General features: G+C 35.6%; 4 protein-coding genes across 17 annotated transcripts in view; 1 reads left to right on the top strand and 3 right to left on the bottom strand.

Moving 5' to 3' along the window:
* LOC125679466 (kelch-like protein 3) overlaps window positions 1-19,511 on the bottom strand; it is a 24,754-nt gene extending 5,243 nt beyond the window's left edge. Inside the window, exons 1-9 of one of the 10 annotated variants that reach the window (XM_056157114.1) lie at window positions 19,427-19,511; window positions 17,735-17,896; window positions 15,034-15,124; window positions 14,897-14,934; window positions 6,012-6,113; window positions 4,766-4,798; window positions 3,348-3,943; window positions 1,481-1,706; window positions 358-642 (exon numbers count right to left, since the gene is read on the bottom strand). In XM_056157114.1, the coding sequence (XP_056013089.1) occupies window positions 358-642; window positions 1,481-1,706; window positions 3,348-3,943; window positions 4,766-4,798; window positions 6,012-6,099 (1,228 nt within the window). In that variant the 5' untranslated portion in view covers window positions 6,100-6,113; window positions 14,897-14,934; window positions 15,034-15,124; window positions 17,735-17,896; window positions 19,427-19,511. The other 9 variants (XM_048918698.2, XM_048918696.2, XM_056157116.1 and 6 more) reach the window with 9 other exon arrangements.
* On the top strand, window positions 7,381-25,805 carry LOC125679478 (5-hydroxyisourate hydrolase-like). 5 transcript variants are annotated; one of them, XM_048918728.2, is made up of 5 exons: window positions 7,381-7,528; window positions 20,927-20,987; window positions 21,393-21,532; window positions 22,797-22,932; window positions 25,514-25,805. In XM_048918728.2, the coding sequence occupies exons 1-5, from the start codon at window positions 7,518-7,520 to the stop codon at window positions 25,601-25,603; spliced, it is 438 nt and encodes a 145-aa protein (XP_048774685.2). In that variant the 5' UTR covers window positions 7,381-7,517; the 3' UTR covers window positions 25,604-25,805. The 5 variants fall into 5 exon arrangements, with proteins under 5 accessions (XP_048774685.2, XP_048774686.2, XP_056013093.1 ...); XM_056157118.1 differs by lacking the exon at window positions 20,927-20,987 and adding an exon at window positions 19,397-19,612 and having other exon boundaries at window positions 7,479-7,528; XM_048918730.2 differs by lacking the exon at window positions 7,381-7,528 and adding an exon at window positions 19,468-19,612.
* Window positions 25,806-34,204: 8,399 nt separating this feature from the next.
* Window positions 34,205-52,278, bottom strand: LOC125679464 (ALK tyrosine kinase receptor-like). The gene is made up of 17 exons (XM_048918692.2): window positions 51,959-52,278; window positions 51,404-51,540; window positions 50,648-50,758; window positions 49,018-49,124; window positions 48,702-48,865; window positions 46,454-46,551; window positions 41,011-41,133; window positions 40,630-40,825; window positions 40,429-40,504; window positions 40,277-40,341; window positions 38,454-38,580; window positions 38,260-38,360; window positions 38,086-38,178; window positions 37,550-37,651; window positions 36,442-36,576; window positions 34,624-34,704; window positions 34,205-34,407 (listed from the first exon to the last, which is right to left on the bottom strand). The coding sequence occupies exons 1-17, from the start codon at window positions 52,201-52,203 to the stop codon at window positions 34,329-34,331; spliced, it is 2,040 nt and encodes a 679-aa protein (XP_048774649.2). The 5' UTR covers window positions 52,204-52,278; the 3' UTR covers window positions 34,205-34,328.
* Window positions 52,279-64,655: 12,377 nt separating this feature from the next.
* On the bottom strand, window positions 64,656-118,736 carry LOC125679462 (uncharacterized). The gene is made up of 20 exons (XM_048918690.2): window positions 118,292-118,736; window positions 89,724-89,941; window positions 89,514-89,582; window positions 88,347-88,533; window positions 85,640-85,758; window positions 81,645-81,755; window positions 79,669-79,775; window positions 77,875-78,011; window positions 77,031-77,119; window positions 73,875-74,003; window positions 73,235-73,451; window positions 73,044-73,134; window positions 70,149-70,213; window positions 69,775-69,904; window positions 68,152-68,249; window positions 67,959-68,051; window positions 67,754-67,855; window positions 66,462-66,596; window positions 66,264-66,354; window positions 64,656-65,709 (listed from the first exon to the last, which is right to left on the bottom strand). Exons 1-20 carry the CDS (start codon window positions 118,555-118,557, stop codon window positions 65,569-65,571), a joined length of 2,595 nt encoding a protein of 864 aa, XP_048774647.2. The 5' UTR covers window positions 118,558-118,736; the 3' UTR covers window positions 64,656-65,568.
* Between the last annotated feature and the right edge of the window lie 25,443 nt (window positions 118,737-144,179).

Genomic DNA, 144,179 nt, shown 5'->3' on the forward strand with positions numbered 1-144,179 from the left:
ACACTTCCCAATGCAACTCAGTTTTAAATCTCAATTTGATCAAAATAACTTAAAACCAGAATTATGACATCACAAACACGATGTTTTGCTACTATTTTCAAAATTTTGAAATAAAATGGTTATTCTTCAGTTTTTTTTCTAGGCAACATTAAGAGCAGGCTTGGACAAACATTATATTCACACCATCATTTTCCCAGTACAGTACACATATATATGAGAGAAAAAAATTGTTTATCCAAAGTTGTGCAAGTTAATAAGTGGGTAAAATTACAAATCTCTCAGTCATATTTTAGCCTTGTCATTTTTATTGTTAAATAGCTGGAGTTTGGTGAGCACTTTTATTCAATGAGCACGTACCAGCAGCATACAGATACCCATTGAGAGAAGTAGCCACGATTCTTGCCACAGGTTGTGATAGTTGCGAGACGCAAGTCCATCGGTTGGTCTGTGGGCAGTATTTCTCCACAGAGCACAAATTGGAGGTCCCATCATATCCTCCTATGGCATAAATGTAGCCATCTAAGGTGGCCATTCCTAGCTTTGCTCTTGGTGTGTTCATTGAGGCTACCTTGATCCATTTGTCCAGGTATCTCTCATACCTCATCACATTGTTCACCACCACATTTTCTTTGTTGTACCCTCCTACAACATTTACACAAGTATAAAACATACATGTCTGGTAAAGTGACATTATTAGGGTACCATACTCATAATGGAGGACCCCATCGTAATCACCGAGTCCATTTGTTTGTTGATCATTGCTTTTCTGTGACACAATATTTCCATTATTTTTCAACCTGCAGTCTAAAGACTTTGCGATAAGGTCAAAAGCCAAGATTAAAATGAGATATTTATATTGGGATTGTGTGAAGTGATAACTTGTGTATGTTTCAACAGACTTCATAAATACTGCATAGTGGTAAGATACAGACAGCTACAGATTTTTAAGTAAAAAAGGTCATAGGTTAAAGTAATAAGATTATGAATAATGATGAGAATGAGTGACTCGATAACTTCTGTGTGTTTTGGTGAACAGGATCTATATTCAGATAAATTGGACTACGATCTACAGAAGATACGCATATAAATTTTTGGGTCATGTCAAAGCCAAGGTCAAAATACTGAAGCACATGTATTGCTAATCCAATGAAGGAAGACACCTATAGATTTTAGGATGCTAGGCCAAGTTCAAGGTCTCTATGCACTTCTTATTGCTATAAGCTCAGGCCTTTTTAAAAAGACTGTCAGTCATTTTAAGTACTTTCATTTCTTCGTTGATTTGGATTTTTTCAAATGTATTAATTTCCGTAAATGCTATAAATATGAAGTTTTCTTGCATCATTTTAAACTTCATTGAGGCAACTGCAGTTGCTGAATGTTTTTCAATTCCATTTCATAACATCCCTGAATATTTCTACTTTAGATTTAATTCCATTTCATAACATCCCTGAATATTTCTACTTTAGATTTAATAACTAACCAGCAATGTACATGTGCATATCCTCTGAAACAACAGCACAGTGATGACAACGAGAAAACGGCAAGTCCTTCAACTTGACCCAAGTGCCGCCCTCCAGATTGTATCCTTCCACACAGTTCAGATAGTTCTTGTTGTAGATTTCACCCCCAGTAATGTACACCACTGTCTCAACAGCCATACATTGTCTGGGTATCATTCTTGGTGACAGCATTTCCATTCTTCTGTCCTATGAAATAAATTGTTATATAAGTACATACATAAGGCTAACCTTTCTCAGACACCATCCACACATATATTTATCATATACCCATCAATAATCAGTGTTTTGATCCTGTTAAATTCACAGATTGATTCTACATACTTTCTGAATCATCACACAGCGGTGGTCTGATCTCTCTGAAACTGATGACATCACAATACAACAATGTACGTTTTTGTGGAAAATTATCAAACGAGTCAGAACTGCGTGCACAAAAATAATTTCACTGTATGTTTGTATTTTTGCTAATTAGGAATACATTAATTATCATATAAAGGTCTATTTAAAAATACATAAGGGGGTATACATTTGTATAACAAATTTATCATTACTGCAGTAACTTGCTCCGAAGCGCTGGATCATGTCTCATTGACAGGAACAGATAATCCGCTATCAAACAACACACAAAGAGTCAGATCAGGTGAGCTGACGGGCATGGATCATCAAATAAAACAAGATGTGATGATCCACACCTGTCAACTTGATGTAATCTGACTCTTCGGATCAGTTACTGTAGTAATGATACATATTCATTCCAGGTGTATTTATACTGCTACATGTAACTTTTGGTGACTGTAAAATAAGGAAAAAAACCTTTGGCTGGACAATGACTCAACCTGAGATCCCTGCATTACTAGTCAGGTGCTCTTAACCACTGAGCACCCAGGCCAATATCCACGGTCCAAATAGCCTCAACTATTACAGTTTCCTCTCTCCTTAAATTGTCTTTGCCCTTAAAGACACAACCCAGATTTTTTCACCCCTAGCAGGAATTTCTTTCATCTGCAGTCAAAGGGTGGTCAACGGCACCAAATGTAAAATATAGGAAAGGAGAAAATCTATGGCTGGACTGGGAATCAAACCCGCGGGAACCCTGCATTACTAGTCAGGTGCTCTAACCACTGAGTTACCCAGGCCAATGTCCACGATCCATATAGCCCCAACTACTACAGTGACAAACACAATTTACAAATCCACATTTCAAACATGGTTTTTCTCCATTTCTTTTTCAAATGAACTTTGATATTATCTTTTAGCAAATGGACTTTACTTTACACAAGCTTATTTTAACAAAACAATTGTTTATAACTATTGTGCACCCAACACATTTTGAATCTCACTCCTGCCTTATGAATTAAAATTAAATTCTGCTTAATGTAATATTACTTTCAGGCACCACATGAAACACTTTGATTAATACCCATAGGACAGTTATGATGTTTATCAGAGCACATGCAGGTTTGTGCAGCTGACATTTAAGGGACCAAAGATTAAAATCTGGACATGGCTGTCAGGCTGAGGAGACAATGCAGTCACAGTGGAGCCCTTGTCTCATCTCTCTGATGACTACATCATTTCTCATCATCGTGGATGAATGTGAAGTAATTCACCTTTTTTTCAGGAGAATAACTGGGAGTTTGCATGGGCAGCCAAGACTTCCCAAACAATAATGCATTCTAAATGCACATTTTAGACAGATGGGAATAAACGGATCAATGTAAGATATACTATCAAAGTAAATCTAAAGTTCTTTTAACTCACTGAATTAATTAATTAAATAATAAAAAGGCTGTTTTGAAATGAGCTGAGAAAACACTGTAATTGAACCTTAAGGATATGATACTTCATGGCTTCATCCAGGAAAGGTCTGCAGCCTGGTGCTGTCATCAGAAGATGCTCAGAGTCCACTTTGTCAAAGAGATAGTAAGGACTGACCAGTGGCAGACGGACATACTGTAGGACGTCTGCTAGCTGTGGAATCCTGTGCTTGGGGTCATGTTTCACCCATCTCAGTATGGCATCAAACACCACTTCCTCTGAACCAACGTTCAGGTCATTCTGGCTGATGAATTCGATGAGTTTTTCTTTTGGAAGCAGCAAAATCTCTTCCTGTCTGGCCACTTGGGTAAAATGTTGGATGACGTACTGTCTAGCTTTGTCACTCAGTTCATCGCAGACATGTGCCTCAGCAAAGCAGTGGATCCCCAGACAGTTGCTGGGGTCCATTTCACCTTCCAGAAAGTTGCAACAAGCTTGTATTATGGTGTGGATTTGTACCAGATTGGCAGCAGACAGAAGTTGTTGGGCATTTTCCTGTGTAATTGAGATATCTGCTGTATAGGCAAAGTCCACTAGCTGTTTCATTATGTCAGGAGACATGCCATCTATTTTTATCTCCTTCTCTCTACTCTCCTTCATTTCCCCTGAAAAAACATAAATATGATTTTTTTTTTCAATATTGCATTATCAACAGATGAATTTATCTTAATTACTAACTGCATTTCAGATGAATTCGATCAAATTGTAATATACAAGATACCTGTATACATATACATGTAAATATCTATTGTGTATGCATGCATGACAAGATAAACTATTTCCAGAAATGGCCTTAATTAATAAAATTCTGAAATATCTAATGACGATACCATACTAATTACTGAATTCTTTTTACACTAGCTATAAATCCATTAAAAGTTGTACTGCATGTTCAAGCACTCAGAAATGAATTTGTGTAAATTTATGGTTTTGATCATGCTCAACACACTCTGACAATGACATGACCTGTGGGGAAGACATTCTACTCTAAAAACCCTATATTCATCACTGCATTACACTTGTTTCTATAAGTTTCATGCTCTGGCTCATAGATAAATTAACCATGCAGTTTCCCCCTAAAAATGTTCAGGCAAAGAAAGGTAACTCTAACTCATGTAAAACTATCTTTGGGATACAGGAATTGTGCATCATACATTTCATGCATTTGGAGAGAAAAAAAACTCTTTGTGAACATTCTATCACATGAAATATTTCACTGCATGTGTCACACCCTTTTTATGCTAGATCATCACCTGTAAACATTGCCAAAAAATATGGACTGCAAGCAGCCAGAATGTTCCTGTGGCAGGCAAATTTTTCCCCCTCCACACAGATTATGACATCACAAAGCGTATTTGATTTCCTCTGTTCATTGAGGCCATGTAACACAGTCAGAGCATGTGATTGTTCTCGAAAAACATACTCACTTAAAAATTTCCCATCTGTTCTACGAAACAAGCCTGCAAACAAGAACACAATCACAACATACTTTCACTTAAGTACAAATTTTCTACATTCTGGACAGGTTCTATTCACAAATGCTCAACACACTCTGAACATGACATGATCAAAAAATTTAATGGTCATAGAAGAATCTGTAGATTATAGCGCCAATGGATCTAAAGTTCAACTACATATAAATCCCTATTTCTGTACTAGCAAAGGTGTTGAATAAAATAATAATACATACATTTACATCATTCTTTGCATACCCCCTGTTGTATATTGAGCAATTGAATTGAGCATCACTTGATTGTCATACAAATGTTTGGGTTTTTTTTTGGTCTTGTAACATCACAGGGGGCTCATGAAAATGTCATAGGAACATCATAGTTTGACTTTGACCGTCTTGACATATTCATACAAGTTTACTGGGTTTAATTTCAGACAACTGCAATTCCTGCGATTCTGAGTACCTCTGATGACCAAGATAAAGTATGATATTTGTAGGGCATTTCATAACACAGTCAAAGGACATAGCACAATGCACCAACACAACAGAGGTCAGATCGAAAATTATGCCCCATGGTAAATATTTTGAAAACATTTTCAAAAGTCTCATGACAATGACCATAACCACATTTTTACTGCAATCAATTGAGCTGTATACAACTATCATGTCCAAAATTTCCCCAATCTCTTGTTACAGACCTGTCGTATAGACATTAGCTGTAGTTTGTCATGCATCACTGGATTTATAAATGAATGCTACTTAATACAACTTTCAAATTCAGCTACTCAAACCTACATCAGTCCCCTCTGTCATAGGCCAGCTAAAAATCACACAACAAAAAAATCGTAGCAAGGGATGCAAAGTTACAGTATCAGCACAATATCATCATCATATAGTTCTGTGACCTTCGCCATGATGACATGACCTTGACTGAAGACCATGACACTTCCAATGCGATTTCAATATGATTAATCAAACCACATTACAATCCATCAGAAAGTTCTTAAGAATCATAAACAAATGAGACTACTGTGTTCTGATGTACATGTTGCCTCAGCCAAGAAATGCTTTATTGTAAAGCTGAGCAACTCCACCCCGACAGACGGACATTGGACAAATAAACTCCTTGTCTCCTCCTTGCTTTGCAGGCAACATAATAAAAATCACATAAAACTATAAAAATGTGTATATGTAACTGCATATCTACTTGACTGTTTTACCTGGAAGACTTTCCAGCAAAGCCAGAGCATCTTCTGAGAGGCTGCATGATTTTGTGTGCACCAGTGACACTCCACCCCCATTACTCATCTCTTAAAATAGACCTGTCTGGGAGAAAATGAGAATATCAGTACTTTATCTGTATATCCACAATACTGCAATCTGAGAAACATGAAACATTGAATTACTGACATTCACACTATATGAAGGATGCAGGATAAAAACATTTGTTTGCTGTCCACCATTGTAAAGTGGCCGGCACACACCAAGTAAGTTTTGTCAGTTTCTTGTTATGATTTGCCCAAAACCTCACCATACAAAGTGGGTTTTCATTGAATATTCCTTGACTAAAAAAAACTCTGCACTACTACATGTTCAAGGTTATATCAACATAATAAAAGCAGACCAACACAAAGAAATTACATTATAATCTAAAATGAACCATGAACACAATATATACCAAAAATATATGCTAAAGAAACATAATACTTTCATTTGATCCATGATCTAAAATTAAACTCATAAAATAAAAGATGTTTTGAATTCATTTTATCTCAAGTGTGTACATGTCAGATAATAAACCATGCAGTAAGCTTCACCAAGTTTTCCAAGAATAATCAGTTTAGTTTACCTGCTAAAAGAAACTTTTTTTTCATCATATTTTGAATCTAGCAACAGATAATTCAATTTTCACTTGCTATCCAGTCTATTTAGGATGAGCTTTAGGTATGCTTTTGAGTTCAAACATCTTTGTTTGGGTTTTATTTTTAGACCATCTCTTCCCATGCTGACATTTGTTTATAAACTTTGAGAAGATACAGCTCTACACTAGTCTGAAATTTTAGCCACTTCTGTAGAATCTTAAAAACATTTTGTGGTGGTATTTGCTCTTTGTTTATTAGCAATTAGTGATATTGCTGTTTGCAGAGAAACAGGGGAAAAACTTTCGAAATATTGCAGCTTACTACTGCCAAGAATTTTTTTCACCATGGAAACTTAAGAGGAATTATCAATTATAAAAATAATCAAGCAGATTTCAGATCAAAGAGGATTTTTTTTTTTTTTTTTTTTTTTTACATAGAAGCACACACAAAATATCTGAAAATTACTCGTGCTCTTGATCAGCAATACCAAATATGAAGGGATCAATCCAATAAAATTCAATAGCAATATAAATTGCTCTATATGACTTGTAATGATTAATATCAAACACTTCCAAAATGAAGCTAAAACAAAGAAAAAATGTATATGTTCTTGAACCCATATCCTACTTGCACTAATTTAAAAAAAAAAAATCACACATGCAAGTTTCGGGCTACCTGAGTAAATAAAATTTCCTTATCTTCAATTTAATTCACAACGCTCATTGAATTCTCTTATATAAACACAAGAAACATTGATATATCTAACAGTCTTGGGGGCTATTCAAACTTAGATCTTGTAATTTTGGCTTAAGCAGTGAATTACAGAGATGAGAATAGAGAATATGACCTCCCAACTAAATACCCATGTTCAATATGTAAGTACAACTTTCATTTCTAAACTTCAAATTATATACAAAGTTGTCTAATCTAAATCGGTGCACTGACTGTCAAAAACCTTTAATATGAATGGTTTAACAAAGCGCAGAATAATATACTAATTGCTAGATGACATTCCTAATTACTCAGACCACTGCCAGCTGACATTCCTAATTACTCAGACCACTGCCAGCTGTCACTCGTAATTACATTGAATATTGCCAGCTGTCATTCGTAATTACATTGAATATTTCCAGCTGTCATTCGTAATTACATTGAATATTGCTAGCTGCCATTCCTAATTACATTGAATATTACCAGCCGCCATTCATAATTATATTGAATATTGCTATAGCTGATATATACCTAATTACATCGAATATTGCTTGCTGCCATTTGTAATTACATTGAATATTACCAGCCGCCATTCATAATTATATTGAATATTGCTAGCTGATATATTCCTAATTACATCGAATATTGCTAGCTGCCATTTGTAATTACATTGAATATTGCCAGCTGCCATTCGTAATTACATTGATATTGCTACATGTAGCTGATATTCCTACTTGCATTGAATACTGCTAGCTGCCATTCATAATTATATTGAATATTGCCAGATGCCATTCGTAATTACATTGAATATTGCTAGCTGCCATTCCTAATTATGCTGTATATACAGTATATTGCTAACTGATATTCCTTATTACATTGAATATTGCTAGCTGATATTCCTAATTATGTTGTATATTAAACAGCTAGCTAACACTCCCAATTCAATGAATATTCAACAACTTGCTGAGACATTTCCAATTTTACTGAAAACTTAAAAGTAATAGCTGATATTCCTAATTACATTGAATATTCAACAGCCAGCTGAAATTCCTTATATGAATATTGTTGTATGATAATATGAAGCTAGCATCCAGTGTCTTGACTCTAATACAGTTCATGTACTATTATATGGGTAGACCTCTCAAGAATTGAACAAAACTCCTAAACGAGATATTGAGTTATGAGAAAAGTGCACTCCAAATTAAAAACATAAAAGAATGAATAAGGTACACTGTACTTATCAAAACACCCCGAGTATATACTGATTATGTTTTAAAGCAGTACTATCATACTGCTGAGTATATACTCTGACAGTGTCACAGTGTGCATATACTCTGACAGTATTACAGTGTTTAGTATATACTCTGACAGTAGTACAGTGTGCATATACTCTGACAGTAGTACAGTGTTTATATACTCTGACAGTATTACAGTGTTTAATATATACTCTGACAGTATTACAGTGTTTATATACTCTGACAGTATTACAGTGTTTAGTATATACTCTGACAGTATTACAGTGTTTATATACTCTGACAGTAGTACAGTGTTTAGTATATACTCTGACAGTATTACAGTGTTTATATACTCTGACAGTATTACAGTGTTTATATACTCTGACAGTAGTACAGTATTTAGTATATACTCTGACAGTATTAGTGTTTATATACTCTGACAGTATTACAGTGTTTATATACTCTGACAGTATTACAGTGTTTAGTTTATACTCTGACAGTATTACAGTGTTTATATACTTTGACAGTATTACAGTGTTTATATACTTTGACAGTATTACAGTGTTTATTTACTCTGACAGTATTACAGTGTTTAGTTTATACTCTGATAGTAGTACAGTGTCTAGTATAAGAAAATACTGAAAAGAGGTATGGTTATTCTTCTGTAGTATTTTGGGAGAAAAGGTGTCTTTGTTTTTGTGTAATAAGTTTTACAGTGGACAAGTCTCTATTACAAGCACACAGAAAAAATGTTTCATGCCAAGATTTAAGGAATGTTGTTATTTATCCGCTAATAAAAGAAATGCAGCAAAGATAAATTTGTTCATTATCAGAATAAATACCTGTGACTGATAGCTTTTGTAACTTTCCTACACATGCCATTACAAAGGTTGCTATGGTACAATGCAAGTCAACAACAGTCCATAATAATGATACTATATACCAGAGGAATAGCTATGTAAAATTATAAAATTATAGATGCCATTTCAAACATGGGTAACTGTATCAAACATATTGATAAGGTAAGAATTCTTCCTCTTACTCTGTTGTTGTACAAGAACATGTTTTGCATATCATAATAAAACAAGTTAATTAAGATACAAAAGTCATGTTACATATCAAATGCTGCTATATGTCTGTTTGTATACACTGGTATTATATGTTACCAGGCAACATTTCTTATGTAATTTGCATGAAAATTTGTAATAAATACAACTAATGAATATTCATACAAATGTGCATTCTATTCCATAAATATTGCACTTATTCCATAAATATCTTTTGTGAAACAGATCATCATACAGTTAAGATTTTATATGATTTTGATGAGGAGGTGTGGAATGGCAAGGGAGATTTTCCAATTCTCTTAATATGTTCTACATTTGTTAAATTCCCAAACAACATAAAAGAAAATATATTTCCACGAAATTGTATATGTTTCATTGACAAATGGAACAGCTAGAACAAATGAAAATTTTATCATTAATATATCATCTAAAATCAGGAGTACTATATTTTAGAATTTGTAACAGAGACATCTCATCATTCATACACAAATATATCATCATTACCAAGAAAATTGTGAGAATTCATGCAGGGCCCTCTCCCTACCCTGCACCAAAAATAAGGTCTACAGATTGAGGTATCACATCATTATACAATCCCAAAGTCATTTTGTCTTCGTAACCTTGACCTCCTGACCTCAGATTTGGTAGGTACCTTTCTCTGTAAGTAATGATCGAAATATGAAGTCTGCAGTTGGTTGAAAAATACTAAAGATATCATAACAAAATCCACATTGGTTATTTCATTATGACCTTGACCCTCTGAACTCAAAATGTAATTGTTTTTCTCTAACCATTGTCCAGTTAAAGTACAGAATATTGAGTCTCTGTTGAAAAATACTAATTCTATAAACTTACTGCATCACACAATCCCACATGTATTATCTCTATACATGACCTTTCACTTCCTGACTTTAAAATGTAAAATTGTCTTCCTTTGACCATAACAATATATGGTATCAAGTCCTGAGGTTGAATTGAAGGATCCATATAATATTATACACATAAAATGCACTGCTTGCATATGCTCTCTTTGTTGTAAGATAATGATATTAAATCATCAAAAGGAAGACAAGGTTAATTAAGAATGCAGAAAAAAAACTTCTTACTAAATTAAACATAAAACTATTCAAAAGGATGAATTAAGATTCAAAAACTGTTTGTATGTGAACAGTTACCCTTGCTGTTAACACATGGAAGTGCATATTGCATAATCTGAAAACTTGGCAAACAATACAAAATCAAAAAAAGACAAACAAGTCCCACACACCTTACTTTCAACATACTCAACTCCCTCTATGTAAATGAGTCTAATTAAACACTGAACATGCATATAATAATTATTTATATCCATATCCATGATACACAAGCATTTAATGTAGCATGTTTTATGTTTCAAGGAGATACAAATTTATACATTTTCCCTACAGATGTGTATATGAATTATCATGTTATATGCAGTGAGAATTTTGTAAGGAGTTTAATTGTCTTAAATCTGATATTCCATACTATTTCATATTCATAGCAATCAAATATCAGTAAAGTTACAAAAGTCTTTGAGATAATGCATCAAGACCCAATGAAATTAAAATTAGGATCCACTCAAACACACATACGTGTGCTTTATTTCCATTCGAATCCCACCGGTTCCTTTAACAAGCCATCAACTGTATATACTGCTGTTTATACCTACATGCAACAAAAGACCAAAGGAAATATCATTATGAGGTGGATCATCTGCAGGTATGCCTTGGTCTGTTTACGGGGAAATCAAGGGATGAAATCTAATCAGACTGGACAAGACAAATCCATTTGTATCCAATTTTACTCCTTCCATGAAACTCATGATATGTATTTTTCTTTTTCTCATTTTTACCATGAATTAACTTTGAAATTTGAATAGTAATGGGGGTATTTCTCGATCCTGACCTTGAGTTAAGTCATCAATGATGTACAGGTATTCTCTTCCTTATCATTGCAGGTGCGGGAGAGTAATTAAAGTTCTAATACCAATATAAACATATTGACTGTATACAAAGTTTGTATAGTTTATGTAAAGAAACGTTGGCCTTGCATGACACCAGAATTTCCCTAAGTTCAAGTAAAAGTCATGCTCGGATCATCAAACTTGGAACAGTTCATTTAAGACATTATTTGTAGCTGTGTAGACAACCCTGTGTAAACATAGCACCTGGACACAACCACGAATGTTAGTTTAACACAGTGACCAGTGTGTACCAGTCTGTCACTCTTGGTAGAAATACTGGGAAACACACACACCAGTAGTACGATATAATGAGAAACATGCACCTCAGGTTTACTGTTGTTGTATATCTGGTAAGTTCTGACTTTATATACAAAATCTTCAAAGATGAAATTCATTAATTATCTGTTGAATATTTGATAACTTTGGCTATGCATGAAAAAAATGCCTGATGAGTTACATAGGTATATGTTATTGCTGCATGTCATTCACCTTGAGGTAGACTTGTAAATTACTAATAAAGTGCATGTACATATTTTTTTCTGAAGAATCAAACAATGAAAACTAGCTATTTTGTGTTCATGTATTTACTTATTCTACAATGACTATGTGCATCATATCAAATGGAGTACAAATACAGAAGGGGTCGACAATAGACAACATCATTTGTGATACAATTATCAGAAACTGCTAATTACTCCTGGGTTAAGATGGCCCCCAACAAATGATGATATTAAATACCTATGAACTTTTGTAGCTGTCCTATTTTTTTTTCACTTAATCTACACTAAGTAACTTTCAGGTTTTTTATTTAAAATTTGAGAATATATAGCTTTGGCAATTCAATTTAATGCAACATGTAAAGTATGCATGGTGTTCAGTATATATAGTACCTCAATCTGTACCCTGATCTATCCTGACCTACAGCTTTGCAAATACTTTAAAACTGATTGTATAAATACACAAAGTTAACACTTTAAAATCTACCATGTATTTTTAAAAACACTTTTTAATCAGCATAAAATCTAACTTACCCCCCCCCCCCCCCCCCATATACACAATTCCACTAAGAAAAAGCATGAAGCAAGCAATCATAATACTTCCTTTTCATTCATTACATGGTATTTTCAATCAATCTACAAAAAGTACATCTAATGCTATTGAAGGAGACATTTGATTTTCATACATTCTTTAACGTCTAACATTGTCAGATACCCACGGTTGATCTCGTCTTCTTCTCATGATGAGTAGAATACGAAATCATGCAGCCATTGGTACCCAACGATGAACTTCTAACAATATTTTGATCAATATCATTTGTGATGCCATGTATAGTTTCAAGAAAATTTAACTACCTCAAGATTTAAGTGCAGCCTTAACTATACCTATACTATTCTGATTTTCTTTGGCTTTTACCAAGTAAACTTCTTTTTTATCATTCAATGTAAGTTCAAAGACATTAAATTTTACTACAACTCTGTATTAATATACATGTTGAGTTGTAACTGTATCATTGACAGATATCACAGGGCACCTGTTTTCTAGTTTGGCCATTTGAAGGGTCCTTTATCACCCCTTCAGTACAACCAGAGGTACATGTAACCATATAACTCAATATTACAATGTATGCACAGAGGCACATATGCTTCACAGTAGCTTAGGCATAGCACAGATACTATGCAACACCTTTCAACTCAACATAGAAATGGTTTTTTGCAGAGCACATTATCAGTGGTGGATCCAGAGGGGGACCGGTTCCAACCCCTGGACCCCCCCCCCCCCCCCCCCCAATTTTTCATTAGAAATTGTTTTACTAAAAAGTTAAAAATAACACATTTTGAGGGTGAAAACCCCTTCCTTTGAAAATCAAAATTAATGGTACCCCCCCCCCCCCTTAAAAAATTTCTGGATCTGCCCCTGACTATTAGTCCACTTCACATCAGTTGTATAATACTGACCAGTGCTCTTTTGTAGTTGCACTATGAATAACTGTATACCAGTGTAGTTCTAGTCTAATAAAACAAAGTTTTGTCATAGGAAAACTAGCCAAAAATGTTGTTATAGCCTGAGAAAAACAACGGGAAACTAGTGTATACCAGTTGTCTTTCTTCTCTCATAAATATTGGATATCACAGTAAACATTGTGGCTCCCACATTTCTCCTACCAATAAAGAGCATCACTTGACATCCCTACACTGCTTATATACCTGTTACATAGGATTTAAAAAATAAATACATGTACGATAAAAAATAGAATATAGTGAAAATAAAAGCAAAAACATACACATATATATGTATATAATTATAGATACATGAAATTGATAACATAAAATAAAAATATCACTGCTGAACTTCTCACTGGCTGGAATATCTCCCATAGCCATTCAGTGTTTGTTGTCTTAATATCATAAACTTTTATACGTTTCACAACCATGATGTTTTGGATAATCTTGCACAAGGTAATATATGATCTGGCAGAAGTAAACCATTACACACGGTACTTAATAGACTACTGAATTTAGAGTCAGTGCCCAAAATTAACTCGTAGAGGGAAACCATTTGGATGCTTTAACTTTTGACTCAACCTGTTGCAATGATTCAAAATCTGTTATCTTGGACTTATCTCCTATACACATATCTACAGATATATACAAAGTGATTCATCTTATGTCGAATTACATCTCCCTGACTGATTTTATTTAAATCAAGTCTGTAAAGTCAGACTTTATGAGAAACAGAATCTTCTATCTGAAGTTGTCTTCATACTGGCTTATCAAAGATGACCTCATTGTTACTATAGGGATGTATTCTTATATTCATGCAATTACTTTGACAAAAGAGATGTCATCATATTTGAAAGACTACATAATGTCATGTAAAGAACTATCCAATATTCAAACAATTTTTATATTCAGTTAATACCAATACTTTACTTGCAATAAAATAATAATTTAAAATTTATCAGATCAAGAAATCAATCAATATTAATATTACTGTAAGTTAAGACTGCATTTTATTATCTTTGACTTTTCATTTCAAAAACTGATTTAAGAAATGAAAAAAGCTTTTTATCTAAATTCTGCTCCAGTACATATATTGAATTTGTATGTCATAGTTGTTCTTTTTCTCCAAACATTGAGACTCAAAATGTTTAACATTGCTTTAAAACTATGAAAAATTTTACTTTAGAGAATAAGGGGGTTAAATTCACTAATTCTATTTTTCCATAAAATAAGATTGAATAATTACCTTTGTTTAAGACTGGATTTTTCCACCACTCTGACTTCCTTCAAGAACAAAGAAAACTATGAAATATTTGTAGCACGCAGAAAAAGTCACATGGTAAATGTAAACAAGCTAACCTTCTCTGTTTTGAAATATGATACCTGCTTTAAGCCAATCAGAATGCAGACAGAAGATGCTGGTCTTTGAGTCATCCTGGTGCACATGTAGCTATAAGAGGGACTATATCAAAACCTGAAAAATAATCCCACAAAAGTGTAAAATACAGGGAATTTATAAACTAAAACATGTATCTGTAATTGTGTAGGACTGTATATAAGTATTGGCTAAACGTTTTTAATATGATAAAATACAATGTTTATACGATCTATCAGATTTATTTCACTTATCTACATTCCCCACTAAACAGTGTTTGAAATTGGTTTAAAAATTGGTATAGACCACGGGTCTATGCCAAAACAAGATGACTTAGACCTCATCGAATTGGCATAGACCACAGCATTGAAAAAAAAATAACAACACAAATTTAAAACATTTTCATTTACTTCTAATATACTTAGAAAGCATATTTTCTTTCCATTTCTATAATATCCTCCTTTCCTCATAATGTTTATCAGACGTCGACTGACCATTCAAGGTCCTTTGGGATAACTTTTTTGCTTTAAATCTAGAAAATTGGCATAGACAATTTGGTCTATCTCAATTACAGTTGGCATAGTCCTGTGCCATTTGACATAGACTCGGTCTATTGGTCTATGGTTAATTTCGAACACTGCACTAAATATTAAAATGAACATCAAACTGAATGGTTTTGATATATTATTTTAGCAAATTATTCAAGGCATGATCTGACAAACAAAACAATTATCAAGCCAAGTTATCAAAAGTCAATGCACCCAGATGTTCTTATCAAAGAATATTCTTCTTATTAATTTCATTAGCAGACATTTAATCAATTAAAATATTTAATATATATAATCTAAATCAATATTGCCAATCATCAGTAGAATTGTTCTTTTCATGACTTTTGACATTCTTTCAACTTACTGGTACCATATATACTCGCCTGTAAGTCGGTTGTATATTTTTAAGGTTGTTTTTGAGGGATTAGCCTTTGACCTGCTTATAAGTCGGTCTAACTTTTTGCAAAAATCAGTTGACAATTTCAAATCAATGCTCCAATGCATAAATTACACATGTTTAAATTAATATTTTGAGAAATGCGCAGATATTTAATATTTTTTCCCAACAAATCAATTTCATATCAATTCTCTTAATATTTTGGGAGACGATATCGATATTCAACTTTTTATTCTCAACAAATTAAACAGTTACTATTTTTTCCATGTTTTGTTGTTTCAAAAATACTAGGCTATACTTTACGCCATCCAGAAAAACACTTATGTCTAATCTTCTTAAGTCACCCCTTACGTGGGCCATGGAGTTTTGGACCACCATTAAACTCCCAAAAATCGGACTTACATGTATAGGCGAGTATATATGGTACCATTACCATGATTCCTAAGCTGAAGCACCCTATCTCTGCCGTCATTGAATAATGCAACTTTTAGACAAGTTAAATGTAAAACATCATTGTCATTTGTTTTTGTTTGTTAAATTATTTGTGGTGACTGTTTAACATAAATGAAAAATTTGTTGTTCCACCAGAATTTGCAAGGACCACAAAGCAGAGCATACATACATGAATATCATTTTTGCTATTTTAAAATTTGTCAGTCAAAATGTTCTGCATACATTGCTATCCCTAGCAAACATGATCATACAAGAACTACAGACAATAAATCGTTAAATTTGATGTGTTTTGTTTGTTTCTTGTTTTGATACTGAGAGACAAGTTGTGGTGGAAAGGCCACAAATTTAGACCTTTCCAAGGCACTGGCAACTGTCATAGTGACAGTTCTTTATCATACCATGTGACACGAAACCTCAAGTGTTAAGGTATTGCATCTGAGCATTTTGACAAAAAAGCAAGCATTTACTACATATTTTTCGCAAATTTGACCAAGGTATGAGTGGGGCTTAAATCCACGTCTACCCAACCCCATCAAGAAGCAAACACTTTAACCACTCAGCCACCGTGACCACAGGCAATTATATCGCTTGGGTTCGAATTTATTATCAAAGAGTAATTCTTTAATAGTGAATTTGAACCCAAGCGATATAATTGCCTGTGACCGTTTCACCGTGACTAGTAAAGTTAATGTACCATACGTTGATCTAAGCTTCACTGCTTATTATCAAATTTAATAAATCTCTCTCCGCTGTATCAGATATCACTGGGCAGCTACATACCAGTGTGTATTGATACATTGCTACATCACAGCTATCCTACTTCTATACAATAAATTATTCATATAGTGAGTGGGTACGAGAGACAGAAAGAGTGTGTTGAATTCAATGGAGAGATACATGCATGAATATTTTCTTTCCAAATATATGATAAAAATAGCAAAATGTATATTCATACCTACACACATTTTCAGGGATTAATTTAGGTTTGGGGGAATTACCCCTCCTGGAATATGGTTCATAGAATAAAAAAAGCTAAAAAGAGGATCCCATGGGTGGCCAGGTTTTGACAGGTACATGTAGGTAGCAGCACACAGCTAGGGAGTTTAAGAAGGGGGGGGGGGAATTCCATGGTTCAAAGCTATATAAAGCCCATATGTACATGCTGAATCTGGTCAAAAGCAGACACAAAGTGACTCAAATTTTGATGCAGGGTCTGCTTACTGCATCATGTCAGTTGTTGGTTTAATAGGTCTTGTTGGGACTGTAAATTTAAATGCATGCCTATCAGTATTAGAAAATGGTGTCACTTACATGAAGGTTCACAGGGACTACATGCACTGAAAATTAGTCAGTGGAGCACATGATGGGGACTTGGATTTCATACACTGCACTATACATCACATACCATCAGTCAGAAGCATAATACCAAGATATATGTACCAGTATGCAGTGCTCTTCCATAATTCCTCCTGTCTAACAAAAATTTATGATATGATATACATGTACACAATGCTAGATAATATGGAAAAGATCATCAAGATACACTGCTGAGAGATGTTTATTAGAATAGAATAGCTTTATAATTATAAAATTTTTACAAATACAGTAAATAAAATCTCTCGTAAAATGTAAACGAAAAAAAAAAATTACTATAATAATAAAGTGCAATGCATAATTCACTCCAAAGTTATTTAATACAGATTTATAGGCATACAGATTCTAAACTGCACACTTTTTAAAGTCCACAGGGTATTATTTACTGTAAAGTCCAAGTACCAATTTACCATTTTGTGGTTCCTTTTCTTGATTTTTCTGGGAATACTTCAACATGAAACTACATGTAATATTGTGAAATAGAAATATTTCGCATGGGGATATGGACAGGGTAAAAAAGAGAGAGAAGAGGTGAGAGAGTAAAGAGAAAGGAGTAGGAAGACAAACCAGAGAAAGGGAGGGAGAAGGAAGAGGAGAGAAAAGGGCAGGAGGATGTGGTTGAGTGGGATCTCATCTTGCCAAAATTATGGTTTTTGGTGATCTTGAATTTTTTATTTTTTACAAAAAGTGGTGGCTAAATAGCTCAGTTGGTAGAGCACCTGACTAGAGATTCAAGGGGCCTGGGTTTGAATCCAGGGCCACCTGAACTCTCTAGTCAGGTGGTTCACTAGCTAAGCTATTCGGGTCACCGATGATCCAACCCATCACATTCCTCCCTCCTTATATGTCTCTACACCTTGAAGACATCAACCCAGGATCTTTAACCCCTGGCAGGCATTTTCACATGTCTGTTCCAGGGGCTGGTATACAATACCAACTAATGTAACAGGAAAGGAGAAAATGAGGCAGTCAAATTGGTTTCGATTGCCAGTGGCCAGATAGCTCATTTCGTGGAGCACTTGACTAGATTTAGGGGACCAGGGTTTGCAATCCGGTCTGGTCTGTTGCATTTTCTAATTTTTTGTTATATATGTGCCATAGAGCAGCCCCAGGAACTGACAGGTTCATGAACATGCCTATCAGCTAGTGGTTCAAGGTGTGAAGACAATTATTAAAGAGGGAAGAATTAATGTAATGATCAGGTGGGTTCAAATGCTGGTGGCCAGATAGCTCAGTCGGTAGAGCACATGACTAGAGATTTAGGGGGTTCGGGTTCAAATCCCAATTTAGTCCATTGCAGTTTTCTCCCTTCCTGTTTAATAGTGTCATCGACCAGTTCCCTTGAAACTGACAGGTGAAAATGCCTGCCTATATAGATAAAGATCCTGGGTTGATGTCTTCAATGTGTAACGAAGGAGGGGAAATGTGGTGGTCAGACGGGTTCGATCGTCGGTGGCTAGATTATAGTAGAGATAGCTTGGTTGTATCTTTTGAATTTGAGCACTTTCAGATCAGGCCCGGGTTCGAACCCCTGCCTGATCCGTTGCATTTTCTCCCTTCCTGTAACAAAGCAAATGCAAAGATTAGTTCTTTTTATAGGGACAGGGTCAAGAATAGACATAATCTTACCTAACAGTAAAATATCCAAACTCGGACCAGGCCAGATCAGAGTGACTTTCATCAGACTCAGTTGATTTTCGCGGGATATTTTCATTCGGAACTTCTTGGGAAATAAACTTCCGAATGAATGCCACAGACCGACTTTCTGTTTTGTCGAGGCATGTGAAAAACTGCACGCATTCCAGGAGCCTTGACGTAATTATTCTTAATTTCTATGACAAGTCATTGTATCAAAAATTAGTAATTTTGGTTTGTAACTTTCAACTTGTCTTGATATGTTTAAATGAACGTGCAAACGTGCTGCAATAGTATAATTTCGAATTTCCTCAAAGTTATTCATTATAATTCATAATGCAGGCGCCGTGCAGGAACAATTTATTCAACTTTGTTGATAAATGTATAGCCCCAATGAACTTGCTCATTACTTTATATACTTTTTAGAGAGTCCTGTGAGAGATACTAGATACAATCTTAAATAGCTAGTAAGGTTTTTTAAAAAGTTTTTTTTTACATGCGTATGTTCACTCTATCATCTATCTATGGCTCTATTGGCAGAACAATCAATGCAATCAATTGATTGTGGTCATTACCAGGCAGAAGCAGAATTGATTTAGTTATTTATTATCTATCCAAAGTGTATCCAAAAAATATTGCATCTCGAAAATAGTCTTAATATCGGGTACCACTTAAATTTCAAGATCCAAATAGATTTATGTTTATGAATGTAAATTCTATGTTTTCAAAGATCGAATTGTTCAGATCTGATGCATTCCACCTGTCAATTAAGCAAGAGACGATTGATATGATCAGCCATTGAATTAAGTGCACTACCACATGCTTTGTCCTAAATTATATGTACAGTAAAATATCTGTATCTCGAATATGGTTTATCTCGAATACCCCGCTTGAGTCGAAGTCGACTGCCGGTCCCGGCCGTTTTCCCTATATAAATGATTAAAAAAACTTCTGATATTTCGAACACGGTAATCTCGAATACTCCGCTTATGTCGAAGTATTTTCAAGGTCCCATACCCTAAATTCACCTGGTTTATCTCGAAGTGCAGTCAATTTTATGCTCTGCTTACCATACCTGGCGTCGTTAAGTCACACATTCACACCCGCGGCTACATCAATTATAATTAATGACCGCTAATCCACGCTTGCCTTTTCCGGGTAGACCCAGGTCGCAATAAATGGTTCAACAGCTTGGGTGATTAGTGAAGCCTTCCAAAATTACGGCTAAAGTTCACCACCAATTATGAACTAACACACCCGATTCCAGGGATGGTGTTTTGAATGACACACGCTCTATCATTAACATGTGGGTTAGATAAACGCACAAAACCGTCGAAGTACGCTTGAAGGTAATGCTCTTAATAAAGATAATGCATTTAATAGTACACACTTCATCATTAAAACTAGTACAGAGAAAACACGAAAATTTATTTAATAAACATTTAAAAGTTTGATTTTTTTAAAAATCCGTCTTTTTTGTTTCTTATGTGATAGGTTCTTTCATTACAACGCAATAACTACATCCCAGTTGAGCCTGGACATCAGTAAACTTAAAGTAAGCATACAGGCACGATTATCTTAATTTTGAAACACATTGTGAATTCAATTGGATGTTTATATATATTAAAAAAAACGAAATGTTTGTCTTTGAAATTCCACAATATCAATTTATCAACTTGTATTAAACTATAAGAAACGGTAACGGGGTTTTTGTTTATAATGCAAATCCCATACTATGCATCAAATATCCTCCTTCAAAAAAAATATCCCAGATCGATTTTGGATATCTCGAAACCCCGGATATCTCGAAGTTTTTTCGAGGTCCCTCGGACTTCGAGATAGAGATATTTTACTGTATTATCCCTGGGACAAGTTGTAGCAAAGGACTATAATCATTAATTGTTACATGTATACAGTATTAATATCTGTCCATTAAGCAGAATATTTAAAATCTTTTCAGATAACCATGAGTGGAGGTAATGTAGTGCCACCACTTACCACTCATGTCCTGGATACAGCGAGGGGGGTCCCAGGTGGTGGCATTAGCATGGTACTGATGATTCAGACTGGTAATGGAGAATTCAGAGAACTAGAGAGAGGGTAAGTTGTTTCTACACCAGACCCAAGGATAACAATTTGAATCAAACAATTACTTGTAAAATGTTCCAGGGGTCAGATATGCATATGTTAAATTACAAATTTCAAATAATGTGGAATCACTGCAACACAGTTTTGTGGATTAAATTCCTAAATGCAATGCACCATTTAATGTATATGGAAAACAGTTTTATTAAATTACATCCTAGCAAAACTGTATAATGTTTGAAATCCATCCATTTTTTTTAAACTTAGAAATTTAAAGATTCCACAGTATTTTGAAATTCATTGAGTGCTTTGCTTGTTTTAAAGGGAGCTGAAAACTTGTATTTTCTTTCTATATACATGATATATAAAGGGAGAATAAAAATTTCATCAACTTTGTGTAAGAAAAATATCGAATGGATGATTTTATTCCATCTAGTATAGTACATGTTGACGATTATTTTATTTTCTAATATATTTTATTTTATTAAAATTACATTAAAAAAATTATAAAATAAATAAAAATGTTAAAAAATCTCTGTATGTCAGCATGATGATTTTATATACAGGTATGCTCATCTTTGTTTTTCCAGCCATCCAAAGTCTTACTTTTATACTGTACACTTTTCTATGCGAACTGAACTAAATCACAATTGTGTCGGTAGTGCTTAAAGACTTACCTGCCAATGGTGATATAGTCCTGCACATACACTACAGAACATTTGCCCCCATGCACAGCAAGTCATGAAATGTGTAGTCTGTATGGGAGACCAGGTTTTCATCTTAACCTAACTGTTTTGTGACTTTTTCACAGTATACCCCTTCACCTAGCTTGGTTTTATTCTTTGATTTATGCCTTTTTTCAATTAATTAAAAATATCCCAGTCACCAGAGCTGGAAAACCCCAGTTCTTTCTTAACCAAATGTAATTTAGCAAAGTTTACTGATGAACTTTGTCACACAAACTATGGTTCAGTTGGATATTTTTGCTCTTTGAAAAGCACCTAACAATTAACTTGCCATATTGTAAATTAGATTTCACACATTTGTGAACAACTTGCTACTCTGAAAATATGTCACCAGATTCTATATGACTTTACTACAATCTTCATATATTAGAGTCTCAATAACACAATTGAATAGACCACTGGCATTATACACCAGATGCTGTAATATTGAGCTCCGCTTGAGAGTATTTGGCCACCTATCATATGACAGATGAGTACTTGTATTTTAGATGATTTGTAATAAGTTTGTGCTATGTTTTTAATCTGTACAATAGGACCACAAACAATGATGGCCGGGGCGGATTCCTGAGTAGCTCCTCCTTCCAGGCAGGGGCAGTGTACAAACTGTTTTTTGATACAGACTGCTACTTCAAAAGCCTCGGAATCAAGGGATTTTATCCATTTGTGGAGGTAATCTGACTCAGTCTCAAACAAAGGAATTGATTCTCTTTATCATGAATAAGCTTTTTGAAATTCTTCTAGGCCAAGGCTTTTCATGGTACATTATACAACTTTATTACATATGTTGGTAAACTTTTAAAAACAGAGTAGATTTTCTTTGGGGCCAAATTTTGTGGATTGACAGAATTTGATAGTTTCATTTGGATGTAATTTTGTGGCTATGATTTCTATATATTGAAATGAAGTACCCGGTATCAACTGTTTTAGGTTGTCAACATTTCACATTTATAGTTCACCTGAGCTGAAAGCTGAATTGAGCATTTCTGATTACCTTTTTTGTCCGTTCGTCCATCCATAAGCTTTTAACATTTTTGAGCTTTTCCTCCAGAACCACATGGGCTAATTTCAACCAAACTTTTCATAAATCATGCTTGGGTAAAAGGATTCAAGTTTGTTGAAATGAATTGCCTTTTAGAAGTGGAGAGGATTAAGAATTAGTGAAAATTTTGTGGCATCTTTTTAAAATCCCATTTTCAAGAACCACTGGGCCAATTTCAATCAAACTTGGCAAAAATCATCCTTGGATAAAGGGGATTCAAGTTTGTCCAAATGATGGGCCATTCTCCCTCCAATCGGGAGATAATCCAGAAAAGTAGGGTGGGATCATTTAAAAATCTTAACCACTCTGCTAGAAAAGTTGAAATTTACATGAAAGCTTCCTCATATAGTGTACATGTAGATTCAGTTTTATCAAATTGTGGCCCTTAGCGGTATGGTGGGTCCACAATATGGATCAAAGTTTTACTTAAGAATATATAGGGAAACATCTTTAAATCCCCAGGTAGTGCAGATTCAAGTCTGTTGACATCATGACCCCCAGGGGATCAAAGTTTTATATAGAAATCTTTAAAAATCTTCTTCTCAAGAAAAGCAGGGCCATGGTTAGACATATAGATGTGCATGCATCCAAATTCAAGTTTGTTCAATAAAGGGACCCTAGGGTTAGGAAGTGCCACAATAGGAGATCGAAGTATTATTTTGGGAATATATATAATTAATTAAAATAAATTCTTTTCAAGAGTAACAGGGCCACGCTAAATCATTGTTCCTAAGGTGTTTGGATTCAAGGTTTTTTTTATGTCCCCGCGACTAAAGTTTAGGGGCATATTGTTTTTGTCCTATCTGTCTTAAAACATTAACCTTGCTCATAAATTTTGAATGGTAAGTGACAGAGCTCTCATATTTCATATGTGCATACATTGTTCTTTTGGTACTAAAGTTTTAAACATTGTGACCTTGGAGTTTGACATACTCTTAAGAAAACCTAACCCAGGCTATACCTCCTGAACTACATGTATATAAGGTAGGGCTTTCATATTTTGTCTATAGATTCATTACGGCAAGACCTTACATTTCTCACCATGGGGATTGGGGATCTGGGTTTGAATAGGTCCACAATACCCCTTGCTTGTCATAAGTGGCAACTATATGGGATGGTCCTTTGGATGAGACTTCACAAATCGAGGCCTCCATGTCACATTAGGTGTGACACAATAAAGATACCTCCCTGCTCAAAGGCCTAGCTGCAATAATGTAACCCTATCTGATTTTTTTCATTCTTATGTTTTCTCCACACACAAAAAACAACGTTTGGAGAGGGCTACATTATTGCAGCTACTCAAAAGCCATAAGTGCCGAGCATAGGCTTAAATTTTGCAGCTCTTCATCTGTAATGGTGATGTCTCCATATGAGTGAAAAATTCTTGAGCGAGACATTAAACAATATATAACAACCAACCAACCTTACATTTCATACAACGATGTTTGACGTGGTCATCTTGACCTCAAACTTTGACCCAAATTCAAAACCTTAACCAAAACTTAAACCTTGCACTTCACTTAACTGAGTGATATATCTTTATATTTCATGAATACATTCCTTGTGACAAGGTCTTTCTTTTGGTACCAAAGTGTTTGACCTTGTAACCTTAATCTTGACCTACTAACCTTAATCTTGACCTACTTTTTGAAAGTGATGGCAATATCTCATGAACTGTTTAAAGTACATTTTGTAGGGCTTTCATATTTTGTATATACATTCCATAGATTCCTTATGTCATACATTTCATACCATGATCTTTGACCATGTATCATGGTTATGTCTGACCCTGGCCCATGGTGATTTCACTGATTTGGCCAGTCAGGTTCACACATGGTAAACAAGTTTAAAATCTTTTTCTGTGTCATTATTTTGTAATTGGGAGATATTAGAAGCTCATATTTGGCCCAATGGTTGCTATTGGCAAGGTGGTATGCCATGACCCTGACCCAAGGTTATTATATTTCTTCTGTTCATAACTTTATCATTTTCATATAGTTTCCATATTTCAAAATTCCTCATTCATTTGATTTCTTGCACAATTCAGCTTTTGCACCTTTGGTGCATGTTGTATTTCAATTATTTCATGTTTTAAAATCATCAACATAATTATGTGTATGATTCACATATAATTCTAGCTGGTATCATAATAATTATAGCATTATGCACTTTTTGAAATGAAAGTTTTTAAAATATCATTATTCTCTTTAGGTTGTGTTCCGTATAGAAGACCCTTCCCAGCATTATCACGTGCCCCTCCTGCTTAGTCCCTACGGTTACTCCACCTACAGAGGCAGCTGACTAGACAATTCTCAGACTAATCACTGTCGTTCTGTGGACTCGGATATATATCACTTGATTCTTATCTTAGTTTTATCATTGCATTACAGCAATTGTTGATTGTCTTACTTGTATATGATCATTGATGTATTGTATATGTATTCAGAAATATTTTGTTTATGTGTGTAATTTTTTAAATATTTGGAATAAATTATTATTTGAAGTGATTGAATTAAATAATGAATTAGGAGTTGTTAACCCGTCCCATATCTCGACATATCCAAATTGAAATAAAAATTGCATCAATAAAGAAATGTCAAAATGATTGCAGAATTTTGATTTTGAGATGCAATGTACATGTAACCAAAAACAGGATTATCAGTCATGCCAGTAATTGCACGCACGCACACATTGGTTGGTATAAACAAAATAAGAATATTTATATCAGATGTATCAATAGATTTATAAAGACTTTTGACTTATATTTTGCAATATTTACATTTTCAATGTTTTTTCTTTTTTTACTTTTTGCTTTTATTTAATTTTTTAAAAATTTTTTTCTTTGATAATTTTACAAATTCCAAATTGTAATGATAGTCATTTCCTCATGAATGTGTTGCCGTTGTGAACAGTGCACCTTAATGGATGCAGTACATGTACGCCTATTTTAATGGCTGCGAATTCTGACTGAAATGAAGGAATGTAAATATAAACGAGATGTTTGTAAAACACATATGCCCCCATGGTGCAAAATTGAAAAGGGTTATACACACACACATGATTTAATTGAGAGTAGTATCATCAATTCAAAATATTGAGCAGACAATATCTTCCTATGTCAAGAGTGGATTGACCATGTGACCTAAAAATCAATAGGGGTCATCAACTCCTTAAGATGTACCAGTGCACCAAGTTTGATGTCTGTCAAGCAAAGGGTTCTCAAGATATTGAACGGACAGTATACTCCTATGTCCACTTTGACCATGTGACCTCAAAATCATTAGTAGTCAACCAAGTTTGATGTCTGTCAAACAAAGGATTCTCGAGACATTGAGTGATCAGTATATTCCTATGTCCAGTTTGACCTATGACCATGCAACCTCAAAATCAATAGGGGTCATCTACTCCTTAAGATGTACCAAGTCTGATGTCTGTCAAGCAAAGGGTTCTCAAGATATTCCTATGTCCAGAGCAGATTGACCCTTGACCTTTTGACCTGAAAAACAATAGGGGTCCTTTTCTTTTCATAACCAACCCACGTATGAAATATCATTACGATCAAGTGAATGGTTCTCAAGATATTGAGCGGACAACATGTGGTCTACCGATCGACCGACAGGTGCAAACCAATATGCCCCTCTTTGAAGGGTGGCATTAAAATAAATTTCAGTGTTAAAAATGCATGAGAGTATGTACATGTACCAGCTGCAGTGCTTCACACCGACATTATACTTTTCATGAAGTGTGTTTGTAGCTCATCATGGAGTATACCCGTGTGTAATCCGAGATTCCTATGACTCTTACCCCCGGGGGAGCACATGTCACAATATAAAAACGGGGATAAGAGTCGGAGGAATCTCGGATTAACCAGTGTGAAGTGCAGTTCATACTCCCACACGTTTAATGAAATTACAATTACTTTTCAAAAGTAAGTACACTGTAAATGAATTACAAATTACTTTTTCAGTTTTTATTAGGCAACCAATGCGACATGTATTTTAATAGTGCTGAGCGATTTATTTCCCCCTGTTGCGTAATCTCGGCCGATATTACCTATTGCGGCCCTCGAGTGATTGCGTCCTTATAAGGAATAGATGGATTGATTATATCATCCCTCTCGAGAATTTTTCACTCATATAAAGACGTTACCTATAGGCCAATCCGAAAACATGAGTTATCTTTCCTTGATCCGGAACGTAGTGCCCTTGCGTAACAGTAGTTCAAGACTTCCGGGTAGTATATTCGAGAAGCGTCATTATCAACAGTGCAGAAGACCGCAAAGATATTGCTGTATAATTTTACAGTAATCATGCCAACAAATATGTTAACGTTAATCAAAAATCCCAATGCATAAGTTTACTTCATACACGTAAAAATAACCAACTTTGCATGTAAAGATAATAGAAAATTAATGTTGTAAGTAGAGGAGGACCCCCCCTCCCCTCTCCCCGATAGACTGTTCTATCGTTAAAGTGATGTAATTTCCTACGGCGGGCCTGTCATGAGACGCAGTTAGATTATTCTAACTACCCTTCCCCCTCCCACTTTCCAGGATTTCACGTGTTTTATGACTGAAATTAGTATATATCATATATTGCATACATTTCATCAGGATCTTTAGCCCGTGTTTCAATAGTCAGATTTATAATAAAATATCAGAAGTTACTTGTTCAATATAAATGTAGTACATTCAGCGATAACAGTTCTGCCACGATGAACGTCTAGGTATGTCGGACTGACACCTCTGGATTTTGAAAATGTCCATCTCTTTGATTGGCGAGTAAAATTTATCCCAGCCTGTACTTGTAAGTGAGAGTCCACTGACAGATTTCCAGCTGACTACTCACAAATTTTATACAGTTTCAAATACAAGTATAACCATAAAGAAATTCATCGTCACAAACCATCTTTAAACTGACATTTACACATACAATTGTTTTGAAAATAAAATAACTTATAATTGAACGCCCTGAATTTATAGTCGGCAAGAGTGTGTACCTGTAAATACAGCCATTTGGGGTAAAATATTTGGAGTTTTACTCAAATTATTTTGTAAATTTGTGGCGAAAAGGGGGATCTAAATCTGTCATTGCAATTTCTGTTATGACACGATACGTGCCTATATATAATCAAGTACATTTCAAGGGGGCTAAAACGAATAAAAGAGGGAAGATACAGAGACGTCAAAAGCATTCTATTGCATGGGGGTTAAACTTACCTTCCCCCAGAAAGCCTTTGTACGGTACATTTGAGAATATAACCCCCCCCCCCCCCCCCCCCCCCCCGCGGACCACACAGGTCTATGAAAACTAATTTATTTCAATCGAGCAATATTGAATAAAATTAATTATTTTTTTTAATTTAATTACCTATTTTTCTGCATTTTAAACATCAGTTGATATTTTAAAACAATTTCAGCCTCATGTTGCAGTGTACAAATGATTTGCACACAGAATGAACACGTCCAGGTACTTTGGAGAAAGTTACCCAAACATTGCGATCTGGTTTATTTTTGAAAGAATCGATTGGTAGTGGTGGAATAATTTTTGCGCTGATAAAACAATGAGAGCGTTGATTTCCTAATTTAATTGATTTTTTTTTAAGAGGGGGGGGGGCATGTTATGCAAGATCTTTGCACGTGTCCATCCTCGTAAAAACCCGAGCTTTGAGTTGATGAGATACCATCATCTCTTGAGAATCAGAAGTTCTGTACTGATTTCATACAAAATAATTATGTCAGTCGTTATTGGAGACATATGTAAACAAATGAATGTCTGCGTGATTTCCAATTCAGTTTTTAACCCCCCAACCACAACCCCCGAAAAATCATAGCCGACTCGATCAAGAAATTCGTTTTTGTTTCCATTAACATTTTCTTACTCTCTCGTACAAATGATTTCAACTGTTTACGATTTTGAAGAACACCCATACTAGTATAACTCTTATAATGTATGCGCAGCCTGAGTGTGTTACTACCCGGAAGTTGTCATATTCACACTAAATGTAAGAATACAAAGAGAGATAACTCACGTTTTTGGAAAGGCCTATACCGGTGAAAGGCTTCAAATATAGACGTGGTCGGCGCTTACGGCCATTGAGCAGTGAGGGGTCTTTAGCATGTCACACCTACTGTGACACGGAACATCCGTTTTTAAGGTCATCTCCGAGGACCTGTGACATTCACACCTGATGCTGAGTGTGTTTGGCGATGGAGCTGTCACGACCTGTTTTTACGACTCAGGTCTATACAGACGTCATAATTTTTAAAATACATGTACAGGAACAAGTACGTGTGTTGTTCTTTTAATTTACTTGGTATTAATTTTTCTGTTGATCTTAAAGAAATTGAAGACAAATTTTGGACTTCAAATCCCGAAAATTGTCGCTCTTATTGAACAGTGGAAAAGAAGAATTCTTACTCCTATTGGTCGGGTCACTGTCATTAAAACCTTACTTATCCCAAAATTGAATCATTTGTTCATATCACTTCCTACTCCTAAAAAGGAAACAATTACATATTTGTACAAAATTATCTTTGAATTCTTGTGGAAATCTAGTATAGATAAAGTCAAGAGGTCTATGATAACACAAGACTATCTAGCAGGTCGTTTAAAGATGGTTGATATAAACAACTTTATTACATCTCTGAAATATTCATGGATTAAGAGACTTACTAAGTCTAACTGTCATAAACCTTGGATGAGTATCTTCTTTGCTGTGTATGGAAGTGATATCTTAAAGAAATTTTATGACTTTGGAGATAGCTTTATTTTAGAATGCTTACTTAATGAAAATAATGCATTTTGGAAAGATGTTTTTACTTCTTGGCTTTCTTATTTGAAGATCAGTCAACATTCTCCAAAACTAAACAGTAATTTTCAAAGTATTCCAGTGTGGTATAATTCTAATATTAAAATAGCTGGAAAGCCTGTTTTTATTAAAGCATGGTATGATAAAGGGATTAAAGTTGTTCAAGATTTTTTTGACAATGATTGTAATTTCCTTGCCCTAGAAAAATTACAATGCTTATACAATCTCCATGAAGTTTGTGTAATGCAATATAATAGCATTATCACAGCAATTTCAAAAAACCTAAAAAGTCTGTCTATTGATAGACATTTAGCCAAAAAAAATTACTAATCCCTGTATGCCTGTATTTTTTGAACATGTTTTGATGCATGAAAAATGTTCCAAAATCATTTACAATATTTTGAACGAAAACGATATGATCCCAACTTTTATGGTCAAGTGGAAAGCTGAACTGTCTCCATATGGAGTGGGTGATATTTCCATACAAGGTGTGTTTAAAATTTGTTTCAAAACAACAACTAATCCTTCTGCTCAATGGCTACAGTATAGAATTTTACATAGAATCCTTCCTGTTGGATATTATTTGAAATTAATGTTAAAACAAATGACTGCTGTAGATTTTGTACAAGTAATGTGGAGACGATGACACATATTTTTGCTTCATGTGATAAAACCCAAACATTGTGGAGTTATTTCAAGCATATGTATTGCGTTTTATTCGTCGAAAATATTCATAAATAGTAATAATGAAGAATTGCTGACAGGCTAAGTGCATCCTTATCCTGATTTAAAGATGGAGAGGACAAATTTAAATATAATCAATGACTAAAATTATTGTACATTTATATCATTTGTCTGCAATTACTCTTAATTTTTACAAAAAATTCTTAACTGGCACTTAATTACAATCAGAGCTACCCCGATGGTCTAGGGGTAGAGCGTTCGCTCCACATGCGGAAGGTCGGGGTTCGAATGCAGGTGTAACGACGAAAAGTTACCCCGTAGAATATTGACCGGGGGTCATTTTTCTACGTAGAAATTTGACTCCCTCCCCCGGTCAATATTCTACGGGGATCACTTTTCGTGGTTACACCTGTACGCGAAATAGCCGGAACGTTAATTATGCGACACCGGCGCGCAGGGCACACCTTCAGACCTCTCACAAATATCTACTTTTTTATACAAATATGTCCAACGTCACTTGAATATATGTATAACTATTTTGTAAGAACTATTGCAATGAATTTTCCTCCAGTTTTCAGTTTCTTGTATGTACGTTAATTCCGCTTGTGCGCGGTTCAGTATTATCCGACTTACAGCCGCCTGAAGACGAATAGAATCTTTGTTCTGTTTAATACCTTCTTCTACTAAATAAAAATCAATAGGATCAGCCATGGTTAACAGCAACACTACTTGGACTAGCTATGACGACACGTGGTATTATGATGTTGAACTGTCTATGATGTCAAAATAATAATTGCCCCTCTTTCTATGGGATTTATGAATTTGATCACTAATCGCCTTCTTCACTTGTTCGTTTCACGTTGTGGCAGGCACAGGTCTACATTAAAAGGGATAGCCAGAAAAAGAGGAATAATTAGGAAAATAAAAGAAAGAAACTTTAAGTTATCACATTTTGGATCGGGTTTGGTGTCTGCAGTCGAACTTAAATTGCGGATCGCCTGATGTTTAAAACTAAGTTCAATAATATGACATGTATAAAATCGGTTTCTATGTGGGATGTGTCTATCATATTGAAATAAAAAACTCGATCCTATGTTAAATGTTTTGTGGGAGGTGGGTGTGTCTTGCAGGGCTGCGTTCAAGATATAGTGCTATGAAATTGAACGAACTTCTAGACTAGCCATACGTAAGGATAACAAGCGTTAATTCATACAGTGCGTTCAATAGACGTCACCTAGATATCTAGTCTAGTGGCTAGGCTAGCCGCTACGATCTTGAACGAAAATTTTTCCACACAATTGTAACTACTCGGTCATTTCTGCAAGCGACAAATAGCATTCGTCGTTTGCGGAAATGGCCGAGTAGTTACGATTGCTGTCAACAAGCATCTCTACAATTATATTGATTTTCCAACATGGCAACTCTACTACACACGTCGCGGGTAAAACAAGAGGCTCCTATATCGAAAAAATATCAGCCTCTTGGACTTGTCCTCAAAATCTCCGGATATCTCGCCAATATTGAAGGTATTCAGATGCGCAGGTAGCCACAGAATCTTCAGTCGCGCTAGCAGTGGAATAACATCCCAGGACGCGGTATTTGTTGCTACACGTTTTCAATGTGTCGCAGTATTGAATGCAAGCGGTGGTCAGTGGCAGATAAAAAAAAAATCAGTGAGGAGAGGGGCATGATGGCGGTCTTGGCTTCCAGTAGTTCGCCCTGGGTGGGGCTTAGGAGGCACCCCCTTATAATTACATAGTTCTTACAAAATAGTTATACATATATTCAAGTGACGTTGGACATATTTGTATAAAAAAGTAGATATTTGTGAGAGGTCTGAAGGTGTGCCCTGCGCGCCGGTGTCGCATAATTAACGTTCCGGCTATTTCGCGTACAGGTGTAACCACGAAAAGTGATCCCCGTAGAATATTGACCGGGGGAGAGAGTCAAATTTCTACGTAGAAAAATGACCCCCGGTCAATATTCTACGGGGTAACTTTTCGTCGTTACACCTGCATTCGAACCCCGACCTTCCGCATGTGGAGCGAACGCTCTACCCCTAGACCATCGGGGTAGTTCTGGTTGTAATTAAGTGCCAGTTAAGAATTTTTTGTAAAAATTAAGAGTAATTGCAGACAAATGATATAAATGTACAATAATTTTAGTCATTGATTATATTTAAATTTGTCCTCTCCATCTTTAAATCAGGATAAGGATGCACTTAGCCTGTCAGCAATTCTTTATTATTACTATTTATGAATATTTTCGACGACTAAAACGCAATACATATGCTTGAAATTATATGTGCAACCAACGCATGTGATTATTAACTTGTACTTATTTCACACTGCGGACCAAAATATGTCCATCAAGTCTTAGTGTCTATGAACGGAACATCAGTTTAACTCATTCATGTGTGGTTCAATCTTTTAAAAAACAATATTATGTATATCAACTTACTCAAACGTACACAAATCTTGTCCACGACGTCGCTCTAGATTTGATAAAAGAAAATGGTTTGAAAAAATACGGAAAAGTCAAATCATCCTTTCAAGGTTATCAGCATTGTGTACCAGAATCGTGTGTATACACTGTTCATCAAAGCGTTCATTGAGTTATTTTGGGTTCGTAACATCATAAGGCAACATAATCTTGAACAATTTATTACACGATATATAATCCTGTATAAAGAGAATATTTGTAAAATAGGATATATATATATGAAAGGTGAAAATAACGAACAGTGATCAATCTCATAACTCCTACAAGCAATACAAAATAGATAGTTGGACAAACACGGACCCCTGGACACACCAGAGGTGGAATCAGATGCCTAGGAGGAGTAAGCATCCCCTGTCGACCGGTCACACCCGTCGTGAGCCCTATATCCTGATCAGGTAAACGGAGTTATCCGCAGTCAAAATCAGTGTGCCAAGAACGGCTTAATAATCGGTATGAAACACGTCAGACAGCATTTGACCCAATGATAGGTTGTATTGACGAACTAGATCGTTATAACGACCATAGAAATTGTGAAATGCTGACTTCAATCGAGACTGTTGAAACCCCTGTACCATCAACTTGTTTGTCAGTAGCTTACCTCGATTTAAAAACTTACTATACGCAGAACAAGCTTTTGCATATCGAATCAGTTGAGATATATAAACACCATATGCAGGTGATAATGGAATATTGTTACATAAATATGGGAAGTTGACGATGGAGAAGCTGAAATCATCCCGTTTGTCATACAGTTGAGTTGTCAGTTTGCCGTTAATGTCTACTTTCAATAAAATATCTAAGTATGAAGCAGAAGTGGACGACTCTGTTGTGTCCTTTATTTCGAGCTCACAGAGCATATCGACATATGAATGAAAGTTATTATTGTTAATAGACAAAACATATATATATGATTCAGTATTTAATAAAATATCTAATTGAAATACATGTATATAGATGACTAGTTTTGAGTTTATACCACAATACACATATTTCTGAGAAAGAGAGATTATCGGAGTACATGCATAATCACTCAGTGTGCAATATTCATCAGCAGAATTGTCTCTTCCGTGTTCACTTCACTCCCCTGTTCATCATCACTTGTTGAACATCTGCCAGAAAATACATCATGATGTATGATATTGCTGATAAATATTTAATTATAAGCATACATCTCCTCAACGAGTTACCTTTCACGAGTTTACTACCTTTATTAATTTTCTCCATTGTTGGTGTTTTACAGTTATGGGTTTATGAAAGAAATCTCCCTGAGTTGTACAATAAATTCTAATAGTAACTGTTTATGGTTATGCCCGTCATATACATACACCTGCAATAACTGTTCTATGTCCTTGAATGAAGGTCTCTCTTCTGCACAGTCCAACCAACACATTTGTAAGATGCGCCATCTAGAATTAAAAAAAAAACCACAGACACTTCTTTCAAAGAATTGTCGTTCTTCGAACACACTAGTAAGGGACCGTGTACAATGATATTCGAAATTATATATATACTACTCAAAATTTGATAAGGATCACTAGGTTATATGTGTGTAATTTACCACTAACATAACAAAAGACATAAATTTGACTCAGAAACGTGTTTACTCAGGTTATGAATGAAAATTCATGAACGGCATGAACTTTTATCAATACGGAATGCTTTAAATCTGATAACAACACCAAAAGGCATTTCATTACAAAAAGTTAACAGCAAACCAGAGAAAGAATTACACAGTTTTTGGAGATAGTCCATCATTACACTTAGTCGATGAAGTGTCAATACCGGGTATGGCCTCCCCTTGCATCAATGACGGCTTGACAACGTCGAGCCATGCTGTCAATAAGCACCCAGATGTTTCCGATGGGAAGGTTGTTCCACTCTTCCACGAGGGCGTTTCCAAGCTCTGCCAAAGTCGTGGGTTGTGCTCTACGGCGTGAAAGGGCAACCTGCAGCATGTTCCATACATGCTCAATCGGGTTCAAGTCCGGCGAGCGCGCTGGCCAGTCCATACGGACAATTGTCTCCTGCTGAAGGTACTGCTCCACCACCCTGGCGCGATGAGGACGGGCGTTATCATCCATCAGGATGAACTCAGGGCCAATAGCACCAGCGTAGGGTCTGACGTAAACATCGAGGATCTCATCCCGGTACCGCACCCCCGTCATTGTTCCTCTCTCTGTTCTTCCATCCCTGCTGATTCCACCCCAGACCATGATGGAACCACCACCATAACGGTCATGTTCACTGATGTTGGCATCATGGAAACGTTCACGTTGTCGTCGCCACACTCGGTGCCTCCTGTCTGTAAAGTCCAAACAATACCTGGACGCATCGGTGAACATAACTTGAACCCAATCGTTCTGTGTCCAAGTGACATGATCTTCAGTCAAGTCCAATCGCTCGCCGGTGTCGAACAGTCAGAGGGACTCAAACACATGCCCATCTCGAGTTGAGACCTGCATTGTGAAGCTGATTCCGTATCGTCTGGGTGGACACATTCACCCCCGAGGCGTTCAGGAGGTCGTTACGTAGGCTGGTTGCTGTCCAGAAGGGATGGCGTCATGCCTGAAGAGCCATAAAATGGTCTTGGCGTTGGGTTGTCGACCTCTGACGACCACCCCCATGTCGGTGTGCTGCTGTACCAAAAGTTTGCTGTCGGTTCCAGGCCCTGTTTACAACGCTGTGGCTGACGTTTAGTGCATTTGCAACGTCACGTTGTGAATAACCAGCGTCAAGCATTCCAATACATCTGCCCAGTTGTTCTGTCGTCAGGCGACGCCTTACACGTTGAGGGGGCATTGTGTTGATAAACGTAGTGTAAACACTCAAGTGAGTTTGAAATTTTAGAAAGAATCAGACACCGATGCCTGAGTGAAAATCGTGCAATGGTAGCAAAAGCATTAACTGTGATGAGAAACGCATTTTCCATGGCATGCAATGCACGTGCAAGTTTGTTGAAGACGTTTTTGATTTCACTTGGACACCATATTGCCAGTTATGCAGTTATTAATTTTTTAAACAGAAAAATATCTCTGATCCCTATCAAATTTTGAGTAGTATATATTGCGCAAGATGCACATGGCGCAGACTACTTTTTAATTTCAAATAATGAAATATTGAGTACAGTGGACGGTGTATCTTACATTTCAGTGGGACAGTTCCTAGGTTTGTCAAGTTTTCCACCGTTGATAATATAACGCATCACAGCTTCCACAGTCAAATCATTGTAAGGCAGCCTAGCTCCAGTGTAAATTTCCCAGATCAACACACCAAAAGCCCTGTAGTTTTCCCGTGTATTTGTAATCAATGTCAATACATATGGATTGAAGATGAAATCAAATATACAGCGAGATCATTTTTAGTTTTTTTTGTTTTTTTGTTTTTTTTTTTTAATTTTTCGTGAACTTCGAGGGTGTGATATCAAACTCTCAATTTCACCGCGCCGACTACTTATATACCGGCATATAGCAACAGTTGGAAGCTTATAATTATTTACAACCCCAACAGATTATACATATATCCAGCGACAATTGAATCCTCTTTATAAGCCCGAATTATTACACCTAGCAACAGTAGAAAGCCTTTAATTATATTCTAGCAAATTTGAAGTCTATTTACAGCCCTGAATGGTTATATCTAACAACAGTTGAAATCTAGCAACAACTGAAGCTCATTTACAACCCCGCATGATTATAGATAGCAAAAGTTGAAGCCTATTTCCATCCTCGACTGATTATTCGCCCCACATGCGAAAAGCCGGGATTCAAATCCTGGCCGCGACAGACCTAAGTCGTTAAAACAGGTAGTGACAGTTCCATCGCCAAACACTCGGCATCAGCTGTGAATGCCACGGGTCCTTGGAGATGACCTTAAAAACGGATGCCCCATGTCACAGTAGATATGGCATGCTAAAGAACCCTCACTGCTCAATGGCCGTAAGCGCCAAGCAAAGGCCAAAATTTGAAGCCCTTCACCGGTATTGGTGACGTCTCCATATGAGTGAAAAATTCTCGAGAGGGACGTTAAATAAGATGCAATCAATCAATTGACTGATTATACTTAGCAACAGTTTAAGCCATCCTTAGCGAGAGTTGAAGCCTTTTTACAGATCGACCTATCATAATAACAACAGTTGAATTAAACCCCCAAATAATCATATCTAGCAAAAGTTTGTTTCCAATCCGATTAATCATGTAAGACTCTTAAGAAAATCATTGTTAAAGATCAGTTTTTAAAGTTACATGTATGTACCACATATCCGTTTTCGAACTAAATCGTCCAGTTAACATCGCCTCTGGTGACATCCAGCGAACGGGTACTTTGCAGCTTCCCTCCTTTATATAATACTGAGTCCTGCATTGTAAAAGTTTATAAGTTTTTAATTACAATAAATGTAAAGCGATCGATTAAAATTGACATTGAGGCAGTGTTTTACGTACCTAATACATATCAAATTTTGTCCACTCTTACGTTATGTGGTTAGGATATGTGACACAAGTATAGCATAAAACGGAGATGGTTTTAAGTGATGAGTTATTCACATTTTACATACGATTTGTATTGAGTAACATTGTAACGTAATACTATATGTTCTTAGTTTCAGGTACACATAGTTAACAGTATCTAGAATGAGGCTTATTGGTGACACCTTGACTCACGCACACACTCACACTCAATCCTATCTTCGGTCCCTAACCGAACATTTGTCAAAGGTCGACTTGGTAGACCTGTTAACTGTTGGTACACATTAATCATTTAGTTAAATAATGGTTTCTATAGTTACGTACATAGTTACGTCCCTTGCCATTCCGAAGTCGGCTATTTTAACGATCACAATATTCCCTGTCTGTGAAACCAAGCAGTTTCGGGCGGCAATATCCCTTCAACAGTAAAATAGAATGTAAAAGTGGTTTTATCTACAGATTAACAGAAAACTGAATAATATGTTGCATTGTTTTTACCTGTGGATAAATTTGACACGCTCAAGGTACACACAAGCACGACAAACATCAAGTGCGAGCATCAAGGAATGTGTATGCGAAAAGGTGGTTGACATAGGTACCTACAATAATATTATAATATTCCATACTGTAAGTATAGTTTATCAATGCTATTACTGCATAGTACTTATCCGAAAGGTATATTTAATACTTGCGTTTAGGTCCCTATTCCTGCGAAGATAGTTTTTTAAATCCCCATCCATTAACTCCAAAAGAATATAGGTATGCTGCTGGCTGGTTGATATACCAAAACATTCGACGATGTTCGGGTGTGTAAGTTTACTGTGAAGGAAATTGATTATTTATAGAAGCCAAGGGTGAATACATATAGCTTATATATAGATATTCAGACGAACATGGTATCTACATCTACAGCCATATATTTTGAATCCTTAAATCATCAACTATATACATTTATATACGTGGGGGGTTAATATATCGACAAGTAAAATAGCACTAAAATCATGCTTTGATTTGGAGGGATGGAACATGTGTTGTGACAAGAGGGTTCCCGAAATATATCAATGCTTTGTCTACAAATTTTTTTTAGACTTCCTCATGTAACTGACATACATGTATATCATGCTTGTCCACAAAATCACCTGCATCTGTAAATTGCAGTTAGAAAATAAAGATAGCAAGACTGTCATTCCGTACATCTCAAGAGTAGACAAGTTCTGTGAATTTAATTTGCGCTATCATTTTTATTTTTATTTTTTAAATTTCTCTGAACTGTTATAGTCAATTCAAAAGAACCTGTGCAGTCTGCAGTGTTTCCTCATGGTTTAACGTTGTGGTTGTTGTATATATATGACAATGGGTTGTTTTCCTTCTGATACATTTAAGATCATACAAAAAGATGACGCTAAAAAACTAATAACCCTTACATTCTGCGAAAATATTTCACGATAATTCTAATGTTATTTATTACAGTTGTTTCGATTGGACAAGAAATAAACCTTAACAAGAGTTTACACATCAATAAATCCGAAAACGCAATGTATTGATACGCGCCTGAAAACGAATAACGTACCGCGGGGAAACTTTTCAAATTTTTGAAATTGTGAATACAGTAAATGAACTGGAATTATAAGAATCAAACATTCTTTTTAACGAATTTATTGATGTGTAAACTCCGGACATTTTACTCACAAACTTAACATAAAAGTGCTTCGCACTTTTATTCAGTTTGTGAGTAAAATGTCCGGAGTTTACACATCAATAAATTCTTCAAAAAGAATGTTTAATCTTATAATATCTAGATTGTTGCTTATAACCGGAAATGGTTTTTTCTTCTTCAGTGCAACAGTCACGCGACTTCGTGCTTAAGAACGAAAGCGTATCAGGATCAAATCAAAGAGTGTTCAAAACATGAATAGTTGCAATTTTGAGGTAATGCAGGTGCATGCAAAATACACAGTACAGTAAAACAACAAGTAGTTTACATGGGAATCCAATGTCCCCTTTTAGTGAATTTGATGTCCTTATTTTCTTGAAGACCTTTTACGGACTTCATATCTTATGCAAAGTTTTATTCCAGAAAACTTCGTAAAAATATTTAATAATAAAACTTGAATTAAAGAAATTCGGAACTTTGCTCCTGGTGCCAGTCACCATTATCATTATGACCTTTCACATTGAAACCAATGGGAACCAATTTTGAGATTCTTATACAAGCTAAGATTGAGAGTTTTAAAAAGTAGATTAAATGGAACTATTTGGTTTTATTTAAACATGTATATATGCGGCCTAAATACGTTATGTTGCAATTTATCACCAAGTTGTAGTTTGTCTATCAAGTATTGTAATATTTGCAGCCTTGAAAGAGCTTGAAAATGAAAGGAAAATTAAAAATCCGCTATTTAATCCATATGTCCCGTGATAGCAACTTTTCTACCTCCACAAAGAAAACCCACAAGTCTTGGAAATCAGGCATATGCCGTTTTGCTAATTTTGGTCGAAGAAGGTATTTTCTCACCACAAGGTTATGGCTTCTAAAAGAAAATCCGTTTTCTCTGCAGCTGTTGAATAAGGTTTCAATTCCTGATTGGATAAAGAGAAAACTGTTTTATGACCAGAAATTCCAAATACAATTATCATCTAATGCGAAACATTGACACTTAGTATTACCTTTAGAGCAATCGGGGCAGATGATGATAGTAGTTTGCCCCTCTTAACGCAGCCAAAATGTCCATTGCCAATATCCCTGTATATAACAGAACATTGAATCAAAAATACATCAGTTTCGTATTAATCTGTACACTTCTTGGGCACTAAAACAGTAAGATTGGACGTTTCATTGATAAAGGTACATAAATGAAATTTACTTACTCAAATATCTTAATATCCCGGTGATGATAATTGTTTATACGTCCTGTAACCCAAGACGATCGGTACCAGGAAAAGTTGGGGTTAGAATTACAAATGGTATCCTCTATAAAACTGGTCCCGGATATGACGTCACTCACAGCATATGTTTTTATCACAGTTCTATTTCTAAACTTTCCTGAAAATTTAATACCTATTCCTAAAAATAAAAAGAATTATCAAATTGAATGATTAATGAAGTTTTAATTTTACAGCAGATAAAAACCACACTAACAGGACACAATATTGCATTCCCTTAGGAAAATTCTTATCTTACCTTAGTAAATCATTGAAATCGTTTATCAAAATTACATGAAATGGCTGGTCTAATACATGTATACATACCAAATGATAATCCTAGTACCAACACAACAGATACACCAATCGCTGCAACGTACAGGTGATTTGCTCTTTCTAACTTTATCCTTTCATTTGAAACAGATTGACTGCCGTCATCATTCGGTCTCCCTGTAAGATTTTTTTTATATGGTTTTAACTAATGTTGCTATTCGTATGCAGTATATATTCTTTCATATATACCAGTACATATTGCTGTGCATCTATAGTCGTATAAATTGCAGACGTGGGGTTCACGGCGATCTAAACTTTGATGATTTTGCGACCAAAAAATTAAAGCGCCTAAATACGGGGGCTGTTCGATATGTAATGTGTATTGTACCACAGCACGATAACGCTTTGCACGATTTCGTAAATGATGATACTCTTGAATAGCTCTATTCAATACCTTTCCAACGGTATAAACACGAGCCTCAGCTCCACACTGTTTTAAATCTATTGTCATTTCAATAGAGCCAGTCGTTGACCTATGTTGTAAAATTGTTTGGGAAACGGATTGAGAATATTGAGGAAATTAGAGCTTATATAAAAGTTCGCACAAAACTCGGTCATTCGGTAATGCAGATTATTTTACTGAATTGGGAGAAGTTTATGGGTCTGATAAGGTATCTTATGAGACAGTTCGTAGGTGGAGAAAGAAATTTCTTACTGGCATAGAGTCCGTCAAAGATGCAGCAAAATCTGGACGACCTGTGACTGTAACAGGCAAGGTAAATGTCTAAAAAGCCAGGGAAATAATTGAAAGTGATGGCAGATACACGATTCGTGATATTGCCAAAGCTGTTGGCATATCGCTATCGCGGGTGCATTTCATTTTGAAGCAGATTTTGAAAGTACGAAAGATTTCTGCCAGATAGATCCCGCATATATTGACAGATGACCAAACACTTGTACGAGTACAAACCGCTAAGCAATTGCTCAAAATGTTTCCCAAATTCAATCTAAGACAATTTGCAAACATTGTTACTGGTGACGAAAGATGGGTTCACTATTTCGAACCAGTAAGAAAAATTGGAAACAAAATATGGCTAACTAAACACGATAGAAGGTCTGTAGTTGCCAAAAGAACCATAAGCACAAAGACGGTTCTTTATTGCATATTCTTCTCGTGTGATGGTATGCGCCGTACAAATTCCGTTGCCGAAGGGCAAAAACGTTACAGGTCGGTATGACCGAGATGTTATACTAAAAATGTTGAAGAAATATTAGGTGAGATCTGTTGCAGGCATAGGATGTCCTTTCATAGCTACGCTGATGATACCCAAGTTTATATGATTATCAAACCAACAGCCACCTGGGTTAACGTCGCGGCTAAGCTAAAGAAGTGCTTGTCTGATATCAGAGCATGGGTGAAAACCAACATACTTAAATTAAATCAAGACAAAACGGAACTCATCGTCTTTACACTGATAAACAGATCCACTGAATTAACAAATTACAGTTTAAATTTTGATGGTCAAATCATCCAAGTATCTTCATGTGTAAGAAATCAAGGCGTATTTTTTTTTTATCAGTTATTGACTAAGGAAGACCAGATAAGCTCAATTTCAAAACAATGTTTTTACCAACTACGAAATATAGGTCGCATACGTAAACTAATTACAGAAAACGCCTGCAAGACCTTAGTGTGCTCACTCGTCACCTCACGATTGGATTACGGAAACGCATTGCTATACGGGTTGAGCACGAGTTCCTTATCAAGACTTCAGAGAATCCAGAATAAGGCGGCTAGAATAATAACTAGGACTAAGAAGTTTATTAGATTTTAGGGCAATATTTTGAAAATCATTCAACATTCTACTTCGCTTTAATACCATTGTTTGGTCTTCTTATTTGTTTTATTAACAAATGGGATGATGTAAGCTTTTCCATCGCCAACTTCCCATATTTATGTAGCAATATTCCATTATCAACTGCATATGGTCTCTTAACTGATTCAATACGCGAGAGCATGTTCTGCGTATGATCACTTTTCAAATCGAGGCAAGCTACTGACAAATAAGTTGATGCTACAGGGGTTTCAATAGTCTCGTTTGAACTCTTTATTTCGCAAATTCTATGATCGTTATCATAATAATGATCTTATTTGCAAAATATAATCTGTCATGAGGTCGAGTGCTGTCTGACGTGTTTCATACCGATTGTTAGGCCGTTCTTTACTTACTGACTTTGGCTACGGATTACCCCGTTTACCTGATCAAGACATATGGCTCATGAAGGGTGTGACATGTCAACAGGGGAGAGTTACACCTGATCCCACCTTTAGTATATCTGGTTTGTGCAGGGGTCCTTCAGGTGTTTGTCCTACTCTTAATTTGTATTCTCCATGGAATTAATGAGATTGATCACTGTTCGAAATTCGTTATCTTCATTTTTCATTGAAACGTCACCAGCTGTAGGCCAAGTACCATGTAAATTTAGACCTATGCATAGCGCCCAGGGTCGTAAAAGTGAGGGTTCTTATCATGCTAACGCCTGTCGTGACAATGGATTTTTAAAGTATTGTCGATTATTTTGGGAAATATAATATTGATTTCTACATAGAAGGAGAATATGAAATTAAAAAGAAAAAACTGGGGTCATACTGCTTGTTATTGAGCTACAATGTGTTAAACTTGACCTTAACTCAATTTGTCTGTTGGTTTCAAAACAATATAAACAACACAGATCAATCATTACATCAAATAAATACGCATGCATGTATTCTAACAATATACACGTAGTTATGAAGAGTTCAATGCGAGTAGATTGGAAATGAATAAATGTACTTATCTTTCTGCACTTAAAATACAGAATAATTCATCATGTGGAATTTGAGAGTTTAAAAGAACATTGTCATTTTTTAAAATTACATATAAATTTTGCTTTAAAATTTCAGGTGGAACTTAAGAAAGTAGGATTATGGGTCAAACTTTTGAATTATTGGCCAAAATGTAGACTTTTTATGCAATATTTCGGGTATTTCAATATAATGTTATTCGAATCGGTATTTCTTTTACAAAACCATATCAACCACATTTATGAATTTACAACATTTGAATTAGTTCAAAGTCTCTACTATCTGTATCATAAATTACAAAATTGAAATATACGCGCTTGTGGGTATACTTATTGACGATATGCTTAATAAAACAACAAGAGGCCCATGGGCCACATCGCTCACCTGTGTCACCTTGGCTCATATTTAAAGATTTTTCCCATATATTCGCATGTGAAACTTTGATCCCTATTGTGGCCCCAACCTACTCCCGGGGGCCATGATTGTTTTCAAAATTGAATCTGGACTATGTCAGGAAGCTTTCATGTGAATGTAAACTTTTCTGGCCCAGTGGTTTTTCAGAAGAAGATTTTTAATAATTTTCCCTATATATTTGTATGTAAAACTTTGATCTCCTATTGTGGCCTAATCTTACCCCTGGGGACCGTGGATTTAATAAAACACTCGAATCTGCACTATGTCAGGAAACTTTCATGTAAATATCAACTTTTCTGACTCAGTGGTTCTTGAGAAGAAGATTTTTAAAGATTTTTCCTATATTTTTGTATGTAAAACTTTGATCCCCTATTGTGAACCCATCCAACCCCCCAGGGGGCTATGATTCAAATTTGCACTATGTCAGGAAGCTTTCATGTAAATTTCATCTTTTCTGGCCCAGTGGTTCTTGAGAAGAAGATTTTTAAATGACCCCACCCTATTTTTGTGATTATTTCCCCTTGGAAAGGGACATGGCCCTTCATTTGAACAAACTTGAAAGCCCTTCACCCAAGGATGCTTTTGGCTAAGTTTGGTTGAAATTGGCCCAGTGGTTCTGGAGAAGAAGTCGAAAATGTAAAAAGTTTACAGACAGACGGACAACAGGGGATCAGAAAAGCTCACTTGAGCTTTCAGCTCAGGTGAACTAAAAAGTGTGAAGTTGTGCAAATTTAAAGCATCCTTCCGCCACAAAATATAATCCTTTTCAAACCCTTTCAAAATTGGAATCGACAAACAAATTTTTTAACTGGATACGTTTAAGTAGTAAATATATGATAGAATAAGTATCAAAGCGGTGTCTATATTCTTAGAACTTTTGAGGATAATCTTGCTAAAAACATTCGATATGCAAGAGCTTGTTCTGCGTATAGTCAGTTTTTAAATCGAGGTAAGCTACTGACAAACAAGTTGACGGTACATGGGTTTCAAAAGTCTCGATTGAAGTCAGCATTCCGCAAATTCTATGGTCGTTATAACGGTCTAGTTCGTCAATACAACCTATCATTGGGTCAAATACTGTCTAACGTGTTTCATACCGATTGTTAAGCCGTTCTTGGCACACTGATTTTGACTGCAGATAACTCCGTTTACCTGATCAGGATATAGGGCTTACGGCGGGTGTGACCGGTCAACAGGGGATGCTTACTCCTCCTAGGCACCTGTTCCCACCTCTAGTGTGTCCAGGGGTCTGTGTTTGCCCAACTATCTATTTGGTATTGCTTATAGGAGTTATGAAATTGATCACTGTTCGTTATCTTCACCTTGTATCAAACTATTACCAGCTGAGGAACAAACTTCTTGAAGGTCTCACCCGAAAGACCCGTCTCAGCTTTCGGACTTTCAGGATTGGTGGCACACAGTATCCAGGACTTAGAGATATGTGTAGTTACATTCCAAAGTCCCAATTGTATTTTTACCTCTGTATCCAGTGCGATATGGTTTTATATTTTTCTTATTATTTTGTGTAATTCCTACACTATATGACATCTTATCAACAACCATGCTTATCATTAAAAAGTGAAGATAAATCTCATAATTCCTATAAGAAATACAAAATTAAGAGTTGGACAAACCCGTCGACCAGTCACACCCGCCCTATACCCTGATCAGGTAAATGGAGTAATCCGTTGTCAAAACCAGTGTGTAAAACAACGTCCTAACAATTGGTATGAAACGGGTCAGATGGCATTTGACATAATGAAATATTTTGTGTTTTGTGTAACTAATCAAAAATTGCAGACGAATTCCATTATACAAATGTATATTAAAATGCGTGCAGTGCTTTGTCAAATAGTAGAAAAGAGTACCTACACAGTTGGTACTACACAAGACCTAATGTTATTAAATTTCATGAAATTGTGTCAACCAGTAAGATGAAAACACTTAAAAATATATGTATGTTTATCTAAAAAAATCTATGAGTTAGTCTGCCCTCCTTAACATATTTTGTAAATACTTTTTCACTACATGTATATTGTATATTTGTATATATTCTAACCTTATTCGTACTCAAATATATGTTTATCTAATGTACCTCATGTACCATATATAATGTAGTTTAAGCGAATAATTGAAAATGAAAAATACTTTTAGTGAGTAGCTTTTGTGACTGACCATGAACTTTCACAATTTCATTCATGGTGATGCCATAAAAGTCCGTTATCGTGAAGAAATTACCCCTGAAACAGCCTGGTGACATTGAGGCCCCCAAAACTTGAATTTTGCTGAGAGAATTCTTCTCTATATCCACTTCCAAGGTAACCTTCAAGGAATATCTACAATCGAGAAACCATTTCTGCACAATAGGTAATCTTATCTCCTAATGTATATAGCTGGTAACACATTCACATTGTCTTAAAATCCGAAAGACTAGATGAAACCCCGCGTAAACGCAGGAAATCACAATTAAATACATAATATATTGCATAGAGGAAGGACTTTTTTTAGTGCGTGCGTGTTTGAATTGTTGCGCACACGAATTGAATGAACGATATCTTTAATTCAAATGAATTTAAGACCAGTTTTTTAATAATTGTGTGCATTAGTTATGTTATATTATTGATATCATATACAGTAAATGAAACTTGATTATTAGGAAATCACCTGGATCTCCAAAATCAAATGTTCCCTATTCAATATGAATGATCATATATATTGTGTAATTTGTCATATACATCATTATGTGAGCTTTACCTTGTACCTTAATGGAGAAGGCTAATATAGGCACTGCCTGCTGCCTAATCCTTACTATATTATACATAATAAAATACTGTTTTTAAAAAAAAAGTAAAAAAAACAAAAAAACAAAAAAAAACAACCAAAAAAAACCCAAAACCCCCCCCAAAAAACAAACACCTGATCCGTATCAAAAATTAGATAATAATTTTACGAATGCGATTGTTATCCGTCATGCCGAATAGTTTTCCAAAGACCAGGGCCGTAAATTAACCTTCAATTTGGAGGAGGCAGGAAATTAGGTGACGCTGAGCACATTTTGTGCACACTGAACACGTTTCGTGCAAAATCCTTGATTCTAGGGCCTTCTAAGATGTTACTTGACTAACTCATTCTAAAAGAAAGATTTGGAATGCTTTTTAAGGGAGGTATCATGTTCTTAGTTATTGGAAACAACATAAATTCTAATGAACTTTAAATTTTAATTTTTTTTTGGCTCAAAAGTTGGAGGAGGCAGCTGCCTCCTCCGCCTCCATGTAATTTACGGCCCTGAAGACGTTCACAATTTAAAATTTTTAAACTCGGTATTGCGAATGTGTTTATAATGGTAGTTTTTGTCCACTGCGACAAAATTATAAATACACTTACATCTAATTTCTTCTCGTCAAACGCAATAATTGAAAACATAATGCAGTATATGGATGACAAACAGAAAAACTGCTATATATTGTAAACAGTGGCCTGATTTCTTGGACATTGTCAAGTAGTGTGTAACGTATAGTTTCGGTAAAATGTTTTAACTTTAAAGGTATAAGGCGCGAACTTCCCAGAACAGTCCCGGATCATTCGATATCTGACATATTGGACAGTGTTCGACTTATTACTTACTTTCAAGATCTGTATCATCACAAAACATGTTCAACCAAAATAAAGCTTTTTCGTGTTTATCCATGTGTTTGTACACATCAGTAACTGTTAATAAATTATTACAGAAAGTTGTAACAGTGACTTCTATAATCACGGACAAAATCAAGAACATCGAAAATATCAGATGAATATCGTAATTAAAAATTTATCGAAGTGCCAGATCGTTGGTCTCGGAAGGTGGGTGTCCTTCTTTGAATGAGAGAGATATACATGTATATAAGTAATATACATGTACTGGTAAACCTTTATAAAATGATAAATATTGGCCTAGTCAAAACTATAATAAGTATAACTAACACTGAACACCTACACAATCTTATGTTAAACATGTTATAAATCTATCGCAACTTCGCAGTTTGCCCGATAATGTGCGAATTTGTTTGTATGATGTTGCCACGGTCTGGGCGCATCGTTCTGGAAATTTCCATAAGACTGATTCATCACTAAAATCACGGATTGAAGAAACGAACAGGCATATTCTAGTGATTCAACAATTGCCAAAACTTATGTTGTCTGTAAGATCAGAATCAAGCATCGATAAACAACGGATTTACTTCAAAACCTATCATCTTAAGTTGTCATTTAAAAAAGTGGCTTAGATCCGATACTTTACTATCATTTTTGCTATTTCAGGGTACTTTATCGAAAACGAAAGTAGGTTTTTAATTAATTTTACGATATTTACTAATCAAGTAAGATTCTGTGATAGCTTACGGACTTCACTTCACATATGAAACAATGTTAATGGTGCAATCAGTAACTCTGGAACAAGCGTTTCGGAGTTTATTGGCAACATTTCTAATTTATAAGTATAGATATGCACCTTGTTGTATCATTATCGAAAAACAAGGAAAACCTAACAGTTTGCTGTGTAATGACAGGGAGATAAATGTAATCCTCTTGAATTCTGTGATTGTTTCCTCCAATGATCTCCGCTGTAACAGTTATGTATTTTCGGTGGGCCAGTGCGGTAACATTGAATTCCACCTGGGGAAAAATGATAAAATGAAATGATATTGAATTAAACATATTTTCTGGGGAAAAATAAAAAAAAAACACATTCCAAACTCATTTATAATTGAAATATGTGTGGCGTATATTGATTGGATAAGATAAGTTTATTTGTATAAGATACACACAGTGCAGATGTTGTCATAGGACTTGCTTGGCAGTCTTTCGAATTCAACAGTCGTGAAGTATGGATTCTTACAAATTTGATTTTGTTCTTTTCCATAAAGACTGATACCTTTAAGAAAAAAATTCTGATCGTGAAACGCAATATGCTCTAACCGTAGCCGCACTTTTAATGTTGCAAATATAGCCTTGACCTTCATAAATGAAATTTCATACATAGATACATACAGACAGACATTATTTCGAACATGAAAGGCGAATAGAACGAACACGAATATAACGAACAGTGATCAATCTCAAATTCCACAAGGAATACAAAATAAAGATCTGGGCAAACACGGACCCCTGGACACACCGGAGGTGGGATCATGTGCCCAGGAGGAGTAAGCATCCCCTGTATTACATCTACATACATTGGTGTACCCAAGGTTGACAGTGGTTTTCGAAGGGTAAAGAATTTCAATGTTATCCTTAACTATATGCACCATTAAATTTGTTTTATTATACTGAACGTCATACATTCACAAAGCAAGGCACTGAGATTTAAGGCAGTTTTTCGATTGTGACGGCATAATAAAATGACGCAAAAAACATAGTGTCAAGCGTAAATATTTTGTAAACATCCGTTTTCACCGCAATGTCGTCATACAATCTACCGCAAACCAAACGCACACAATCTGTGATTCCCTCCCTAAACAATCAGAACCCACACAGTCCTGGGCATAATGCATACATGCAGGTCTAGATATGTGACACTTTTTACCTACAGCTGGTGACGTCCCAATATGAATGAAAATCATTGAAAGGAAGAAAAACTACAAATAGCAAAGAATCAATACATATTATCTTATCATAGAAGATCAACGACAAACTAACAACTCAACTTTATGATAAACGGGATGATTTAAATTCAGCTTCTCCATCGTCAACTCCACATTTATGTAGCAATATCCCATTATCACCTGCATAGATGCTTATCTGCATAGGTGTATACACCTCTCAACTGATTCGATACGTAAGAGCTTGTTCTGCGTATGGTCAGTTTTTAAATCGAGACAGGCTACTGACAAACACGTTGACGGTCATTGAAAGTCAGCATTTCGCAAATTTTATGGTCATATAACGATCTAGTTTGCATTGGGTCAAATCCTGTCTGACGTGTTTCATACCAATTGTTAGGCTGTTCTTCGCACAGACACTTAGACCACGGATAACTCTTTTCACTACTGACAAACAAGTTGATGGGGCTGGGGTTCCAACAGTCTCGATTAAAGTCAGCATTTCGCAAATTCTATGGTCGTTTTAACGATCTAGTTTGCCAATACAACCTATCATTGGGTCAAATGAAGTCTGACATGTTTCATACAGATTGTTAGGTCGTTCTTGGCACACTGATTTTGACTATGGATATCTCCGTTTACCTGATCAAGATATAGGGCTCATGGTGGGTGTGACCGATCGACGAGGGATGCTTACTCCTCTTAGGCACCTGCTCCCACCTCTGTTATATCCAGGGGTCTGTGTTTGCCTTTATTTTGTATTACTTATAGGAGTTATGAGATTTATCACTTTTCGTAATCTTCACAATTCATTTCAGTGTATATTTTATTATAAGTAGATTGATGTTACATGTACCAAACTCGTCTCTTAAGAAATGACATCTGAAGCTCCCCATATTAGCAATCAACCCAGTGCATACATTGACACCCGTGACGAAATCACACAAGAATCCATGTGCAGCAAAACCTGTTGGACAATAAGGTAATACATTAGATTTGGTGACACTATTCTATATAAGGGAACAATCATTTGCGGTTGAGATTATGATGTTAAAGGGGCATGGACACGATTTGAGCTGATTATTTTTACTCCACCCCCCATTTTTATTGTTTATAATGCGTAACTAAAGTATTTCTAATGGTCACCAAAAATTTTAATATCAGTTGTTGAGTTACAAGTGAGATACATCACTCACAATATATTGTTATGCAAACAAGGCTCGTGCCATATTTTTGTTTACACATAGATTACTTGTAGAAAATAGCATGTTCAAAATAAAATGTGATGTGCTAAACACTAGAAACTACTAGTATTTAATTGTGTTTAGAATTAACTTGTGAATTGAAAAAAAATGCTTTAAACGAAACTTTTACTAGTATATTTAACCTATGTAAACACAAACATGGCACGACCCTTGTTTGCATTTCAAAGAATTGTGGTCTCTGTACCTCTCATGTACCTCGAAAACTAACAATAAGATTTTTGCTGATCGTTAGAAATACCTTAGTTAAGCATTCTAAACATTAGAAATGGAAAAAACATTTGATTTTTTTTCCAGCTCAAATCTTGTCCATGTCCTTTTAAGGAGACGACTGAGAACATCTTTCTTACTCTCAAATCTGACCAATAAACGTCCTGGATTTTCCTCTTTACAGTTGACGTCAAGCGAAAGCGACTCTTTTCCAAAAAGAATGATATCCTTTCTCAGAATTTTCACGCATTTCCTTGATGACAAACTGTCTTGACATCTGATGAAAATATTTGAAATGATATCAAAAACTTCATTCGTTTGATGAAAAAGGCCTGTTACATGAACAATAGTTGTAAGCATAATTAATTTTTCTTTTAGTGAGAATATGTTGTACTATACAGAATTTGAACCTAAGACTACTGATTGCTCCTTCGCCAAACGCTCGACATTTAGAAGTGAGAGTCACGGGTCTTTCGGATGTGAATTTTAAAACGAAGGTCCCACATTGCGGCAGGCGTTGGCATGTTAAAGAACCCTCACAGATACGGCCTTGAGCGCTAACAATGCATGTAGATCTACATTCGTGGTACTTCACCTACAGCTGGTGACGTCTCAATACGAGCGAAAAATTCTCGAAGGGACGTAACACAAATAAAGAAACAGAATTTGATAATAGAAAGAAAAAAAAGAATTACCGTGTTTGCTGCGTAAAAGTGGATACATTTGTAGGATACATCTCATCACAGTTCTGGTTTGTGATGCTATTCGGGATTGTCTTTTCATAATTCAGTTTCATCTTGCATCCAGCTGTGTTATTACCGATAAAAGCAACCTCCTGTATAACTCCATTCTGAAAGCACTGTGACAGGATAAAGCTGTTATTTTGCCCCTCGATGAATTTGATAATCAGCAATATAACTATCAGAATATCAGTATCCATTGCCAGTTCATATTTTTAATCCCCAGTGTTCGACTGGAACTCAAAATCTGCAACAGAAGCATGGTTAATGCATCATTAAATAGTCTGCAAATCTCCGGGATTGGACGCAATAGTCAGTTTTATGTATAATCGATGTGTTTGTATACGCCCGTCTTTTCACGGGCTATATATTATGGGATATGCTTCTCTGTCCGTCTGTCCATCTGTTCGATTTTTTGTGTCCGGGACATACCATATATGTACCCATTTGATCCACCTCTGGGGGAATGATATTTAATAAAATTATTTTTAAAGTCTGTTGTACCTACATATACTATCTCTATGAAACAGGCATGTACAAAATGTAGCATCGTTTTTCATAGTGTGGCAGCCGAAGGAAAAGTTAGTAGTTGACTGGCAAATTAAAAAAAGAATCTACCTGATCTTTGAATTATCAAATCCTTGGGGGGAGGGCTCATCCTTTGCTACATGGATTCAATTACTAATTTTTAAGCTTGAGTTTTTCCTCATTCAATACTGCTATCAAGAATAGTGGGGGAGTCACTCATATCTTTATTCGCATATGAAAATAAGAGATTATGATCACTTAGACACTCCTCTCGGAGTTTTGTTTCTATTTTCATTTTTCTGTCACTTATCAAGCTGAAACTTGCTATGTAGCTTTTTCTTAAAAATTCACTCTAGATTCATCCATTTCGACTTCTCTAACAGGAGTTTTGTCCCTTGTTTGAAAAATTAATGTTACATGGTGGGTACATAATTTGTCTGGCTAACTTCCCCCCACAGTTTTTAAGTGATGACCTTCTTATTTTACAGAGTGTTTGTATGGGTATCGAGGATGTGGATGTTGATTATTATTTCCAATGACTGAGAAAATTGTACATTGTTGAACTAAGTCAGTTTTAAGGAAATATTACATAGAGAGTATGTACATGATTTGTCCGTTTTTATCAACAAATAAGGACATTTACGGAGTGTTTATATGGGTATTGAAGGTGTGCATGTGACAAGGGTTGTGATTTTCCTCAATTGTTCAGAAAATTACACGTTGTTGAACTTACAAAGTGTTGAGGAAATATTATAAAGTGAGTACATGGTTTGTCCTTTTAACCCCTCTCACAGTTTTATAGCTGTGGCCTTTGTAAACACCTTGAAGATGTGCGTATTGCAGGAAATTTGCTTCTCACCACATGGATGTCTTGTTGAGGGAGGTTTAAGGAGGTATGAGAACCGAAGAAATTCATAATAAAAGGAAAGTATTACATTCATTTAATATTGAGCTGATGTAATAGACTTTGCATAAACTCTTGCAAAAGTACATTTTGATTGTTACATTAAAAGCTATGATCCATAGATTTCAATGTTAACCCATATATCGAATAAGCTACCCTGAATAGATATGAAAATTAAAAAAAAGACCAGGTAATTTAATGCTGGCTTTCCTTTATTCATGTGTTGCTAAACAAAGTATGCCAGTTTGATGATAGCTGATACTGGCATTTTTGCCATGTTTGCTAATCAATGTCACAAAACAAACATCTTATAATACAACATCTTATATAACCTCCTCACAGACATATCGTGTACCGTTGGCGGTACTATTGTTTTCATTAGTTTATATATATGAAATCAGCTAGCAGTAAAAGCCCCAATAAATGAATTTAAACAATAGTTATAAGGAAATAAATTACTTTGATAATTTTAAAATGGATTGGAATTAATGGTGCCAATTAATACAACTGACCTTACCCCCTCTATCTCTCTCATATAAAATGAAAATTAACATTGTATGTATGACTATGTTCATATTCTTATGTATTTACCTCTGCGCATATATATGTTGATTGAATGAAATATAAAAAGTTTCAATATAGGTACATATTGAAAGCCTTAACTGATCGCAATTTGATGGATAGTATTATGGCAGATAATACAGTCACCAATCGGTTAACCAATCCTACGAATATCAAACAAACAGAAGCAAAATATTGATGTACAGGTACGTGCACTTAAATTTGATTGGATAACACCTAAACAGCCATAACTTTTTTTGTTTTGCAATATGATCTTTATTACATTAAGATTTATATCAAGGCTATTGACTTATAGGCATTGTTGTCATAAATCACAAACATGCGCATCTTCGTTTGGTTAATGCTAAATCGTGTATAGTTATCTTACTTAAGGAAATAGACTGAAATTCATACTGTAAAAGTTTAATGAAATATGCATGTACGTGTTTATCGAACGATTCAATATGACTTACTCAAATTTTAAAAACAAAGTACCACTTGGGAGATGGGAGACATTTGGAAAACAAATCGTAACGGTCTCCGTTATAATTACCACTAGTTAATAATGCATCATTCTGCATTACATCGAAATGCCATTGCCAACAGTTTTGTCACGTTTTATCTGCAATTGAATCATATACATGTCATATATGAATATCAAGTCAGGAAACCCAATTCACGGAATTCTGATATAACATTACATTTCCTATTGTTATATCAGGATTCCGTGAATGTTTGTCTCTAAATATTTTTTTAATGAAGTTTGCTCCTGAGCTTTTGAACACAATTGCGCAGGATGCTACTACTACGTATTTACTGGTTCAATACTGATCCCATTGCTGCAAACATATTACACATCTGTTACTTAACTCTATCCAACTGAAAAATGTTGTGTCAGTTCAAATTTGAAGAGTTTGGCAGGGACTGTATTTTGTGGCGTAAGGATTGATTAATGAAAAAGTTAAATCTGCATGATATTACAGTTTTCGATTCATCCAATATAACATTTTTATTTTTATACTGAGTCTCCTAAACGTGTATTTCAGTTTTGCAATTCATAATACATGTAGTTCAGACTTGAAACTAGTTCAAATGTTGATATCTATTGATATTGTTGATATATTTTCCGAACAGAGCACCGATTCTTAGAAATATTTAGATTAATTTACTCGAAATTGTGTATAAAAATTCAGGATTTTCGCCACTAATTAAATTTTTTTTTATTTCTAACCCCCCCCGTTTTTTTAGTTCCATTTTAAAATTTAAGATAAGACCTTGAAAATTATGTGGAATTTTAGAAATTGATATAACTCCTAATATGTCCTTTTAAACTCTCAAATTTAATAACATGAAGTTTTTCGTACATCAAGTGCAAAAAGGTCATTTATTTCCATTACTAGTATTTTACTTTTATACGCCCGTCATTACGTTATGGCGCTGTCTGTCCGGCTGGCTGGCATCCCAGGTAATGTTTTCCGGACCTTTTTCCGAAACGGATGCATTACAACTTTGAAATTTGGTCACAATTTCTCCCTCAAGAATTGTAAAGAGTGAGTTTGCATTTCAGCTGGATTGGTCCATCCTTGACCTACTTTAGGGCTATAAGCAGGTCAAACAGTTTTCCGGACTTTTTTGTTACATATACAGATTTTGCCCTGAAATTTACACATAAGCTTCCTTTCAGAGGAATACATGTTTAGTTTGCATTTCAGCTGGATTGGTCCGTCAGTCCCTGACCTACATTAGGACTTAAAGTAGGTCAAACAGTTTCCCGGGCTTTTTTTCATTATGGATACAGATATTGCCCTGAAATTTAGTCAAAGGCTTCCTCGTGGAAGAATACAAGTTCAGTATGCATTTCAGCTGGATTGGTTCATCCTTGACCTACTTTTTGGAAATAATAGGTCAAACAGTTTTCTGGAATTTTTTCATTATGGATACAGATATTGCCCTGATATGTAGTCAAAGGCTTCCCCTCAGAGAAATACAACTTCAGTTAACATTTCAGCTGGATTGGTCCATCCTTGACCTACTTTTGGACTAAAAATAGGTCAGACAGTTTTCCGGGCTTTTTTCATTACGGATACAGATATTGCCCTGATATTTAGTCAAAGGCTTCCTCTCGGAGGATGACAAGTACAGTTAACATTTCAACTGGATTGGCGCACAATGACCTACAGTACTTAAAGGGTAGAAGTAGGTTAAACAGTTTTCCAGATTGTTTTTGGTATGGTCACAGGTATTGCTCTGAAATTTAGTCACAACCTCCCTTTCAGAGAAATACATAATCAGTTTACATTTCAACCTAATTGATGCACCATCACCTACTTTAAGGCTAAAAGTAGAACAAGTGGTCTCCTGGACTTTTTAATCATCATAGATAGGTATTGCACCAAAATTTCTTTGAACCTCACTCTCGGGGAAATACATAATCAGTTCACATGTCAGATGGATTGGTGCACCATGACCCACTTTAAGGCTTTTCTATTCAGAATGTGTGTTGTATCAATTCAGAGTGCACAATATGCTTTCAGGTTGAATTTCACTGTCCAACGGGCGTATATTGTACCATTTGCGGTACTCTTGTTTTACTGTCAGCAGAGATAAACTACTGACCTTGCCATAGCTTAAATTATTAAGCATTCCCAAATTACCACTTTGAGCATTCAACATCACAATACTAGAAGTTTCTATGAGGAATTTAAGAACGATTTATAGTGTGTGCTATTGCAGTTGACCTTTTTGCTCTCACAATGATTGCCTAAATATTTAGTTATTTTTCATACAATTTCTTGTAATAACTGGACCCAATATATTACCTATACACATTTTTTGATAGAAATTGATATCACTATACAGCATAATACAACAAATATATTTAAATAACCATTTCATATTTCAATAAACGGTTAATATCAATGGAAAGAGACCCATGGATCACCAAGTTCATCTGAGCCATCTTGCCCTCACAGATAGGCATGTCTTTCATAAGTTTAAGATTCGTAATTGTAGTTTCACAATGAACCAAAAACTCACTATTGAATAACTGAGAATACATGTATATTGCATTAACTAACTGTAATTTTCCCCAGATGGAGGTCTATGTTCACTGTATGTATAAGGGAGGGAAGGGGGGGGGGTGAATTAGTTCCATTATGAAACTTTTCTAAAAATTTGATGTACATTAATGTATAAATGATGTATGTTTCAACTAAACTTTGAATTACAAGGACAATTCAAACACATTGATTGAAGTTATGAAATTGGTATTCTATCATGTGCACATTTTTTACTAATATATCTAAGAAAGAATAATCAACAGTGAAATGTCCTTTACATTTATGCAATATTATTGTCTTTCAAAAGGCGTGTACATGTAATACACGAGTACATGTACTTGTTTCCCCTTAAATTCACAATTTAGTTTAAAGTATGTTGTACAACATCCACTGCTTTGAGTTCATAAGTGAATTAATGTTTTTCATTCAAGTCCCAAATTTTTGCAGTAGTTCTTTAATCTTCGGAACTTGATCAAACATTTTTAAATTTGTGGAGTTCTGGGGGTCCACGGGATATGTCATCATCACTGTAAATGGAGTACCTGTTCAAAATATAGATAAATATATTTAAATATAGCAAAAAAAGATGAATATCTGATATACTCAGAATTGTCTTTACAAATGCTGTCTGATGTTAAAATGAAAAAAAATTATCTAAAGAAAATATAGTACCTCTCTGGCTGTTAAACTTGTTGACTCGAAACCCACTTCAACCTGCACTGGTCCTATCTAACCTCCATTGGTCCTCAGGCTGATGCCTAGAAAAAAGATCATCATAATGGATATATGCACAGTTAGGTCTATATTATACCATTGAGTAATCAGACTGCGTCAGACAATGTGAATTTTAAAATTGTGTCTCAACACATATTCAGTGAAAATTTAAATACTGATGTTTCAAAATTATAAATTGCAATTTATGTAATACCCGTTTTATGTTGATCACAGAAACGTGTTGCTCTGACCCCAACAGTAAGACAGACAACATTACTTGTGTGAATTGTCATTTATTGTGATGACAATGTAAAAAGGGGAGATCACCCATAATAATATACATTGGTACTACTTAAAATTGCGTAGTGATCTCCCCCGATATAAAACAAATTAATGTAAAAATAAAATGACACTGTAAAAATGGGGGATCAACCAGAAATATATCATACATTGTTGCTAGTGAAAGTTGCCTAATGATCTCCCCTGATATAAAACAAAATACTGTAAAATTTAAAAACAGAGAACAAAGTGTAAAAACATATATACAATACAACCCAAAAGTTGGCGTTAAAAAACAAAATGCCCACAAAAAGCAAACAAACGTTTGCAAGCAAAAAGAGAGACCAGAACAACGCCAACCAAAGTGGACTACCTAAGCATGGGTAGTCGACCAAAAAGGGGCCGAGTACTATACAGATTCCGCGATGACTAGTTATCAATATAAATCAAATGACAACACTTATAATACATCTGCATTGTGTTATTGCATGTCAACCAGGAGCCAGCAGGCACAGTTTGAATGGGAGTATAAAACAAACTATAATGTGACTAGACATAGATGTGAACATATAACAAATAGATACCCAGCCTAGTTGTTGACTCCACACAGCAGTTTACTTCTGACCTGTGTGTTTGTCACAGAAAGTAATGATCATCTTACAGCAGTTTACTTCTGACCTGTGAGATTTGTTATGTAGGATATATGCAGGATTTGTAGTGTTAATGAGGTATCTAGTACAGCAGTTTACATCTGACCTGTACTATTGCTCACCTTGAAAGCTGAACTCACGCCTAACCCTTGAGCCTATGAATATTAGATTTATGTATACGGGGTTATATTACAAAACTGTCCAGCCTGATGTATCTCCGTAAAGCATCTGAATTCCATCGACCCATATTTTGTATGCAATTTTCCGAGAAACCTAGATTTGCTGCATGTGTAGCCGCCCCTATTCTAAAGCTGTGACCCTTGTAAAGTGCAGGATTAAGTCCAATGAATTGAATAGCATTTTGGAGGTGTTTGCTTACAAAGGAGTATGGAACAGGATTGCCTCCGATAAATTGGTATAGGGGCCCTGTGTGATTGCAATATGAGATGACATATATGTTTTCATAAACTGCCATAGACTCATCATATCTGTTTTATTTACAAAAGTGTGTGTCAAGAGAAGAACATACGAGTAGTATACATATCTTACTTATACATACAATGCATACATTTGCCTATGAGAGAGCACATGCAGATTTGTGATTAATTTACATTATTTTCAAAAAGGTTTTGCCAACCTACATGCTTGTGTGAAACACGAAACCTCAGGTTTGATATATTTCTTAGGTCACCGAAATTTCAAAGTAATAGTATGTATACTATAGCCTAAGGAATTATAATTCAACACATGCCCCCCCCCCTCCACTTTCTATCTGGTTCCCCCATACCCCTAGATAGTAGATCTATACAGATATTTGTTTTTCATCACTTTTATACATGTAGTTCAAGGTATGTTATTTTCGTAACGGTTATTTTCATAACGATATTTTCATAATAATAATGTCCGTAAGACATCCGTTAACAATTACATGCATAGGTGGGAGTTATATTCTAAGAACACACGGAATACATATATACATACAAAATAATACATCTACTGTATGTCGTGTGTTTAAAATTACAGATTTTATTATAAATTGCGTTGTAAAATAGCAGAGGAAATGTGAGTTGAATTTTTGAATACAAAATTATGGCATTTTTTCACTCACCAAACGAAACTATGATTTCGTTGTCCAAGTTGAATGCGTCCACCAAATTCCTCTTCTTGGAAGAAACTTTGTTTAGCCTCTCAATGACTGTATAAAAAGTATTTAATCTCGTAGCATGCAGCACTCTGACATTACAATGCATCAATCAAAAACAACAGTTTACGTAGCGCATCTATACATTACCTTAGGTTACCTTACCTTACGTGGTTTCTGCACGCAGGTCCATTTGGTCTTCTATTTGCAGCTCTTCTAGTCTTTCTTGTTCCATCTTTCTTCCGGTGTAGTTGTATTCAGTTGTGTAATCAAATAACATTTCTTGGTTCTCCAAGAATTTGTCAAGCCTATTTTCGAATTGATGCACTTTCTTTGATGCGATTACATTTTCGGGCAAAGAGTTCCAGATGTCCACAACTCTGTTTGTGAAGCTGAATTTACGGAGGTCTAGTCTACTTCTTTGTTTCTTTATTTTCATTGAGTTTCCTCTAGTAATATCATTATAGCTTAGTTCAAACATTCCTGATGTTACTCTCTTGTCATAAATTCCATTTAGTATCTTGAATGTTTCAATCATGTCCCCTCTCATACGACGAAATTTTAGTGTTGGCAACTTTAACTTTTTTAATCTCTCTTCATAATTTAAGTTTTTCATCTGGGGTAACATTTTTGTCGCTCTTTTCTGTACATTTACGACTGCCTCGATGTCTTTTTTCTTGTACGGTGACCAGACGCTACTTGCGTATTCCAAATGTGGACGTACCAAAGACTTAAATAGTAATGTGAATGTTCTATTGTCCATGAAGCAAAATGAACGTCTCATTAATCCTGCTATTTGATTTGCCTTGTTTATTTGAATATGTATGTGTTTTTCAAATTTAAATTCGAGTCTATTGTTACTCCTATATCTTTTTCGCTATCACCAATCTCTAACACTGTTCTTTTTTCATCATAAGTTTTCATGGTGTAGTTATGGTTCATAATATTTTTGCCTCTATTCAATACTGGTAATACTTTGCATTTGTCCGGATGAAATTTGGGAAGCCATGTTTCATTCCAATCGAAAAGACTGTTCAGATCTGATTGTACCACATTAATATCGTCATCACTGTTGATTTCCTTGAAAAATTTAGTGTTATCGGCAAACAGAAAAACCTCGGATAAAACATTCTCTGGTAAAAAATTACAAATAGCACTGGTCCTAAAACTGAGCCTTGCTGGGTGCCATTTAGATCTATACGAATTAACCTGTACGCACTGTTTTCTTCCGGACAAGAAACATCGGACCCATTTACAAATTTGTTCACTAATTCCATATGCTTTCATCTTTTGGAGCAATCTTTCATGGGGAACTTTGTCGAAAGCTTTCATAAAGTCCATGTATACGGCATTTAGTATCCCTCCTTTATCAAGTATGCTTGTCCATCTGTCGAGTACTTTCAATAATTGTAGTGATGAAGATCGACCACCCATAAATCCAAACTGCTTGTCACTAAAGAGGTTAAAACTATCCATATGGTTGATAATCATCTTTCATATAAGTTTTTCTAGAGCCTTAAGTTTTACATGGATTGGTGATTTAAGATTTCGTTTGGCAAAACGTTTCACACAGATGAAACATTTGATCTACCATTATTACAGACATTGACGTATACTTATGTGATATGTGCTGATTTTCTCTAGGCGAGTCAGTCACAGCAACAAAACACTTTCGGAACCCTTTTTTTTGTTTTTCCACTATTCTATGACGGAGTAAGGAATTCCGGAAAATAAATTCACGTGAAAATACACAAGTTTTTCTGATCACGTGGTTGCTATCCGTCGCTACCTTAATACATCATGACGAATCATTCAGATGATACCCTTTCTGCTTCTCCTAAATATTAATTTTACTTTTATCTAGTGTCAGTAAATTTATAAAGAAGAAGTTATGGTAATGGACATTTACAGTAAACAACCATATTGTTCCCGTCCTTAACTTGGAACCTGTCTCTGGGGTTGTGAAATTCACAATTTTAATATAATATTTATGTACATCCTTTTCTGTTTTTGCATTTAGTCTTTATGTACATGTAGTTTCAGCAAAATTAAAGTGAAGTATTTTACATGACAGACATTTGATCACTATGACCATTTTGGCCCCACTCTGGTACAAAAACCCGTATCCCTGGAATCATGAAGTTTACAATTTTGGTAAAGGGTTACCTGCTTCCTCTAAATGCCAAGTTTGGACCCGCCCTAGAGTCAGAATATCTACCCCGGAGGTCAAAAAATTATAGTTTTGGTTGAGGCCCTCCTGCTCTACTTCACTGTGTATTCAGTTTTTGTCCCCCACTGCAACACGGAAGGGGACATAAATACCGGTGTCCGTGTACCCGTCCGTGCGTGCATCCGTCCGTTCCACTTGATTTTCCTTCTCCGAAACTTCCTGTGGGGATCCAGGTTAGAATAGGTCCTCAGTACCTCTTGTTTGTCCTAAGAGGCGATTAAATGGGGGGGGGGGGGGGGTTCCTTCGGATGAGACCGCAAACACCGAGGTCCCGTGTCACAGCAGGTGTGGCACGATAAAGATCCCTCCCTGCTCAAAGGCCGTAAGAGCCGAGCATAGGCCTAAATTTTGCATCCCTTCACCGGCAGTGGTGACGTCTCCGTATGAGTGAAAGATTCTCGAGAGGGTCATTAAACAATATTTAATCAATCAATCAATCTTCTCCGAAACCGCTTAACGGATTTTGTTCAAATTTTGTAGGATTTTAGTCACCATATGTAGTTGATCATATTGGGCCGCCATGTTGATTTGAGAGGAGTTATGGGACTTTTGTGCTTCAACTTTTTTGCGGTGGTGGGGGACATATGGCTACGCGTAACAGTCTTGTTCTTACAGAGGTGCGGTTGTAGAAATGAAAATTGGTCAATTGTTTAGCAGTTTTCTGTTAGCCTCTAACACCCAGGAGTCCTTAAACTTACAAATTAACCCCCCCCCCCCCCCCCTGTCGCAAAGATGCTTTTATACCCAATATGAAAAAACTGGAAGAATGGGTTTCAAGAAATTAAAGTTCAATTATTACCGCACGACGGACACAAATCATTAGCTGGGGGTGGGGGTTCAGGTGACCTACAGGGGATGAAACCCACTAACTGGGGAAAATATATTGAATCCTCTATTGTATATGTACTAACGATAGTAACGTCAACATACAATAAATCCATATTGACCAGTGTCTTTGCTGTGTATACCTTGATTTATCTTTGAGCCATGGTACCAAAATGTTACGACAAAGTCGAGTGAATCAGCTTCAAATTTCACATTTTGTAACAATCTTTTCACACGAATCTGCTCCATCGCCAAGCGTCCAACATTACATGACTTCAAAAGATTATCTTAAACACGGAGGTCACGATAGGCTTCACTCTCGCTACTAAGAACTTGAGCGCCGTGCATAGGTCAAAATTTGTGGCACTTCACTACAACGTCACCTAAGCTGTATATTAATGAAATGATATCAGGATACGGCAGGTGTGACCGGTCGACAGGAGATGTTTACTCCTTTTAGGCACCTGATTCCACCTCTGGTGTGTCCAGGGGTCTGTGTTTACCCAACTATCTATTTTATATTGCTTATGGGATTTAGGAATTGATCGCTGTTCGTTATCTTCACCTTTCATGTTCATGAACATCAAAATAATATATCATTTCTGATAGCTATACATGCTGTAATTGATTTCGATAACTATGCACAGGGTGTATACATGAACGAGTGAAATTGTGTATATGAATTGCATATATCAGTAAAACAATTTATCTCGGCAAGAATCAAATTGATGTAGTTTACGGGAAATGTTTTATGTCGCTTTTGTTTGTAAACCGCTTTACGTCGCCATATGAGATGTTTTTTATTCTTGTCAAGCAAGTAGTATTGTTGTTGTTTTTTCGTGACAAGCAAAATAATTATTTTTGAAAAAAATGAAGGATCCGATGCTCTTTTGTCCAGTAACCCTAAGTTTGAGGTGGTTGTCCTTCCCTGCATGGGTTCAATTCATTACGCTCACCTTGTCACCATTCAATGCTACTAGTAAAAGGGATGGAGAATGAGCAAAGAGAACTTACTTTGCACGTGTTAATAAATAACTGCATGTGAAAATAACTAACGTTGCATGTGAAAATAACTAACGTTGCACGTGTTAATAACCAACGTTGCATGTGTTAATGACTAACTTTGTATGTGTTAATAACTAACTTTGTATGTACAAATAACGGGAAAAGGCACGTAGAGATCATCACCTTTAGGTAAAGTGCCACAAATTTTGATCCATGCTTGTAAGTAACTACCACAACAATTTCGAGCTTACCATTCCATAAGTTAGACAATTATTCATAAACTTCAATAAGAAAACATTTCTAAGAACTGCAGGGAAACTATTCAAATCCAGTGCGTTATTTCTTTCAAATTTTTATAAAATTTTAGGAATATTCATTTCCTGTCAGAAGTGTTTTAAGAAAATTCTTTTATGTCGGAAAACTTTCAAGATCCCGTGACTAGATCTTTTATTTCATCTTAGTTTAGATAATTTTATTTCCCGTCTAACTAAATTGCCTCTATAAAGGTCAATTTGTACAAATTTCCATAAGTTTTTTTTTAAAACCTCACACGAATGTGGAAATCCTCAAGGATATTTTTCCCCCCGAGACGAATTTTTCATTTTTCAACAGTCAATTTCTCACCTGTCAGGTGGGAGTCACCTGTAATGAAGTTACTGTTGAAGTCATTCGATAATGGTAATATCGAGAAATAAAGGAATGACGAAGTAGTACTATATTTGTCCTTCGACATTTTACTTATAACAATTACACATCTAAGAATATAAAGGATTTATTTCATCAACATACCAAAACAAAAACAAAATACATATCACAAATGCATGTCAAGAACATTTTGTGCACTGGTCAGCACGTCTGCCCTAATCAAAACAACTTGTTACAATGACAACAACTTCCAGAACTTTGAATCACAATCAGTAATTCATCCTTTATACACTGCACATGGTCTGAGTCCCCGTTTATTCAATTCTTTTTTCATTATAAGCTAATCGAAAAATACGTCAGCATTACCAAAACATTGATCACACAAGGCACGGAAGGGAGAACGTTCTTTTTTGCCAAAGTGAAAAACACAGGTGACTGCAGTGAGATTGAAATTACTATGAAAATAGACGGGATATGCTTAAATGCATTTTAAGTGCTTAGAGAGATATGCTCTTGGGTAGTATTATAAGCTTTCTATTCAAGTTTGCTATCAAGTATTTGCCATTTCAATGGTTTTTAAAAAGAAACTTAACATACAAAGTAGCAATTTTTGGTAAATAACGTTTTTAAATCTAGTCACATAATTATCTGGTGTGTGGAAATATTACAAGTTTTTCTGCATTTTAATTGGGTATTGTAGGAAATTCAAACTGGAAAAGAACGCTTGTGATATATGAATGAAATGATGCAGTGTAGTGGTTGTCCAAAATATACTTCTGTTTTACAAAATAAATATCATTTTTTAAAAATACATGTAGTTTGTGGTTCATAAAAATATACCGGCGTAAAACATTGCAGTTCATAATCTCATGTATTATTTCATATTTACACTAATCTGCTTTCATTTCTGTTGGAATTCTCAGCTGTTAAATTAAACGCTTTATATATATATCAAGATTAATACGCGCATTGCTCACAACTGCAACGCACTTATCAATACATTTTGACAAGTACAATTGTTAAGTCACATCCCTCCTCTACAAATTTCGTCTATTAACATTAAAGGCGAACTCTCCTCCTCATTAAAAACTTTGGAACAGTAGCGTGGTGACGACTTGTCCTCATTACATTTATCACCAGACATAGACTCCTCATTTTGAAGTTTCTGTAACCAAACATAATGAAAACGATTATTATGATTTCATCAAAAGCAAGATGAGCACTTAACTCATTTGTGTAAATAAAACTACAGTCAAAATGATTAGTCAAAGGTTCTGAAATATTCTTATTAAAACGACTATAATATAAAAGCAAAAGAATGGCATATAATGATTTGAATTGGTATCTCCCATATGTGCAACTGATTTAAAAATATATTTGTGGAGTTTTATTTGTGACAAAGTCATCATAATACTTTCAAACTGTTTTACATAATTTCATTGTTTGATGGCATTTATCCTTTCGTTGTATGAGTTCGAAGAATTTAATATCAATATACACCTCCTTTCTATCAAAGATGTATCATTAGAAGATATAAAACGAAGTCGCTCTAAAGATTTTCAAATATGTAAGACGTCAATCCAAAACATTTATACAAGGAAGTTCTGCATATGCACTCTTTTTTGAGTCAATTTTGCTTTAAAAAGTGAAGTCATTTTAGGAAACCATATTATACCCCTACTAGATATCGATTTCCGTGCAATTGAATGGAAACATTACCTTATGAGTCATGATTAAGAATCTGTATACAGTTTGAAACGATGGCCTTTCCATAGGGTCACTTTGCCAACAACAACTCATAAGATCGTATCTGCAAGGATTAATTGTTATAGAAATGTTGATACTCCAGACAAATGCTCATTTTGTGAGACATGTAAACACATAAGGTGATTACATAATTCCTTAGAATTTACTTACATTGATTGAGTACAAAGCGCAGGCATTTCTAAGCGGCCTCCTTTGTTAACAAATGTCATAACTGCATTGTTTTGAAGGCCTGGATAAGGGATAAATCCGGATGTGAATATCTCCCACATCAAAACACCGAAAGCCCTACATTAAAGAAAAATATATTACTTACAGATTATTGTCTGCATATTCTATAAAATTGAAGAAAAAAAAATGTTTGTTGTCACAGATTACACAGCTATATAATGAACTTTTACAATATTGATATTTGCCATGTGATTTTACACGGAGGATTTAAATTCCGACTGAAATTCTCCAACAGTCAAAAGTAACAAATTCTTGTAACAGACAAGTGCTATTTCACAAGAATACATGAAAGGTGATGATCAATCCAACTCCTTATAGAAATAAACAATAGTGACCTGACAAACACGGGTTCCTGGGTATACTAGAGGTGCCTAGGAGTAGTCAGCATCCCCTGTCAACCGGTCATAGCCTCTGTCGTTAAATTAACGCTTTGCATTGTGAGTGGGATGCTTGTACCCTGGCCGCGTCATACATGTATCTAAGACTAAAAATAGGCACGAGGTAATGACTGCTTTACCAAACACCGGGCATTTGGAAGTAAGCAATGGATCTTTCGGATGAGGCATTAAAAGCGAAGGTCCCGTGTTGCGACACGTGGAGTCACAATATAGAAATCTCACTGCTACGACACTGAGTGTCATGCATACATCATATTCCATTATCACCTGCATATGGTGTTTATATCTCTCAATTAATTCGATACGTATGAGCTTGTTCTGCGTATGGTAAGTTTTTAAATCGAGACAGGCTACTGACAAACAAGTTGATGGTGCAGGGATTTCAACAGTCATGTTCAGAGTCATCATTTTGCAAATTATATGGTCGTTATAACGATCTAATCTATACAACCTATCATTCGGTCAAATGCTGTCTGACGTGTTTCAAACCGATTGTAAGGCAGTTCTTGGCACACTGATTTTGACTACGGATAACTCCGTTTACCTGATCACGATATAGGGCTCACGGCGGGTGTGACCGGTCGACAGGGGATGCTTGCTCTTCATAGGCACCTGATCCCATTTCTGGTGTGCCCAGGGGTACATGTTTGCCCAACTGTCTATTTTGTATTGCTTATAGGAGTTATGAAATTGATCACTTGTTCGTTGTCTTCACCTTTCAAACATGCAAGTGTAAATTTGTAGAAATTCATCTACACTTTCTGACGTCTTAGTGAGTGAAAAATATTTGAAGGGACGAAAAACAAATATGATTACCAAACATCCGATTTACAGGAAAAGTATCCCTCCAAGAACGCTTCTGGTGGCATCCATCTTATTGGAAGCAGAGCTGTCCCTTCCTTTCTGTAATAATCATTCCTACAAAAAAGGGTTAATAGAATTCTATATTATGTCGCATGACATTCAAACAAACAAAAAAACAAAAGGAGATAATATTTTAAATTAGCAAAAATCCACTTACATTAGAATATCTTTGGCCATACCAAAGTCGCCCAATTTAGCTATTCTGTTTGGTCCCAAATTTGTTAGCAGACAGTTCCGTGCAGCAACATCTCTGTCAAACCAAAACGATGTACATGTATATTACTAACTTACGGTATATTTTTGTTTAGATACTACTGCTATATACATTGTATATTCAAAAGTTTTATCACCTGTGAACAAAATGTAGCGATTCCAAATAGTTTAACCCACATGCAACATCACTTGCGAGACGCAGTAGCTCTGAAATCTTCAATGTCGATTTCTGTGTCTAAAAATAAAACGTAAAACTAATTAAAAAGGTGTTTGTCATACGTATCATTACACTTTGAATGCTTAATTGTTTCTTTTGTTTGCTCCAAGATAATATGCTTATGTTATTTATTTATTTATTATTATTTTTTTTTTTTTTTTTACAATTTTTGTTACATGTTTCTCTTTGGTGGAATGTTTGGCGTCAAACGAACGTTAATCCAATGTATGCTGAATAACAGCAAACACTGCAACCGGGGATTTTAAATGGTAGACCGGCATATTGATATAACTTATGAAAAATGACAAAAATTACATTACAACGACAATTTACGTTAACAAGATTTTGCAACATCTGTGTTATATTTCACAGAAATGCAGTGAAATTTCACAAACATGTATTTCCTTTTCATTAGGAATTCATGTAACCATGAGTGGTATGAAAAAGTGAAGATAACGAACAGTGATCAGTCTCATAACTCCAACACAGTATAAAGAAATCAGAATGGAGCAAACGCGGACTCCTAGACATAACCAGAGACGGTATCAGGTACATGTACCTAGGGGGAGTAAGTATACCCTGTTGACCGGTCACACCCGCCGTGAGCCCTATATCTTGTTGATCAAGTAAACTAAGTTATTCGTAGTCGAGGTCAGTGTGTAAAGAACGACCTAACGGTATGCCATTGTGGGAGATGGTGATCTGTTTGTGGGCATGCGTAACAGTAATTCATTTCCATTTCATTTTAGTCTTAAGCTCACATCTATGAACTCCTGGAATGTTTGTTTATATGTTGTTTCACATCCCACTCGAATTTACACTCACGTAGACGGTATAAATGGCGCTTACGGCCGTGACACAGGACCTCCTTTCAAATCAGTGCTGAAACACATGTGACTCATACGCTTGGCGAAGGATCAATCATGTTCTATGTTAAACGCTTAACGCAGTGCCAGTTTCAAGAATCGACCCCCCTCCCCCGTTTGTAAGAGAGCACCCTAAACACTAACCTACCGCGGCCGGTCAATGTCATACAATACTAATAGAATCCTTCATTAGTACGAGTGTGGGATAGGGAAATTCCACCGAGGGGACAAGATTCGCAGTCTAGGACGAGGCTTTGCCGAGTCCTAGACAGCGAATCTTGTTCCAGAGGTGGAATTTCCCTATCCCACACGAGTAAATAATGAAGGATTATTTTTCTCACATTTTACCTACAGTTTAGTGTATAAATTTAGGAGCTTTGAGAAAATTCTAAATTATCAAAATCCTCATTTGAACTTCGATGCAAAAACTAATTAGACAGGCAGAAAGAGCATACCCGAAAATGGTTTACACTGAAAGTGTAAACTAAAAAACCCAAGGTTGTCCGCTAGAAAGCTATATAAATTAAAATTCACCGTGTAACGTAAATCATAGAAAATATATGACGTCACAATCAAATGACGTCGCAGCAGTGTGAGACAGAAAAATCTCACATGGCTGTCTCACATGGGTAAAGTCAATCTCACACTGGTGATTATGTGAGAAAAAGATATCCTACCTGTTTATCCTTTGTGTTTCGTAGAAATGTTTTCAGATCTCCACCCAACATCAACTCTAGAAGTATCATATAAACTCCATTTGATGATGATATTCCGAGACATTTCACAATGTTTTTGTGTTGAAATTTGCTAGAAAAAATTATCAATATCATTATTAAATAATGTTTTTACAATTTCATAAACATATTCAAGTTGCTGCGATGGGTTTAACTTTCTTGGTTGATTCATCTCATAATTGCAATGTTATTACGTATGAAATTTAAAGGCGGTTTACGCTACCATGACGCGATTAAAACATTTGGCACAAAATTTTTAAATTAGAAAACTGTTATAGATGATGTGTACAAAGTAATTGTCGAAATGTTCCACTTACAATAATATCAAAGCTTCCAGTAAAAAATCGTCTTGGGATTGTTGGTCTGCACTTTTTGATAACCTCTATTAAAAAAAAAATGAAATTTACAGTTTCTTGTAAACTGCTACATGTGATTATCGAGTTCTCACCAAACCTATTCTGCCTTTATTCTAAAAAAAACATTTTGGGAAAAACTCATTATATACGTTTTAATGTTACAAACAGGAATTTTTGTTGAATATTCTCAAGTACGCAGGTTCGTTGTACGTATATATGTATAAAACATGTATTTTGAATAGATAAAACGTGTAAGTTTTACAAGAAGTATATATTCTCTCTCCAATTATCTCCAATTTACTAAGACTTCTCTGAAATTGAGATCCCAAGTCAAGGTTTTTAGGTGTATGTCATAGATAATTCATTGTATAGGACTGCATAATTATATTATTTTATTGGGTATAATTTGTTTGTTTTGTGTTGCACCGATTTTGCTATATTAAGCCGTCCCATACATCTATGTTTAAAACTCTGTATTGCATACATCAATCAAAATTCTTATTACGTATTTTAAGGAAACACGGGACGTTAAAAAGGTGCTCCGTGTCAAGGATCACAACTCCCTTGGCACGCAAAAGATCGTTTCCTTGATTTTCGAAAAAGAGTAGGCTCACTTGGCGTCAGCATTCATAACCAAACATAGTCCAGTTAGTGAACCCCCGTAAAATGGATGGAATATTGCCAAAAACGGCATAAAAACATAGAAAATCGATCAATCATTTAGGAAAATGCAATAAGCAATTAAAAAGTTAATGCAACGAATAGTGATTAATCACATAAATCCTATAAAAATAAATCATACAAATCCTTTACAAAATCGGGGTAGAAAAACGCTAGCCCCTGAACACACCAAAGGTGGCATCAGGTGCTTAGAACGCACAAACATCCACTGTTGACCAGATAAATCATTCTGTCGTCTACCCTGTTGATCAGGTACACAAAGCATATCCTAGTCGAAATCAGCGTGTAAAGAACGGTATAGTAATTGCTATGAAATAGGTCAGGCAGCATTCGACCAGATGACAGGTTGTACCAATTTTTGCGAATAAGATCATTATAACAATCATAGAATTTTCCAAATGTTGACTTTCAACAATACTGTTACTTATGTAATGTGCACGCATTTGTTAGCTGAGACAGGTTATATTGGCAAATTAGATCGTTATCACAACCATAAAATTTGTGAAATACTGACTCTAAACAAGACATTTGAAATCGATGTAACATTCACATATTTGTCAGTAGCCTGCCTCGAACAAAAAGCTGATCATACGCAGAAGATGCTTTTGCCTATCGATTCAGTTGAGAGACATAAACATCATAAATTATGCAGGTGAAAATGAAATATTGCTACATAGATATGGGAAGTTGACGATGAAGAAGCTGAAATCATCCCGCTTGTAATAAAGTTGAGTTATTACTTTGCTGTTAACATCTATATCCAGTGAAATACCCAAGTATAAAGCAGATGTGGAAGACTCTGTTGTATCATTTATTTATTCATTCATAATATGAAGCGGATATGAGAGATCCTATGGTGTCCTTTATTTCGAGTTCAAGGGATACATCGAGTCGACATATGCATATGAATGAAATTGAGTATTGTTTTAGATAAAACGTCATCGATATATCTAAATGTCGAGTTCATCGTCACAGCAAGAGATTTTGTCTTCCACTGTAGAAGCTTTTAAATAAATTCTGCCTCCTAAGAATGCAAACACATGACAGCTAATAAAGAAACATAAGTCGTGCCCATGAAAATTAGCACAAACTATTGGAAGACCCGACCACCAGAGACTACGTAGATATCGTCGATGGGGGAACTCCAACATATCCTTTTTATATCAACTTCAGAATGCTTGTTCGTAGAATCAGTGTGGTGTTTAACAAAGTGTTTCAAAGTTGAATTGTCCAGTATCAAGAGGTTTATACTTGTCTTTTATTATCCCAGTTTCATATCTAACGTGAATGGATTTAAGCTTAATGCAACACTCTCTCCATAATGCTAACCAATACACCATATTAATATCAATAAAACTTAATTGACCGTCTTCACTGTACACATGAAATGAGCATGATGAACGTAAATACACTGTAGTAATATATGGTACTAATTAATGTACTGATCTCAATATGGTGACTCATTAAAGGGTGTGATTTACTGACATTAAAGCTTTTTTCTTATTTCTTCACTCCCAACATGGTATCAATATACCAAGTCATAATCATAAATGTTTTATCAAATATTCTATATAAGTAATGAATTTTACAAGATTTGCCACTTCCAGGTTCTAATATATATAAGGAGATACAATTCAGCTGTCACACTGCTTGGCTGAACAAATTACAACGAATAATGTGCAATAAGCCACAGGAAGTTGTGCATGCAAGGTGAAGATAACGAACAGTGATCAATCTCATAACTCCTACAAGCAATACAAAATAGATAGTTGGGCAAACACGGACCCCTGGACACACCAGAGGTGGGATCAGGTGCCTAGGAGGAGTAAGCATCCCCTGTTGACCGGTCACACCCGCCGTGAGCCCCATATCCTGATCAGGTAAACGGAGTTTACGCAATGACGCAATGACTGATTCATAATACATCTACCTTGTTTATGCTATGAGGTTATTATACAATGGTGCACAGTAGAATTGTAAACTTTATGTGAAAAAATTATCTTCTGATCTCCAATGTGTACTAGTCATTGTTCTCGTTGGCATCATTGTACTCAGTGTGCCATCTCCAGGCATCCAATATCCGCACACCATGTGTGAAGAACATTTACTGATGCATATGGCCTTTCGAGGAAAGAGCGAGAACCGCAGGGATATTAGTAACATGTAATTTCTAACCTTTATGGCTATATCAGTGTTCTTCCCATTTCTTTCTCTACCTAATAAAATTCCTCTGAATACCTCTCCAAATGCTCCTCTTCCCAACAAGCTGAAGAAGTAGAATAAAAGCATGATTAATCAGTTAGTTTTGATATCTAATCACGACTATCGCGATTGAATACCCATTGCATCGTATTGAAAACACTTACGTATGTATTTGAATTTGCGATTTGTCTATATCAACAATAGTTCCTTTCAATAATCGGTGGCAATACCATCGATAATTTGGATTCCCTTCAGTTAATATGTTCTCCAGTGTTTTTTCAACTGTCTTTGTGGCTAAAAAATCATGAATGGACACTTTTCTGTCATTAGCGTCAGTTGATTTATAATTTAGGCAAAACCGTCTTCTTTTCCGGACAATTCCTACAATATAGTTTTACGATTGATTGATTAAATAATATTTTCCGCCACACTCAACAATTTTTCAGTTATCTGGTGGCGCCCAGTTTTTATTGGTGGAAGAGAGAACCCAGATACAGTGTACCTGGGAAGAGACCACCGACCTTCCGAAAGTAAACTGGGGAACTTTCTCACTCACCGGCGCGATCGAGATTTGAACCCGCGCCCGCAGAGGTGAGGGGCCGTGTGATTTTGAGCGCGATGCTCTAACCACGAAATCATGGGTTTTGATTAATGGACCGTTTAATGTAAAGGATATTTTATATTGTAAAATAATAAGAATTGTGAAATTTCACACTCTTTTAAAAGAATATATATATATATATATATATATATATATATATATATATATATATATAATAAAACAAAACAAACGAAACCACTTACCTAGTGAAATAATGAATAAAATTAAAAGACAGAGAACAAGAATTGCGATGACCATGAAGACGCTTGGTGAAACCTGTGTATTATGTTCCTGCGTGAAATCTAACGGTACAATTGTATTTGATGATGAATCTGAAAGAAAAAATAAAAGATTTTAGTGTTAGACGAAAAGGTGCTACAGTTGGACTTGTATACTATCTAGGTATTTAATTTTGAGTACTCAAGCATCATGGATTACTACTTTTTTAGAATGATCACCGCGCATGCGATATCACATCCCTACAAAATGCACTGTTTTATCACGTTTCATTACAAAGTAACAAAATCCATTTGTAACGCATTATTTCTTGTATGTACAAATTTAAATTCATGCATAGAAGTCCTGGTTTTTGTGATATGCACAATTACTAAAAATAAGTATCGGTACACTCTTCTTTGTCACTTTATATTTCTATGTTTAATTTATATGATCCTTGGTAGGAATCCTACTTTTAAATATAACTTGCATGTAGTACGTATAAGTGAGTGGTCCGTCTGATTAACCGCGTTTAAATATTAGTCCATTTTACACAAACAAAATCAAGTAGTCTATATAAAAAGTGAAGATGACGAACAGTGATCAATCTCATAAAAATACAAAATCAATAACAGGACAAACACGGACCCCTGGACACATCAGAGGTGGGATGAGGTGCCTAGGGGGAGTAAGCATCCCCTGTTAACCTGTTACACCCGCTGTGAGCGTCGTGAACGAATTAATCTATAGTCAAAATCAGTAAGCAAAGAACGAGCCAACAATTGATATATCAAACTCACCAGACCTAATGACAGGATGTACTTGTAAACAAGAGGCCCACAGGCCTTATTGTTCACCTGAGTACTAGAGAAAAAGTATCAATACTCCCAAGGGCTATGAAATCTGTAAAAAAAAAAAATCCTGTTCTGAATATCTAAGTTAAATCCTAATGTTCAGCAACAGTATAAAACAAGATAGTATGTTCTTTAAACTTCAATGCCCTCAAAGGTGTATACACTGATGAAGACTTTGCATGATATAATAGGTGTATTAACATTAAACTTTTAAAAAATATGACTAATTTGGACCCATCCTAGACCCAAAACCCTGAGTTGTGAAAGTGACCATTTTTTGTACATCCTTTTCTGCTATTCCTAAGTATGCATTTAGATTTTATACAGTATCAGCAAACTTACACATAAATACTATATATTAAGTTTGGCCCCATCCTGGGGTCAGAACTTCTACCCCGGGGATCATGAAATTTACAATTTTGGTAAAAGCCTTCCTGCTCAACATTACTATGCATTTATGTTTTCTTAAACATGTGCGATTTTAGAGAAGATTTTGTCAATTTTGTAAATTTTGGGAAGTTTTAGCCCCGGCCCTATGGCCCCAGGGGTGTAGGAATCTTAAAATTTACAATGTATGCCCCCCCCCCCCCTTGTCTTAAAGATGCTTTATACCAAATTTAAAAAAAATTGGAATGATAGTTATTTAAATTAAAAATTTCTATTGTTGACACATTTAATAATTGACCATTTTGGCACCATCGTAATACTAAACCTTTACCCCTGGGATCATCAAATTTACAATTTTGGTAAAGGACTACATGATCTTTCTAAATATCCATTTAGTTTTAATTGAGTATCAATAGCACTAAATGAGATGTTATTTTAAGTGTTTTACACATTAACAATATATAGTAAATTTGGCCCCGCCCTGGGGTCAGTACCCCTACCCCGGGGATCACGCAATTTACAATTTTGGTAGAAGCTTCCTTCCTCATCATTACTATATACTCACTTTCTCAGCTAGATGCCCAGGAGTAAAGAAGATTTTTAAATAAATACATCAATTTTACATTTTTACCCCAAAATTACGACCATTTAAGGTGGGGGTCATAGAATTTACAATTCCCGGTCTCCTTAACCTACAGATGCTGCATACCAAATTTTGTCAAGATTGAAAAAAACACTGGAGAACATATTAACTGAAGGGAATCCAGTCAAGATTGGCTCAGTAGGTTCTGGGAAGAAGTTGTTAACGGACGACGGACGCAGATCAATAACAATAGGTCACCTGCGTGACTCGGGTGACCTACAGTGTAATAAGATCATTATATCAACCAAAGAGTCTGTAAAATGCTTACTTTAAACAAGACTGTTAAAGCCTGTATAACATAGATTTGTTTGTGAGTAGCCTTCCTCGGTTTAGAAATTGTTCATACCCATAATATTCTCTCGCGTATTAGATTAGTTGAGAGACATAAACACCATATGCAAGTGATGAAATATTGCTACATAGATATGGGAAATAGATTATGGAAAACCTAAATTCTTCCCGTTCACCATAAATTAAATCGAAATATGAAACAGATGTGGAAGAATGTGGCGTTATTATTTTGAATTCACTGGGATTTTTCGAATCAACATGCGAATGAAAATGAATAGTGTTAATAGACAAGTATTTGAATCTTTGGTTGAAGATCACAACAAGAGGTTTCTTGTCTTGTAGACCTCACAGGAATACAAGAAAAGGTCAGCAAATAAAGGGAGGCTTTACAATTCCAAACAACATTTCGAAGCCGAGGACGTTACCATGCATCACCAATGAAAACAAAAAGTTTACTTATATTCTACAACGGTTCAGAAATATAGATCGGATCGTTTACCTATACAGCTACGTATTAGGTCACTTCGAGTTGTCATGGCAGTTTCTGAAATGGACTAGGCCTATATGGTTCTTTTGCTGATGAAAAAGGTGAGCTAATTTTAATATTTAGTTTCATCTTGAAGGAAACTACAAATACGTGGAAGAGGGTTAACTTACCTATGCATCGGCGTGGTTTGTTTTTTTTTTACACGATCTCGAAATGTAGACGATTGACTTATATTGAATGGAAAATATTCTTCAGTCATTTATAAATTTGTTTTGCAACATTTTTATAATATGAAATTCAGTTTCAGTTATCGACTTTATTCTTGTATTAGCGAAACACTAAGTGTAAGTAAGTTGTGTATCTATTTTCTCATACTCAGTTCAAGATTACATATGCAGGTATATCTCAGAGTAATGATTTTGATCTTTGCAATAACCATAGCAGAATTACACATACACAATTATAATTCCACTATACTTACTATGAAAGCAACTTTCTGAGAAGGCTAACTTTATGATTCCAAGAAATGTCCTACTATCCAGATGAACAGTGCTGAATTCAAGTTTATATCTGAAAGACAAGCAAACGATTTTCTGTTTACAGATCAATCTTCTAATATCTACACAGGGTACCCTTCATAGCGAGAGCGAAATATGAACCTAGTTTTCTGATCTTCGCATGATTTTGTTTCCTCAAAACACGCAAGTGTTGTAAAAAAAAAAAAAAAAAAAAAAAAAAAAAAGAACTTGAAGTCATTTCTTATTTGTTTATCTGTTTTACTTTAACTAATCAAAGAGTCATTTTTTTTCTCTAGAATAGACAGTAAGTAGCCAGGCCCATAAGGGAAAATGTTTCACTGTGATAAGAAACAAACCTTTTAGTTTTTCTTCCGCAGAAAATAAAATTATAAAAGTTTTCACGATAGTAAACTCTCGTTAACTATAAACTAGTAAAGCATAATCTACTATCATCGTATTATTTTCAGGGTATACCCCCCAATTTGTGAATTCTAATATCCTTACAATTATAAACGCGAAAATATTTTACAATCAATTATACAGTCTATCGATGGATTTAAAAAATCATAAACGATATTACATTGTACCTATATGAATAATGCATTCGCGTATTGCTAGATCTGAGATTAAATGAATGACGCATATTTTCCGTATTGATAGTGATGATACCGAATTCTTAGCGAGTCCTTGCCAATAATCCCCCCACCCGAAGAGCTGTAGTTATTGTATATACAACTATGTGAAGTAGGCTTTACAAACACGGTTATACGTAGATATATTCGTACACATATAGTTTATAATCGTTACCTTTGAGAGATATTTGAGATGGGGAATGTGTAGGTTGTATCATCAATTCTGTCTGGAATTGTCCTGTTACTGCACACGTTGTTGAGCAAGCAGATTCTCCAGTACCATAGCAAATTTCCATACGCTTTCAACAATACCTGTGAATAAGTGACATAAAGTATAATATTACTGAGTTTAAATTCAATCGATCAAAGATTCTTTTGTAAGTTATATACAATATGTACATCTGATATGGCAGTGCAGCCAGTTGTTTAGAATGTTCCTACAAATAAGAGCATTCAAAAAAAGACAACTAGTGTCGAGTCTCGCAACCAACAACTATCAACCACCAAAACAAAAATTCAATCTCTAAGAGCTCAGCATAAGAAGATAAAGTATTCCGGGTCTATGGAATGAGACATTACAATGAACTCTCACTGCTAAAAAAGCACCCCGCGACTGTCATCTACACTGTATCTGTAATATCCATGGCAATTTGCCTAAAGTGACATCTCTATATATAAATTCCAAATAACTATACGAATAAAACCAATACTAAGAAGTATAAGAAATGTTCCTTCCATCCATTGCTGTGCGGTATATATTTACAAAATATTACAGTAGAAAAACAGCGATAGCAAGACCAGTACATTTTATGGCGTGATATAGGTTGCTACCTTGAGGCATCATTCTTGAGCTTAACAAATAGTTGAAGACAATCTCTACCCAGAGTTATCGTTCCTTATATTCACATATAAGTGCGAATGAAATGAACGAAAACTGATAAACACTGGTGTGACAGTGTAATACATGTAACTAGATTCTCTCATACCGATAATTGTAAAGTATTCAGTACTGAGCAGCACACTCTATAAATGCACTTTCATTGTAATGTTTTTCATAACTACATCTTCATGTACCTACTATGAACACACATCTATACAATTGATAGCTAGATACTAATATCAATTTTACGTGTAGTAATTTTGCATTGGATGTTTGCAAAATTACAAAACTGAAGCTTTATTATTATTTGGATCAGCTAATAAAGCATTGTTAACTTAGGCTATGATCATTTTTATCTGTACGACTGAATTCACACTAAAGAAAACTAATGACGTTAGACTTGTCCCATCAAACCAATGACGTTAGACATATCCCATCAAACCAATGACGTTAGACATATCCCATCAAACCAATGACGTTAGACATATCCCATCAAACCAATGACGTTAGACATATCCCATCAAACCAATGACGTTAGACTTGTCCCATCAAACCAATGATGTTAAACTTGTCCAATCAAACCAATGACGTTAGACTTGTCCAATCAAACCAATGACGTTAGACTTGTCCCATCAAACCAATGACGTTAGACTTGTCCCATCAAACCAATGATGTTAAACTTGTCCAATCAAACCAATGACGTTAGACTTGTCCAATCAAACCAATGACGTTAGACTTGTCCCATCAAACCAATGACGTTAGACTTGTCCCATCAAACCAATGATGTTAAACTTGTCCAATCAAACCAATGACGTTAGACTTTTCCAATCAAACCAATGACGTTAGACTTGTCCAATCAAACCAATGACGTTAGACTTGTCCCATCAAACCAATGACGTTAGATTTGTTCCATCAAACAAATGACGTTAAGTCTTGTCTCATCAAATCAATGACAGACTTGTCCAATCAAACCAATGACGTTAGACTTGTCCCATCAAGAGCAAGCACAATTTTTAATGGAGTCGTGTCTTTCATCATGGTAGATATTACGTACACGCACTTCTCAGTATCAAAACTACACAGACTTACTTGGCATGTATTACTTCCCAGTACTGGTGGTAAGCTTACAGTCGAAAACGCTGACGTCAACTTGTTTCTGTCTTTACAATAATCTTTCCGTGTCAATAGCATCCATTCTGAAAGAGAGAAATGAAATACATACTAGGTTTCCACACCTTCACGTGATGTTAATATAATGTATTGAAATTTTGTAATCACGTACGGCTATATGTCCTATGTATTTTACATTTTGATTTTTACTTGAATTTAAAATAAAAATTGACCCCACCCATTTGTGCTGAATCTGTATGTACCCTCAATGCAACACACACATAAGCAGGCATAAAACTGAACATTAGAAATTCATTCTTTAGATTTACCAGAGATTTACCCCTTTTTGTTTATTTTCTATTGATACCAGTCGATTCCAAATAATTTTATAAAACGTCAAACTGAACAAAGATTTGATAAACCACATTGTGCAAGGTATAAAATAAAGAAGAGTTTGCTCATGAAGTGAGGTCAACTAGGTTTAATACTTGAGGCATTAACCAGATTGAATGTATTCGAATCAATAATCTCTATAAGCTTAGAATAGTGTAAGACTGTCGATGGTTCAGTTTTGCTTAACACAATAAGCGAAATGCATTAGGTTATACCATCATGACTTGGTCATAAACAGTCTAATTGTATTTTGTGCGATAAAATAGCTCCTTTGGGTTGCAAACGTACTCGTCAAGTTTATCAATCACGTTCAAATTAGGAGAACCAATGAATTCCCAAGAGATCTCTCAAATCTAGCAGTCGAAAATTGAAATCCGGACGGCCTTTATACCGGGTTTAATGTGATCGCTTTACAGGAAAGAAACGGTAGTCCAACCGTTATGGTACTGTGATGAAGAGCTGCAGTGACGAGTCCAGTTAAAGCTACGTAGTTTATTTGTTCGCTTTACGCCCCCTCGAGAATGTTTCATTCCTATTGAGACGTCACCAGCTGTAAGTGAAGTACCACAGACCTATGCTTACTTGTAGCGCTCAGGGCCGTAGCAGTGAGGGTTCTTTAACCAACGCTTGCCGCGACACGGGACTCCCATTTCTAGGATCATATATCCAAAAGACCTGTGATTCTCACTTCTAAATAGCGAACATTTGGCGAAGTAGCTATAACTACCCATGTTAACGTCGTAGGTTTTACGCAGTCATGGCACGATTGGGACTCGAACTCACGACGTCCCGTTCGCGAAGCTACGTAGGGAGCATATACATTGAAAATAAAGTACATAATTACAACTGCAGCAGTAAATAATATGTACAGTGCACAATGGAAGAGTTAAAATGACATGAAGTACAGGAAGAATGACCATTTATCAGTTAAAAGATAAGCGTCCCGTGGGGAACGGGTTAGAATAGGTCCTCAGTACCCCCTTGCTTGTCGTAAGAGTTGACTAAATATAGCAGCCCTTAAGATGAAACCTCTAAAACCGAGGCACCGAGTCACAGCAGGTGTGGCACTATAAAGATCCCTTCCTGCTCAGAGGCCGTAAATGCCGAGCATAGGCCTAAATTTTGCAGCCGATCACAATGGTGTCGTCTCAATATGTTAGAGTGAAAAAATCTCAAGCGGGATGTTAAACAGTTAGACAACCAACCAACTAAACATAGGCGAAATAGATTTTGCATAAGGAAGTTCCATTTTAAAAACTGATCGTGGCGTGACAATTGGGAAAATGTGATTATATAATCATGATGTTATGTTTATCATGATTACAATGCCGTTGTTAGTTATCGTGGAGTATCTCGTGAAGATATTATTGAATGTAAACGTCACTAACATATTGTAACACGGATATATACATGGAGAGAGAGAGAGAGAGAGAGAGAGAGAGAGAGAGAGAGAAAGAGAAAGAGAGACAGAGACAGACAGAGAGAGCGAGCGAGAGAGAGAGAGAGAGCAAACACGTATGTTGTTTTCGTTCCTACTTGGGAATTCTTAGACGTCTAATTACCATTGATGTCTTTGTGAGGATCTCCTTTTGTCCGGTGAAGGCTACATCCATGATACGACTCAATGAGTGGACATGACGAGGTCATTTCAAAAGTACAGTTTCTGATCGACTCTAAAAATAAAAATAATATATATTACAGAGATATACACTATACACACACGTCATTGAATAACCACTTCTGTCCTAGCCTGGATTTGAACTGGTGACCTGTGTTACCAAATCTCCAAGCAAGGCGTGATCAATGCCGGAATTCTCAATACGCGGTCACACGCTACATTAACATTGAGAAAGGAAACCAGATACTGTACTAATATTTCTTAACAGTGTTGGCATGCATGTACAGTGTAAAGCTGTTTCAAACATGTTTTAATTACCAAATCCCTTTTACAGTCTGCATTTGAACATAGTGTGGGAGTCTACGCCGTCTTCTTAATGTATGCAACCTATAGATGAGACTTCAATATCATAGTTTTTAAAGTGGGGGTGTTTTATGTAAAATATATTTGATTACATACTATGAAAAAATGAAAACACAATTGTACTTATACTCCAACTGCCCTTTCAAAAGATGAAATTCTTCAAAATCATGCTTCAGTTTTAGACACATTTAATACCTCAGTCAATGGGTCGAATGAATATGAGTTAATGCACATATACCTATATTGGATTCCTAAACTACATAAAAACCCTTACAAACAAAGTTACATTGCTGGATCCAGTAAGTGCTCTACCAAGACCCTATATTTGCTCCTCACGAAAATATTAATAGCTGTAAAGGAGACACTTCAAACTTACGGTGCCACTACATATGCCAGAAGTGGTGTTAATCAAATGTGGATTCTAAAACATTCTAAAGAACTTTTAGTAAACCTGAAATCGCAAAACTTTTCCCAAATCAAGAACATCAAAACCTGACTTTTCAACACTTTACACGACCATTCCTCACGATAAATTAAAGACTAGCCTTTTTGACATCATAGACAGTTGCTTCTTCAACAAAAAATAGAAAAAGGAAATATTCATATCTAGTGATCAGTCGTCCAAAAAATTATTTTGTTAAACACCACTGTGATTCCACGCACAAGTACTCTGAAGTTGAAATAAAAAGTATGCTAGAGTTCCTCATTGACAATATCGTCGTGATATTTGGTGATCAGGTCTTCCTACGGTCTGTTGGAGTTCCCATGGGCACGAATTGTGTTCCCTTGTTAGCTGACCTAATTCCATATTCATATATAGCACAATTTATTCAAAAACTTCTACGTGAGAAGAAAATATTTCTTGCTGTGGCCTTCAATTCTAGATTTAGATATATCGACGACGTTTTGTCTATTAACAATGATAACTTTCATTCAAATGTCAATTCCCTATATCCCTGTGAGCTCGAAATAAAAGACACCACAGAGTCGTCCACTTCTGCTTCATACTTAGATATTTTATTGAAAGTAGACATTAACGGCAAACTGACTACTCAACTGTATGACAGACGGGATGATTTCAGCTTCTCCATCGTCAACTCCCCATATTTAGGTAGCAATATTCCATTATCACCTGCATATGGTGTTTATATCTCTCAACTGATTCGATACGCAAGGGCTTGTTCTGCGTATGGTCAGTTTTTAAATAGAGGCAAGCTACTGACGAACAAGTTGATGGTACAGAGGTTTCCACAGTCTCGATTGAAGTCAGCATTTCGCAAATGCTATGGTTGTTATAACGATCTAGTTCGTCATTACAACCTATCATTGGGTCAAATGCTGTCTGACGTGTTTCATACCGATTGTTAGGCCGTTCTTGGCACACTGATTTTGACTACGGATAACACCGTTTACCTGCTCAGGATATAGGGCTCACGGCGGGTGTGACCGGTCGACAGGGGATGCTTATTCCAAGGCACCTGATCCCACCTCTGGTGTGTGCAGGAGTTCGTGTTTGCCCAGCTCTCTATTTTGTATTACTTATAGGAGTTATGAGATTGATCACTGTTCGTTATCCTAGCATTTCATTGTTGTTTCCTGTGAACTACGACCAAACGACATCCATGTTATATATTATGAGAGTATACTTGTGGGGGATATATCGCATACTAAAACTCTGATATAGCGAATTTCTGGGGACCCTCCATAAAAATTCGCTATAAGCGTAATTCTCTATACGTTTATAGCGAATTCATAATTCAAATATAACGAATTCGTTATAAAACTGATCTTTTCTACATGTATACCAGTTATATAACAAAGCAGCAATCGATATACTTGCGTTTGTAATTGTCTTTATGAGAAATGAAGCATATACACTGTATATTTTCGAGAAGAAATATTTTTATACAAGAAATACACACATTGATTTATATATGATAATCTATCTTGATGGATTATTAAGTCATGCAAGAACATGTCGAGAGAGAAATGTCAACAAAAGTTTGCGCAATACATACATGTACAGTCTATTGCAATTGTCGTTTACTTGTTGCTTTACACAAATAAAGGAGTGTACGATAAAATTAATGCAATCAAACTTCAAATTTAATTAACGATAATAGTAAAGAATACCGACAATATATTTCTTAAACGTATGTGTAAGGTTTGTTTTGCGTTAACAACCTTTTTTGAAAAAGAAAAAATTCGCAGTAAGTGTGGATCCTTTATATCAATGAAAGACGATTGTTAATAATCACAGAGTATAAAATTAAAAAAAAATAAATTCGTTATAAAAGGTGATTTTTACGTTCATTTTTAATTCAAGGGGAATAGGAATTTACTTCGTTATATCCGTAAATTCGCTATATCCGTGTTCGTTATAGACGCATATTTTTATTTAGAATATATAAAAAATTTGCCGGGGAAATCGTTTTCACTTCGCTATAGCCGTAATTTCGCTATATCCGTGTTCGCTATATTCGAGTTGTACAAGGATTGCGACGATGCCACGCAAGGTACCCAATTAAAAAGTATGTTTGCATCATGAGTGAAAGATCGGGACCGCACAAGCAAGTTAGGTGAATGTTCACAACTATTTTACCATCACATGCCTAGACAGAGACCATTACAGTGACGAAGATCACCGTACTGGCATATATATCCAGCCTAATGGTTGAAATATTGTATCCAGCTGGATTGATTGTATCTTGCTGAACGTCTCGCTCGAGAATTTTTCACTCATATGGAGACGTCACCAAGACCGGTGAAGGGCTTCAAAAGGCCTATGCTCGGCGCTTACGGCCATTGAGCAGTGAGGGTTCTTTAGCGTGGAATAACTAAACTTCATACTATAAGTACAGCACGTGCAGCAGCGAGACTCTTTGTATTGCGTTGGAAATTCATATAGCAATGTTGGAAATTTCATTTTTGAATTAACAATGTTTGTGATACCGTATATTACATGTACATTGTGTATATTTGAAAATAAAGGGAAACGTGGAAATAGTCTCGTTTAAAGTCCGCATTCCTTAAATTCTATGGTCGTTATAACGATCTAATTTGCCAATACAATCTAGCATTGGGTCAAATGCTGTCTGATGTGTTTCATACCGATTCTTAGGCCGTTCCTGGCACACTGATAACTCCGTTTACCTGATCAGGATATAGGGATCCCGGCGGGTGTGACCGGTCGACAGGGGATGCTTACTTCTCCTAGACACCTGATCCCACCTCCGGTATATCCAAGGGTCCGTGTTTGCTCAACCCTCTATTTTGTATTGCTTATAGGAGTTACGAGATTGATCACTGTGATCTTCGCCTTTCATATTTAAATGATTCGGCTTAGATGACAAATATTAGGAAAACAGATGAAACTCGATATCCAATGGATACCTTAGTCTGGTTTTCAACAGATTTTGGCGTGAAAGATGCATTACTGTGAGAGGAGACCGGGATACCCAAACAACAGCTAGGGCGTGCCCTCGCGATTGCCGTGACTTCTCGCACGTTTACAGCTACGTATAAAACGAGAATTACGGAGCAAAATCACGAACAATAAGAAAAAATTACACATACCTCTTCCACAAGTGCTGAAAGCTATATTTGATATCTTGATGGAGTTGTTGATGGCTCCATGCAATCTAAAACGCACAGCGAAAGGCATGCGAATCTCACCCGGTTTCCATGTGTACTCCCTATGATGTAAAAATATAACATTAAAGCTGCGAAGTCATACAATTGAGACATAATGCACTATGATATGATATACATTAGAACTTGTGTCGAAAACAGATATAGAAGGAAAAGAACATTTTTCGAATCATATACTTCTGTAACTTATTCGCAAATCGATTCCTATCTGCAGTTATTTAATAGGTTCAGCATGCATGTAATGTAGTGCATCCGCAATTCCCATTAGTGAGTTTGGCAAATATGTCCTATTATTAGTCAACACTAAGGCAGACTATTTTTGTTGAGAAATTACTGAAACCAAACGCGCTAAAACACACCTTTTCCGAGGAAAATAAAGTCGGTGGATGTTCAACCAACTACTGCAAGTGGAGACCTTACAAAATAAACCCCTTAGATCAGTTGAGAAACATGTATACCGGTAGTATTGACGGACTTCAACATGTATACCGGTAGTATTGACGGACTTCAACATGTATACCGGTAGTATTGACGGACTTCAACATGTATACCGGTAGTATTGACGGACTTCAACATGTATACCGGTAGTATTGACGGACTTCAACATGTATACCGGTAGCATTGACGGACTTCAACATGTATACCGGTAGCATTGACGGACTTCAACATGTATACCGGTAGCATTGACGGACTTCAACATGTATACCGGTAGTATTGACGGACTTCAACATGTATACCGGTAGTATTGACGGACTTCAACATGTATACCGGTAGTATTGACGGACTTCAACATGTATACCGGTAGTATTGACGGACTTCAACATGTATACCGGTAGCATTGACGGACTTCAACATGTATACCGGTAGCATTGACGGACTTCAACATGTATACCGGTAGTATTGACGGACTTCAAAATCGCAATGGTGGAAGTTGTTCTGTGTTATCTATTAGTTCAACCAATACATGTGATAAGTTATATAAAGTCGTTTCTATTCAATGATGTTAATCGCAATTGTTGTTCCCTGAGGGGAAACATGTGAAATAGAAGTCAAGTGCATCAAAAATGTGGTTTGGGTTACGAATAACGGGTATGGTTACCATTACCGTAGTGATAATAACGGCACTTATGCGACGTGTCATTGACTGATAGACATTCCTAATGGTTCTTTAGGGGATGGTCTGCTACTCTTCCAGCAACACCCTTCCCAGTGAGTCAATCCTGCTGAAAAATTTAATCCATTGTCCTGCCAATGCTGCTGCATCAATAGTATTAACACAGGCTGCAGAATGTCTTCTACAAACCGTCTGGCACTGAGGGCAAGTTGCATTCACAATGACCAACTGTGTGCGAAAGGTTGTATTAATCACACACCAGACCACCTCTGCCTCGTTTAAAGACCCACTTTTCTACATAACGTTCATTTAAACGACCGTAAACTCAAGCTCTGTCATCAGCAATACTAACGTTAACTTTGGACTCGTCGGAGAACGCCCCGCGTCCATTTTAGGCATTGATTCAGCATTTATCTGGTCCACTACTTTAAAACTTTATACAGGGGTAAACATAAATACGACTTGCTACCTCCCGCTGACTAACGCCTGCTTGCAGCATATTGACGGTTTGATTTCGTATTTTATTGCTTAAGCGGGGCATAGTCTTATATTTTATCTCCATTTTGTAATTGCAATTACCAGAATTGTATTTTAACGGAAAAACTCTTTTTTACCTTTTCATTAGCTCCCGTAGAATTACGTGTAATGTTATTTGTATCTGGTGAATAATGAATGCGGGTAAGATAGGTAATGAATTTTGAAAACCAGTACGACGCATAACGAGTGAGGTTAGCAAATATAATTTTTTTTTTAAAAAAACCTTGTTTTTAATTTATTTTGAAAAAAAAATACATGTCGTAGTTTTAAATTCCTCCAGTGTACATGAATATACTTTATAATAAATCCAACGGCTGCTTTTCTAACTTTTTTCAAAAGCTACAATTTTGGACCGTAAAGGCAGGATAACAGTGCGTTATGTTTAAACGAAGAACCTTATCCTACATGTATCGCTACAGTTTAATTAGAATAAAACTTGAGCTCGATAACGATTCATATTGAATTGTTTTAACGGTGTTACAAAAATGAATACATCAGAACAATTTCTTGAAATGAGATTTAGGCCGGAAAAAAACCTTGTCAATATAATCAGATATGCCGAAGACGAATGTGGCCGACTTTCACAACAAACATCCTTATTTTTTTCGTAAACAACACAGTTTTAAGATTAAAAGGACGCGAACTACAAGAAAAATTGTTGACGTCAGTTGGAGAAATGAATTGGTCACATAAACCCAATTCCTGTTTACGTAGTTTTTTCTCATTACTCTAGAAACTAAAAGCTCTATGTCACTATGAAGCAAGCCTGAAAAGTTACATTATTGATGACGAAAAGCCAATCAATTCGTATTCGTTATCTACAATAGTGTTGTTCCAATATTTCATCCGAAATATTCAAATGATGAATACTAATGATGCCAATACCAATATCTGTTTTCTTTCTCCATAATCTCGGATAACCGGGACTGTAAATTAAAACATTAATGATTTTTATGAAAGGAAATGGAGATAAATACTTACAGGGTATTATTTTCTACAAAATATGTTTTCATGGCAAAGGAGCTTTCAGAATCATTGGTGTTGACAAAAACAGAAACGTTCCCTAGCCCTTCCATTTTCCATTTCAAACATGTACTTCCAGTTGAGCCAAATATCCAAGGAGAATTCATAAAACCAAGCTGAGTTATCGATCCAGTGTGAATAATTTCTACAAAATAAATCTACAATGAACAATAATGATTTAGTGTCATACATGTGCATTAGGCCTAGTGCACGACTGAAACTGCAAATTATCGACAACTTTCTGCGTAAGGAAAATTCAAACTAGAAAATTAATAATTGGTTTGATTTTAAATTATCGAATTTATTTTGATTATGAACTATATTTTCAAATTTATACAGTTTATCTAAGGTTTGAGGTTTTCTACTCATGAAATACCAGCTACTGAACTTCCAAATCTCAGCAGCTACATGCATAAGTGTAGGGCGGTTTGATTGTCAGATTGTGCAATTCTCCAAAAGAATGGTCGCGCAAACAATTGTTAAATATCTTCACTCCATTCTTAAATAGATTGCTATTCTTTAATCTTGTTTAGATACAATCATTATTTGAGTTTCTAATTGATTAAAGTTTGGAGAAAATTCGGTTAAATGTATTGTGTAGTAAGAAAATAATATTACTGTCTACTTAATAGACATCTTTTATCAATTATTGTCATAAAAGGGCTACGCGGTGGGATTGTTTTACTCAACTAACGTGTTATAACTGTGATTGCATGATCAATTTGGTATGGTAGTGGTTCGTTTCCTTCTGGATATAATAAAGATAACGTATAACAGCGAAAACGTGTCTTCTATGTTAATTACGGTTCAGATCACTACCAGTGAACCCTGATAAGATGCATGTAATTACAGTTCAGACCAGGACTTGCCTTGTTTTGGCACCCTGTTTTGTCTGATATCAAGTGTACTTATAACTGTAACCCTTCCAGCTAGGTATCCAATACCTCTGTTATCATCATCCAACGTGACATATAATGCAGTGAGTACTTTTTTTAAAAAGTATAAATCTTTATAAGTATAAGTTTTTACATTTCGGTTGTAGCAAGTGTCATTGTAAACATTTTAAAGTTCGTAACAGTAAAACAAGTCTCCAATGTATTGCACGTATCATAGCTTTAGCCTCACCTTGGTTATTATGCCATTGCATGTTGTGAGCTGACCATGCACAACTAGTCTTTGATCTACAATCTGCGTCTGTAATCAGAAAGTAAAAGAAAACGCCATTGACACCCATTAACGATATTCCTTGCTTACAAAATCCGATAGGAAATATCAATGACAAAAAACAAAAATGCTTTCAGTTTATTCAAAATAAGAAGATGCACTTAGATATACCTGTGACATTTGCTTCCAGGGAGATGTTGAAGATTTCGTGGACATTCTTTGTCCTGTCTCTAAAATAGTGACTGCTATTTAGCGCTAACGTTAAGGACAACACACCTGTGTGATTTCCGTGGAACATAGCCGATGTATTGATATCATATCTCCTATCATGGCACTCACGGTGCACATTAACACAGAATGCGCGTTTAGATTTCATCATTTCTCGTGTCCTGAAACAGAAATATCAGCTAGGTTTAATGGACTATTCCTTCATTCTTTGTACTTTTCAAGCATAGTTCTGTATATTTTTGCCAGTTATTTATACGTACTTTATACCGTTTGATGCGGAGGGGAATTCTAGATTTGTTCTTTTAAAATCATGACATATCAATGCACAATCACCGCCTGTTATCAGTCATGCGTTGACCAGATCGTTTTTCTTTCCATTCTTGCATTTCTATCTAATTTACATACGTTCATTTTATTTGTTTTACTGCCAAACTAAAATTAAACTATAGTTAACTACTGTTTACCGAAGATTAATATAATGTCATATTTTATTCTGTGGTAAATCAAAGAAGTTAAGCTATAGTCAAGGTTTATACATCCAATGTAGTGAATTTTTTGATAGGAAAATCAGAGTTTTCAATGCCTATTTTGTCGAAATAAACACATCATTAAAAGCAATCATCAACAAATACATGTATCACCAAACATATTCAATATGTTAAAGATCATTTTTAAGGAACCTTGTATTGTGGATTATAGTGGAAGTTATGTTTTGAGTGCAAGGTGAAGATAACGAACAGTGATCAATCTCATAACTCCTGAAAGCAATACAAAATAGATAGTTGGGCAAACACGGACCCCTGGACACACCAGAGGTGGGATCAGGTGCCTAGGAGGAGTAAGCATCCCCTGTTGAGTATAACGAATTGGCAATAATACATTCATTGTATCAGTGACGGTCATAATGAGGACGAGGAGTGTGATGCATTGTGCTTGTTGCGTTCTTTTGAATGTTGTGCATTGTGACGTCATGGTTATGGAACAATACAGGGCAAATGTGTCGAATACAAATTCTTGTCACAAGGATACTGGAGCTAATCTCAATTGGTATAGACATAAAACATAGGGTATTTTTGCGGCGTTACTTAATGACTCAACAATAATAATGGTTTTTCTACACGATTCTAGTGATGATTTACAGGTACGTTGAGATGAAATGGATCAATTCATTATCATATTATCTGAAGAGAACCACGAACTGTCTCTATAAATGACATATATTTAATTAAATGTGTAATGCAAGAAAACAGTAATTACCATCCTCAGTTTTATACCGATCGACTTACATGTAATGCATGAAAAAGCGCAAGTTTTAAGTGCTCAAACAAGGAATCTAATACAGTGTATATATTGATCATGAAAAATACAACATGATGCGTGGTACTTGTTCCAAATTAAGGTGTAAAAACGCAGTAAAACTATTTTTCTTCAATCCCTTGGATATTTCCACACCAATTACTGTAAAACCATCACTGTGAAATTGTGGGCTTACAGTTTCGTAGTTTGGGAAATATAAGTTACACAACTTTATTTGTTCGTGAGGTATATAGATTCACAAAGGACACAGGGATTGCTGATTGTTTTTTTTTTTGTGAATTAACAAAATAACAATCAAGATCTACAATTGGAGGAAAACTCGGTACTGATGTAAAACTTATACGGTACCAATTTTGATGCACCAGATGCGCATTTCGACAAATAATGTCTCTTCAGAGATGCTCAAACGAAATGTTTGAAATCCGAAATAACTATGAAGTTTTAGAGCTAAATATAGCCAAAAACAGCGTGCCAAAAAAGTGGAGCCAAATTCGTCCAAGGATAAGAGCTATGCATGAGGGAGACTAACATGTTTTTTTTGTATCTGTATCCGTCGTCACCTTTAAACATGATAGATTAATCAGACGACATACGGTCTAAGTAAAAATACGAGAATATAACAAGTGACATAGCCGTGACTCTAGGACGTCTTATACACAATGAGCTTACAGTTAGTTAATTATAGTCAGTGGTCCACCATTAAATAATCCTTAACGACGAATATAACTAGAAATATTCAACATTTTTTCGCGACCACTTATCGCCTTATCACTTTCTTTATCCTGATGATCATGAACAACGTGACGTTGTAATTATTCCGTTTATATATATACTTTCTTTTACATTAATAATATGAAATTATATAAACCTTTTATGTGTTAGCACATTTATGTTTAATATACCTGGATCACAATATTCAAAGAGATATGATATTGTTTTGCAATATTCCAATATAACATTCTGCCTAAACGGGATAACGGAAGTGAAGTTGTTATGGCCATCAGGATAAACAAAGGGATGAGATGCCATTGATCCACCATGAAAATAATCTTCATCGACACCTATAATCAGAAATATTCAACAGTTCTTCACAACCATTGAAATTCCTGGATCAGAAAGAACTTTGAGGTGGCTGAAAATAAAAGCAGAATTTTAGAGCTACCAGGGCCGTAAATTAACCTTCAATTTGGAGGAGGCAGGAAATTAGGCGGGGGTCTGGGCACATTTTGTGCACACTGAACACGTTTCGTGCACAATCCTTGATTCTAGGGCCTTCTAAGATGTTACTTGACTAACTCATTCTAAAAGAAAGATTTGGAATGCTTTTTAAGGGAGGTATCATGTTCTTAGTTATTGGAAACAACATAAATTCTAATGAACTTTAAATTTTAATTTTTTTTGGCTCAAAAGTTGGAGGAGGCAGCTGCCTCCTCCGCCTCCATGTAATTTACGGCCCTGTCTACTTTGACTTAGTAAAAACTTGATTTCATTCCTTATGGTATTGGTATTATAGACAAAATCACTGGTTCCTATGATCAAATATATCGGCCAAGAATGCGGTATCTGGAGTGTTTAAAAGTGTGTGTATTAAGTCCCCTTGTAACCGTCCCGAGAATAGGTCCTCAGTACCCCTTGCTTGTCGGAAGAAACGAATTGGACAGTCCTTCGGATGAGACTATAAAAACCGAGGTCCCGTGTCACATCAGATGTGGCATGATAAAGATCCCTCCCTGCTCAAAGGCCGTAAGCGCTGAGCATACGCCTAAATTTTGCAGCCGTTCACCGGCAATGGTGACGTCTCCATATGAGTGAAAAATTCGGACGTTAAACAATATACAACCAATCAATCCCTTGTAACCTTGACCTTTTCCTCCCAAAATTGATAGACTTTTTTCTCTCTTGGTAAAAAGGATAGATGTGAAGTATCAAATGGCGGCCTCTAGACATACAAATACACACTCACACGAGCGGTTCCCTTACTACATGTATACCCTCTCTCGCAATGAATTGCAAGGGGTTAATTATCGGCGTTTAGCAAATCAACGTCATTAAAAGTCATTGTAATCTGCATATCAATGAAAAGCAAACTAAGCTTTGGTACAATTAGAATGTAGGCTACAAAAAAATTCAAATATCCTTTGTTTCTTTTGTCAGCTTTAGCAATGAGAAAGCATCTACCATAGTACTCTAATACTACATGTATATAGGACACATAAACATACTGTAAACGTATTCGCATTGCTTGTGTTACTCAGATTTGATGTCATGCAACTGATATGAATATAAATGACAAATTTCATCAGGAAAAATACGTCCGCGTGGACAGCGAACTGAGATTTACTTTCATTACCTCTATTGCACAATATTTGCACATAGATTGGAAATCATTACTGTCAGACAAGAGATACTGCATATTGAATTTGTTTAATTTTGCTATTTACTAAAAAGGGTGGCTCATCGTTACGTTATAAATCCTTAAGTCGTATACATGTAAGTCATTTAACGTATACAACATACAACTAAAACAAAGTCATTCCATACATGTACCAACCGTTATTTACAAGTGTGTTGACCACGTGAATGTATTAATGGACATGCTCGTATTAATTAATCGATATCCGGATGTTTATCAATTCCACATGCGTAAAATGACGTCCATGATTTATAGGTAAATGTCATAAATACATTTGACATGCAATAAATATATTGACCAGTTTTGTTTCTACTGACTGCTGGTTTCAACATGTACAGGAAATAGGAATGAGTTCATTCCAAGGAAACCAGGGAGTCAAATCGTGACTGCATGTACATGTATATGGGGGAAATAAAAACAAACTAATTCGCGGGGGTACCTGTAATTGTTTCCATGATAGCTTCATCTCCACGAAATATACTTTATTTCAAAGATTTGTGTTATTGTTACAAATCAATTCTTTAAACAGGTCAATGTTATTCCAGTGTATCGGGGTAAGGCATCTCAGTTACCTGGATAAAGGTTAAAAGAGACTTAGTGTAAGACTCTGTTTTCCTGGTACAGGTTAAAAGCATTAAAGTGTCTGTAGCTAGGCTAATCAGTACTCTAATTATCCTTACCACAAGGCACTGATGCTTGAACAGACACAATTCACATTATTTTTATACATTCCGTACCTGATGGTTAAATAATACATGTATTGTGTTTATTAAGTTTGATTATCTTACCGGTCTTATTAGTACAATTTCTATCTGGTTTTGTGCCTTTAAAATCACTTGCGTAAGTTTGATCTTGAAAATCAATAGCCATTTCCCTCTTTGACAACTTCCTGGATCCGCCCCTACATGACTTTGTGCCTTTCCCGTCAGAAAAGAGATATGAAGACCCCCCAATACATATTTAACCATTAGGGGTTGTAACCCCTAGATCCGTTAGTGGTGTAGTATTAATATATTAAAATCGGTCCCTTTTTCATTACCCTTAAAGAATACTGTTTTACTTGAAACCTGTACGTGTTCAATTCAGATTTATCGGAATAAGTATATTTAGAATTATTAAATCTTACATAAACGCATTATCTTTACAGTTATCAATTATATGTTGATTCGCACTTACCAGCAGCGATCTTGGCATTTAAACTAGATGATCGCTTTTCGATAATATTCACTGTTACATTATAACAACGATAATGCATTATCAAGGCCATTAAGAGTTTCGATCCGTTTCAGAGACCTTTGTCTTGGACATATGAGATAATCCGCTTTTAAGGATGTTTCTCACGTTGCTGGAAATAGGCAGCGGCAATCGGTGATCTGGAGACAAGGTCCGCAGGGGTTAATGTTAACGCTAAAATAGTTTCCATGAAGAACACAACAAACTTTTCCAGCATTGTAATTAGTTACAACAGACTGATATGCAGTTTTAAAAGATGAAAAGAAAAGGTGAAGATAACGAACAGTGATCAATCTCATAATCCCGTAAAGAATACAAAATTGAGAGCAGAGTAAATACGATCTCGTGTTCTTTGCTGCTGATCTCATTTACTGACAGACTGTTCATGACTTCTCCTTTGTTCGCAAGACGTATCGTGCACTTTGAATGGAGTTAAATGATTTTGATATTCAACCTGTTTGATTTAGCATCGGCTATGTCCCCAATGTTACTGAATCTACTTTCCACATGATAGCCATAGAAACAATTCAACAATGGTTTTTCCAGTTTACAAAGCATTTGGCATCTTTCCATTTCATCCACTGCAGCCCAGTAATGGTCACATCTTATATTGTCTCTATCAGTTAGGATGAAGATAACATTACATCAACCTGATAGTAAAGGACTTCATGTTGGTAAGAATCCAGTTCCTCTTCTTCTAGGGCTATAGCCGAAAGGTCAGAAAGTTTCTTCATTCTTTTAACAAAGATCCTGTTTTATCTTACGAATGCATTATTGAATCTTATAGCTTTGAACAATGAACTGTTCAGAGGTAAGCTGCAGATCCTTGAAATATTTTCTTTATCTTCAGGAGAGATTCTTTCATGATGGGATCCTAACCTTTAGACGCGTTGAAATGCTCTGTACAGCGTCCTCGTGAACAGTTCCCTTTGCCTTACATGGTGCCTGCTTACATCTGAATTCTTGAATTTCTTTTTAGTCAATATTTTCAGTAATTTCACCTTTATGAAGCAAGCAAAATTCTTTGATTTCATTTTCAAAATTCTGTATGGCACTGAGAGGTCACGCGCGAATGCGGTTTAAAGAGGGTGTTGCACAGAAGCGGCAAATCTCCCTAATCAGGACTCCGTGCCGGGTATTTAAATACTGGTGACGTAAAACTGACCTTCATCAAGATTTAAACTCTCATGACGCATTTGCTCTTAAAATACCTGTAGGATTCCCCAGAATAAAGGAAAGCCTTTCATTCAGAAAATATACAAGTTCTCGGTAGCAGCCTTGACGAATAAAACACAGGTATCACATGCTGTATTCGGGGTGTTTGCTGCGAGTCCTATTCACATTTTGAGCAAGAAGTCGTTTATAACATAAACAAACTAAACAGTTGAAAGTTTATTTCAAACTTCACGTTGTAATAAACTAACATTTGGCATGAAACATTTATAAAGACTTGAAGTGTGTTTCAATTAAGAAAAAAATCTAGATTGAAAACATTAAATAAAAAAAAAAAAATCTTGTGTCCTTGAGGGATTCGATTCAATCCCTGTCATTTGAAAAATGAAAACATCTTCACCTTTAAAAGTCGATGACCACACAGTAAATCATAATTTACTTTGGAAAATTAACATACAGATGAAGTTGAAAATAATATTTGTGAAATTGTTTCGATTTTTTGAAATTCGCAAAAACTGCCCTCGTGAAACAAAATTTCAAAGCGACAGTTTTTTAATGGAAAACTTCAAGAACATGTTCATGCTGAATTAATTTATTTTGTTTCACGAAGACAGTTTTTCTAAAATTCGGGGATACCCCTGTATTTAAACGCTAAAAATCACATAAATTTCTTATTGCTTGATTTAGACTAAAATTATTTTGACCATAATTCTTGTCAATACCCATCTTTTAAACTTATTTTCAAAATATGTTTGAATCAAAACGTATGTTCCAATTGGTTTTGTTATATATTTGAATAACTTAATTTTATCGATCTTTCATGCAACACCTGTAGGGAAAACATGAGACGCGTGCAACACCTTTTATATTGGTAGATCCATTTGGTTGTTCTCATTGTCGTGCGCTGCCTGTCATTTATACAAAAATTATTTGTTCTAGACATACTTTGTTATTGATGGAATAGGAAGCAAACTATATTGTGTATAATTTGCAAACAGTACGATTAGGGCGGCTTATGCAACCTGATTTTCTTTTCTTTATGCAATACCATGTACACAAGGAATGAATTAAAATGTCTGATGAATAATTGTCAGTGTAAACAAAACAACGAGTATTAAATTGCAGCGAAAATGAGGATTTGTAGACTATAACCCGGTCCTTATTGAATACAATATTCATTTTCTATTATGATAGTCACTTTATTATTCCTACATACTAATGGAACTACAGTTTTACTGTACGAATTTAATATCTTCTCATTTGGGGAAGATATTAATATGTGTAGGAATGATAAACAGAGACTATTAATATAGAAAATGAATATTGTATACAATAAGGACCGGGTTATAGTCTACAGAACCTTATTTTCGCTTCTGTTTAATATTCGTTATTTTGTTTACGCTGGCAATTATTCATTTGACATTATAATTCAATTCCACATGCACATGATTTCTTTTCATTTGGACCCCGTAGTGATTCGGGTTAGAATGGGTCCTCAGTACCCCTTGCTTGTCGTAAGAGACGACTAAATGGGGCGGTTCTTCGGATTAGGCCGCAAAATCCAAGGCCCGTGTCACAGCAGGTGTGGCACTATAAAGATCCCTCCCTGCTTAAAGGCCCTAAGCACCGAGTACTGGCCTAAATTGTGTAGCCCTTCATCAGCAATGGTGACGTCTTCATATAAGTGAAAGATTCTCGAGAGGGACGTTCAACACTATACAATCAATCTCATTTGGGACTCAGCATGCCTTCGTAAGAAAACTGTAGAACAGTAAGAACATTAATTATTTTTAAAAAAAACCCACAACACACAATCGCTATTTGTTTATCATATAAAGCAACAAATAAAGTGATCGTTTAATTTCCTTTTATTTGACTGTTATAAAAATAGTTAAATAACAAAATGTCTAGTACAGCAGAATTCTTTTAAAGAATTACTATATTACTTATAACGTTATTTTATAGCCAGTAATTTCGTCATTCATATACACTATGTTCCCATCCAACTTCTCTCAGAATTCTCTCTGAATATATTTGTACTGATTATATGGGATTGGGGGATATAAATTGGGTTTACCAAGAATGGACAATGAAATCCTTGAAGGTTACTAGAATGCTCTTTAATATTTGATCGTGAAATCAATGAAGAATCAACAAGATGTTTCAGACAGATTAATTTATTGTCGTGTTTTTGTCCATTTCGTTTCCTCGAAATGTGTAATCATTATTGTATTTATAAATGGCGAGTTGTCTTTGAAATTGCTTGCAACGCGTACTACCTTCAATTTATAAGACAAGACATCTGTTTTACATTCAAGTTAATTTATTCATACACGAAATGCTAAAGTACGTCAAACAAATCAATTTAGAGTACGACTATTATCCAAGGGACATTTCTTCCAGTCTCGATTCCAATCCCTTACAAGATGAATACTATAATTTGGAAAAACAAGACTATAATCACATCCCGAGAAGAGTACAGATTGTTATGTTCCAACACACCCAGGACTTATTAAATTCTGAATGATCACGGCTAAAAGTTTAAACCTTTTAAAGAGTTTTGGCAACTTAACTTCAAATCATATATATTTCAAATACATTTCCACAGAGGCAATATGAAACTTCAAACTTCATTTACAATTGATATTTGAAAAGAACATTCAGTTTATTTCATTGCATATATATGACAAGGTTGAAAACACCAGTACTCTTTCAAAGCGCATTTTGCAAAGTTTTGCCACAATATACTACTACATACGAAGGTTGTTGCAGAAAAACGAGAGCTTCGTATATGTTTCGTAAACTATCTGACCAAAATTGCCAGGCTTTCAAGCGGGCCCTTATTTTTCTACAACAGCCCTTATTTGAGCTTTAGAATCCTAAAAAAGCCCTAATTTTTTGTTGAAATTCCTACATTTTCAAATGTTGAAAGTTTAAATACATGTAAATTTGACATAAAGTAAGTGTTGGAATTTATTAAATTTAGCCTTAGTATACTTTCAGAAAATGAATATGTTGATTAAATGTACATCTCAGAAGACATCTTGATGGTTATCAGCTATATTCAGCATTAATTGTGAGCCATGGGAGTCCACCTGAATTATATCATGGTTTGTGCTGAATGCCGAATATGGCTGTTGATGACCACTGGTATGATCTTCTGAGTGGGTAATTAGTTTTTGTATTATTGCTCTTGCAAATGGTGAGTAAAACATTTTTCTTTCTTATTGATTTGTAAATTTAACCCTAATTTTTGTCTTTAAAATCCTTAAAAAGGCCCTTATTGTTTGATAATTTTGCCCTAAAAATGGCCCTTATTTTTTGCAAAATGTCACTTGAGAACCTGAATTGTTCATCCCCTTTTAAAAATTGTATTTTCATTTAAACAATTATAGCATGCTTTTCTTTGTTGTTTCATCGTATGATGAAGGTAACAAGCATTGCAGAAAAAAATCATAACCCGCAGTAGCGGGTTTCTGCATATTTTTCCTGCAATTTTGTATTCCTTATAGGTGTTATGAGATTGATCAAACATAATTTTGGGCACGTATCACTTTTGAGAAACTCTTTAAGCTTTTAACTCGCCTGAACGACTGTCCGGAGAGCTATTGTCATGACCCCAGTGTCGGCATCACACTTTAAGGAAAAAACTTTAACCTGGGCTATATCTTTTGAACCAAGGAGGAGAGGGTTTTGATATTTCACATTGATTCCTCATGAAAAGACCATTGTAATGACCTTGAAATTTGACCTACTTGTTAAAATCTTTAAATTGGGCTATAACTTTAAAACCAAGAGGGGTAGCGTTTTGATATTTCACATATAGATGTCTCATAAAGAGACATTTGTTTTGGTACCAAGACTTTTCAGCTCGTGACCTTTACCTTGGACTATGACCTACTATTCTATAACTTTAATCTGCTCTATATCTTTTGAGCCATGGGGAATAGGGTTTTGATATTTCACATATAGATGCCCCATGAAGAGACCTTTGTGTTGGTAGAAGACAATCATTTGACCTACTAATAAAAAACTTTAACTTTGGTTTTATCTTTTGAACCAAAAGTGATAAGGCATTGATGATTCAAATATACATGCCTCATTAGAAGACATTTCTTTTGTTACCAGAACTGTTGACCTTGGACTTTGATCGAACTATTTTCAAAACATTAACCTTGGCTATATGTTTTGAACCAAGGGGATAGGAATTTGATATTTCATATTTAGATGCCTCAAGATATCTTATAACAGGGTTTTTTCGCGGGTCTAAAATTTGGCGATTTGCTGGCTCAAAGGTGTGCTAATAATTTTAATGGAATAAATTTCGGCGGACAGGGAAGATTCATTTCTCTTGCAAATACCGAAGTCGAATTTGGGTGCATATTAGGAGTGTAAAAATTTGGCGGAAAGGTATCTAACCGCTAAAATAAGCCAAATTTATCACCCCGTGGAAAAAAAAGCTATACGGTATGGCATCAAAACTGTTGACCTAGTAACCTTGGACTTTGACCTATTTTTCAAATTTTGAACGATAGATCAAGGGATTGGTTACAAGTTCTAACAAAGTTTTCTAAGTCGCTAGAACTTGTAACCAATCCCTTTGTATATTTATACAATAAAATATGTTCAAATCAAATCATAGATTAAGTAGAGTCATGCTTCCCGGCGAGCTATGATGTCTTCTGACAGCTCTTGTTTACATAAGTTAAAGTTTCATTTCAAACATTTGTTTTTTAATTAACAAGTTAATTTTTATCACAGTAAGATAATTTCCAGTGTTTGACACATCTCATTTTGTTTTGAACATGCTATTTTCTATTAGGCAATATATATGTAAACAAAAACATGGCACGAGCCTTGTTTACATAACAAAGAATTGTGAGTACTGTATCTCACTTGTAACTCAAGAACTGATATTCAAATTTTGATTGACCATTACAAATAATTTAGTTAAGCATTGTAGACAATAAAAATGGTAAAATAAAATTTCAAATCTTCCAGATCAAATCGTGTCCATGCCCCTTTAAGTATGAAAAGGTACAGTATGAAAGGTGAAGATAACAATCAGTGATCAATCTCATAACTCCTATAAGCAATACAAAATAAAGAGTTGGGCAAACACTCTAATCTTTTAGTAAGTGCAATAGATTTATTCACAAGTTCTCTTATTTGTCAGAATTTCCAAATAATAAAAGATTCGTGGATAAGCGTGTATCAGTGTTAGACGTCATTGCTTTTATATCAGGAAGAAGTTCATATCTACATGTATAATTATTATAAGCAGGGCATTCAAAAAAAGTAATGATTTGCATCCTCACAGGGTGCATCACAATTATTACATTTGGAAGAGTCTGACAAGTGATGGAAAAAATTAGAGTTCACATTCTTAGCTGACAATGTATAATATTGTATTTTCTTTCACCAACGTTAAGATATTCAATACTACTCCTACGAAAATAGCTTTTAATTTTCCTTTCAATACTGAAACATTAGGAACATTTTTAATGTTCACTGGAAGATTATTAAATAATTGTGCCGTAGATGAAAGAAAGCTTTCCATATACGCGACTGTTCTAATCTGAGGAATCTTAAAGGAGTTATTGATATTTCTAAGACTGTCTGCCGATGATTAGGAATATAGGGTTCTAAAAGATCTGTTCAAGATATTGAGACGAGTAGCCATTCATTATCTTAAAACATAATACTACTTTGTGAATTTTAGTCTAGTACTAAGAACACCTCCTCCTAGTTCTTCATATAGACAGTTTCCTTGTATGTCCTCTGATAGTTTGGCATATCTATCGGTGCAGATGTCCCAAATAACATCAGCATATTTTAATTGGGGACAAATAAAAGACAAACAGACATGCGTTAATGCTTTGCGATTAATCTTGAATTTTACCATTCTTATCAAGTTTAATTTAGAAGTTGCTTCTTCATGAATTGTTTAAATATGTGTACTCCAAGTTGCATCTGAATGAAATTTAACACCAAGATGTGTGTGGGTTGTGATATACGTGCACATCACTAACGACCGCCGTAAAATGGCTGAAATATTGCCTAAACGGCGTAAACTTAGAAACAATCAATCAATATAACTAACGAAGATTGATTAATTGAATTTTTATGGTTTAAAGCCGTTTTGGCATTATTTCATCCATTTTACGGCTTATGATGAAAAGGTACAGATAACGAACAGTGATCACGTGTTTTACTAGAAATGTATTTCATTTTCTTGAAGATAATCTTGAAAATAATCACCATAATATAAACAAAAATCATAACCATTACACATGTATCTGTTTACGTTGTCCGCCGTGTTTTCCCCACGCCTCGCGGAATAAAGGACCGGCCATAGTACACAATCCTACCATCATGACAATGCTAAAAGTCATATGACCGAGGACACCAAACTGGTGTGAAAGTTACTGGGATTTCGGAAACTTAAACATCCACCATACTCACCACATATTGTTCCACGACTTCTACTTTCTGTGGTTACAGAGATTTCAAGATGTGACGGAAATTTTCCGTGACGTGTCAAGATTCATTAGATGTCCTGGACTGCACTAGTTATTATGCTTTATTCAACATACAAGTAGCATATATAACATGATCCTGCTGAGGAAACGTTTTTAATTCACGGGTTAAACGACACGAGAATGTTAATCACATAGCGGCGATACTTTGAAAGAAAATTTACAAAAACGTGTTGACGTTGTCAGTGTTGCGTCAACAGCTCCTAAGTATGATTTCTTGTACTTACATCTGTATCTAAGGAAACATTGCATCAAATTTTTAGATATTATTTTGAAAACCTTGGTTTTGATATGTGCCAATGTTTAACTTTGAAATGTAAGCGAAACCAAATACCACGTACATGTAGTTTACAATTGTACAAGTTTTAAAGGAAAAAGATGAAGTTTTACAACGAATAAAATTCTACAAAGAACAGTGATCAATCTTATGCATTCTACAAGCTGATGTCCTTTAAAAATACGTATAACATAGGCGTGTGTTTCTAACGGAAACTTACTATTCTAGGTTGAAATAATAATGTGTTTTTAAAGAGCAGTTGCTTTTTAAATCTTGAAAGATGTAAATATTTCATTATTAAGTCTCATTACTTGAGATCTAATGATATACATATAAATAGTTCTAATCACAGGGTCTAAGCCCGTTTGGGTCCGAACTCTGCGATACTATAAATATAGAAAGGGGTCTAACTCTGACTCAGATAAAAAAAAAACCCCACACTACCCACTCGCTTCAAATGCCTACAAAATCAGACACTAGGTAAGATATGCGTAATTTGCCGGTCTGCTTGCATAGATTAATGTTTTAACTACTTGCATGCCACATTGCAAGCCACGGGTTTTTAAAAATAACAGAGATGAAAGGTAAAAATAACGAACAGTGATCAATCTCATATTCGTCATCGTTCTCCCGATTTCACATGTTTATTTTTACCAAGACATACATGTATACTGCTCCAGATCTCGCCTATGACAGCAGCGAAATTCAGACTAATGTGGAAGATTTCGGACCTATCAATTAAAATTTCACATCAGAGGTACACTACTTACTTCCTCATATTTTAATAATGTTCTTCGTTTAGACGTTACACGACTCATTTTTTCTTCAGTAGCATCAACTGTTGACAAGATCTGCAATTTTAACCCTTTCTCTACCGTACCGGGCAAAAGGAGTGTCTCTAAATCTTTTTTTTCGTGATCCGGATCGCTGCCGCGGAGTTTTCTGAAAGTGTGCACGGGCAACACACGTGTTTCCGTTTCAACGAAAACAACACAGCGAACGCTTGTATTTTACATCTTGAAAACGACCTGATGTCAGATGAAGAAGATGCCCTGGATCTCCTGTTGCAGGATGACCCAAACGATCATGCATTCAGTATAAACATGCAAGTTGATGTAGCCACATAGGCCGACTAGAAAAAAAAAAGTTTGCGGTTTTGTCATATTATGAAAAATTCACGTTGAATTAAATTTACCACTAAATTAGATTTGAATGAATCACTGTTTAGGAATACATAAATCCATAACAATACAATAATAATATTATTTGAAAGTTCAAGGCTGAAACGTATATATTAATTTATTTCTAATCACAAAGTCCGCATCTGTAAACATTGGATCGCACACGTGTCGTAGACATTAGGCTTGAATACACCTCATGCTTTATTAAAAATAAATAAAATCAACGTTTTTAATCAATCTAGACATACTGCAAACCAACTTTTATTCGCGGCTACTTTATTTCGCGATTCACATGTGGTAAACTGGTTTGCGGTGAGTGATTGTCACGATTGAGTCTTTTCAAGCCTATGAAAGACATTCAAGGACTGATTCGCGACGAGAAATATTCGCGACGATGAGGTTCTCACGACATTTTCTCGCACGCGAATAAAATTTGGTTTACAGTATTCTCCTCGATCATAAATTTTTAAAAATAATTGACGAATTTCTATTCATAAAAGGGCCGATAAAGTATATTTGCAACATATTTTGCGACAAAGATGTACTCCTGATACATTATTTCCCGTCATTTTATATACGACTTACATGCTTTGTATTTTATTATCATCTCAGGGCCAATTAAAGGAACTGTGTTTTACACAATTCCCTTTTCAAGTGATGGTTTGAGCAGCACATTTTCATGACTAAATAAAACAGCAAAGACAATGAAAAGTGATCAAGCTTACAGAGAACACAAAATTGGGATTAGTGCAAACACGGGCCCTGGACACACAAGAGGTGGAATCAGGTGCGTAGAAGGAGTAAGCATCTCCTGTTGACCAGTCACACCCACCGTGAATCCCATAACTTTATCGAGTGAACGTAGCAATCCGTAGTTAAAATTACATGTAGTATGAAATGTGAAGATAACGATCAGTGATCAATCTCATAATTCCTATAAGCAATACAAAATAGAGAGATGGACAAACACGGACCCCTGGATACACCAGAGGTGGGATCAGGTGCATAGGAGGAGTAAGCATAACCTGTCGACCGGTGACACCCGCCGTGAGCCCTATATCTTAATAAGGTAAACGGAGTTGTGTAAAGAACGGTCTAGCACGCCAGACAACATTTAACCTAACGACATGTTGTATTTGTAAATTAATATTATTATAATGACCATAACATTTGCGAAATGTTGACTTTAAAAGAGACTGTTACAAAGTTGAGTTGATAGTTTTCCGTTAACGTCTAGGATCAATAAAATATTCAAGTATAAAGCAGATGTGGAAGATTCTGTTGTGTCTTTTATTTTGTGCATCATTTAGAACTTCTCTCGAAATACAATTTATAGCCAACTGAATTGTTATAGATACATGTAAATAGATAGAAATTAAGGGTTCCTCTTAAAGGATAGTGTAATCTAGAATAGCAGATACCAATTTTCAGTATGCGGCACTGACACGTAACATGTACATATTTGTGTAATATTAATACAAACATCTTCTGACTCTACCAATGACATTTCTCTAGTACGAAAATGTGATGACAACGATCAATGACCAATTTCCTAAAATGGACACAAAATTCTGAATAGGACAAACGCGTACATTTGGCACCCTGGAAACACCAGAGGTGGGACCAGACGTCTAGGAGTAAACATCCCCTGTTGACTGGTCACATCCACCATGAGCCCTGTACTGTATCTTGATCAAGTAAACGGAGTAATCCGTAGTTAAAAAGAGTATGTAATGAACGGTTTAACAGAACAGTCACAACTTTTCAATGTAGACGTCATTGAAATCATTGGAATGAAATTGCAAAATGAATATCAATCCACCAGATAAACTCAATATATCTGCATCGTAATTTGTGTTGAATATGTACAATGTACATTCCCTTTAGACATCTATAGTTGTATTTTTCCCCAAAGTTCTAACAACTTCCCTACATTACATAATTATACCCAGCTCTGAAGATTATGACGATAGACGTGTCATTGGTTGAACGTAGAGCGAGTTTTTAAAGAAAATTACAGCTAGACCGACTGACGCTGATGGAAACTTTATCTCAGTAAAATTATCTCAAATGAGCTGAAATGCTTGACTAACTATTATATAAAGAATTCTCCCTGATTGTTATGTGAATTAACTAAATGAAACAATAAACTGTTATATAATAATGAGCTGCATAAAATGGATTGTTATTTTTTTCTTGAAATTTTAGTGGGGGTCCTTTCCTGCATACCCAATGGCAAATAATAGTACAATACATGTACATTCAGATCTGATATGTATTCGATTGATATTGAATATACAACCTGTAATTTACACTTATGAAATACATGCCTAAAAGATTAGACATGGAAACGGACAGAATTTCCACCGTTGTTGTATTTAATAAGCATTTACTCCCATCATGTAACATTTTAAGTAATCATAAAGCGTTATGATTATCCCATTCACCAAATGAAGTAATTTAAAGGCAAGGGCATTATTCTTTTCTACATTTCCAATATAATATGCAGAACTATAGGTACGTGTATTGTGGGCGTCTTAGTTCCATGTTCCTTAGACTTGTATGTACAATTACCACTTATGATATCGCCATATCTAACCAATGCACGATACATGTTACTCGATATTTAAAATGTTAGTGGCTGAGGCCAGTAATTTAGACAAAGGGGTACAGTATATAAGGAATATAAAATTCCCAGCTATTGGTGTTCTGAAAGACAATTTTAAATAATTCAGATTTGGATTCTAAAAATTTATCGTTTGTCATTTGAACTACATGACTTGTCTCAATTTCCTTTTCTTGCTTTGTTACAAAATTAACCCGAAACCAGAAGTGTCCAAATGCCTCCTACGGGTCTTTCAAAAAAGAATGGTTTCAAGGCACTGTGTTCAAAGTCCTTTAAAAAGAATAAAAAGTATGCATTTCAATTTCTTTTTAAAATATATTTCTTTAGTATATCTTTTTTATAAATGACATGTTGTTTGAAGATTTTATCCGTAGATTTAAAAAATATTAGTAAATAACGTTTTCAATTTTCATAGATATTTTTTATATAACAAATCAGAACGTCTATCTGAGTCGTTAAGGGATGTTTTTTTTTTAAAATTCATATTCATCAAAACATAGCGATTTTTTTTACTCTAGAGTACCTTATTTGCAAACAAAGTACTTATTTATTATTTCGGGATAAATCACAAAAAAATCATATAAAATGCTTGAGAGCTTGTATCACTCTTTCTAAGGTGAAATCATACTTCATAAGAGATGTTTTAACGAGCCATTAAATAAAAAAAAATCAGTGTAATGAGCTACCTTAAAGGATGTGCACCTGTAATTACCTCCAAGGTCACGTCAAAAGAGGGGCGAACTAATGTGATCCTGAATCTTCTTCCTATTCGGAAGTTTTATTCTAAACAAGAGCTGATATTTTTCAGAGATAAATAAGTGTGTCAGCTATCTGTTAAACCAACGGTTTAAAAACAGGACCTGTGATGAATATTCGTTGCGATGTACAGTGGGGATGGTTATACCGGAAGTGAAATTTCAAGCACCTGTTTATACTCGAAGTAAACGAACTTGTGTGCCTTGCTAAATAATTATGTTTTTGCTAGATGAATAATGAGGGACTATTGTTTCACTACTATGAATGGCAATTTTTCCAGACTTTCATGTAGAAAGATGCGTCATTCTTTTAATTTTAAGATACGTTGCAGCCTGGAGGAGAATTTGATAAACACGAACGCAAATATTGGCCTTGAGCGCTCTTGTTCGTTTAGCAGTTACACGTGAAATGTCTATTTACTTAACAAATGATCTCATGGCTGCGTCAGGTCTATGAATTGAAAAGAGGTAGCGGTTGCTCATACGCCAAATGAAAGGTGAAGATAACGAACAGTGATCAAACTCATAACTCCTATAAGGAATAAAAATAAAGAGTTGGACAAACACGGACCCCTGGACATACGAGAGGTGGGATCAGGTGTCTAGGAGGAGTAAGCACCCCCTGCTAGAAGTAGGACTCGTGGATTACATGTAGTCAGCTGATACCCTATAACTGATCTACCGTGTCACGACAAGCGTTGGAATAATGGAGAACCCACAGTGCTGTGGCATACACTGTACATATGACTAAATATGTGGAACTTTTCTTACACCTGGTAGCGTCTTACTATGAGTGAAAGTAAATGAAAATAAGAGAACAAAAACAAAACTCCTCATAATTATTACGCACCTCTAATCTTTTATGTATAAGAGCTTAATGTATACATTACATTTAAGAATGTAAGAACCATTTTAATTACATTTTCAATGGAAATTGAAAGTTCATACTGCAAGTACCTTTTGTAGAGTGTACTTATCCAGAAAGGAAATCCCGATTAACCAGTGCTATCCGCTCATTTGCCCCCTTCCCTATTTAGCCTTTAGAATGCACATGGAGCATTCCGCAAGAACCTAAAAACACTCTTGTTCAAACGTGAATATGCCCTGAGAATGTAAAATTCAGTGTAATATCAAGGATTCCATGTGCAAGCTCTTGCAAACTGAATTTTGATCCAGCATACGAATACCTGTATGCCAATTGTATCTTGTCAACTCAACGTCAACCACTTTGTCATTTTACTACCATGTTTCATTTAAACTCTTTCTATTGTTTTATCATTTCCTTTATAGCTCTTGCAGGTCTTTTATTAGTATATTATCAATGATAATTAGCACAAACATTGTACAGCGCATAGAAACTATATGTAATTTTGCGCTTTATAAATGAATATAATAAAAAATAATAATATTAATAATATTCATCCTGATGTTCCATTAGTTTGGTAGTAGTATTCATGAGCATGTAATGTAGTGCATGTAGTATTTCTTTAGAATGAACTGACGTAAAGAGGATGATCTTACTAAGTAAAAGGTATTATAAGTCCTTTGACGGCTCTTTTACCTACCTAGGTCTACCGTACAGTCTGAACCCCTCCCTGTTATACGTCCCATCAGAAATTCGTTCGTTCATATAAAGACGTTACCAGATTTTGGTGAAGCGCCATACATTTTGACATACATATATCCATAGAGCTTACGGACGTACAATGGGGGATTCTTTATCATATCGACACCTACCATGACAGGAATTCCGTTTTAAAGCTATCCGAAAATGACTCTTTGTCAGGAATTAGAATGGTCAATAAATGACAAGAGTATTTTATCATATATACAAAGGGATATGTTAAACAAATCCGACAAATAAAAAGCAATACATAAATATGATGACAATGCTGCCTAGGATAACATATATACAAAGAGATGTGTTAAACAAATTAACAAATCCGACAAATAAAAAACATCTGGAGTCCATGACCTAGTAAAAAGTGATTAGAGACTCGGGACTTTGTTTAATACATGTATGACTGAATAATTCAAACTATCGTAATCGCCTGCGAGAGATTGCCAAGCGATAATGATCGACTATCTTTGTTTACATCGTATATCTATCATAGTGTGAACGAAAGTGATTAAAGACGCGATTTTTCATTGTACGAACAAAAATAATAACCAATCAGATTAATTTAGACATTCTCTATTTATTTTTGGTTTCATGTTACAGGAAGCAAAGGTTATATTCTCCCGGAAAACACGGTAAGGTGAACATGATAGTGTTCATTTTTTTAGTATGTTTAACCTCAGTCAATCAGAAAGCTAAGAATTATTTAGTAATACAAAATAATACACTATACAAACTGTATGAGTACAGACAAAAATGTGACTGCTTCCAATAGGACGTCCATACCATAATTTACAAAATAAGAATAACAATATCTACAGTGGTACCGGTATTGCATGTACATATCATAGGATAAAAAATCAAATCAAAATTAGTTGTCATGATAATTCTTAACCTTTTACAATTAAAAATAATAATATATAGGTACATGTTTTTCCTAAAGTACTATTTTTTCAAAGAAAGGATTATATGAATCTGCTTCATTATTTTCTTACTTTTTAATCATTGAACAAGTTAAATCTGTTGAAAAAAAATGTTTCTTTTTATTGGAGATAATTCACTGTTCTTTAGTACAGTGATTCTACATTTATCAATAATTTCTTTTTGTATTCATGGGTTGGATATACAATATGGTAATTTACAAAGCATTTTTGTTTGTTGTAGTTATTTACTTCCGTGGAAAGAGATTCTATCAGTAATTCTTGTAGTTAGAATAGATAAGTATTCGCACTTCCTAACCATTTCGGAAAAAAAATAAAATAATAATAATAATAATGAAAATTATCAAACTTTTTGTGAAAATTGTGACCAAGCCTAGACTGTTGTATAACATTAATTAGAGACTTTAATAGCAAGCTGGTACAACAATGATATTTGTACCAAGCATTTTTAACATCTCATTGACATCTATTATGATTGTATCTGATTGTACATCTCACTGACATCTATTATGACTATATCTAATTTTATATTTCATTATTTATTAAGCTTCAGATTCTGAATGCTAGTTTAGTACACTGATTTGTTGAAGTTCACAGCACGCCGCGCTCCCACTTCCTAAGTAACAACGTGTAGATAACAAAAAATAATGATTAATAAAATTGCTTGAATAAAATAATTTAAAAGTATTGTGATTTTCACAATAAGTTGGATAATTTTCATTATTATTATTTTATTTTTTCCGAAATGCACCCGTGACAGTAGGCCTAGTTGTCAATGATACATAATCGTATTATAATTTAGGTCTATCTAACTTCTCCAAAATTAAATTTAATAATAATTGCACTGTTTATTTTAGAAAAGCAACAACGCTAATTACAGTTGTTTACAGAAATGGCATTACCAAAAAGTGTTTAGACAGTGATCCCATGTAAACATTATTTACTCGCAAATTTATGCAGATTTCATACTCGCTTTCCTCGCTACATTTGGGTCGCTATTTGTATGCACTGGTGGCTAAAAGATATAAGACTCGGGAAATTTGTCAACATCGAAATAAATGTTATCCATGGTAAACAAGAGGTACTGTGAGCAATGCTCACTAAGAATACCCCCCGCTTACCCCAATCTCCCAAAGGGTGTTGGTAATAGGTATAAACTGCCTCTTTTCTGAGTGTAAAAAACAAATGGCATGACAAACCGAACCATATTGCTACTTCGATGTCCAGTGCGCGTGACCTTTGACCTTTTGACCCCAAAATCGATAGGGAACATCTTCATCCCATGGGTAGTCCATATGTATGATATGGTGACTGTAGGTGGAAAGGATAACGCTTTAGAGCCCGGAAACCATATTGCTACTTCAATGTCCAGTGCGCTTGACCTTTGACCTCTTGACCCCAAAATCGATAGGGAACATCTTCATCCCATGGGTAGTCCATATATATGATATGGTGACGGTAGGTGGAAAGGATAATGCTTTAGAGCCCGGAAACCATTGCGTCTACAGACGGACGGACGGACAACCCGATTCCAGTATACCCAAGTTGCGGGAGGTATAATAAATTAGGCCCCTAAACCTGAGTTTTTAAAAATATCTAACACTACTTTTACAACAAGTTCATCGACGAAGGTCACATATGACCTCACTGTACCACGTGACTACCTATCTAATTAACTGGGCTTTTTGAAATCGGGGCTTAGATTTAAGTCCGTATTGTGGCTAATCATCGCAATACTTCAGCGAACGAACTATTACAATTAATTTCTATAATCATAAGGAAGACAACATGCATATAACTCTGTATACTTTAAAAACAGATGTGTCCTTTAAGCTACAACGTACAATAAGCGTGAGTTGGTCATTACTCGATATTGATATCATTCCTTCTTTTAATCCGATTTCGTTGGGTGATTAAGACAAAATGCATATAACTCTGTATACTTTAAAAACACGAGATGTGTCCTTTAAGCTACAAAGTACAATAAGCGTGAGTTGGTCATTACTCGATATTGATATCATTCCTTCTTTTAATCCGATTTCGTTGGGTGATTAAGAATCCGGATTGTCTTTTACATGTACATAATGTAGTTCATGACTGTACCATCCCCATTAATAAACACGTAATCTATAATTTAAAAAAAAAACCAAAAACTTATAAATGACTGGGTGTTCATAGATACCACAGTCTGTAAAGAAAGCATTAATTTAAGCAATTTATATGCATCGAAATACAGTCTCAGTGTATATGCAATGTAATTATATCAATCTCAAATAAAATTTCCAAACTCCTAATTGTCTTCCGCAGCAGAATTAAAGTGGTGGGTCCAATATACTAACATTAACCCATGTTGAGGTGGGGTTAATTAGATAAAAGTTGGGTCTGCTTGAATTTTTCTTAAAATATTGGAAAAATTGGGTTAAGGAAAGTCCGTGCTTTTACGTATCCGGTTTTAAATTTTAAACACCGACTAGAAAGTTCCAGTTATAACTTCTTTGTCTGATGTTTGTAGTTTACGAGAACTGTACGAGTCAAATTTAGCATTCAAATGTGAATCTTAGATATATTTACCATGATTTATTATAATGTCAAGTCCTCACTAGCTCCAATGGTACAAAGCAATGTAATATCTACATTGATATCTAAAAGGCTCATAGCTTGCAATCTAAGCCTGAACAAGTTAAAAATCATACATAGGCGTGACCCTCACAGTGGAATTCAAACTGTTTTTAGTGAGTTTCAGTTTGGTTAAAAAAAACCCAGAATTATAAATCCTCAGAACATTATCAGTAAAGTTGTTGAATATTTGAACTCTTCTTCACAAGTATTTTCAAGAATCAGAATTATTTGTACATGAGCTGTAGTTGCTAGAATCTAAACATATGTTACACTATATTTATTTTTTCTATAATTATGAGATAGCATGTAGGTATTTTTATGTACATGTATGATATGATTGATAGCCAAACAAAAAAAGAATAACACACACACACACCAAAAAAAGAAAAAAAATGTGAGGAAAAAGGAAGGGGTGGGGTCCCCCCCCCCCCTCCCCCACTCCTTGTGTTCTAATTGTCTGGTAGGACAAAATTTTCAGTATGTTTTACATATATATATATATTGTCATATTCTGTTAATCTTGATTTTAAGACTGTATTTGCTGTTACAATTTACTATTTTCAAAGTGTGCAAAGAATAATTGTAAAACTTAAATTTAAAAATGGGGGTTTACGTATTCAAGAGACCATTTTGCAAAATATCTCTGGTCAACTATGGTAAAATATGTTTTATTGTTAACCTTAGATATAATTCTAAATATTTTTAAAGAAAAACTGGGATGTAAACAATTTAGATTTTGAGAATTTTTCAAAATTGCGATATTCTGTGATTTTTTTCTGAAGGATGTGCGCAGATTAAACAGCAATTGTGTATGTTTTTAATTGAATATCTTTAAAAATTCTCTCAGTAAATGAATAGCTATTGGTCTTTATATATTATAGCTTAATATAATGTGCTTTGGTGCATATTTTTAATAAAACATGAGATCATGCATTCTTGTGTTAAAATTTGGCTTTTGCATTTGGGGGTATATGTGCTCTGTAGCACATAGTATAAAAATAAACCTGCAAAGGTATGTCTAATATGGGTTTTTTAGTTAGTTTATGAGTTGTTAAAGTTATTTAAATGAAAAAAAAATTTGATTGACAGAAATTTCTAATAGTATTTACCTACCTTAAAAAACCAAATTTTAAACTCAAAGCTAATGCAGTATGCTCTGTTGACAAGCACCTATCGATTCATAAATTTCTTATTCAATACGTTGTTTAAAGTTATTTACAATCTAGCAATTTTATGAAACGAGAGTAAAATGAATAATAAAAAGTTTAACACTCACATATCTAAACTGGTATCATAATGTCATTCAACATTTTTTATGTCAAGTCGGCAGTTCTTTTTCTACTAATCCTCTTAGCCTGGTTTATTTTTATAGTAAGTCTGTTTTGTTATCACGATCGCAGCGGTAAAACTTTGTTCCGATTCCACTGTTACACCATTCATGTAGATGGCTTAAAACCAAGATCACATAGATGAGAGGCTTGTTTAACACAACGCAGTATACTGTGGTAGAATTCAAAGCTTATCAACAACAGTACATGGATCGTTACATTTAACCAGCTACGGTGGCTCAGTGGTTAGGCAGAGCCCCACTCAAGGTTTATGCCTTCAAACCTAAGACGTATGATAGATAGTGATGCCCCTTCGCCAAACGTACGCCATTTAGAAATGAAAGTAACAGGTGTTTCAGATAAGACCTTAAAAATCGGAGTCCCTAGTCGCGGCAAGCATCATCACAACAAAGAACACTCACTGCTACGGTCATGAATTTGTGTCACTTCACCTACAGCTGACAACGTCCAGGGGCGGATCCAGGAATTGTGGTTACGGGGGGGGGGGGGGCACTTTATGAGGCAGGCCCCAGGGCGAAGCCCTGGTGGGAGCCAGGGGGTGAAGCCCCCGGAAGCTCCTGGATTTTACAGATTTTATAGGACTTGAAATATATCCTTATTTAAGTCATTTGTACTATTTTCTATCATTTTTAATAAGGTGAAATTAGTAAATGGACGTAAATTTTAAGGGTTTTTTTTTGGGGGGGGGGGGGGGGGGAGTTCTCCCAATAAAGTAATTCAAGAAATCAAAACATTTTGTCATTCATTTCTCTGGGAGTGGAAGAAATTATTGCTTCTTTTATCGTTTTGTACATTTTTCTAAACAAGATACCACGATTTATTTTAAATTTGATAATTAAATCCGCCACTGACGTCTCAGTATGAATGAAAAAGGGAATTTAAAAAAATTCTTTTATCTAACAGGAAGGTTATTAATCATACATGCAGATATACTTGGAATACGCATTGCAGTCAGAATATCGCGAAAAAGAAAGTAAAATTCTAAAACCATTCTATTCAAGAATTTTCTAAGATGAAATAGTACTCCTTTATTTTACTTTTTTAAATATGATATTAACACAGTGCCTGCGTTTCTGTTGATATTAAAACAATTTCCTTTTATTTTCAGTTGAATTTATCTAATTTTTAAGAACTGCGCACAAGATAACTTAGTAAAATAGGAACAGCAAGTTATTTGGGAAAAAAAATGAATATACATGCTTAGATGGATAACAAAGAAATTCATTTACTGAGATCCACGACTTTGCAGACTTAAGAAAACAATTGTACTGTTGTCTTGGTAACATGATTCACAGCACATTTTTTAAGATTTCAGGATAAAATTTCTGATGTATACATAGTGTAAAACTTCTTTTTAACAAAAAAAAACCCCAAAAAACAAAACCTGTGACGACTAATTTCCACGCACCTTCTCTAACCAAGGTTGACGTTTCATGGTGTTTCTCTTTATAAAGCGTCACCCTTGGCTATCGAAGATGATTTCCACGCTATGTCAATGTGATGCTTACAAAGAATGACCACTACGGATAGGTTTTCTTGTCATAACCATAGAACGATTTTCAAATTCATGGGATTATCATAAATTTTCAGTAACAGAGTAGCGTAAATTTGTATGATTTGTTAAGACCTTTATAGAAACTTTATTCATTGGGCGTGGTAGCCTAGTTAGATCGTTCGCTTCTCAACCGGGTACACTCTAAAAACAATGTTTAGGTTTGGAACACTTTTTAAACGTGTTTAGGTCTAAACGTGTTAAGGATTGTGCTTATATCCTAAACGCGAAGTGTAATAAACATGTTCTACCCTAAACATGTTCAGACTGAGAACATGTTTAGCTATGCAAAAATACAGTATCTAAACACAAAATAACATGCTAAACACTTGCTAAACACAATCCTAAACGTCTAAACACAATCCTAAACGTCTATACGTTTAGGTTTTGAACATGATAAGCTTACGCAGTAACATTGTTGACATTAGTTTTACAGTCTTCATGTAGAATATTCCTGTCTTCTGTAAATGAAATTCGAATTGCAGAAAAAATTGCATGTCAGAATTGCCATACTTCAAACTGCTATAGTGTACCAGGCCCCGATAGTGACCATAGTGTACATCATACGCCGTATTGCAAGTATACACTGTCGAGATCGATATCCAAAATTGATGGAACCATTAGAAGAACCGTCTATGGGCTTCAACCCTTTCCTGTTGGAAATGAGCAGAGTTTAGGAGTATCCAGAAAATTTTGATCTGGAATTCCATTTCAACTTGAACAGGTCTGGACACATACATATTGAATAAAAAAAATAGTGTAATTCATTGTCTCTGGTATTAGACGTGCCTTTAGTGTTAATTTAAACCAATGCATCACTCTTACTTTGCATTGGAACAAAATTCATTTAAATCTTGTAAAAGAGAACATCAGTTGCAATTGATGCCCCCCCCCCCTTTTTTTTAAATTCAACATGTGACAGTGCCTGTTATGCGAAAACTAACATATCAAAGACAAAAAAATTGTTGAAGTTGTACTTGCCGGATGATATTTAACCATGTATAGTTTACTTCTTATATGTGCATAAGTGATTTTTAATGGTTTTGTCTTTAACATGTATCGCGGAAATGTCAACCGTGTTGTTTCGGCAATTAGAATATAGAAATAGAGTTATCGGACTTGCAATGTAATTTGAGAAGAACCGCGCAAACCCGCATTGTTCGATTTGAAACATCATGGATCCCATAGACACAGTTTGTAATACAAGGGATATTCTTGCTAGATTTTGCAATGTTATTCTCCTATAATAGAAGAGAAAGCTACTATTTAAGACTCTTTAATGCTGTGGATTGAGTTTTAAATAGAAGGTTAGCAAATCATTTTGTAATTGAGACAAAGTCAAAACCTAAATACAAGGAGAACTAAACATGTTCAAAACCTAAACACAAAAGAGGTAAACGTGTTCAAAATCTAAACACAATAAGGGTAAACATGTTCAAAACCTAAACATAATAAGGGGTTAAACATGTTCAAAACCTAAACACAATTAGTTAGACATGTTCCAAACCTAAACACAAAGAGATTTAAACATGTTCAAAACCTAAACACATTGGGTTGAACATGTTCAAAACCTAAACGTAAAAAGTGTTAAACATGTTTAAAACCTAAACACAAAAAGTGTTAAACATGTTTAGATTTAGAACGCGTTCAAAACTGTACACAAGAAATGTGTTTAACTTTGTGTTTAGGATCTAAACACCATTTTTAGAGTGTATCCCGGATTCAATTGTTTGATCCAGGTGCCGTATCAAACTTGGAACGTTCAAAGGTATACGTGCCGTATGAATTGAATATTATAAAACTAAGGAATAAAAGTATTTACTTTTTTCAAAATGCAAATTATACAATTTGTAGAGCAGAGACATTCTTGCTCTATATAACAATACGTTTACGCTTTCGTACAGAGATGTGCGGTTGCAGAGAAGAAACGTTTTGATAATCTGTCAATTTGTAGCAGTTCCACCCTAAGGCCCTCGAAGGTGCAGGAGTACAAATTATTTAATTCACGTCCTTCGGATGAGACCGCAAAAACCGATGTCCCGTGTCACAGCAGTTGTGACACGATAAAGATCCCTCCCTGCTCAAAGACCATAATTGCCGAGCATAGGCCTAAATTTTGCAGTCCTTCACCGGCAGTGGTGATGTCTCCATATGAGTGAAATATTCTTGAGAGGGACGTTAAACAATATTCAATCAATCAATCAACCACGGGAGTCTAAGTGGGGGTGGGGGGGTGGGGGGGGGGGGTTACAAATGGAGTTAAAAGTTCCCACCATGACCCCTGGGATGTTGACAGGGTCAGAATAGTGGTTTACAGTTTTACAGAAAACATGTATATATTCATACGAAATTTCGATAATAGTGATTATGAAGCAGTTGTTTCGTTTCTTTGTTTACGCCCTTTCTTTAGATGTTAACAACTGTAAGTGAAGTACGTGTGCTACAAAGCTCTTGGGACCGTAACAATGGGGGTCCTTAATGTACCAACGCCTGTCGCAAAACGGAACCTCCTTTTTAAAGGTTATATCCAAAAGACCCGCGATTTTCACTTCCGAGTGACGAGATTTTGGCAAAACAGCAATCCCTGCATATTTATATGTCTTAGTTTGACTATGCACTAGCAGGACTCAAACTCGTGTCCTTCCAGTCACGAAGCGAACGCTCCAACCACTGAGCTGCCGTGACCGGTTACATGGAATTAATAACCTTCCCAAGATTGATCCACATGCACCTATCTAACCTGTACCCTTACATCTCAAACAACAACTATCACAATAAAATATACTTTAATTTGAAGAGTTACCAGTGTGATGGAGAGGAAAAAGTAATTGTCGCACATAATTATTTTCACAATGTTGACTTTTTGCCATTCTATGCATCTTTCATTACGTTTGCATTCACTTTTCTTTCATACTTACATTTGGCAAGGAATATCAGTAGAACCTGGTGTAATATCCATTGCAACGTCTTCATTTTTGTACGGCTTCAATAAACAAGAGTCATCGCCCCTTTGAATCTCATTTCTGGCACTGTTTCTACATTTAAGGTGAAGGATGAAATTTTTCACAACCCTTCCAATCAAACATTTCTCTTCATGGATACTAAAGTCCATCTGTATAGCTGCCATGAGAGGTCCAAAACGTAAAACAAATAAGAAAATACCGCAAGAACTACGGCTTAACATAATTTTAAAACGTGCGTTGTTTCTGTGATAGTAGGATCAATTGAAATGGAGCAGTGAAATACCGCTCTATTTATACACTAAAACTGAAAAATCGCTTGCTAGTAGCAGGAGTAATTATATCCCACCATGCAGATAAATCTACAGGTGGTGTGACTCTGTACCACGCGATGTCTCCTACTGGAAATATCGATACAGATCTAGGGGTTTTATATACACCAGAAACAAAAGACTATAGAATGGAAAACAAATCCCAAAATATCAGAAAAACCCCAAAGTGATTATTGAACCATTTGATAAACAACAGGTTGCAATTTAACCTTGAAATCGATCGTTTTAATATCTTCCCGCTCTGCTCCTTGGAATTATGTGTCTGAGTGGGAGGTTTTGCTAAGGAGAGAACAACGTCAAGCTATTTCCTAGATACTTTCTATGTCTATTTTCCTTGTTTCAAAATGCGTAGAATACATGTTATACATAGATAGTTAATAAAACAAAGTATACTGAATTTTGTTCCATACAAGCCACTTTCGTGTATTAATAGCCCAGAGTTCCAAAATCAATAACAGTAAAATTTCCCAAATGGCGAATCAAAGCGAAATTGGCGTATCATTTGTAAGGTTACGATGTCATTACTTTGGACAACGTCAACAAAATTAAATCTTAATTTATCTGTGCAAGAATTGATGCTGACCAGTGGTTGATTTAAATAATTTAAACAATCTTTTTTTTTTTTAAACATACGCCTTTGTTTGAAGTACATGTGTAGTTACGCCGCGAGTGAAAAAATACAAAATTACGCGGATCAGACCATGCATGCACGTGCATATTCATCACTCTAGTTACATGTGTATTTTGCCTTCACTGAATGCCAAATTAAATAATAGGTACTGACGTTTAACAGAAAAGACAAGCGCAACTTTGAAAACACTATTAAAACCAATAGTGTACATGTATATGCCAATATACATCTAGCTACTAATCAAATTTAGAGTTATATATTTGGGTCTTTCTCTAAAAATATCTTCTAAATTTAAAGAAGATGCAGTACAAGTAATACGGTTTAGTAATAATTATTGTATATTTATTTCGGTACATCTTGCTTACTTAGGACAAAGGGCGGTGGCCAGTATGAAGCACGATTTTCCACTCTAAGTCCAAATAAATCAAGACACATGTACACCGAAATAAATCTTCGTTCACTCACTTCCATTTTACACTTTTGCCCCATGGCCAATTAAAAATATCTTTATCCTGTGACTAGTGATAACATGTATTGTGCGAGTTTAATTTTATCATTCCCAATTAAAAATCGGCTTTCTATGAGATGACCACATTCCATTTCTCGTTTCCCGCTACATTAGATGAAAAGTGAAGATAACGAACCACTAGTGATCAATAATATACATGTAACTCCTATAAGTAATACAAAATAGAGAGTTGGGAAAACACGGACCCCTGGATACACCTGAGGTGGGATCAGGTGTCTAGGAGGAGTAAGCATCCATGTCGACCGGCCACACCCGCCGTGAGCCTTATATCTTGATCAGGTAAACGGATCGGAGTTAATCTTGGAACGCGACTTCCCGACACTGATTGTGGGAATGGACGTGTTAAAGACTTTTTATAAACCGAGAAGGAATAAGTGGTATCGCAGGTGTCTGACTACAACTTTTAATGTTATTCCAAGACATTTTGGATATTGAACTTTAATATGGAAGTACTATATGTACATGTAAGTAAACCGATACCGAATTTGTTAAAACAGACGAGGGACCACGTTTTGGCTTCAAGTTGAAGATTTCGTTATGTCAATGTGAAAACTGTCCGGAATATTATTTTGATTAATGTCACAAAAATTGTTCTTTTCCATTTCACAACACCCCTGCGATAACAAAGTCCTCGGTTGATAAAAAGTCTGCATATCATGTACTTCCCCAACGTTCATTGTCGGAAAATCTTAGAATGTTTGACTTGAATACTATTATTAATTAACTATACCCAGTTCATTGTCAGCCAGGATCAGGGTGCATCAAGTTCGTATCAGATTCATCAGGTTCGGTTAATCTTCAGAAACACCTCTATTAAGAGCTATACTAAAATTAGCTCATTATCCACAAGCATATCAAAAAAGTCTGGAAAACTAAGTATGACAGAAGGGCAAAACGAAAAAGGGTAACACTAAACATGTATGTACGTCCCGAGCTATTATAAGGCACATAATTATCTGATACAAAAACAACAACAAAGCTGATATTTTCACAATACAAGCCTTACCATTCACGTATCCACCCTCTGTTAAAGATATATCTACAGATGGGAACACGGAATTTGTTCCAGCATCATTACAGTTGTTCCTAAAACGACTTGATTAATCCGTCAAAGTGACTCTAAAATTAAAATTATTGCACCGATGGGACACGCTGTTGTACAATCTACTCACCCAAGAGCAAATCTTGCACCTTTACAAACCGGTCTCAGTGTGTAGATGCAGAAGTGCAAACAAAGCAGTAATCTCACCTGAACAAAACGATAGCAGAATTGGGAATGATATATTTATTCAATTTGTGGTATACAATGACAACCACAATCTGCGACCGATTGATGACCTGACACATCTCATGGTATGGATATAGTAGCGTCACGACAGAGGTAAGTTTCAAGACAGTCTCTGACACTGAAAGAGGTAACACACATCGCTAGAATTAATGTAGAAATCTATATAAAGGACAGTCAAACCAGTTTGAACATTCACAATTCAAAACTTTGATGCATGAAAAGGTGAAGATAACGAAGATTGATATGTTTTAGCAAACAAAATATGGAAACTGGATTTAGAGGTGATAATGTACTCTGACATGCTGAAAATGTAGCTGGTCCGTTATGTCTAGAGAAGTCACGAGTTACTTTCCTCCCAAATGGTTGACATGAATCTGATTGATGCTGCATTTATTCAATCCTACACGTCGTAAGCAAAGAATCTGGCACCGGTATTGACCTTTGACGAGCTTTAAAGATTACGGAAAGTATATCCGAAGGGAGCCCATTGAAGACAATTGTCCCAAGGCTTGATTAATGAGTTTCTTTGGTTGGATCTGTAACTTGATGTCTGAATCAGGACTTTCAGAATTACTGGAAACTGTATGCACAATATACAGTGACTCGCATGTCAACAGGAGAAGCCATCACTCGAACAATAAGAGAGCATTTCTAGAATCAAGCCAAAATGATGCTGTGACAATTAATGTGTTACATACAGTCACTGTCATCTTCAGTAAATGTAAATGATGGTGGCTCACTTTTACATATCATACAATGGACAAGTGGATTCTATTTTGAACAAATTCGTCAAGTACAGTGAGTTGTATGGTGTGGGTTCAATTACGAAATATGCAATTCATCAACGATGAACAAAAGGTATTGTGGGCATATATGAGTCCTTCATCACAAGAACTCTCTTGAGGTAAAAAAAAGGGAATCTTCATCGCAACAGCTAAAAAACATGAAATTTCATTAACTTTCCGAGCAATAACAAGGAAAATTGTGGTAATGTTATTAAAAAAAATGCGGAAGCAGATGCGGACATTATGATAGCTCTCACTGTAGATGTGTGTGCCAAAAAGAACTGAGACCATACTAAATGGAAAAGACAGAATTTCTTGTACTCCTTCTATACCGTAGAATGACTGAAATGATGCCAAAATGGTGTAAAACCACAAACAATCCATCTATATCACAGTTGTGAAGATTCGCAGCTATTAGTAAGTCTATGAGGCAATTCGAAACTGAACAAAAGCGTTAAGATATGGGGCATTGTAAAGACTAATACCTTACTTGACTCCGATATGTTTGCTTTACTGCCTCTGATTAATGCAGTAAGTGGATATGACATAAGCAACGTCATTTATAGTCAGCATTTCAAGATAATGATGCAGATACAATATGTCCTTTGGCAGAATGCTGTCTGTCGTGTTTCATAACATACTACAGATCATGTTTACATGTAACCCGATCAAGATATAGGATTCACGGGGAGTGTGACCAAACAGGGGATGCTTACTTCACACATGATTCCACTTCTGTTTCCAGGAGTCTGTTTTTCCCCTTCTCTCAATTTTGTATTCTTGATAGGATTTAAAATTGGTCAGCCTTCTTCATTTTTTCACATGTGATGTAACTAACATGTATCAATACACGATAGGTATTGTAATATCCTGATGTTTGCCAACTGTATCGCCATTTCTTTCAAAATATAATGATGTTTACATACACAGATCAGTTACATTGACAATGATAGCTCCTGTTCTAAAAAAGACATTGAAGTGAAAAATACAATCAATCAGTCTATCCATTCAAACTGGTTTAGAACATATTACGTCATTCCTCAATGACGCCTACTGCTTGTATAAATGAATTAGATAAAATGATGAAGAACAAAGCAATCATCACAAGCTATCTGATAGAAGAAAAACAGAAAGTTTCATTTCAAATAGAAATGACTATAACTCATTCAGCTTAATGATGCAACTTCAAGATTTCTTCACGGTGTGTCAAGGAAGATTTAGAATGCTTTTAAAGTTGTTGAAGAGACGATCGCGTGGCTTTGTGTAAGCTTTATTTGATTCTAATCAGCATTGTGACGTTCTAACAATTATATTAAATTTAGATGTACAGAAGCATGTCACGTGAAAGCTTGAACCACGTGTTTCGAGCATGTACAGAACGATGACAGAAGCGTAGGAATTTCTTCCGAGAAAATAGATAAATCCAAAAACAACAGATTGCATTTTATATTATTGATACATTCAACAAGATCGTAAACTTTCTGATGATCCCTCTTTTTTTTAACCAAGTGATCACAAAGTTTCTAAAAGGACCTCCCCACTTTAGCTGTGACATGACCCCTATGATTTAGAGAACCATCAAAGTTTGTATTTTGCCATTTACAATGCCCCAAGATGTTAATTAATACCTAACTTACAGGTTTGGTAATTTATTTTACTGAAAAGTTCGTTAACGGTAAGGGATATAAAGTTTGTATTTTGCCATTTACAATGCCCCAAGATGTTAATTAATACCTAACTTACAGGTTTGGTAATTTATTTTACTGAAAAGTTCGTTAACGGTAAGGGATATGCTGTCTTTTAAAGTCGGGGTTGTCTTTTTGTTAAATGTCTATTGATATTTATCGAATGACCGGTTTTTAAGCCTTACTTTATATCGAGCACAAGGTTGTTAAGATTTCTCCTTTCTATTATAATTGTTTTTGTAATAAAGAAAATTATATCCAAAAGGCAAGACTGGACAATATTGTGTTGGTGATGAAATTCATAAAAATCTGCAATAACTACGTTTTCTTTCTACCTAATTTATCCCGTGGGGATCTGAGTTAGAATAGGTCCTCAGTACCCCCTTACTTGTCGTAAGAGACGACTAAATGGGGCGGTCCTTGGGATGAGACCGCAAAAACCGAGGTCCCGTGTTGCAGCAGGTGTGGCACGATAAAGATCCCTCCCTGCTCAATGGCCGTAAGCGCCGAGCATAGGCCTAAATGTTGCAGCCCTTCACCGGCAGTGGTGACGTCTCCATATGAGTGAAATATTCTCGAGAGGGACGTAAAACATTATTCAATCAATCTACCTAATTTACCTGTACTGACCTCATCTTGACCTGCTGAATATCAAATCAGCCATGTGATAACCTGTGTCACGCTAATGCTCGAAATACTCGTCAGGCCGCACGGTATTGTCGACTAGGCTCACATACCAAATGAGGGAGGAGGCAGCCTCTCCCTCTGACTGTCGTTAGGCTCCTGTGTTATTTGGATTTTAATCGACAAAGAATACACATTTCAACATTCTCTCTCTCTCTCTCTCTCAAACTGTCGGACATTCAGTCTATTTTATCCGCTTAAAGATGTATGATCCTAAGTTCGTGTATTAAAGTTATTAATTTCCACTTGAAAACATGAAAACAGCATGTAAAAGACAACATTTAAAAAGTAAATATATAGATAGTATGCCTATGGTAGGTGTCTACCATTAGCCCCACGCGCGTCAGTGGAAAACCCAACATCAACATTACTAAGAGGTATTTGATAATTTTATTTCTTTTACTCTTAACTTACAAAATACACAGCTTTACACCGATGATTAAGTACCTTTGAAAGTGAACTGGACACGTGACTCACTTGATTCATGCATGGCCGAGTGACGGTGGATAGTAAACATCGATTGAAAATGAAATAATTCTGCTTAAAACAGGTAAAATAATGTATGACAATATATAAATACGTACATGCGATGATTTAAGAGCGTTTTACAAGATGGAAAATAAAATTGTAGAATTTCGGACAATACAACTTTAACAAGTTCAACTTGTATAAATTGCACATTGTTGTGGGATTTAATATCATGAATAAAGGAAAGCCGTATCAATTCGGGTAATAATTCTATAGATTTCAGGTTGACAGTAACCATTTAAAACTTAAGTTTTCTACCCTTATCTTCCAATATCCCAGGGGAAAAGGACTGTGCACTTACTGGAGATACACCAGTGTTTAATATTTACCAAAAAGTGTAATAGATAAATCAATTTTTCTTTGAAAAGAGGAATGGTAAAAAGGGACCACAGGCTACCACTCAAGTGGGGAGGTCCTTTGTTTGGGTAAAACAATCACTTAAAGTTGCAGGACATTGTAAGTGTACCTCGCTGGGTTTATGGACCAAGGACAAAATTCCATTTATGCCACGTCTAGATTACGATAGGTGTGATCAAATCTCTATTGCTAAAATATACAGTATATATCGTTTGATTTTCCAATATAAATCAACGCGTTTTAGTCTTATCCCCTACGGTATTGTCGATAAGGCTTGGAGTTTAGTACGGATATTCACATTAACTGATATCGCAGTCTAGCGTGGGTTTCGTGCAAGAGAACATTATGTAACTGACACGGACCACATTCGGTAGGCCCACCACAATAGCTCGACAAATAAACCTTCTAGCACTCAATGTGTAGAAGAAATGACAATCAGAATGATTTGATACAAACTAATACAGCGCCATCCCATTTCGTATGTTCATTCTTATGATGATTTATAAACCATTAACATGGCAGATATGAATTCCCCCGTGTTGCAAAACAGAACATATATTTCATAGTAGACAAAATAAGAGCATCGGCAACTAAGGGGAGGGGTAAACAAAGGTTAGACACACTTGACAGGGGATGGGTTTTAGGATAACCTACACAAAGAACAGGGCTAGGTGTTCATTTTCACCAATTTTAGTATTTGTATTCCAATACTTGTGTGTGCCCAGGAGATCCATTTCTCATGTAAAGAGCGCAGTAAATTCGAGGAAAAGAAAAGCTTACGGTGTACTTAGAAAAGAGGCGCAACTTATATCTTAAGGTTTCATATCATAACTTTGCAGCGTAATTTTAAATATAATACAATGTACACAGTCCACGTTTATCGTTTAAAAGGGCTAAAATCATTCCATAGTACATTTATGTATTAAAACTAAAGTAAACTCAACAAGATTGCTACGCGTAGCCATGTCCCCCCACCACCGCAAAAAAGTTTAAGCACAAAAGTCCCATAACTCCTATCAAACCAAAATGACGGCGCGATATGACCAACTACATATGGTAACTAACAATCCTACAAAATTTGAACAAAATCCGTTGAATGGTTTCGGAGGAGTTACATGTACGTCCACAAAGTGTTCATACAGTGTAACATGTACAAATTCAACAAAGTCCCATAACTCATGTAAAATTTGTCGAATTAAAATGGCGGTGCAACATGATCAACTATATATGGTGACTAAAAATCCTACAAAATTTGAACGAAATCCGTTTAGAGGAGTTGCGTCCACAAAGTCAAGTGGGACAGACGGACACCGGTATTTCTTTGTCCCCTTCCACGTTACGGTGGGGAACAATTAAATAAAGAATGTTCAATGTTCTTCATGTTTTTTGAAGAGAAAAAAACCCAATATTGTTTTTATTTTTGATGTTAAATATTAAAAATTTAACTCATTTTATGTGGAAAGCCAAAATCCTGACCTTTTGAATGCAAGGATAAAAGCAATACATGTATTTTAGCCTCAACTCTACATTATGTAAACAAAGATTCGAGTCTTTTTATGTTTACAAACAAACCAGTGAATTTTGTAATTCAAAGCATGTTAATTTTGCACAGTCACAAATTCAACTTTTAGATGACACATTTTACCTAAAGAATACTTGAAATGTGATAGATATAATAAGCTTAGATCGATACCCATTTCTTTTGATAATTTCGTAAACAATAACTTACTGCAATATGTATTTACAAAGCAAATAATAAATTCTCTAAAATGAGCTTCTGTGATGATGTATAACCTTAATTTTCTGTGAGACCTTTTAAACACATTAGACAGTTGATTAGGATAATTAAAAAGAAGAAGAAAGAACAAGATGTGTTTGTGAAACACAAATGTCCTCGATAATGGCCAATTCCGAAGATGGCCAAGGTCACAAGGACAAATATCTTCGTACCAGTAGAAAGACCTTAGCTGCAATAATGTAGCCCTATCCAATTTTTTTTTATTATTCTGACGTTTTCGGGATAGGGCTACAATTCCATAGGATCTCCATAATGGTGCAAAATAATTTTATGAATAACCGATAATAAACTCTGTGTATTAGTCCCAAATGTTGTTTACACCAAAAGGAGTACCAACTTTGTGCTCGGGCATGTCTAATAAAGGTGTTTTTCATTAAATATAATGTACAGCATGCAAAATTCTTCGTCTGCTCCGCCATGCTTGTTATCGCGAGATCTCGTAGGTGGATCTAATGAAAAGCCTAAACATTGACAATCAGCGCGAAAATGTAGTTACTCGAGCCACTTCGACAAAGAAAGGAAAATCATATTGTTGCAGAAAGAATTTACACTCTGCTGTTCGGTTTTTAACTTGATATTAAATTCAAACCTTTTCAATACCGACGAAATAGCTTTCGCTTCCATACTTGTCCATTGATGTAAATACTACCTTATATGGCATATGCAAATGACTTGACAACCGGAAGTTGAAACTTCAGTACATCAAACATGGCGCACAAATATGAATCGAGAAATTGGAATTTATCGAAATTGTTGAAAACGGTAGAATAGAGCCTCACAAATCTAAAGTTGCAGGTTGTAAATTTATATATTGACTAAGAAACATAGAATATCATTTTATTTACGTAAAGAAAGTCAGGAAATGTTTAGAATGAGCGCAAATGTTGCGGGAGTGAATCACTCCCGCATTTGCACCATTACGGAGATCCTAAGGAGTTGTAGCCCTCTCCCTTAAAAAAACAAAAACAACAAAAAATCAGAGAGGGCTACATTATTGCAGCTAGAAAGACCTCGTCAAAAGAAATGCTTATGTACAATATGAAAGCTCTAATATTTACCTTTAGAAGTTATGACCAATGTACAAAATTTTAAAAGTAGGTCAAATGTCAAGGTCAAACGGTTTAGTACCAACGGAAAGGTTTTGTCACAAGGAATACTCATGTGATATATCAAAGCTCTACCACTTACTGTTGAAAAGTTATAAGCAAGGTTAAAATTTTCAAAAAGTAGATCAAACTCCAAGGTCAAAGGGTCAAAAATGTTGGTACCCACAGAAAGGTCTTGTCATAAGGAATACTCATGTGAAATATCAGAGCGCTATCACTTACTGTTCAAAAGTTATTAGCAAGGTTAAAGTTTCATACAGAATGACAGACAGGACAAAAACAATATGCCCCCCGATCTCGGGGGCATAAAAACAAAATTTTGTAGAAAATCGTGAGCCAGACTCAGTCCCTTTAAAGTAGTTTAGCATCCATAGATCGACTTTATTTTCCTCCAGATGTTCTGTTTGTATTTTTGAGCATGCCCAATTTCAGTAAATCTCTCAATATAATTCGTCAGAGTCCGAAGGACGACCAGTAATGACCCTGTTTGTTTTGTATTAGTAACAATGAACAGTAAACGAAAACAGGATACTAAGCTATTTCTGAGGAGAGAATTTCTTACTCCAGATACTTATGAAATGAAATGACATAGCCAAATGAGTTTCCAAATAGCATTGTTGTAGGTGGGTCTGGTAAAAGATTTTAATTTCTGAAGTATATGCAAAAGACAATCGAAAAGCAGGAGAGTGATTTCATTGAAATACATTCTATTTTCTCTTTCAGAAGATGACAAAGACTCAGAGATTTGGAGTAATAACATTCAAAGGGGGGAATGAGTCTGAACAATCTGAAGAGACCAATCATTTGTTAGCTCTTGAGCTTTTGAACACAACTGCGCAGGATGCTATCATTAAGTATTTGCTTGATTGTAAAACGGAAGGGGATTATACCTTTCTTCTCCATCTGTTTGTCCCATTTTGGTTTTCCAGATGGCTTGCGTGGATCCATTTGAAACTTGCTGTGTTGTTTCAGAGTGGCAAACTACAGATCAAGTTCGAATTTCGTAACGATTTAAGAAATTAATTGATTTTTATATTTGTTTTTTTATTCATCGGGATCAGGATTGTGTTCCCATGGAAATCTTAAACGTCTTAATAGAGGCAGTTGACGAGCCTAAATAGCTGATTTTGAAAAAAAAAAATAAAAAAAAAAAAATCCCCCCCCCCCAAAAAAATTCATTCATTTAATATTTCAGGCTCATTAATCACAAAAGGAACATATATCAAACATCATAATTTATTACGGAAGTGTTTTTGTGCAGTCTGTGAGCGCAGTTTGATGCGTCGGTAGTTCTTAATTTACCGCATTCTGCAGTCATGGGTATTCAAACAGTTAATAGTAAGTAGTGTTTTGAATTCCTTTGTAAGTATTTAATATTCAGATGAATGTTATATCGGTGTGTTGTTTTGTGTCCCATTTGCACGATTATTTAAATATTTCCCCCGCGTAATGTGTGCAAAGACTACTATTTTATCCCTGATAAAAACTACATGTGTCAACTGAATGAACGAAACATTAAATTAATTCAACATTAATTTGACACTGGGAAACATGATGACTTGGTACCAATGTATCGGGTCACAGTTCAAGGTCAAACAGCATCAAAAGTACATTTCTTCGAATGTTAATTACAGTCGTCAATTAATGGGGGCGCCGGTCGGGAACATGCAATAGTTTCAGAATGCCTGTTCAATACTGGTCCCATTGGTGCAAATTTATTGCTGAACCCTATCCAGCTGAAATTTTTTGTGTGAATTAAGATTTTGAAAGGTTTGACTGGGACTATATTTTGTGGCGGAATGATTAATTAATCAAACTGGTCTAAATCAGCATGGCCGGGATTCCAATCTTGGCCGCGACAGACATAGGGCCGGGTTTCAAATCCTGGCCACGACAGACCTATGTCGTTAAACAGGTAGTGACAGTTCCATCGCCAAATGCTCGGCATCAGGTGTGAATGTTACGGATCCTCGGAGATGACCTTAAAATCGCGGAGCATAGGTCTAAATTTGAAGCTCTTCACCGGTCTTGGTGACGTCTCCATATGAGTGAAAAATTCTCGAGAGACGTTAAACACGATACAATTAATCTAAATCCTCCGTATCATTTTATGGCGCTGTCTGTCCGTCCGTCTCGGGTCATGTTTTTCGGACCTTTTACCGTAATGGATGCATGTACAACTTTGAAATTTACTCACAATATCTCCCTCAAGAATTGTAAGAGTTTGCATTTCAGCTCCTTGAAAACTGACCAATTTTTATTCCAAAGGTAGGTCAAGGATGGACGAATCCAGCTGAAATGCAAATTGTATTCCTTTGAGAGTAAGCCTTTGATTAAATATCCGTAATGAAAAAGAAAAAAAGTCCGGAAAACTGTTTGACCTATTTTTTCCAAAAAGAAGGTCAAGGATGGACCAGTCCAGATGAAATGCTAACTGAACTTGTATTCCTCCGAAAGGAAGCCTATGACTAAATATAAGGGCAATATCTGTATCCGTAATGAAAAAGAAAAAAAAGTCCGGAAAACTGTTTGACCTATTTTTTCCAAAAAGAAGGTCAAGGATGGACCAGTCCAGATGAAATGCTAACTGAACTTGTATTCCTCCGAAAGGAAGCCTATGACTAAATATACGGGCAATATCTGTATCCGTAATGAAAAAAAAGCCCGGAAAACTGTTTGACCTATTTTTAGCTCAAAAGTAGGTCAAGGATGGACCAATCCAGCTGAAATGCAAACTGAACTTGTATTCCCTCGAGAGGAAGCCTTGGACTAAATATCAGGGCAATATCTGTATCCATAATCAAAAACAGCCCGGAAAACTACTTGACCTACTTTTAGTCCTAATGTAGGTCACAGACGGACCAATCCAACTGAAATGCAAAATAAACTCGTATTCCTCTGAAAGGAAGCTTATGTGTACATTTCAGGGCAATATATGTATCTGAAACGAAAAAAAAGTCCGAAAAACTGTTTGACCTACTTACAGCCCTAAAGGATGGACCAATCCGGCTGAAATGCAAACTCACTCTCACAATTCTTGAGGGAGATATTGTGACCAAATTTCAAAGTTGTACATGCATCAGTTATGGAAACAAGAAGCCCAAAGGCTTTATCGATCACCTGAATATTAGTGAAAAAAGTATCACTACTTCCATGGGCTAAGAAATCTAGAAAAAAATTCCTGTTCTGAATATCAAAGCTAAATTGTAACGTTCAGCAACAGTATAAAATATGTGTACTTAAAACTTCACTGCCTTCAAAAGTGCATACAGTGATGAAAGGCTTTAAATAATAGGTGTATTAACAATAAAACATCAAAAGATATGACTAATTTGGACTCGTCCTAAAGTGCTTGATTGAAATTCCCCATTTTTTGTACATCCTTTTCTGCTATTCCTAAGTATGCATTTAGATTTTATACAGTATCAGCAAACTTACACATAAATACTATATACTAAGTTTGGCCCCACTCTGGGGTCAGAACCCTAACTCTGGGGATCATCAAATTTACAATTTTGGTAAAAGACTACCTACTCTATCCATTTAGTTTCAATTTAGTATCAATAGCAATAAAGATGTTATTAAAGTGTTTTACACATAAACACTATATAACAAGTTTGGCCCCACCCTGGGATCAGAACCCCTACCCTGGGGATCATGAAATTTACAATTTTGGTAGATGCCTTCCTGCTCTCCATCCCCATGCAATTAGTTTTTCTTACACGTGTGTGGTTCTTGAGAAGAAGATTTTTGAAAATTGGTCAATTTTGGGCAGTTTTTGCCCCGCCCCTAAGGCCCCAGGGGTGCAGGAAACATGAAATTTACAATTTCTGTCCCACTTGTTTCAAACATGCTTCATACTAAATATGAAAAGAATAGAAATGATAGTTATCAAGCAGAAGTTAAAAATGTCTATTGCTCACACATTTTATAACTGACCATTTTGGCCCCACCCTGATACCAAAACGCCTACCCCTGGGATCATCAAATTTACAATTTTGGTAAAGGGCTACCTACTCTTTCTAAATATCTATTTTTTTTTCAATATAGTATCAACAGCACTAAAGAAGATGGTATTTAAGTGTTTTACACATAAACACTATATACCAAGTTTGGCCCCGCCCTAGGGTCAGAACCCCCTACCCCGTGGATCATGAAATTTACAATTCTGGTAGAGGCCTTCCTGCTCTCCATCACCATGCGTTAGTTTTTCTTACACATGTGTGGTTCTTGAGAAGGTTTTTGAAAATTGGTCAATTTTGGGCAGTTTTTGCCCCGCCCATAAGGCCCCAGGGGTGCAGGAATCCTAAAATTTACAATGTCCCCCTTGTTCCAAAGATGCTTCATACCAAATATGAAAAGAATAGGAATGATAGTTATCAAGAAGTTAAAATGTCTATTCACACATTTAATAACTGACCATTTTGGCCCCAACCTGATACCAAAAACCCGTACCCCTGGGATCATCAAATTTACAACTTTGATAAAGAACTACCTGCTCTTTCTAAATATTTATTTAGTTTCAATATAGTATTAACAGCACTAAAAAAGATGTTATTTAAGTGTTTACACATAAACACTATATGCCTAGTTTGGCCCTACCCTGGGGTCATGAAATTTACAATTTTGGTAGAGGCCTTCCTGCTCTCCATCACCATGCATTTAGTTTTTCTTACACATGTGCGGTTCTTGAGAACAAGATTTTTGAAAATTGGTAAATTTAGGGCAGTTTTTGCCCCGCCCCTACAGCCCCAGGGGTGCTGGAGATCTGAAATTTACAATTTATGTCCCCTTTGTCCCAAAGATGCATCATACCAAATTTGAAAAGATTTTGGACTGGTAGCCATCAAGAAAAAGTTAAAAATGTTCAATTGTTAATGCACGACAACCGATTGCAATAGGTCACCTGAGTTTACTCAGGTGAACTAAAAAATCCGGAAAACATGACCCCGGACGGACGGACAGCGCCATAACATACGTCCCGTCTAATGACGGCATATAAAAATTGTGGCGTAAAACAGCAAAACAATCAATCTGTATTATTTGAAGACATGATTATGTATATAATGTGAAGATAAAGAACTGTTTTATGTAATGATTGATTTGTATTGCTTATGTTACATTGACACCAAAAAGTAAATCAAATTTAAACAAGTAAATCTTGAATAAATTGTAAGCGCAAAAACGTCATACTTAATATACTGTAGCTCAATAACAAGCATTATGCCCCCACCCCCAGTTTTTCTTTTTAATTTCCTAATTCTCCTTCCATGAAGAAATCAAAAAATACACTCCCCCAAAAAATCGGCATTACCACAAATTTCAAGTGCGAACCTCTTGAACAAAATCATTTTGGAAGTCACTGATTAAAAAACTGGAAAAAAGATTTCTGTCTAGTAGAATTTTAACTTGATCTATAGGACATAATGTATGATAGTTTGTATGCTCTTTCGCCAACTCTGTACATATGTATGACCTTTATTTCATTAGACATTTTTATAAACTTATATGGTTTATTTTACGTTCCGTTGATGATTTTTCACTCATATTGAGACGTCACCAGTTGTTGGTGAAGTACCAGAAATTTAGACCTATGTTTTGCGCTTATGGCCGTAGCAGTTAGGGTTCTTTAATGTGCCACCGCCTACCGCAATACGGGAACTTCGGGCGTTTTTAAGGTCATATCCAAAGGACCCGCGATTTTCACTTCGTAAATTACGAGCGTTTGACAAAGGAGCAAGCACTACATATGTACCTATGTTTGACACACGGGACTCGAACTCACGACCTTCGACTACAAATCGAACGTTCTACATTTATCGCTCAGTTACCGCGACCATTCACTTATCATCAGTATAATGTATTATCATGTGGTTATTAATTTTACATAAAGGTTCACTTATTCATATCATATTGAACCGTCTAAATTCGAAAATAATTCATTCAAAAATTTGTGAAACTTTCGGGCTATAATCTGTGCATTGCCTGTGATTGTATTTCAATTAACGAGCATTGTAAGGAAATAATGTTTTTTATTCATCAGAGGTATGTGCAAAGGTTATACAGATCTTCTGAAAAAAATCCTCTTGGAAACGTTTTAAAGATCAATGACAGGCTTGAAAAGTGTCATAGTACCAGTGATCTCCCTGATGGAACAACCTCATATATATATATACAACTATATATATATATATATATATATATATACAACTATATATATATATATATATATATATATACAACTATAAAAGATGAAAGGCTGTACTTTTTGTATACTTGACATTCTTTTGCATTGTTTCACTAATATATTTTTACCACATACAACATCCTGTGACGCTAACATACAAAATCTTACAAAACTACATTTTGTTCAATTGACTTCATTACATTTCTTTGAATACATGTATGATATTGCTTCTATTGTGGATAATGCAACAATTTAACAGATGTTCGACGTAAGGATTCCTTCTGATAAAATATACAAACCTGAGCATAATAGTTTGGCAAATCATAAAAACATTGACTTACAATATGTACATATTGCAAGTTTAAATTAAGTTATAAAAAGACCAAAGGCAGATAAAATTTATCATAATTTGTCGGAAACATTGTTTGATGGACCGAGTACATTAGATGTCTTGGTATGGTGATGATGATGATTGATGGTATATTGTTTAACGTCCCTCTCAAGAATATTTCATTCATATGGAGACGTCATCAATGCCGGTGAAGGGCTGCAAAATTTAGGCCTATACTCGGCGCTTATGGCCCTCCAGCAGGGAGGGATCTTTATCGTGCCACATCTGCTGTGACACGGGACCTCGGTTTTTGCGGTCTCATCCGAAGAACCGCCCCATTTAGTCGCCTCATACGACAAGCAAGGGGTACTGAGGACCTATTCTAACACGGATCCCCATGGGACTGTCTCGGTATGAGTGAAAAACAAACAATCAATCATTGGAATCTAGCTACCCAATTGTGAATGCTATTTTGACATACATTGCGTTTGGTATCACTGTTTTTAAATACTGTAAAGTTCATGTAGTTATTTAATAAATTAAAAACGATTGGAAGTGCATTTGCCAAGTCACAGATCGGTTTTGATGGCTCGCACTTTTCTTTATACATATGCAACGATTACAAGATCACTAGAAAATGAATGAGATCATAACTCAGTGGCATTTCTTTTCTTAAACTTTGTTGCAATTTTATTGGGTCTCGGACATACAGTGTTAAAACATTTGTGTATAGAAAACAATGTGTCAGAATTAACGCTATGGAAGTTCCTTTCTGTTTATCCCATGGGAATATCAACCTCCCTTCTTCCATTAATAATATCTCTGTAATGGGTTCCTGGTTTCCTAACCTTACAGGGAAAGTTTTATCTTTCGGAGTAAGTTAACTTCCACCGTTTTTAGGTGCAAGGTTTGATTTCATTATCCTACTTTCAAGCTGATAAATAGAGGATTTTTTTCTGAATAATCCATATTCTGAATTTGTTATTATTCATCAAAATATGTTTGGTCCTGTCAACGCGAAGAATGAACGTATTGATGAAAAAGGCATGAACTGATAACTAACAATTATATCCAAATATCGTGTAATAAATCCGCACTTGGCTGAATGTTCGTAATAATTGAGTACTAATTGTGAAGTTTACTTCACATACGTTATACAGACATTATTTTTGCATTTCTGTTGATGTCTGGTTGATTTACAGTGACATTGTACGATACCATACCAATTTATTGTTGAAATAAATACACATACTACATACACGTACTATATATTTTGTATACATAGGTAGGTATATATGGTGCATTGTAATATTTTTGATTATTTTTAAAGCATGGTTTATTTGATACATACATTGTATTTACCTAGATTATACACATTGCATCAGTATATTATATACAATGATGTTTAGAATGAGTCGGCTTTGTTTTATCGTCTGAATTATATTTTTACTGTATTTATTGTTAACAATATTTGTGCCGTTTATTTGATCATTTTAAATGTGATAGGAAATAGAAGTGTGTGTAAATCTGTGTGTATAGATTAAGTTAATATGTATGTATACAGCATAATAAAACTTGGCGCACAGAGAGGAAGGGTACAATCGATTGCTTAGATGTCAAAATTCTGTCTCAGTGATCGTAAATTGCATTAGTGTGCAAAATCGGTTAACCGCAGTAAAAACACAATGTCATACTGTTCGGTTTATATTTTCCAATTTTTTTCGTTTTGTTTGCTACAAGCGCTGTGATTGGTTCTATATATTTTTATCATTGATAATTAAACCAATGGCCTTTGAGCAGGGAGGGATCTTTATCGTGCCACTCCTGCTGTGACACGGGACCTCGGTTTTTGCGGTCTCATTCGAAGGACCGCCCCATTTAGTCGCCTTTTACGACAAGCAAGGGGTACTGAGGACCTATTCTAACCCGGATCTCCATGGGACTTAAACCAATGAAATTCTACGTAACATCGGTAATAATACACGACGCATGGCGACATGCGGATGTTGGAGTATTTTAGAGTCATAAGTTGTAAATAAAGCAATCAGTCTACAAAATATGTAAGTGTGAGTTTAAGTATGCAGGATTATTATTTTGTTGATAGACCATTAGTGGCACACTGATTTTGACTACGGATAACTCCGTTTACCTGATCAAGATATAGGGCTCACGACGGGCGTGATCAGTCGACAAGGGATGCCTACTTCTCCCTGGCACCTGATTCCCCCTCTGGTATGTCCAGGGATCCGTTTTGGCACAAATATCTATTTTGTATTGCTTAAGGGATTTATGAGATTGATCAATGTTCGTTATCTTCACCTTTCTTTCATTAGAAATTGATGTTTACAATTGTGTTAAAAGATAAAGAGGAGTGTCCTCATTATTCTTGTATTCATAAAATTATTATCCCCTCGCAATTCGTTGCGAAAGGAGATATATTGATGAGCTCTTTCGTGTGTTGGTGACTTTGAGTGTAACACTGAGCTGGCACACCCTCTAGAGGGCATATTTTATGCTCAAAAGATTTGATACTTACCATGTAATTTTCATAACTGTTACAGAGAAAGACCCCTATAGATTTTGGAGTCTAAAGGTCACTATTGGACTTCATAGAAAAAGCTTGTAGTCAAACACTGCGAGGGATTCCGTGGGGATCCGGGTTGTAGATTGTCAGTACCCCCTCGATTCTCGCAAGAGGCCACTAAATGGTGGCGGTTCTTCGGATGAGACCGCAAAAACGAGGCTCCGTGTCACAGCAGGTGTGGCACGATAAGACCCATGGGCACTGGAAGTTAATGTACATATATAGTATGTGCATGTATAGAAAAGGAAGGGCAGGACACTCTTTTTGAGGCAAATTCGGGTTTGGGTTGCTGTGGACGTTTCTCAAACGGTCTGACGCGATGAATCGTTCACATATACCTTACTTTCAATATCTGTACGGTCTCGTTCTGCTCCAATGCCGTTCATTCGAAGAAAAAGATGTTTTTACACCTCCAAGTGCCGAAGAATTTCACTGCCTAGACTGTATTATTTCCGGTTTTATCGCACTGAATTGAAAGGTAAGTTCTGATTGGTCAATAATAAAATTAAAGTCTGAATACGGAATATCGGAACCATTATTTCGTCTCCGATTCCGTCCCGGTTTTAATATTTAGTATGTCCAACGAGATCACGTTTTCTGCGTGAACTTGGGCAACTTTATCAGTAAACAAGCACATGTAACTTACTTACTATCAGATATAGTGAGTTTAGGGACAGTTTAGCGTCGTATTTGAAAGTTGAGGGGTGGGGAACAAAAGAAGAAGAAGGGGAAAAAAAAAGCGTCAGCCGTTATATTAATATGAAAATTCTTTAGTTAGTACGAAAAGCAGTTCTGCCCATACTCCTAAATCGTAAAGGGGGGTGGGGGTACCCTTTAGTACATGTATGATTGATTGATTGAATATTGTTTAACATCCCTCACGAGAATATTTTACTCATATGGAGACGTCACCACTGCCGGTGAAGGGCTGCAAAATTTGGGCCTATGCTCGGAGCAGGGAGGGATCTTTATCGTGCCACACCTGCTGTGACACGGGACCTCGGTTTTTGCGGTCTCATCCGAAGGACCGCCCCATTTAATCGCCTTCTACGACAAGCAAGGGGTACTGAGGACCTATTCTAACCCGGATCCCCACGGGATTAGTTCCATCAATTTAACCTTGCATTTACACTACCATTCACCGCTACTATTAACTATACCAAGTGACCAGCTTATAAATCGATCTTTGCATGTACTAATAACAAATGTATGTGATAATTTAACGCGATGTCAGGAAAAGGGGGTGGTGGTCTGGAGATCTTTTATCTCCGCTGCCAAACTTCAGTAATTTAATCCAATATCTCATGTTTTCAGGGCATTCATTTGCAACATTCTGAAAAATAATCTTCAAACCAGGTAGATATTTTTGTATCAGAAATGAGTTGTCTTTAGCCATCACCAATTTGTATGTATAAGAGTTGCCCAAGTGACGCATAATTTTCGCAACTTCTTTTTCTGAAGAGTTCCAAAATTTTCTAGTTCCGATATCCCGTATTGACACATGTTATCTGATCCATAAATACATATGTAGAAAAAATTATTCTCAGGATTATTACTTCATGATGGTATTAAAGACTAGTGATTAAGTACATGAGCCATGTTTGTTTTTATAGTTCTAATATTCTTATCATTATTTCAGAACCAATAAGAATGACATTAGATCTATAAACTTATAAATGTTTATTACATTGACCAATCAGAACTTACCTTTCGATTCGATTGGGTCTGATTGGTACTGTATTAGTTCAATTTTGATAATCCATCTACACTGTAGCTCATTATAAAACTAGGGCTGAAACGATTTACCGAAATAGCGAAATAGTTCAATATAAACGCTCAATTCAATATTCGATTCATTGCCTCGATTTTCGGTTCGATACGTTTATTACAAACGGGTTCAGTAAAATACATCAGTCTCGGCCAGTACATATTATTTCTACCTGCATGAGGGACAAAATAGCGTCAAATAATGTTCAAACTGTTTGCTTTGAGGTTGACGAAAAATAGTAATAAACTGTTACAGTATCAGTTCATACTACAGCGAACAGGCATCTCACCGTTTGGCAATTTTGCTTTTAAGATTATGATTTTGAATCTTGATAATTAATTTTTTCTTCAATGTTATTATTGGTTTCTTCTGTAAATTGTATTGTATTGAACGTATTGAATCGTGGCATAAGTTTTACAATATGTATCGTATCGTGAAGGGGGCGTATCGTTTCAGCCCTATATAAAACAATGAAAAACTGCAGTTCCTGATTTCAATCAACATTTAGCTTCCACTTCAGAGGCAAAATATTTATGCAAGATCAACTTTTGAAAATATAATGTAATCACGCATGACCCGTGTACTCATTAAAGCATATTTGTACGGTTAACATTTCAAGAAAACGGTGTACATGTATATGAAACTCCGAGCAAAGTATGATGGCTACCAAAACAAGATATGTAAAATCCACCCTCTTTTCCCTGATATTATTAATCCTACCTACAATCTTACATGAAGCAACAACAGGTAAATTACGATGATATAAGGTAGCACAACAATCGTAGCTAGATAAACTGACATTATTCCCAATAAAATCGTAAACGATCAACTTTCTGGCAGGCACATGTTGAACGTCAATATATTACACTTCCCACAACTTGATTACAAAATTCACCTGCATTTTTCTTTAACAATAATGTTGACATAATAAGTGAAATAAATATGTTCACAGATAGTGTTCATTTCACAGTCTGACTGGGATGTTTGCAGAGTCGATTACTGCCAGAAGGTCCTATCCCTCAAGGCACATGATCTTTCGATGATTCGTAGCCACTTTTCATTACCACTGTTGTCTTTAACAATATATTTTAACTGTTCGTAGATATATTATCTTGTTTTCCTTTTGATTCGGTTGTCTTTCTTATCTGGCTTGTCAATTGTTCCTGGGAGGGCAAGAAAGTTGAACTTGTCCAACAAGTCTGTTCTTTGTATGGTGGCTGCGATAGAGGGATCCATGTTTTGTTGGATAGAGAAACAAAAATAGAGCAAAACTCCCAATATAGAAGTCTTCTGCCAGATGTCATATCCTTCCAGTCCTTGTGTGGCCAAGTGAAAGAGGAGCTTCTTGTTGTCAAAACAACTACATATCCCCAGTCTCTCCTGGCTGGAGGAAAGAGTGGTAAATATCCACGCTTCAGGAGTTGAGGGCCCTTTCAGACATTTTTGGTTTTAGGTTGGAGTCTTTCACTGGCTGGGAGGCTGGCTCAGATGGAATTTGAGCTGTGACTGGTGCAGTGAGAGCAGGGGTTGGACTGGATCATCTGATCTTCTTTGCGGGAGGACTGTTCTCACCTTCCTCTGTTATGGTGTAAATCTTGTCGAAGTAGATCCTGTCCAGGCCAGCAAATTTAGTCTGTTCTGAATGGCTGGTGAGGTTACAGGTATCTTCATGTGGTCTGCTTGAGGGGCTTCGTTCCTCTTCTGAACCGACATCTTCCTATATATAACATAAGAATTTGCCCAAATGTACAACGTATATGCAGCCTGGGTTTGCGTTTTCCCCAATAGGACAAATACAAACAGGAAGATACAATGTACCTGGGAAGAGACCACCGACCTTCCGAAAGTAAACTGGGGAAACTTTCTCACTTACCGGCGCGAGCAGGATTCGAACCCGCGCCGACCAGAGGTGAGAAAGATTTCATGTTTGAAATCAGTGAGACAACAGTTTAAAAAATTATGATCATGTGAATTAATTTTGTTTTACTTTCAGTTTAAGAATCTTGGCATTTGGCCATCCCGAGATATTATTGATAAGAATATGCCTGAAGATTGTTTTAAAGAGGTTTCCGACTAAGAGTGTAATTCTTTATGCGACCGAGATTCCGATGACAAAACCTTCAGATGTTAATTCCCTATCAATCACTTCAGATTATAAACACGGTAATACATTGAAAAGAATGATAAGTTGTACCTCTAGAGATGCAGTTTCTTTTATTAGTAATTCTTATGGAGGATCAGCATCAGATCGACAGATTATCGAGTCATTGATTATATCTTAACTACAATGAAATATGGTTTTGCCATAGGATAGTATAATGGTAGACCGAGGATTTATATGTATGTATACACCTACCATGCGCAAAGGAAAGTCACAGCTTGAGCTTACAGACGTTCAATACAGGAAAATTGTATTCTAAAGAATCCATGTAGAGACAGTAATTGACCTCCCAAGAAATACAAAACACTCAGTTACCCGCTACCAGCCAGAAAATGTGTTCTTGGTTCAAGGATAGTGTTTGTTTGCTTTTATTTGTCAAACTTCAGAGACCCCATGGCAGATGGTTATGCTTAACGTTCCCAATTTTAAGCTTTGTTGTCTAATTGATATCAATATAAAGTATACAGTTATTCGTAATAATGAGTTTCACATCCATGTTTGGAAGAATCCCATGTCTGTAATGTAAATATCATTCGTGGTCTTCATACTGAAACTGTTACTGATGATTAAAAAACAATATGCCATTTAAATTGCAATAAAGATCATAACGATACACAAATGCATTTTGATTTAAAATTATGTAAATTTGTTGGCATACAATACACTGGTTATTTGGATTCATAAGTAAATTCATCTTCCAAAAAAATAACACAAGATAATGAAACGGACTTTAAGAATCAGTACTACCAGTTATACATGATCATTCTATCATATTGTTATGATTGATTCATTGAATATTGTTTAACGTCCCTCTCGAGAATTTTTCACTCATATGGAGACGTCACCATTACCGGTGAAGGGCTGCAAAGTTTAGGCTTATGCTCCGCGCTTACGGCCTTTGAGCAGGGAGGAATCTTTATCTTGCCACACCTGCTGTGACACGGTACCGCGGTTTTTGCGGTCTCATCCGAAGGACAGCCCTATTTAATCGCCTCGTACGACAATCAAGAGGTACTGAGGACCTATTCTAACCTGGAACCCCACGGTCATATTGCTATGTATACATCTTTTGAAATTTAACATATATAGAACTAGAGATTGATTTTATGAAAAACAAATGTATCCCCGCTCCCCAAATTGGTAGTGCTCCAAATGAAACCTCCTCCCCTTAATGTACAGCATGGTATAGAGGAGAAAGCACGAGCAGGAACATATTAGACATTTTGAACTCCAATAAGCCACATAGGAGAAGTGTTCACAAAATAATTTACACCCTCCACCCCTCAGATCCACTATACTTTTAAGGATAACAATTGGATCCTCCTGTCCCTACAATATGCACATCTGCAAATGACATTGAAGTATTGTACGAAATTTCAAGTCTATCGGATAAGCCAATTGGGAGGAGAAGCGTTCACAAGCTATTTTAACATCGTCCACCCCTCTTAGATCCACTATAACTTTTAGGAAAATAATTGGATCCGCCTGTTCCGATAATATGCACATCTACAAATGGCAATGAAGCATTGTACAAAGTTTCAAATCTATCCGATAAGCGCTATTGGAGAAGTGGTTACAAGCTATTGTACATCCTCCAGCCCTCTTAAATCCACTGTAACTTTTAACAAAATAATTGGATCCTCCCGTCCCACCAATATGCACATCTATAAATGGCAATGAAGCGTTGTACAAAGTTAAAGTCTATCAAATAAGCCATATAGGAGGAGAAACGTTCAGAAGATTTTGTGACGGACGGACAGAAAGTACAAAAACAATATGTCCTCCCCCTTTGAAAGAGGGGAGACATAATAAGTAATAAAAGAACTTAAAATTACAAATTCGATCGTATGATCGTCATTGATATATCTTCGGTATCGAAGAGCTTATGAATAGGTGTCCTGAAACTCCTAAATAAATCAAAACCGAGGGATTATATCAATTATATTCAGCCAGTCTCGCTTTCCGGCACAGGCGTTAATTAAGGTACAGTTTCATCATTACTAGTCTTCCGTGTTTGGTGCAATAAGTGACTTCCCGATTCATTTGAGTTACAGGCTTTTTGTAAAAGTACACAGGGTTAGTTGTATTCGGCGCGTCAATCGTGGTCAATGTTTTCCAGTAGAATTTGCTGTGATAATAAGCACACAAATGTTTTAAATCGAGGCAGGTTACTGACTAACAAGTTGGTGTTACAGGGGTTTTAACAGTCTCGTTTAAAAGCAGCATTTCGCAAATTATATGGTCGTTATAATGATCTAGTTTGCCAATACAACCAACCATTGGGTAAAATGCTGTCTGACATGTTTCATACCGATTGTTAGACCGTTCTTGTCACGCTGATTTTGACTACGGATAACTCTGTTTACCTAATCAAGATATAGAGCTCACGGCGGTTGTGACAGGTCGACAGGGGATGATTACTTGATCCCACCTCTGGTGTGCCCAGGGGTCCGTGTTTGCCCAACTATCTATTTTGTATTGCTTATAGGAGTTATGAGATGGATCGCTGTTCGTTATCTTCACCTTTCATGAGATTGATTACTGTTCGTTAACTTCGCCTTTCATCAACAAAGCTTGACAATTATAGGAATCGAAGACAGAAATACCCCGTTAGAGGAAATATTCAAATTAGGGACAGAATGACAACATAAATTGGGAGTTCTCAGAATCACATCAAATCAATAATATGAGAACATGTCCAATAAAATCCTGTCTTGAACGCCTGGGGGGGTATACAGCTTCGGATGTAGAACGCCACTTCAAAGTCTGGCATTACCATTCCGATCTTTTAAAAAGATATTATGTCTATGTCAGTTTTATGGTGTCCTTCATTTATGACCCTGCCAATTACCTAACTGATGCCGAATACCTTACATTTCATCCAGGGAAGAGTCAATGTACTGAGCTTAGTTGAAAAAGCAAGATTGTACATGTTCAATCACCGAGCAAACATTGATCATTTGTCAGATACAGCTAGACACTGCTCTGGAAGATCTGGATTATAGCTCCACTACAGATACAGCAATGTCACTCTACTTCAAAATGAAATGAGATTGTTTTCAGGGGATGGTTCAGCTCAACAGTTTGAAGAG

Source organism: Ostrea edulis, chromosome 2 (assembly GCF_947568905.1).
Source record: "Ostrea edulis chromosome 2, xbOstEdul1.1, whole genome shotgun sequence".
NCBI classification, from domain to species: domain Eukaryota; kingdom Metazoa; phylum Mollusca; class Bivalvia; order Ostreida; family Ostreidae; genus Ostrea; species Ostrea edulis.

Coding starts and splice junctions, on each gene's coding strand:
- LOC125679464 (XM_048918692.2), bottom strand. CDS start 52,203: ATGGATACTGATATTCTGATAGTTATATTGCTGATTATCAAATTCATC. Junction 41,134..46,453: donor GTCACCAGGCTGTTTCAGGG/GTAATTTCTTCA, acceptor AAAATCTTACAG/GGAGACCGAATGATGACGGC. Junction 38,361..38,453: donor GCAGGAATAGGGACCTAAAC/GCAAGTATTAAA, acceptor ATATTATTGTAG/GTACCTATGTCAACCACCTT.
- LOC125679462 (XM_048918690.2), bottom strand. CDS start 118,557: ATGTTAAGCCGTAGTTCTTGCGGTATTTTCTTATTTGTTTTACGTTTT. Junction 69,905..70,148: donor CTGGAAGCTTTGATATTATT/GTAAGTGGAACA, acceptor AATTTTTTCTAG/CAAATTTCAACACAAAAACA. Junction 66,597..67,753: donor TCCTGTAAATCGGATGTTTG/GTAATCATATTT, acceptor TCTTTAATGTAG/GGCTTTCGGTGTTTTGATGT.
- LOC125679478 (XM_048918728.2), top strand. Junction 20,988..21,392: donor TGGACATCAGTAAACTTAAA/GTAAGCATACAG, acceptor AAATCTTTTCAG/ATAACCATGAGTGGAGGTAA. Junction 22,933..25,513: donor GATTTTATCCATTTGTGGAG/GTAATCTGACTC, acceptor TATTCTCTTTAG/GTTGTGTTCCGTATAGAAGA.